The sequence below is a fragment of the Podarcis liolepis genome, assembly GCF_965112155.1.
Source record: "Podarcis liolepis genome assembly, chromosome: 6".
Taxonomy (NCBI): Eukaryota; Metazoa; Chordata; class Lepidosauria; order Squamata; family Lacertidae; genus Podarcis; species Podarcis liolepis.
Window position 1 is genome coordinate 9,259,227 of NC_139559.1, and position 144,179 is coordinate 9,403,405.

Below are 144,179 nucleotides of genomic sequence, written 5' to 3' on the forward strand. Positions count from 1 at the left end.
CCTTACCACTATGGGGAACAATTGGCCCTACTGATGTTCCTGGAGTCCCAGCCCCATGGACAAGGTATGGGACATAGGAGCCAACTCCTAGGGGCCAATGGGGCTTCATCCCCTCCATAAAATATTTGAAGGGGTCCCCACCCCAAAGTTGATGGGCATTGCCATTCAAATGGTGTGCATGCACCGCATCATGTGATCAATTATGTAGGACGGGTCTTAGCTGTCCCCCCCATATTGTATTCCAGTTGGCACCCCTGGTATGGTATGATGGGAGCTATAGTGCAACAACATCTGGAGGGCCAAAGGTTCCTCACCTCTGGCTAATGTCCATTGACAGAATTTCACTATATGAATGGTCTAATCCAGAGCAGGGCAGCTTGCAGCCTCCACATTTTGCTCCATAACTTTCTTATGTTGTTGGGCTCCAGGTCCCATCAGCCCCAGCCAGCATGGTGAAGGTGAGGGATTATGGGACTTGTAGTCTACAAAAACTGGAAGGCCACAGATGCCTCCCACCTTGCCTGACCTCCGGTAACCTCCTTGATTTATGGCTTTCTCCCTCCCTCCATGTGTCTATTTAGTTCAATTTCTTTAATGTCTCTCCTAAAGGCACAAGGCAAGGTACCAAAACTTTAAAAAGAAAACAACAATAATAATAATTTTAAAATGTTCATGCACTGTGCAAATGGAAGAAGAGCCACAAGACAAATATCTAATTGGTACAATAAAAAAGGAAGGCTACCAAAAGGCACCGTTGATTCCATGGCATGCCATGGGCAGAACCCTGAGTGCATGGAAAGGCATTCCTCACTGTGAGTCTATTAAGCCCTTCAGCTTTTGCCATTGACTCTCAGCTGGGTGTGGATTGTGTTTGGAGCGTCACACAGAGATATGCAGAGACCTGCTCCTCTTAGGTATATAACATTGTGCTTGACTCATCTCTGAGTCAAGCTATCCAGCCTCCTGAGATGCTGGTGTCAGCACTGGATTGTTAGGCAGACAAAGTTGATCCAGACTTGTCTCACTGCAGAATCAAGGCCAGGTGTTGCCAGGGAGCTCTGGATGGATAGATGGAGATGCAAAGCCTGGACCACGCAATCACAAATATTGTTGTTGTTTAGTCGATGAGTCGTGTCCAACTCTTTGTGACCCCATGGACCAGAGCACGCCAGGCACTCCTGTCTTCCACTGCCTCCCGCAGTTTGGTCAAACTCATGCTGGTAGCCTTGAGAACACAGTCCAACCATCTCTTCCTCTGTCGTCCCCTTCTCCTTGTGCCCTCCATCTTTCCCAACATCAGGGTCTTTTCCAGGGAGTCTTCTCTTCTCATGAGGTGGTCAAAGTACTGGAGCCTCAGCTTCAGGATCTGGCCTTCCAGTGAGTACTTGGGGCTGATTTCCTTAAGAATGGAGAGGTTTGATCTTCTTGCAGTCCATGGGACTCTCAAGAGTCTCCTCCAGCACCATAATTCAAAAGCATCCATTCTTCGGCGATCAGCCTTCTTTATGGTCCAGCTCTCACTTCCATACATCACTACTGGGAAAACCATAGCTTTAACTATACGGACCTTTGTTGGCAAGGTGATGTCTCTGCTTTTTAAGATGCAGTCTAGCTTTATCATCACTTTTCTCCCAAGAAGCAGGCGTCTTTTAATTTTGTGACTGCTGTCACCATCAGCAGTGATCATGGAGCCCAAGAAAGTAAAATCTCTCACTGCCTCCATTTCTTCCCCTTCTATTTGCCAGGAGATGATGGGCCCAGTGGCCATGATCTTCGTTTTTTTGATGTTGAGCTTCAGACCATATTTTGCACTCTCCTCTTTCACCCTCATTAAAGGGTTCTTTAATTCCTCCTCACTTTCTGCCATCAAGGTTGTGTCATCTGCATATCTGAGGTTGTTGATATTTCTTCCAGCAATCTTAATTCCGGCTTGGGATTCATCCAGCCCAGCCTTTCGCATGATGAAGTAAGCAGCAATTCACTTGGCAATAGGGTAGCAGCTGCAATGCCAGTGTTGTTGGGCAGGGCAGGTCATTCTCATTGCCTTCTCCTCTTTGGTGCCTCAATGCAAGCAGCAGGTGACCTTTTTCTCTTCCTTCTATTTATTTTTATCGGGATATTGGGATGGTAGACAAGCCTACCTGTTATGTACTGAGTTGAATAGGATCCAACCTGCAGCAGTCTGATTGGTCCTAGAACAATAGGATCCAAAAGGCAGCAGTCTGATTGGTCCTAGAACAATAGGATCCAAAAGGCAGCAGTCTGATTGGTCCTAGAACAATAGGATCCAAAAGGCAGCAGTCTGATTGGTCCTAGAACAATAGGATCCAAAAGGCAGCAGTCTGATTGGTCCTAGAACAATAGGATTCAGAATGCAGCAGTCTGATTGGTCCTAGAACAATGCAGCAGTATGATTGGTTGGCAGGAACCACCCAATCATTCTCCAGATAGAAGTGAATCCACAACCTGATTGGCTTGCAGTAGAAATCCGGAATTAGCCAATCATGTGCAGCCCATTGTGTAAATAATGTATATAAAGCAGATACTTTGAGGGGACTTTCATTCATTCCTCCTCACCACTATGAGCTGAATAAAGAGCATGAAATCACTTTGCAACTCTGAGTATATTTCACTACCATTACCAGAAGGGGACAGTGACAATGGTAGCGCCCCTCCAATGAGCAGCCACTGTTACAGTTTCCCACAATGCCCTGCAGCATTGCGCCAGGGGATTGTGGGCAATTCAAACAGCAGTTACCCAGCACTCATTGGAAGAGTCGCAGAAAAGCGAGGCCAGTGCAGTCGTGTCGGCTGCTGTGGGATAATGGTCACTGGCCAAGGATACCACCTGCCAACACTGCGCTTGTCTGTACTGGATGAGTACAGCTGGGGTGGAGGAGACCCCTAAGCACACACACAAAACACACACACACTAAGTACAACTCACAAACTAGTTTAGCAGCCAATCACTCTGCACAGGGAACTCTGAAAATTGTAGCTATGTCACCGAACAACTCTCAGCATCCTTCACAAACTACAGCTCCCAGAATTCTTTGGGGAAAGAATCCATGGATGTTTAAAGTAGTATCATAGTGCTTTAAATGTATGGTACAAATGCATAGCCTCCAATATTTCTTCGATGAAAATAGGGATATCCTATTCCATCATCCAGGGATGTAGGTGGTGCTGTGGGTTAAACCACAGAGCCTAGGATTTCCTAATCAGAAGGTCGGCGGTTCGAATCCCTGCAATGGGGTGAGCTCCCGTGGCTCGGTCCCTGCTCCTGCCAACCTAGCAGTTCGAAAGCATGTCAAAGTGCAAGTAGATAAATAGGTACCGCTCCGGCAGGAAGGTAAACGGCGTTTCCGTGCTCTGCTCTGGTTCGCCAGAAGCGGCTTAGTCATGCTGGCCACATGTCTCAGAAGCTGTACGCCGCTCCCTCAGCCAATAAAGTGAGATGAGTGCTGCAACCCCAGAGTCAGCCACGACTGGACCTAATGATCGGCGGTCCCTTTACCTTTACCTATTCCACCAGCAGCAGCAGCAGCAGCATCAGCATTTTATTATTTATACTCCACACATCTTACTGTGTTGCCCCAGTCACTCTGGATGGCTTCCAACATATATGTAAACATAATAAAACTTTAAGCATTAAAAAACCTCCCTATCCAGGGCTGCCTTCAGATGTCTTCTAAAAGTTGTACTCCTTGGCCCGGGGGCAGGGGTCCCTCATAACTCCACATCCTCCAACATTTCACCAGTGAAAACAGGAAAAGTGGGATATTCCAGGATCAAATCAGAAACTGGGACGACTTCTGAAAATCCAGGACTGCCCATCGAAAATAGGGGCACTTGAAGGGTCTGCAAATGAGGTCAGAAAGGGGATGGACCCACTTAGTTGCACATAATGCTGAGATCCAGCCCCTAACAGATTAATATGGTGGTCAATGGGGGGTGGAGGCCTTGCCCACCTTGCTTTATATCATCCTTTAACCCTTATAGCAAGTGGTGAAGAATTTGCTATTCCCTGAACCCACACCTCAGTCCACAAGCAGGATTGACCGTTGTGTATCCTTCCGATCTTTTACCATTCCCCGTTCAAATTTACAAACTAAACGAACATTTTAAAGAAGAGAAAGATTGGGAACGGTTCCTCTCCCCAACCCCCCGCCGCCCCCTGTTTTCAATTACATCAGCTATCTCATGCTCATTAGGAAGACAGTCCCATATTCATTAAGCGCATAAACTAACTTTCCAGCAAGAAGGGGGATTGGGTGAAGAGGGTTAATGATTTAATTTTCTTCATTTCAGAGAATTACATCTCTTGTCCTGGGGCAATATGCCTGTAAATGCAGACAAAGTGCCATTTCAGACTCCATTTGCAGTGCTAATTTGGCAGAAGCGCGAGGGCGTCTGGGTAAAATGTGGTAGGCCTCTCGGCGCCACCATTTTGTTCGAAAGTTTTCTGCTTCTCCCCACAAACTTTGTACCTTGTTCATGTCACATGACAGAACACTCTTTGTGCTCCGCAGAAACACTAGGTGGCTATTGTTTTTTTATTATTATTATTATTATTATTATTATTATTATTATTATTATTATTATTATTATTATTTTGTTTGTTTGTTTGTTTATACACCTCCCATCTGACTGGGTTTCCCCAGTCACCCTGGGTGGCTCCCAACAGAATTAATGATGGTGATGATGATGATGCGATAAAACATCAGACATTAAATATTTCCTAAACAGGGCTGCCTTCAGATATCTTCAAAAAGTAAGATAGTTGTTTATTTCCTTGACATCGGATGGGAGGGCGTTCCACAGGTGGGCACCACTACCAACAACAACAACAACAATTTATTATTTATACCCCGCCCATCTGGCTGGGGAAACCCAGCCACTCTGGGCGGCTCCCAACAAAATATTAAAATACAGTAATCCAGCAAACATTAAAAGCTTCCCTAAACAGGGATGCCTTCAGATGTCTTCTAAAAGTCTGGTAGTTGTTCTTCTCTTTGACATTTATGGGAGGGCGGGTGTCACTACCAAGAAGGCCCTCTGTCTGGTTCCCTGTAACTTGGCCCTTGACACTGGACCTCAGTGTCTGGGCAGAATGATGGGGGTGGAGACGCTCCTTCAGGTATACTGGACCGAGGCCGTTTAGGTCTTTAAAGGTCAGCACCAACACTTTGAATTGTGCTCAGAAACGTACTGGGAACCAATGTAGGTCTTTCAAGGCCCACTGCTTCAGTTTAAACACTCGTCATACCCTCCAAGTGTCCCTGTTTTCCAGAATTGCAAAAGCCATCCCAGCTTCTGATTTGATCTTGCCATGTCCCTAGGCCTATTTCCCCTGCCAGCCCTGCCAGCACCGAGCTCAGGGAGGAGGATGAGCTGGCGTTTGTCCGGACGATGGCAACAGCGTCTGCAAGAGAGCGTCCTGTTGCCTCTCCATGGCCATCACAACCAGGTTCCTCCATTCTGGCAGCTTGTAGTGGCTGCTGGAGAGCAAGCAAGGAGGAGGAGGAGGAGAGCTTGCCCCCATTTACTCAGGGGTTACGTTGTGAGGCCCCATGCACACCAGTGAAATCACATACTTTTGAAACACAATTGGAAAAGCCTACAAACGCCCCACCCCGCCCACTTTCTGTGCTGTTCTTGTGACATTTGCAGTCACTTCCAGGTTCGCCACAATTCACGTGTGCACAGTTGCGCACAAATTGAACGTGTGTTGTTAATGGAGAAATCTGAGGGCTTTCTTGGACAAAAAACAAGGACACCAGCCAGGAATATCAGAGCAAAACAGCAGCCACTAGGCTTGGTCTTTATTGAACACTGTCGCAACAGGACTCCCACCTTCCACAAGGTGAAACAAGATGGAAGGCCCGTACAAAAGAGAATCCAAACTTTTATTAGCTGCTAATGCCCATGTTAGGTAAAGGTAAAGGGACCCCTGACCATTAGGTCCAGTCGTGACCGACTCTGGGGTTGCAGCGCTCATCTCGCTTTATTGGCCGAGGGAGCCGGAGTACAGCTTCCAGGTCATGTGGCCAGCATGACCTGCTGGTTCTGGCAAACCAGAGCAGCACATGGAAACGCCGTTTACCTTCCCACCAGAGCGGTACCTATTTATCTACTTGCACTTTGACGTGCTTTGAACTGCTAGGTTGGCAGGAGCAGGAACCGAGCAATTGGAGCTCACCCCATCACGGGTATTCGAACCGCCGACCTTCTAATCTGCAAGTCCTGGGCTCCATGGTTTAACCCACAGCACCACCTGCATCCCAATCCCCATGTTACACCCCCCCCCCAAATTACATCACTAATACATCATGGTTACATCATGAAAGGGGAGGTCTGGTGGCAGTAATCTGAGCATCCTGGACCCTGCCCCATGCCTCTCCTTGCCCTCCACCGAACACCCATCAAGTGTAACAAAAGAGATATTTACATTTCCCTGTTTCCCAGCCAAGTTAATCACACCCTTTTGTCTTCATCTGGGTTTGTTATTTCTGGAATGGCTACCTGTCTGGCACTCAGGTGTCAGGATGCCAGGGATTATCACTCAGGCAGAGGGGCTGCTGAGTAGCTGAGCTCACATGTCTATATAAATTTCTGAAGTTTTCCTAGTGAGCCAGTACATAGATACATTTATCAGTGAATTGTTATATTTGGTATTGTGCAGCAGAGGCCCTTTGAATAGATAGGAAGGAACTGTGATGAAGTGTTTTGTGGGGACAAATCACAAAAGTCACAAAAGCGATTGTGCTGATTTTGGTATTGTGCTGCATGTGCATGATATCTGCTGGAGGGGCAACCCCTCCCCCCAACCTTTATATAAATTCCTGCAACAGTGTAAATAGGGGGACCAAAGAGAAGACTCCCTGGAAAAGACCCTGATGTTGGCAAAGATGGAGGGCACTAGGAGAAGGGGACGACAGAGGACGAAATGGTTGGACAGTGTTCTCGGAGCTACCAGCATGAGTTTGACCAAACTGCGGGAGGCAGTGGAAGACAGGAGTGCCTGGCGCGCTCTGGTCCATGGGGTCACAAAGAGTCGGACACGACTAAATGACTAAACAACAACAAAAATGGGGGGAGGGATTCTTATACTAAAATAATAGAAAAATGAGAACTGCAATGAACCAAGTATGGGCAATGAGTCCGACAAATCATCACCTGAAATGGTACCCAGAATTGAACTACATCCCTCCTAGAGACCAAAGTGAGGAAAGACCATTCAATCTGGAGAGCTGGTTTTTGCAGCAATTAAGTTGCCATACTACAGGTAGCAGTTGGGCCAGAACACTTGCCCTTCTATGTGCAATTACTATAATTAATGTGCATTTTTTAAAAAACCAGTTACCCTTTCCTTTTTCCATTTCTCTCTTCTAATTGAGTTCTCTTCTTTAAAAAAAAAAAGGTTTAGGCGTAGTTGGGGGGAAATATTGATGACAGGCCTTAGCACTAGCAAAGATGTTGCCTTCTTATTAAATTGCTAATAACATTTCAAGTGCTTGTTTCTTCACTTTTCATCATTGTAGAGAAGAAGGAATAGAGCAGCGCAGTGGGCCAAAGTGATATTTGAGTGCTGATCTCTCTCTCTCTCTTAATTGCATGTTTTTTTCTACTTCCATTTATTTTTGTAATCCCAAAGCTTGATTCTGACCACACAGAACAACTTCAAAGGGCAATCTTTTAAAGATAGATGCTGCTAGGAAATAGATTTGGGGAAAGGGAAGCTTTTTATTATTATTATTTGATACATTTGAGTCATTTATACTAAAGTCATGAGCTTTTAATGAAAACTGATGTGTAGTTGCCAAAAAATGGGTGGGCAGGGTAGTGTCTTCCTCGCCCATGCAGGCTGTTGTCTTCCCTCATTTTCCCCCCTCTTCAAGCTGACTCACACTTTATCCCTTGAAAATATAGTTGAAATCCCACCCTTTGAATTAGAGATAGATGATCTATCATCTACATGCCTCATTACTCTCAGACCTGTGAATGTTTTCATACAGCAAGACTGGGAAAGCACTTTGAGCCTGAGGGCCACATTTGATTCTGGACAAGCTCCTGAAGTCCACATGCCAATATTGGGCGGGGCCTAAGGAAAAAGTGGGTGGAGCAAAAAAATACATTTACTTTTGTGCAGTAGGCTCATTTCTACACAAGCTCGCACAAACCTCTCTAACCCCTATCCTGGCAAGCAAGAGTTGAAGCAGGCATCCCCAAACTTGGCCCTCCAGATATTTTGGGACTACAACTCCCATCATCCCTAGCTAACAGGACCAGTGGTCAGGGATGATGGGAATTGTAGTCCCAAAAAACATCTGGAGGGCTGAGTTTGGGGATGCCTGAGTTGAAGGACACATTCAAGGAGGGAGTGCAACAAGGCTGGGAGGCAATGTGGCTGGGTGTGTTGTGGTCTGGGAAGAGTCCTGATGACCAGATAGATAGACCTGCGGGGACACATTTGCGTCTCGGGCAAGAGATTCCCTGTCATAAAGACTGCCACTGCACACAGAAAAGGTGATATCAAAAAATATTTTATATATCTATATCTATAAATGAATACATCAAACCCTAAAAACCCAACATTGTCTGATTCACTCCAAACTGGTGCCAAAGGTAAGGCGATCCTTCGATGTCACAAAGGCCTGAAGAGGGATGGTCCTGGGATGGTTTGGAGCAGTGGAGGACCAGGAAAAGGCATGAACCCAAGTAACCCATAGCCTTCCCAACTAATAATAATAATAATAATAATAATAATAATAATAATAATACCTTTATTGTCAATGTACAACCTGTGTACAATGAAATTAACCGTGCCTCCCTCCCTGCCCCCAAACACTCAGTCTCAATGCACTCTGTGTGCTTGTCGTACAACACACCAACCCTGAAAGTCAATTGCGCTATATTATTTTCTGTTCAGCAGCCTAACAGCCCACGGATAGAAACTGTTTCTTAGCCTGTTGGTACAACTGATTATACTTCTATATCTCCTGCCCGAAGGTAGAAGATTAAAGAGGTGGTGGGCGGGGTGTGAATCGTTCCTGAAAATTTCTCGCTCTCCTAAGGCAACAATCCCTTGCGATGTCATCTAGCGAGCTCAGGGGACAGCCCATGATATCATGTGCTGTGTTCACCACCCTCTGTAAAGACTTTCTGTCCGTGGCTGTCAAGCCAACATACCACACTCTGTTACAATATGAGAGGACACTTTCTTCTACCGGAGAAGGAGGTCATCAATTGTTGTTTAACATAGTTCTTTTGCAAAAACCTGAGGAAATGGAGTTTCTGTTGGGCCTTCCTAACCACCTGAGTTATTTTTCGTTCTATAAGATGCACTTTTTGTGGGATGTAAACACAGGAGCAGTCAATGACAACATTCCTAGAGTGTACATGTTAGAACATGGGGAGGGATGTATGTCCAGCAAGCAGGTAAACTTCCTGGGGACGGACTTCCTCCGCATGTGACCAGAGGTGGGTGTGGCCTCACCTGTGCAGGTAATGACAAAAGCACAGGGCAGGCAGCCATCTCTCTCTCTCTGCCATTTTCCTTCGATGAAGAAACATCTATGGATGCCCTCTTGGCTCTCAGCCAAGAGAGGAGATAAGGACTATCTTGCTACAAGATAGATTCTAAGTGTATGTAGCCTTTTTTAAGCTGTCTGCCTTCTGGGATCATATTATGAACAGAACGTGAGTAAACTCTTTTATACTTTTATAAAGACTGTGTCGTGTCTTGTATTTTAAGAGGGAACAAAAGGGGGAATTACCAGAGTAATTATTATAGAGGTTCTAGCGAACCTGTGCACACGTTACCGTTGCGAACTTACCATTGCAAAAAGGGGAATGTTTATAAACTCTGCTGATATTTTGGGAACTTGTTAGCACAAGTTGGATAAGGATATAATTAGTCAATATATCCTCTCCTGCACCCCAGAACATTCCCACACTTTTCCCCTCCTAAAAAGTAAGGGAAAATGTGTGTGCGTCTTATGGAGTGAATGCAGGCTGCGCGGCTAAGCCAGAACAGGGAGAGGGAGCACTGTGCAGCACTCCGTCTCGCTGTTCTAGCTTCGGGATTAGCGGCGCAAAGCCTCCGCAGGGCAGTGGGGTGCCTTCATCCTGCTGCCCTGCGGAGGCTTCGTGGGCTGTCCCAGAAGCCTCCACAGGGCACGGGGATGAAGGCTTCCCGTGCCCTGCGGAGACTTCGTGCAAAGCTAGACCAGCTATCCCAGCGGCTATCCCAGAAGCCAGAACAGCAAGAGGCTATCCCAGAAGCCAGATCCCTCTTGCTGTTCTGGCTTCTGGGATTCAGAATTTTCTCCCCTTGTTTCCTCCCCCCCCAAACTAGGTGCGTCCTGTCGTCTGTTGCGTCCGATAGAGCAAAAAAATACAGTATATTGTTTTTTTCCAAGTGAGGTCTTCACTAAGATAAACTCCCAGGAATTTGAAGGAAGAGACTCTGAGCATGCCACCATACAGTGGTGCCCCACAAGTCGAATGCCTCGCAAGACGGAAAACTCGCTAGACGAAAGAGTTTTCCGTTTTGGAGGTGCTTCGCAAAACGAATCTCCTACAGGCTTGCTTCGCAAGACGAAAATGTCTTGCGAGTTCCTGCGGGGGTTTTTTCCTCCCCCCCCCTTTTCTAAGCCGCTAAGCCGCTTATCAGCTGATCCGATAAGCCGATAAGCCGCTAAAAGCCGCTAAAAGCCGCTAAAAGCCGCTAAAAGCGCTAATAGCGCTAATCCGCTAATCCGTCAATGGGCTTGCTTCGCAAGACGAAAAAACCGCTAGACGAAGAGAATCACAGAACGGATTCTTTTCGTCTTGTGAGGCACCACTGTACCTGGTAGCTGGAAGTGCAGCTCAGTTGCACTTCTTTCCCACCAATTGAAATATATATATATATTCAATGAAAGCTGCTCACCCCTCTCACCCTGGTATCAAGAGCCTAGCAAGGTATCAAAAGCCTAGAAGAGCCCCATTGGACTCCCTCCAACCTCCAGCCAAATCAAGTTACTGCAAACATTTTTCTAAATTTCACCGTGACTCTGTTGCTATCTATTTCTAACTCCTGCTACATGCCAACTGTTTGATACTGTCAAATATTGACTGCTCCATGTCAGATCCTGTCTGTTGCTGCATGCCAGCTGTCAGAGGCTATCAAATTGCAACTGCTACTTGTCAGATGCTGTCAAAAACTGATGGCGACTGCAGGTCTGCTGTCAAATATTATCAAATGATGACTGCCACGTGTCAGATCAAATGCAGGTACAGGATGCCCAGTGTTCTCCAAAGCTTCTGAGAATATCTGCATGCCCAGAGAATTTTCAGAAAACGTTCACCATCAAAATTCTCAGTGAAGTTGAGATGTTCTTTGGCCCCTGTTCTTCCTTTGACTCTCCTCGCATCTCAGCGCTGACTGCGCCTGTGTTTTCTCTCAACCTGCTTATTTGGACTTCCTATAAAGTACTGACCTCTGCTTGTCTCCTTGGCCATAAATCTGGCTACTCCCTTGACAAAATAAAAAAAATCCTTCCAGTAGCACCTTAAGAGACCAACTAAGTTTGTTATTGGTATGAGCTTTTGTGTGCATGCACACTGTGTATCTGAAGAAGTGTGCATGCACACAAAAGCTCATACCAATGACAAACTTAGTTGGTCTCTAAGGTGCTACTGGAAGGATTTTTTTTTATTTTTTTTTGACTATGGCAGACCAACACGCCTACCTACCTATTTCTACTCCCTTGACAGTATGTCTACACTTTCTCTGTATCTCCGGGACCCCAAACAGTGCGATTTCATAGTATAGGTTTGGACCACACTCAGTCCTAGGGGCCGAATGCTGCCCTACAGCCCTTGGGATTCTCAGTAGGCCACACCTACTCCTTCAGGCACACCCCTCACTGGTCCTACCCTGTACCATGGGGTCCCCCAAGCTGATGTCTATGGGGAACATGGGGCCTGCAAAAGTCTTCACTTGAGGCCCCAGGCAGAGCCCCCAGATCCCTACCCTTCTTTCTTTCTTAAAAAGAAGTCTCTAGCCCAGTGTTTCCCAACCTTTTTTGGGCAAAGGCACACTTGTTTCATGAAAAAAATCTCGAGGCACACCACCATTACAGCCCCGTGACGTCAGCGCGCAGCGTCACGCCGGGAGGGACATGAATTGCTAGATAATTACATAATCACCTCCTTGAGGGCTGGCTCATCTTCTCCGAAGGCAGAACCCCATTAATTAACAGCACAGACTCACACCATAGCCAAGACGAGGGGGGAAAACCTCAGTCATGCACAGTCATGCACATGTGGGGGCTAAATGAGGACGAAGACCGGGCAGAGAGCAGGGTTCAAATCACCCCACCTGGCCAGGACAATCCCTGGGTGCTCCCTTGGGCCACTCGCCTGACCCACCTCGCAGGGCTGTTGTTGCGAGGATAACACGGGGAGAACCACGCGCGCCCCCGGGAGCTCCTTGGAGGAGAAAGCGGGCGATGAATGCAATGCACGAAATATATGAGAGGCGACCAGGTTTTGCAGGTGAGGGGCCCCCGCCAGCCTCCGCTTCCAACACCCGGCGCAACGACGCCGAACTTTCCCCCCGGGCTCGGCTCGGGGAGCAGCGCTGCTCCCCCCCCGGCTCCCCTTCGCCCTCCCGGCTCTCTCTGCCGCCCACTGGGGACCCCCCTCACCTGCCAAGTCCGGAGCGCCGGTGGAAGTTGCATGCATGCATGCAGGGCGCCGCGTTGCCATTGCATTGCACTGCACTCCATGCAACGCCTGCACGCATGCATTGCCTTGCACGCCCGCCAAGGGGTCTCCCCGCGGTCCGATGCGTCCCCTCCGGCGCGGGTGCAGCATTGCAAAAATAACCCCCCCCCCCGACGCAGCCCTACCTGGGGGGCAGCCTCCGCCGCTCCGCCTCCGCGGGGATCCCCGGGCTCCATCCTGCCGCCCGATCTCCGCGGGGGCGCAGGGAGGCTGCGCGGGGTCTGCGCGGAAGAGCCCCTGCCCGCCCGGCCACTGCCGCTGCGCTCATTCCATGGCCGGGAGAAGAGCGTTTCAAACAAAACGCCCGGCCCGCCAGGCCACGCTGGGAAACGTAGTTTGTGCACCCCGCGCGGGCGCGGAGCCCAAGGGCGAGGGGACTACGGATCCCGGAAGCCCCCACGCCGGGGACGGAGGGGGAGAGGCCGGGTGCAGGGATGGAGGGACGGGTGGGCGAGCGAGTGAGTGAGTGGCAGCCGCCAAGCCTTGGCCGAGAGCCAGGAAGGGCCTCCCCGGGGGAGGAGGGAGGCGCAGAGCGGGAGGGAGGGAGGGAGGGAACCCCAGGGGTCATCTAGTGACGGCGCCCCAATCGAAAATTTGACTTTTTTTAAAAAAAAAATCTTTTGAATTTTTTAATTTTTCCCGCGGCACACCAGGCAACATCTCGCGGCACACTAGTGTGCCGCGGAACAGTGGTTGGGAAACACTGCTCTAGCCCTCCTACAAAGAAAGTTATGAAGCAAAATGTGCAGGCAAACTTCTAAGCGAATTCTGCAAAACGAGCTAATAAGTCAGAGCTATGATTGATAAGCGAGTTGTTTGGACACCAGGCAATGGGACTCTCTGGAGTTCTAAAGGGCTTATGTTTTCCTTTCCCCTTTTGTGTGCTTCTCCTGCTTTTGTCTTAGTTTCCAGTAGTCCTTGGAATTGCCATAGTTTGCCCTTCCACGTTTCCTAGCACCCTATGCATCTTTCCTATGGTGGGTTTCTCTGACAGCAGATACCTCCCAGAAGTTATTTTCTGCAAACACTACTACACAGCAAGTATGGGTGGATTTCATAATACACGTAAATACAAAATGTGAATACATAGCAAAGAGGCTTAGGCATGCCTTCTGCTGTCCTAGAGAAGTAGAGGCACTCATTAGGAATTTATTGTATACTTTGTACAATGGTATACATGTCTCATTAGAAGTCACTGTCTTAGTGTTTAATCGGGTCCTCCCTTAAAGAGGGCATGTGTTGTGGTGAGACCTGGAAACCTAACCCTGTGTTGTGGGTGGGTACGTTTGGATAGCCACAACACACTATTGGTAGGTCCCTTGATGCAGGGTTCAATCAGGCCAATGGGATGCAGGCTAAACAGATCAAGGGACCTGTATATACCTATGCACATGACCCAGAGCTTCCTCTTTCAGTGCGTGCATCGGAACACCCACCCACCTCTCCCTATATTTAGGGCTTGTGCGCTTGACCTTGCTATGCCGTCATGTGTCATCTGTCATTGGGACAGAGGCATGGCAGGAATTTTCCCCACTTGGCTGATTGGCTGGTGCCATTTGGGTTTCGCCTGCTGCGTAGCAAATTGTCACAACTCGTAAGGTTGTGGATAGGCTCAGGTGATAGGGATGGGAGAGCGGTCTCGCCATCCCTATGTGAAGGGTATTCCGTTAAAGGAATCCAGGGACTTGATGGTTTGGTCAACCCCTGTGAGGGGGTTGGGCCCATGCCTGAGTCCAGGGGGGCATTTGGGTGGTGGAGATAGCCTATTCCTGGCTCTCCGCTTATCCAGGTGCTCACGCTAGGCTGACCTATGCTGGTGCCCTGGGTCAGCGCTACCTGCAATGGTGCAGGGAACTAGTCAAACCAGAGCCTATGAAACCATTCACTTGCTGTAGTCAATAAAGTTGTGGCCTAAGTTCTGCCAAAAACCAAACCAAAATTTGAGTCAAGTGTGTCTGAATTTATTTAAGGCGGAGGTTTAAAGGTCTAAACATGCAAATGGGGAAAGATGGGTACACAATCAAAGAACTGTAGAGTTGGAAAGGTTTCCAAGGGTGATTTAGTCAAACCCTCTGCAATGCAGGAATTACAGCTAAAGAGTTCGTGACAGATGGCAATCCAATCTCTGTTTTGAAACCTCCAATGAAGGAGAGTCAACCACTGTCAGATGGTGGTGTGGTTGCTCGAGAGCAAACAGGCAAGACTCCGACCTGTCTTTTCCAGGCTTTATTCTTAGTGCAAAACTATTTACAGTGAAGAGTGTCGCAAGTTCATGTCTGGCTCAGTCACTAGCGGAATCTGGGAGTGGTTGGTCCTTGTACCTGCCCCAGCATAACAGTCGCTTGACCCCCAACCTTCTCCTCCCCTCCCTGCACAGAAACCTACTGCACAGAGTGGTCGCTGGCAAAGGGGTACTTCCCTCCTCTCCAGCTTGCTCAGGGTCGGTGTTGAGGCTCTCCCTAGCATCCCCTGGTCCCACCACCTCCTCCCCACTGGAGGTGGGGCTTTCTTTCTCACCAGAGGAGGAACTGCTTTGCAAGACTTTTGGAGGTTCCCTATAACACAACTGCCCTTCCACCTCTCACGTCTGAGCTGATGGCAGTTCCCTGACAACCACCTTCTGAAATAATCTGTTCCACTGTAGTATTTGGTTTGAGTGGGGAGGAGCAGAAGAGAAAAATGTGCTTTTCTGGCAACTGGCCTAAAATCAAAACATGGAAAGAAGTCCCAAGAAAGGATACAAAAACTTTTGGAATATGCAGAAATGGCAAAACTTACCGGAAGAATAAGAAATCAAGATAACGAACTTTTTATAAAGGAGTGGAAATGGTTTATTGAATATTTGCAGGTAAATGGTAAACAGATAAGAACATTGGCAGGATTACTGTAATAACCTGCAGTTTTATAAGAGTAGATATTTAAAGTAGATAAATAAATGAGTAAATTAACTGAATTTGGATATGCAGAAGATGTCAAAAATAAATTTAAGGAACCACAGAAAGAGGGGGAACGAAGCCAAGTTTTGACTTGTTAAAATGACTGCAAAATTAATGAAATGTATAAACCTGAAAAGCATAAATAAAATTATTAGAAAGCAAAACCAACAAATCTCTAGCCACACCCCCTTTTCTGATGGGCTGGCAATCATACCTTGACTGTATGTATGTATAATTTCCCCTGAAATATATAAACCCTCCCCAACATACACACACAGTTCGATACATGCTTATTAGCTGGGAGTTCATTTTGCTGAATTCAAAGTTGTTTACTGATCGCATAGGGTTGCACTGTTCACATTATACTTAATAGAGAAACTGCCCCCCCAAAAAACAATTAATGCCAGAAATCTCATGCATTTCATAGAACTGTACAGTTGGAAAGGACCACAAGGGTCATCTAGTCCAACCCCCTGCAATGCAGGAATATTTCACCCAATGTGGGGCTCGAGCCCGCAAACCTGAGATGAAGAAGTCTCATGCTCTACCGACTGAGCTATCCCAGCTGCATTGGAAGGGGTGCAACCGATTCTGAACCAATTCCCACTCTTCTTTCTTACCCAGGAAACCTGACCTGAATACACAGCCTTGTGAGACACAACCTGCCTTTGAATGACGAAGGGCTTGATGCGGCAAGATGCAGAGACCTCGAGTCGCAGCGGAGGGTATTCCATGCTTCCCAGAAGCCCTTCAGCTCCTCGCAGGATAGGGCCCTTGAACTTCCCATGTGCTAAATTGGCTGGTGAGTGCCCTAGCAATTAAAATGTCATTGCTCACCCATTATGTGTAAAGACCCCCTTTGCTCACAAGAATTTCTTCAGAGAGGCACAAAGGACTGTTCTCCTGTGTATCCCCCCCCCCACGCTTTCTTTTATTTAGTGCCAGGGAGGGGGGGTTGAGGGACTGTGGTTCTTTTTATTGTCCTTCATTAACACTTTCCAATTTGGGAGGGGAAGAGGGATGGGGATTATAACTGTTTCAACGCATGACATCATAATAAGTTCCTGTCCCAGGAAACAAAAGTCTCTGGGAGACAGCTACGAGACAAGTCCTATTTATGATGTCACCGAGAAGACAGTAGTGGAAATAAAGAATGGGAGGAGGAGGACTGGAGGGGGGGGTAAGAATAAACATCTGTATATTGAGGATAACAATAACATTTGTTCCATCTTTTGTATTTCTCAGAGTCCCACCAAATTGTGTGCCTCGCATGAGAGAGAAAAACAGATTTTGTGTGTGTGCAGGTGTAATAACAGTAAAAGTAAAGTTTAGGGTTCCTTCTTAAAGTTAGCTTCTGTTATGCTGCATGTGTAAGGAAGGGAGAGAGAAATGCAGGTATTTTAGGTGTCTGTTGAAGCCACTCCTATATGAAGCACATTTGTACTAAACATATTTATTTAAATAATTTTGATTCCAATCTTTGGCCAAAGAAGGCTCCCAATGCAGCTTAAGGAACAGTTGGGGGGTTTTTTTATATAAAAAAAGAGAGAGTTCTAGCTCATAGGTTTGCAATCTAAAAATACACAACATGAAAGGAAAATGGATTGGGAGGGAGGAGGAAATAAGCAAGCACAGTTCTTGGTTACATGTTCTGCTAATGTCCAGCCAGGGTAGAAAAGTTCAAGGAGAGGAGGCACCAGAAGTTGCCGATGTTTCAATTCTGTATTAAAGAAAGTTTTGCCAGTGAAAGTATGAATAATATTCCCATGGCCCTGGATGATGCTTCATTTCCAAAGGTGTCAGTTCTTATGCTTCCAGTCGCTTCAAACTGTGCAATATTTAATATCTGCGACAGCGGCCAGCAGGGCAGAGCAGGGGTGTGTGCTGACCTGGCTTCTCAACTTGGGCGCCGCTGCTGGTAACAGAGAGGGGGTGGGGTGAGGCACTGAGGAGGCTGGCGCAGTGCAGACATGGTGGCAGGAGCATTGGATTGGTCCAAAGGATCTTCAGAGGGAGGTTGGTAACCCTGTACCACCCCTGCAACATTAGCTACAACCCAAAGAGTCCAAAGTGGCTGCTCTGACAAATATCAGGGTTTTGTGAGCATTTGGGATTTAAACTTAGTGCCTCGTCAAATGAAATGTGCATGCACACATACACACAGTGCCGGATTTATGTACAGTGGACGCTCGGGTTGTGAACGTGATCCGTGCGGGAGGCACGTTCGCAACCCGCAGTGTTTGCAACCTGCAGCACCACATCTGTGCGCACGCAGGTTGTGATTTGGTGCTTCTGCGCATATGCGAGCACCGAAACCCGGAAGTAACCCGTTCCGGTACTTCCGGGTTTGGCGCAGTGCGCAACCCGAAAATGCACAACCTGAAGCGTCTGTAACCTGAGGTATGACTGTATAAGCTAAACAAGCTATAGCTTAGGGCCCCTGTGAAAAAAACTGGATGTACATTTCCAAAATAAAAAACCAAAAACAAATGCTGTAAAGAAAGCCTATATAAAGCAACAGTGTTTTGTGTTGTGTAGGCTCCTATGACGTAAGTAATGGGTCCCGCCTGCTAAGCTGCTCCTTAAGATATCCCTGGTTTGCTCATTTCTATATATAGGGTGCCTACATTCTGCATGGACCAGTTGCATGGCAAACATGTGCAAATGGCTTTAGATACCCATTAGGTCCATAAATTACCATATAGCATATATTCAGCAGAAAAAAACAGTAACAAGGATAGCTGGACATATAAAGGGCCCCATTACCTTCAGTAGCTTAGGGCCTCATCAAACCTAAATCCAGCCTTGCATACACCCTCCCCAACCCCCCCCCCAACCCTTAACTGTTTTTGAACCACACACCCCTGAGTTTGTGGATCCATAGTTGAAACTGCTAACATATTGTGCCAGATGGTGCTTATCTAACAAGCATAGCTTTGCTGGGCGGTAGCACTGATCAACAATCTGCCTTGCTAAGGTAGAGTTCTGAGGGTTTTCTTTCCCTCTGAACTTATCAAGGGCAAATGACTGGGCAATTGCTCTGAGCTACTCCGGGGCTATGGATCTTATATGCATCCGTGCAACAGTCTGAAGAGACCGGGAGCTATTTCAATTTCAGATCATTCCGCAGCTGCGAAGTATAATCGCAGGGATAATAAACTCGAAGCTGTGCCATCCATTAGAAAAGAAGATCAGAGGCTGCTGACGCCTCTCTGCTTTGCCTTCTGTTCCAGGCATTAGGCAGCAGCTGAAAACGTTCAGACGCGCTCCGTGAAGGCACCTTAGATTGTGCTGCAACAGCACATGTGGAGCTGTAGAATAGCCAGCTTATACAACCAGCGGGGGCAAGGGATAAAACTCCCCTGCCCAGGATTTTACCATTTCACACGGCATGTGGAACATAGGAAGCTTGCATTATACTTATGTCAGACAACTGGTCTATCTAGCTGAATATTGCCTGCACTGACTGGCAGAAGCTCTCTGGGGTTTCAGGCAGAAAATCTTTGCCAGCTTTAGCTGGAGATACAAGGGACATGCAAAGGAGATGCTCTGTCACCAAGTTGTTGTTGTTGTTGTTGTTGTTTAGTCGTTTAGTTGTGTCCGACTCTTCGTGACCCCATGGACCAGAGTACGCCAGGCACTTCTGTCTTCCACTGCCTCCCGCAATTTGGTCAAACTCATGCTGGTAGCTTCGAGAACACTGTCCAACCATCTCATCCTCTGTCGTCCCCTTCTCCTTGTGCCCTCAATCTTTCCCAACACCAGGGTCTTTTCCAGGGAGTCTTCTCTTCTCATGAGGTTGCCAAAGTATTGGAGCCTCAGCTTCAGGATCTGTCCTTCCAGTGAGCACTCAGGGCTGATTTCCTTAAGAATGGATAGGTTTGATCTTCTTGCAGTCCGTGGGACTCTCAAGAGTCTCCTCCAGCACCATAATTCAAAAGCATCAGTTCTTCGGCGATCAGCTTTCTTTATGGTCCAGCTTTCACTTCCATACATCAATACTGAAACACCAAGCTATAGCCCTACAAATATCTCAAATTATCAGAGTGCTGCACAGTAATATGTACACAATAATGATTTGGGAGGGGGACACCCCCTAAACCTTAGAAATTAATAAATGGTAGGATTTTGATGATTTGGGATGTAAAGGGAAAATACCAGCTGCAGAGTAATTCCTGGGCTAGGCTATGGAAAACAACCTGAGACAAGCTAGGGCCATTAAGAAACAATGCAGGGCCATTGAGAGCAATGCAGGAAAACTGCCCTTCTCTCTGCCCTGTGGTGTGAACAGAGATTGAGGATTTGGAAGCTTGCCAGAGTAACTGGGTGACAGGAAAAGACAGTCTTGGTTGCTGGGAAGAAGGAGGGAAGAATGATGGGGATCCATCTTGGGCAGGTTGGCTGCAAGTGGGCTGCAGAAATGCCTTGGACTCCATGTTGTGGGGTACAAGGCCCTCTTGAAAGATCTTCCCATTCTGTAAGATTTGGACTTCCTCCATGCAGGCTGAAGATATAAATAGGTGATTAAACCATATTTCTTAAAGCTATGACATTCTCCGCTGTGCCAAAGGACCATGGACCCTGGGTGAGTGCCTGGAACCCCAGTTTTGCATCTGAAAACGTTGGATAACTGTATAACTACAGTGGAAATAGTGAACTTCAGCAATAAATAAAAGCAAAGTTTTATTGGGTTTTATTGTTTCTGCTTCATTCTAACCAACGGCATTGTAATTCTAGCTTTGATATAATTTCATCCTTTTGTTCTAACACAAGTTAGAATGCTATGATTGAATCGACCAAATGGTGTTATCTTATTGGATGTTTACTCATAAGTAACCCCACCGAGTTCAAAGACACTTGCCCCCTAAGGCTACAGTCTTATACAGTGGAACCTCGGTTGTCGAACGTAATCCATTCCAGAAGACCGTTTGACTTCCGAAATATTCGACAACCGAGGCACAATTGCCAGTCGGCAAAATCCATTGGAAAAACGGAGAAACGCGCCTCAGAAGCCGTTCAATTTCTGAGGCATGTTCGAAAATGGAAGCATTCAATTCCAGGTTGTCAGCATTTGGGTTCTGAATTGTTCGGTTTCTGAAAGTGTTTGACAACAGGTTCCACTGTACACCCTTTCCTATGGGAGTAAGTCCCACTGAAGTCCTTGGGACTTACTCCTGAGTAGACATCCCTAGGATGACACTGTAAATGTTGACACAATAGTTTGAAAAGCTAACGGAGAGTCAATGGTAATCTCTAAACAGGACAATTTGCACATAGATCTCTCATGTCCAGCATTAAAACATTAGAACAGCATTAAAAAGCATGTTACTAAATTAATGAAAGAGTGTCCTGTTAGACAACATAGGGTAAAATAACCTAAAGATATTGCTTCCAAACTAGGGATGGCAGAAAAATTGGATCCAGTTCGCATTTAAAAGCAAACCTACCTAATGCAAGCCTTTCTACAAGAATTTTGGAACCTATACACAGCCGACTCGCAAAATTCACACTTTTCATAATTTTTGCAGTGTGATTCTCCATCCATGTGTCCAAAAATGCATTCTCAAGGATACATTTGTGCATAGAAATGTATATATTAGTGAAAAATAGCGCACAGAGATGCATTATACAAGGGGAAATTGCTTTGCGAAAGTGTGAACTGAATAAAAATGTCTGTATTAGGAGAAAATTTCACTCGAATGCTTTTGAATTTTCGTGAGAAAAATAGATTCACAAACTAATGTGGACAACTGAACTTAAGACTAGAGAAATGAGAAGGTGAAAGGAACCAAAACTGACCGACTCACCCATCCCTACTCAGAAAAGCCATGTGTGGTTTAGCTGGTTTGCTCAAATTATATAGAACATGAAGTTTGTGATTTTAAAAATTAAACAGTTTTTTTATTTTTTTATTTTTTTTTTAGGAACAAAGCATACACATGCCAGAAACAAGCAACCAAAAAATATTGCCTTTTTAAAGCCTCCACAAAGGGAGAGGCCCTGAAGGTTTATGTGCCTCTGAAGGTTCCGTTTTCTGAGGTAAAACTGCGAGGAACTTTTTCTGAAGCAAGCTATTAATGGACAAAAGATTTCTGAGGTACTTTGGCAGGCCCTGAACAATTTGATACAGGTCACCAGGAAGTAAAAGAAAGGTTATTAGAGTTTTATTTTATGTCTCTCTCTCTCTGCGTTATTGTATTCTGCCCCGGGTTTTATGATTCTGTGACAGGGTTTGCTCGCTGGCATTCAAAGCAAAGAAAGAGAAATGATTCCCGTACTTTGACTTTTCCTCGCTGCTAACAGTAGTTTACATAACCAAGATATGATTTCCATGGATGATCAAACACAGTGGTGCCTCGCAAGTCGAAAAGAATCCGTTCTGTGATTCTCTTCGTCTAGCGGTTTTTTCGTCTTGCGAAGCAAGCCCATTGACGGATTAGCGGATTAGCGCTATTAGCGGCTTTTAGCGGCTTTTAGGGCTTATCTGCTGATCGGATCAGCTGATAAGCGGCTTAGCGGCTTAGAAAAAGGGGGGAAGTGGAAAAAAACCAGCAGGAACTCGCAAGACATTGTCGTCTTGCGAAGCAAGCCCATAGGAAATTCGTTTTGGGAGTCTAGCGAGTTTTCCGTCTTGCGAGGCATTCGTCTTGCGGGGCACCACTGTAAGCCCTTATTCCCCCTATTACAATGTAGAGACACACTTTAATGCTGTTTTGCTTCTGTTTCTTTTACAGTCATACCTCGGTTTACAGACGCTTCAGGTTGCGTTGTTTCGGGTTACGGACTCGCCGCAACCTGGAAGTACCGGAACGGGATATTTCTGGGTTTCGGCGGCCGCGCATGCGCAGGAGTGCTAAATCATGTTTTGCGCGTGTGCAGAAGCGCTGGATTGCAACCCGCGCATGCATAGACACGCTGCTGCGGGTTGCGGACGCTGTGGGTTGCGAATGTGCATCCTGCATGGATTGCACTTTGCGCATGCGCAGAAGCACCGAATCGCAACCCGCGCGTGCTCAGGCATCTCACAGCATCAACCAGACTTTGGTTAGGGAATATCTCATATATATCAGGGAAGGGGTACAAAGGGGTTCTGTCTCCACTGTCAGGGCCAGTATGTTCTGAATACCAGTTGCTGGAAGCTGCAGAAGGGGAGCGTGCCACTGCAGCCACTGCGTGCCACATAAGCATCCAGTTGACCACTGGGAGAATGGTCAAATTATTGAGAGAATGCCAAATTATCACAATGCTGGCAACGTTGATTTCTTTCCCTTTTTTTGCAACTTCTCAATGGACGTGGAGGCTTGACTCTAGCCAGGCTTAACTTTTTCTAACAGGGAGGGGGCCTAACACTGGTAAATATGTTGTTACTGATTTAAAAATCTATTTGTTCAGTAATTTCGGCTGGAGCCGTCATTATCTTGCCAAGGCAGCTGTTGGAATATTAACTAGGCACAGCAGTAACAAGTGGAATATAATTAGCCCTCCTTGTTCCAGTGAATTTTTCAGTTATAACTGGGAACAATTTGCAATGAATCTCCACACGGTTGTAATTAACTTAACGAATGTGCCACGCATACCGTACGGCGCTGCCAAGTGCCACAGGAAATCACAAAGGTTTTCTGTTGATGGGGCAAAGCTATTTCTTAATTTTGACCTGATATCACACACCAGGGATATGATATCTTCCCCTTGTTTTAGCAAAGGCCAGTCCCCGTTAGAGATTTTATAGGTAGCACTTAGGAAATGATGACAGCCAGAACTGTAAAGGTGTTCCTATTATTGTATACCGACACACAGACAACATCTTTCTGGAATAAGTGGGAATGCTCTTGTTCTCTTACAATTAGAGATCTTTCTCTCGTTCTTTTTCTTCATTGATTCCCACCCTCCCAGCCTGCAGCACAAAGACCATGAAAGACATGTGCCTTCCAGGCAAGTTTTAAAAGATTGCTTCTGAGCACTGTGCTACAATTTGCAAAAGCAAACAATGAGGGTTAGGCCTGGGGTTGCCAACTGACCAGAAATAAGTCCGCAGAGCCTGCTCTTGTGCCTTGCATATCAAATTGATATACAGTGGTACCTTAGTTCTCAAACGCCTTGGTACTCAAACAACTTGGAACCCAAACACTGCAAACCCACAAGTAAGTGTTCCAGGTTGCGAACTTTTATTGGTAGCTGAACGTGCTCAGTTTTGAGTGTTACGCTTCCATTTTGAGTGCCACACTTCCATTTTGAGTGTTATGCTGGGGTCTGTCTGTTTTTGTGTTTCTGTGGCTCTTTTTTTGTTTTGTTTTTGTGACTGTGTGGAACCCAGTTCAGCTACTGATTGATTGATTGATTGTGCAACGACAGTACATTGTTTATTGCTTTCATTGTATGGATCAATGGTCTCATTAGATAGTAAAATTCATGTTAAATTGCTGTTTTAGGGGATGTTTTTAAAAGTCTAGAACAGATTAATCCATTTTGCATTACTTTCTATGGGAAAGCACGCCTTGGTTTTGGAACGCTTTGGTTTTGGAATGGACCTCCGGAACAGACTAAGCTTGAGAACCAAGGTACCACTGTATAGGCATTGGCAAATGGCATTATCACCTGCAAAATGTAAAAAAAAAACCCCAACAAAACATTACAGCTGCTCGAGCTGCGGTTAAAGGCAGTGATACAGGGGTCGTTTGAAAAGCTGGCAGCCACAACCCAGCTAAAAATAGAGATCTCTGTGTGTGAAGGGAGGAATTGTGTCATCAGAAGCATGACTGCTGTCAAGTCTAAAAGAGGACAGAAATGCAATACCCCTCACTATAGTGGGGAAGAATGGTTGATGGGAAACTTTAAGGCCCTTATTCTCCCTTCAACTGGACAGCCCTTCAAAAGCCAACACCTCTAGGAGAATGAAATAATGGAATACGCAGAACTTGATAAACTAACAGGAAGGATCCGGAACCAGCGAGACCAAAAATTCACTGAAGACTGGGTTAAATTTACAGACTATATGAAAAGTATATGTGGATGATCAGACGACGTTTGTAAGTTTTCAGGAAGTTCTGTGAAAATTAATAGTAGAAATATTGTATAAAAATAAGGTAAAGGAAGATTTTATTATAGTACAATATCAAATTAGGGAATGTGAAAGAAGTGATTAAGACGGAGAATTATCAGACGAGTTGATAGAAGTCCAAAAAGATGACGTTTGTGATAAATTGGATGTTTTGCTTTGTATAATTTTATATTGGAAAATTAATAAAAATATATTTTTTTTAAAAAAAGCCAACACCTCTAAACAGAGGACTGTCCTCTGTATAGTAGGACACCTGGCCACCCTAGAGCTCAAACATCCTCCCCCCCCCCAAAGGTCTCTCTTAATTCAGTCCCTCGGTCATGTGCAAGCTTTGCACGCCAACGAGATCAAAAGGAAAGAAGAAGAAGAAATCAATTGGGCCTGCCTCGTCCTGGAGGCAGAGATAAAATGATGTCAACCAAAAGTGTCATCGAAGCGTAAGATGCCGTCCTGGGGGAGGAGCAGGGAAATTTATGAAGCCGTGCTCTCGAAAGCCCCCGTGCTTGACATGTAATCCCTTGAACGTGAGCGGGAGAGGAGGCAGCGGGGTGGGATGCCTGCTTCCTTTCCTATTACTTCACGTTCTATCATCTTTTCCCATTAAGAAACAGCACACATGGCCATTCATCCCCCTCAGCACGCTACAGCCAGACTGTTTGCTGCAGTGATAGATGAAAAATTCATTTCGTTTCCCCCCACCCACCGCCCTCCTTCAGAGGACGCTTAAACATTCAAAGCAGGCCTGTGGCTGACTGCCGTGTAACCGGGTTAATAGTCTCGCTCTGGATTGCACGTCTCGGGCCGCAGATTTATTCATTTGTTTATACATATTTATTTCATTTTAATTTTCGAGCCGGTGTCTGTTAAAGAAAATTCTGGGTTGAGAGACTACTCAACAGCCCAGCTTTCCAGGGTCCAAGTCCCCCGCAGGTCCATGCGGTCAGTAAAAGAAGGAAATTCCAGCCAAGCAATTTGGAGCAAAACTGCGGTCAGTAGGCTTATTTTATTGTTGCACAACAGGTTCCAACAGCAGCGAGTGAACCCAGAACATGGGGCGACATTGACTTTTAAAACTTCCCACCATATCCCAGAATACACTTCGTCCAGCATCATTGATACATCATCGCTACATCACTGACATGTCACAAAAGGGGAGGGGTAGACAGGGGTTTACACTAGTTCAACCTTGGCAAACATGTCCAGTCAAGTCTTTGGTACCAGATTAAAGGTAAAGGTAAAGGTACCCCTGCCCGAACGGGCCAGTCTTGACAGACTCTGGGGTTTGTGCGCCCATCTCACATCTATAGGCCGGGGGCCAGCGCTGTCCGGAGACACTTCCGGGTCACGTGGCCAGCGTGACAAAGCTGCATCTGGCGAGCCAGCACAGCACACAGAACGCCGTTTACCTTCCCGCTGGTAAGCGGTACCTATTTATCTACTTGCACCCGGGGGTGCTTTCGAACTGCTAGGTTGGCAGGCGCTGGGACCGAGCAGCGGGAGCGCACCCCGCCGCGGGGATTCGAACCGCCGACCTTTCGATCGGCAAGCCCTAGGCGCTGAGGCTTTTACCCACAGCGCCACCCGCGTCCCTTGGTACCAGATTAGCATAGTCAAAACATGTCAGGGCAAGACCCAGATATAAGATTAGCATAGGCAAAAACCTCTGAAGTCTAACCACCCAAAGTACAATAGAATTTCCTTTGCGTGTCTGGACCCCTAGGCAAGTCTGGTGATGGGATTAGGCCAGGGGTCAGCAAATTTTTTCAGCAGGGGGCCGGTCTACTGTCCCTCAGACCTTGTGGGGGGCCAGACTATATTTTGAAGGGAAAAAAATATGAACGAATTCCTATGCCCCACAAATAACCCAGAGATGCATTTTAAATAAAAGGGCACATTCTACTCATGTAAAAACATGCTGATTCCTGGACCATCCGCGGGCCCGATTTAGAAGGCAATTGGGCTGGATCCGGCCCCCCGGCCTTAGTTTCCCTACCCATGGATTAGGCTTTCCTTGGTCAACAATCAGCTCAGCAATTGTCACCTCTGGGCACTTCCTGGAGTCCCTTTTTCAAGAGCAAAATAGCGCTGGAATGTAGGAAACTGGCAAAGGAGTTGATTTTAACGTTTTATTAAAGGGATTATATGCTGCTTGGTGTGACGCCGTGTAGGGGCTGTAGCAGGTCCCAAGCTCATCGTTTCGCCCGTGGGTGTGGGTCAGGTGGGAGGGTGGAATGGAAACAGGCTTCTCCTTATGCACCCCCCCCTTTCTGTAACAGCAGCAAAGACAGGATACATGTGGCTATGTAAAAACGTTTTAAAAAATAAGAAGAAGGGCTGTGCTGGACCAGTCCAAAGGCCCATCTATTTTCTTCTGCGATATCTTGGTGAAGAGCAGTGTATAAATTTAATTAATAATATTTAATAATAATAATAGTCCAGCTTCTCACGGGGGTGTGTGAGAAACCCGCAAGCAGGGCAAAAGCATAAAAACACTCCACCTTTTTTTATTCCTCTCCCCTCTTTCTTTTTTCTTTTTCCTTTCTCCTCCCGTGATGAGGCTGCATTTTAATATTTTAATGGTTCAATATTTTAATTTTGTATTTTAATCTTGTTTTTAAGTTGTATTCATTCAGCTTGTTTTTATTATTGCTTGTTAGCCGCCCTGAGCCCAGCCTTGGCCGGGGAGGGCGGGAAATAAATAAAATATTATTATTATTATTATTATTATTATTATTATTATTATTATTCCCAGAAGCTGTTATTCTAAGGCAAAAGGCCTCCAACCGTGGAGGCGCAGAGCACAAACATCATGTATTGCAGATATTAACATGGCGCAGTTTGAAGTGACTGGATGTATAAAAACTGACTCCTTCTGGAAATACGACATTGTCAAGCCCCACAAGTAATAATAATAATATTATAATAATTTATTATTTATTATTTATACCCCGCCCATTTGGCTGGGTTTCCCCAGCCACTCTGGGCAGCTTCCAACAGAATATTAAAATACAGTAGTCTATTAAACATTAAAAGCTTCCCTAAACAGGGCTGCCTTCAGATGTCTTCTAAAAGTCTGGTAGTTGTTGTTCTCTTTGACATTTGGTGGGAGGGCATTCCACAGGACGGGTGCCACTACCGAGAAGGCCCTCTGCCTGGTTCCCTGTAACTTGGCTTCTCACAGCGAGGGAACTGCCAGAATGCCCTCAGTGCTGGACCTCAGTGTCCAGGCAGAATGATGGGGGTGGAGATGCTCCTTCAGCTATACTGGACCGAGGCTGTTTAGGGCTTTAAAGGTCAGCACCAACACTTTGAATTGTGCTCGGAAATGTACTGGGAGCCAATTTAGATCTTTCAAGACCGGTGTTATGTGGTCTCAGCGGCCGCTCCCAGTCACCAGTCTAGCTGCCGCATTCTGCCGCATTCTGGATTAGTTGTAGTTTCTGGGTCACCTTCAAAGGTAGCCGCACATAGAGTGCATTGCAGTAGTCCAAGCGGGAGATAACCAGAGCATGCACCACTCTGGCGAGACAGTCCGCGGGCAGATAGGGTCTCAGCCTGCGTACCAGATGGAGCTGGTAAACAGCTGCCCTGGACACAGAATTTACCTGCACCTCCATGGACAGCTGTGAGATCAAAATGACTCCCAGGTTGCACACCTGGTCCTTCAGGGGCACAGTTACCCCATTCAGGACCAGGGAGTCCTCCACACCCACCCACCTCCTGTCCCCCACAAACAGTATTTCTGTCTTGTCAGGATTCAACTTCAATCTGTTAGTCGCCATCCATCCTCCAGCCGTCTCCAGACACTCACACAGGACCTCCACCGCCTTCACTGGTTCTGATTTGAAAGAGAGGTAGAGCTGGGTATCATCCTCATTGATTTAAAGCTTTACTTGCAGAACGTTCTTCAAAAAACAGAAGAAAAGCCGTCAAATATACATCCAATGGTTCCATACAGTATCTTCAGCATGGGCTTCACATCAGGATAGAGGAGAAATTTTACTCCTGTGGTGTTAAGAGTGGTGGACTCGTAATCTGGTGAACCGGGTTCGATTCCCCGCTCCTCCACATGCAGCTGCTGGGTGACCTTGGGCTAGTCACACTTCCCTGAAGTCTCTCAGCCCCACTCACCTCACAAAGTGGTTGTTACGGGGGAGGAAGGACCCCTACTCCTCTCACAAAGCTAGAATTCTCAGATTGGTTTAACAACCAATCCCTCTCCGCAGGGAGCTCTGAACTGTAGTCCTTTGAGGGGAATGAGGGGGTCTTCTCTTAGCCCCCTTACCAAATTATGCTCCCCATGATTCTTTGGAGGGAGCCCTGACTGTTTAAAGTGGTATGATATCATTTCAATATGATATTATTTGATATTAATTCAAATGCATAATGCAGATGTGGTCTTTGAATTCTTTCAGACGCTAGGTTAAAAACCCACCTTTTCAGTATTTTTTTTTAGCAGCTAATTGGTTAAATGAATTCTCTTAAAGTAAATTAAAATTATTATACATTGTTTATCTGCTGATTTTTTTGTTTGCTTCCATTTAAAATCTCCCAAAGCCATTTAACAATAATAACAGCAATGCAAACAATTATAACCATTTCCAATATAAAAACAATTTCACATCCAACACAGATATAGGCTGAGTTAAAGACCTTTGCTTAAGAGGCTCTTTGGAAAAGGAAGGTGTTCAACAGGTGGCAGAAATACAGCAGAGATGCCACCTGTCTGATATAAAATGGGAGGGAGTCACAAAGCGGGGCTGCTCCCACACAAAATGCCCCATCCTGTGTTGTATAGAATGGACCTGCTAATAAGGCATTTGTGGGAGGTCTTCTCCTGCGAAGAGCAGTGATCAGTTAGGTACATGAGAGGTGAGACGATAACAAATGTATACCAAATAGCAAAAATAATAATAATAATAATAATAATAATAATAATAATAATAATTTATTTATACCCGCCCTCTGCAGTCGGAGCTGGGCTCAGGGCGGCTAACACCAGTAAAATTACAATAAAAACATAATGGAGGGCGGGAAAACCAGTTTAAAATGCAGGCAAAAAATACAATTTAAAATGCAGCCTCATTTTAATAGTAGCCCATAGATCAAAATCATAAGGGGAGGGAAACATAAGGGTCAGACTGAATCCACACCAAAGGCCAGGCAGAACAGCTCTGTCTTGCAGGCCCTGCAGAAAGATGTCAAGTCCTGCAGGGCCCTGGTCCCTTGTGACAGAGCGTTCCACCAAATCGGGGCCAGTACTGAAAAGGCCCTGGCCCTAGTTGAGACCAATCTAACCACCTTGCGACTTGGGACCTCCAAAGTGTTGCTATTTGTGGAACCTAAGGAGAGGCGGTCCCGTAGGTACATGGGTCCTAGGCCACATAGGGCTTTAAAGGTCAAAACCTGCACCTTAAACCTGACCCTTAAAGGTCAAAACCAGCATTTAAAACCTGCATGAGCCACATACTTACGACAGCCTCTTTCCCAGCCTCTGATCCTGAGATATTGTTGGAAGTCCTAAAATTGGTTCCTGGAAGTGTTTCTGGGATGGATGAGGGTAAATTAACTCAAGTTACATCTCAACAAGGCAGAGGTTCTGCAGGCTGGGAAATCCCAAGTCCAAAGGGAAGTTTGCAGCTGGTTCTGAAAGGGTTGACACTCCCCCTGAAATGCAAAGTGTGCAATTTAGGAATGTTCCCAGATATGGTACTGACAGGGTAAACCCGGGTGTTGTTTGTAGCCAGGGATGCATTTTGTCAACTTCAGCTGGTGCACCAACTGTGGCCCTATCTAGATTGATCCAACATACAACCTCAGTGATCCATGCCCTGGAAATGTCCAGACTTGGCAACTTAGTGCAATATGTGTGGGTTGGGCTGCCTTTAAAGACAGTATGGTGGCCAGAGGCCCAGAGGAAATGTGTTGAAGTTACAATATGTCACAGACTGGCTGGTTGCAGAGAAGTGATGGGAGGCACCAGCTAGGGAACCCCCAAGAGAAAGAAGGCTCAGAGCCAGGGGAGTGGTGGTGGGAGGATGACGAGTGGTCAGAGGGAGAAGAGGGAGCTGACTGGGAAGAGGTCTTGGAAGCTGAAGAGGTAACAGGGCTTAGTGAGCAGGAAGAGGCTGTGACAGAGAGCAGTCCAAAAGCAGAGGCAGAAGCAGAGGCTGGAGAGGAGGAGGGCCAAGAGGGCAGAGTGGAGGCAGGTATTGGCAAAGCCTATTTGGTGTTTCGCAACCTGACTAGTTGCAGGACCTTAGCCAGGCCTAGCAGAGTACAATGCAGAATCCACGGAAGCAATTGGCAACTTGGCTGCAGACACGATAGATGAAGCAGGAACCAGGAACTTGTAGTTAGGTGTTTATTATTTACAGGAACAGAACTCAGATCTTTTGCTAGCTCTCTCTGACACAACTCACAACTCCTACACTGACACACAGAACTCTGCACCTCTGAACTCTGAACTAACACATTCCAGTTAGTAGGCCATTAATTATCACTCCCTTGAGAGAACTTGACCAATCAGGGAGCTGTCTCCATGCCTCTGTTATCACCAGGCAGACTTACTCCTTCAGATTGCCTTCTGGCTGTTTGCCAAACCTTAATTGACTCTGTGTGAGTAGCTGCACGTACACAGTTTCCCAACAGCAGGGTGCTCCTTTGTGGCATTTGTGGGAATGTTAAGGATAGTGGGAAAGGATATATTTAATAAATATTATCCTTCACTCATGCTAGTAAGTGATGTAGCAGAGCAGATTCCCCTCAATATAGCTGGAAGCTAGTTTGCAGATTCGTTTGAATCTCTTAGTTAAGATCATTTCCTGGTTTCCCCTTTTGTCCCTCCTAAAAGAATAAAGACACAAGATACACCTGTGTATCTGAAGAAGTGTGCATGCACACGAAAGCTCATACCAAGAACTAACTTAGTTGGTCTTTAAGGTGCTACTGGAAGGAATTTTTTTATTTTGACTATGGCAGACCAACACGGCTACCTATCTGTAAAAAGACACAAGAGTCTTTCTGAGTAAAGTAACAAAAAGTTTACTCACATTTCAGTTTATGATATGATCCCCGAAAGGCAGGCTTTTCTTAGTCATTACACAAACAAAGTGTGAGTTAATCCCATATGAAGGCTGAACTTATGTGCTGCTGGCTGAGAGCCAGCAGACAGCAAAATTACATTGAGACAACAAAATGGCTGCAGGAGAGCAGCATGGCAGCAAAAGATAGAACAATACAACACAATAGAAAGATACAACTAGACGACCGAGAAACTGACCAAATGGCTGTTTGGCTCGGCTCTTTTATGGAGTCAGCCAGGGTCATGCTCATTTTCCAGGTCACATGCGGGGAGGGGGGGGGGGAATGCTCCAGACCAGTGGAACAGGAAGTTACACTGACACTGACTGGATGTCCTCCTGTTTGTGCCCACTCTAGGGAAATAAGGAATGTTGCATTTGACTATACCAATGGATTACATCCCACAGCATTGTGCATTTGAAATATACTCAGAGTCGAGAGTGGATTTCATGCTCTTTATTCAGCTCATAGTGGTGAGGAGGAATGAAAGTTCCCCCAAAATATCTGCTTTATATACATTATTTACACCATGGGCTGCACGTGATTGGCTAATTCCGGGATTCTCCTGTAGGCCAATCAGGTTGTGGATTCACTTCCACCTGAAGCTGGATTGGGTGGCTCCTGCGGACCAATCATACTGCTGCATTGTTCTAGGACCAATCAGACTGCTGCATTCTGAGTCCTATTGTCCTAGGACTGGCAGCGACTCAACCAGGGTTTTTAGGAAGGGGCTGTTCCCTTGAGATGTCAGGGACTGATCCTAGAACTTTCTGCATGCCTGGCAAATGCTCTGCCACTGCACCACAGCCATTCTGCTTTTTAATGACACATTTGCATTTTAATGGCAACTTCGTTAGTACAGCATCTGAGAAGGCGCAGGTTTCATAACTGGGCTGTACCACATAGTGGGTTCCCCCCCCCCCACCTAGGAAATGACATATGAAACGTGTGTGTATTGCTTCTCTTTCTTGATCTTTGTAATGATGCACCATGGACTTGTTTTTATTCCTTAAAAGGCATCACACTCCACACAGAATGCTCCCCGGGTATGCTTTTTTGCATCAAAGGCAACAAGGGAGATTTCATGTATAAAAACATCTCTCCTGCTCAGACCCATATCTAATAGGGAGGAAAGGTCAGTAACAGAAAGATTCCGCCCCGGTATGGCAGAGGATTCAGAAACTGCCATTAATCACAGGCAGCAGAACAAAGCCTCGCGTCTTCTTAAGCTTGTAAAATTTCAATATGTAATAAAGCTATGATTTTAGCTCGTAAACTCTCAATACGCAATAAATACAAGTAACACCAGCATTTCATTTGCACCGAGTCTTTATTGCCCACCAGATATCCAGCACATTTTTACAAGGGTATTCTAGTAATAGAATTTAGCAAATTTAGAGAAAGCGCTGACCTTAGCCACCTGCCTTTGAACATCTACTAAAATGATGCCTTTTTCAGAGACGCTGCTGATCTTTCATAGTAGGAGCTTTAACTCTGTATTTTTGTTAGGGTTGCCATATTTTGAAGAGCAAAAAAGAGGACATGTTTGCCGACTTCTGCTTCTAGCTATGGATCACTAAGATGACTCTACCCATGAAAAAGAGGACCTGTCCTGGAAAAAGAGGGCATATGGCAACCCCAGTTGTCCCAAAACACTGCATGCTGACTTGGTATCACCTTTGGGGAACCGGACCTCCAACCCCATGCCAACACATTGCAATCAACCATGGCAACTTAGTTAAACTACCATGTGCAGCTACAGAGGCAACCCACCTCTGAATACAGTGGTACCTAGGGTTACAGACGCTTCAGGTTACAGACGCTTCAGGTTACAGACTCCATTAACCCAGAAATAGTACCTCGGGTTAAGAACTTTGCTCCAGGATGAGAACAGAAATCGTGCTCCGGTGGTGTGACTGCAGCGGGAGGCCCCATTAGCTAAAGTGGTGCTTCAGGTTAAGAACAGTTTCAGGTTAAGAACGGACCTCTGGTACGAATTAAGTTATTAATCCGAGGTACCACTGTACTAGACGCAAGGAGAAGGGCCAGGGGAGGCCATCGTTTTTATTCCCTGATTGTGAGCTCCCAGAAGCATCAGGCTAGCTATTGGTGAAGCAGAATGCTGAGCTAAATACTTCTTTGAGCTCTTGCATACATATTGTTTTGTTAGACTGCATGCATCTTGCTCCCACTTGCAAAGAGATGAACATATGAAGAGACAGGTGGATGTGGCCAACGACCCATCGAGTCCATCATCCTGTTCTGACAGTGACCAATCAAAGATGCCTGTAGGAAACCCGCAAGCAGGATTCCACCACAAGAGCCCTCTCTCCTCCTGGGTTTCCAACAACTGGTATTCAGAAGCATTAGTGCCTCTGAACTTGGATGGCAGAGCACAACCATCGTGGCTAGTGGCCATTGATAGCATTATCCTCCATCAGTTTGCCTAATCCTCTTTTGGACCAAACCTTTGGTTTGGACTCAGTCTGACCCTTATGTTTCCCTCCCCTTATGCCAGTGTGGTGTAGTGATTAAGAGCAGTAGTCTCGTAATCTGGTGAACCGGGTTCGCGTCTCCGCTCCTCCACCTGCAGCTGCTGGGTGACCTTGGGCTAGTCACACTTCTTTGAAGTCTCTCAGCCCCACTCACCTCACAGAGTGTTTGTTGTGGGGGGAGGAAGGGAAAGGAGAATGTTAGCCGCTTTGAGACTCCTTAGGGTAGTGATAAAGCGGGATATCAAATCCAAACTCCTCTTCTTCTTCTTCTTCTTCTTCTTCTTCTTCTTCTTCTTCTTCTTCTTCTTCATTTATTGGCTGCTTTAAATGAGGCTGCGTTTTAAATTGCATTTTAACTTGTATTTTAAATTGTTGATTTCCCCCCCTCTCTTTTCCCCCTGTTATGTTTTTACTGTGATTTTATTGATGTTAGCCGCCCTGAGCCCCGCTTTGGCTGGGGAGGGCAGGATATAAATAAAATTTATTATTATTATTATTATTATTATTATTATTATTATTATTATTTTAAAGTGCTCTATGTGGGGCTACCTTTGAAGGTGACCCGGAAACTACAACTAATCCAGAATGTAGCAGCTAGACTGGTGACTGGGAGCAGCCGCCGAGACCATATAACACCGATCTTGAAAGACCTACACTGGCTCCCAGTACGTTTCCGAGCACAATTCAAAGTGTTGGTGCTGACCTTTAAAGCCTTAAACAGCCTCGGTCCAGTATACCTGAAGGAGCATCTCCACCTCCATCGTTCTACCCGGACACTGAGGTCCAGCGCTGAGGGCCTTCTGGCAGTTCCCTCACTGCGAGAAGCCAAGTTACAGGGAGCCAAGCAGAGGGCCTTCTCGGTAGTGGCACCCACCCTGTGGAACGCCCTCCCACCACATGTCAAAGAGAAAAATAATTACCAAACTTTTAGAAGACATCTAAAGGCAGCCTTGTTTAGGGAAGCTTTTAATGTTTAATGGGTTATTGAATTTTAGTGTTTTGTTGGAAGCCGCCCAGAGTGGCTGGGGAAACCCAGCCAGATGAGCGGGGTATAAATAATAAATTATTATTATTATTATTATTATTATTATTATTATTATTATTATGCCATCCAAGTTGATAGTCATCACTGCCTCCTGGGGAAGTGAATTCCACAACTGTACTTCACACTGTGTGAAGAAGTATTTTTCTTTTATCTGTCCTGAATCTTCATTGGATTTCCGCAAGTGTACACACACACTCTCACACGCACACCCCAAATTCACAGCACAATTCATTTGGGTAAATATTGGAAATTTACAAGACCACTTTACAATGAGAGCGGCAGCATGACTCTTTCCTTTATGTGAAAGGTTGACCTAACACAGCTGTCCGAGTCTGATCTTCCTTTATTTTTAAAGTAGAAAAGTGTGTTTGTGTGTATTTTGTGTGTGTCAGATAATGGCTGGAGGGGAAGAAGGTGCTTGGCAAAATCTAACAATATTGCTCATCACAGAAGCAAGCAATATGCAAAAACATCTGGATAGAGGTTCTGTGGTTTCCTGGTCACGTATGTCAGCACATTCTCCTTTTTCAGCCTTCAAACATTAAACACCTGGACAGCTGTAGCACTGTATAAAGCTTCTATTAGGTGAGCACCTATACTGCAAGACTTAACTAAAGCCCAGCCCATGGACCTCTGAGTTACTGGGTAGAAATTCATTTAGTGAGAAAACGCCAGCTAAGATTTAAAATCTCAAAATATGCAGCAACGTAAAGCGAGGAAATAAAGTATGTTAGAACTTTAAAATATCCCCTTCTAAGTTGCTTCCAATGTTCCCCACTTCTCTTAGTGTAGAAAAAGACCATATGCTTGATAAGTTAGAAATAGTATACTTACAAACTCTTCAAAGGTCAGGTTCATGTGTTTTTTCAAACAGCAGCAAGAAAAGACAGGCAGTATAACTTAGGTTCCAAAATGGTAAGTGTTTCTAACTTATTTGTATAGAAACACAAAGTTGGGTTGCTTAAGTCACATGGTCTAAGCTTGGAGCATCCATCTTAGACCTGCTTAGTAGCAGGGTTCACGTGGTGGAAGGGGGGCAGTGGGAGAACAAAGAGCTTGATAACCCTTCTTCCCAGGCCTTTGTTTAATTACTCTATGGCCTTTTAAACTGTGTGTGTGTGTGTGTGTTTATTTGTTGCTATGCTATGTATTTTTGTGTTTTTATATTGTAAACTACCCTGTGATCCTTGGATGAAGGGTGGTATAGAAATAATAATAATAATAATAATAATAATAATAATAATAATAATAATAATAATAATAATTGCTTAGGCAATCCTATCCAGCCACATAGGTATTGGTGTGCCTCATTCTCTTTCACTGTTAATTTTAATTCTTCACAATTGTCTTTAACTGCTTTTATTGATTATTTTAGTATTTGCTATGAGCTTCTTAGAGCTTTTATTGTGATCAAGCAGTATATACATCTTGTCCGATAAGTACAGTCATACCTTGGGTTACAGACGCTTCATGTTGCGTTTTTTCGGGTTACGGACCGCTGAAACCCGGAAGTACCGGAATGGGTTACTTCCAGGTTTAGGCGGTCGCACATGCGCAGAAGCACTAAAATCACGCTTTGCGCATGCACAGAAATGCCGAATCGCAACCCGCGCGTGCACAGGCACGCCGCTGTGGGTTGTGAACACTGTGGGTTGCGGATGTGCATCCCGCATGGATCACGTTCACAACCCGAGCGTCCACTGTAAATAAAATGCAAAGCCTTTGCTATACTACTGAGCTATGGCCCTTTAACCACAAAGACAACCACAGTACTCTGGACTGATCTACTGTTTCTTTGTTGAGCTGTACTCAGCAGCAAATAGAATCCATAAACAGCTGGATTCTGGAAATAAAGGACTGGGTTTGTGGTTTGTCACTGTGGGGGTGTTTCACAGTGATCTCCAGCCCATCCTGGCTCTTTGATGTCGCTAGTCTAACCATTAGATTACAGCAAGATAATCCATGCTAAGTGCTGTGATCGTTCAAAGGTGCTATATAAAGGAATGCCAAGTAATATGACTGTGAACAAATAATCAATGTGCCATAACGGTAGCCATGCAATTTATGCGCTGATTGGATGGGGGGGGATGGTGGAAAGAGTCTAAGGTTCAAATAAAAGCACACTTAATAATAAACATCTTTCCTCCTCCTCTTCCTTTATTGCTTCCCTTCCTTCCCTTCCCTTTCCTTGTTTTCTTTTTTGCAAAGTTTCTGCCTTTTGGCTGTTGTTGCATTACATCCTGAGCGCAGTGCAGAGGACAAGAACATTACATGGCTTTTCCTGTCTTTGAAAGCAGAGTGCATGTCTCAGAGTAATTACTCTGTAATTACCAGCTGATCTGCAGGCACAAACAGAGCAGAAGTGGCAAGGCTTTGCGATGTGGCACCATTAGCGCCCTATTAGAACTGCACGGCATCATTAACACTTAGTGCTTTCCCAGCTTCCGTTGTCTTGGGCGTCTGTTGCTCCCTCTCTTTCCAGAAAGCTGTGCCCACCAGAAATCCTACAAAGTAAGCCTCTGGTGCTTGGCATTGCCCACCTACCTGCAAACCTACCTAACAACCCTAAGATAGGGAGGTTATCACCTTGGGACTCCTTTGGGGCTATGTGAAGGGATAACGGAATCTAATGAAATAATATTGACCTCTGATCATGAGGGCTAGAAACCTGGCTTTAAAAGCAATAAGCACTGAAGGTCATAGAATCACAGAACTGTAAAGTTGGAAGTTACCTCCAGGGTTATCCAACCCCTTGCAATGCAGGAATCTCAACTGAAAGATTCTTGACAGATATGGTCATCCAACCTCTGCTTAAAAACCTCGAAGGAAGAGGAGTCCAAAAGTTTCTGAGGGAGTCTTTTCCACTGTTGAACAGCTCTTACTGTCACAAAGTTCTTCCTAATGTTTAGTTGGAATTACTTTTCTTCTAACTTAATCCCTTCTCTGTACATGTTCCATTTTATAAATATCCTTCTCAAACTGGTTACAGGTAGGTAGCCGTCTTGGTCTGCCGTAGTTGAATCAAAATTTAAAAAATTCCTTCCGGTTGCACCTTAGGGACCAACTAAGTTTGTTATTGGCATGAGCTTTCATGTGCCTGCACGATGTATCTGAAGAAGTGTGCAAGCACACGAAAGCTTATACCAATAACAAACATAGTTGGTCTCTTAGGACTTTTTTTATTTAGTTTCTTCTCAAACTGGTGTGCCCAGAATTGGATACAGTAATCTAAGTGGGGTTTCACCAAGGCAGAATAAAGGTAAAGGTAAAGGTACCCCTGACCGTTAGGTCCAGTCGCGGATGACTCTGGGGTTGCGGCGCTCATCTCGCTTTACTGGCCGAGGGAGCCGATGTTTGTCCGCAGACAGTTTTTCCATGTCATGTGGCCAGCATGACTAAGCCGCTTCTGGCGAAACCAGAGCAGTGCACAGAAATGCCTTTTACCTTCCCGCCAGAGATGTACCTATTTATCTACTTGCACTTTGTGGCGTGCTTTCGAACTGATAGGTTGGCAGGAGCTGGGACCGAACAACAGGAGCTCACCCCATTGTGGGGATTCGAACCACCAACCAGTTGCCCTGTCAGGGCCTGGCTGAACACCAGGAATGGTTGGAGCCTAAAACTCTTAGGTAAGCTTTCAGTCTGAGCTGCAACAGCTCCAAGCGTCTCAACCCCAGACGGGGATTTGAGCCACCAACCTTCCGATCGGCAAGCCCTAGGCTCTGTGGTTTAGAAGAGTGGTACTATTACTTACATTTTTCTGTACTTCGTTTTTTTGCTTTTGCTTTTAATTAGTTTTTATTAAAGATTTTACTGTGTTACAAATCAACCAAACAAGGGGAAGTACATATAGCGTCTCCACTTTTGATTCAGAGTCTGTTGCAGCCTGCTCCCTTGTATTGTTGACCCATGTTAATCTTAGGCATAGCATTCAGGGTGTGACTGGTCCTTGTGGATCAGGACAGGAAAATAGCATGGAGGAGGGACTCTAATCCTTTGTTCCCAACATGGTCCTTATCCTGATCTACACACACATGTACAGCTGCTGTTTGCCCTGGGAGAAAAGCTCCCATTGGTTTTGATGGAGACGTTCTTCCTGATGTAAATAGCAGTTGTATTTCTGTGAGCGTCCAGATCAAGGCTGAAGAAGGAAGAAACAGTTACAAAAACCCCTGCCCCCACACTATGGTCCCGATCCAGGACAGGATTCCCTTGGTTGCTGTTTAGTAAAAGAGCTTGTGTCCTAAAGGAAATATCAAATCCGACACCTGTTTCACCTCTGCAGTGTTAGAATAGAGACTGCGCATTACCCAACCAAGCCTTCACCACAGGGAAGTAAAACTAGATTTATAATAGGTCAGATTTCATCAGAATAATTTATCCAGCAAGACTTCCAAGCCCTCTCTCTTTTTTTTTTTACACAAACTCCCGCTGCTTGCTTCACAGTTACGATCAGAGCACTTAATCAATCATCCTCCGAGGACTGATATAAGTAACCCCAATTAGAATAAACTGGGGCGCATTTTCCATGGGAACAGCCCAGTTTTGAAAAGAAAAGGCTTTGACGGGGAAATTGTATGAGGCAAAACCTGCCTTATTCTAAAAAAATCTCAGACAATCAAGTGACCTTGGACTAAAACAGAACACATTCTGGTCTCGGATATTGCAGCCCTCTGGCATTCATTTATGTCAGCACTAGTAGCTGTTAGGGCTCCGCAATAGATTCAGTTGAGGCCTGAGCCAAATCTGACAAATTCAGAGAAACTCAGACATTGGATGACTCAGGTGCAGAAAGCCATGGATCATTGCAGGTCATGTTGGGTGGCCCAGAGCCATCTGTGGCTCTCAGGGGTGAGGCATCAGGCCGGAAGGAGAGGCAGGCATTGGGCAGAAAATCCTACAAAAAGGCCCAAAGCTTTGCCAAGAGAATCTTCTGCTGCCTGACTCTCCTTGCTGAGAGAATAATAATAATAATAATAATTTTTTATTTATACCGCGCCCTTCCTGGTTCAGAAAACCGGGCTCAGGGCGGCTAACAACAAATTTAAAACACTTAATTGATGCAACAAAAAACAGCATAAAATACAGTATAAAACATGAATAACAATAAATTTAGAATTCAAAAATAAATTTAGGGGGAGGGAAAATCCATCCAATAAACATTAGATGATCACCAGGGCTAGCTGGCAAAGTTAGTCCTATTTGGGCCAGCAAGGAGACCAGGGGAGAATTAGCTGTGGGATCCCAGAGTGGGTAATCTTCGTAAAAAGGGGAGGGGGAGGGAAGGAAGGGGAATAAAAGATCAGGCTAAGTTCAAATAGAAAGCCAGGCAGAATAGCTCTGTCTTACAGGCCCTGCGGAAGGAAGTTAAATCCTGCAGGGCCCTGGTCTCATGGGGCAGAGTATTCCACCAGGTCAGAGCCATCACTGAGAAGGCCCCGGCCCTGGTAGAGGATAATCTGACTTCCTTAGGGAAGCAGCTTGCAAGAAGCAAGATCAATGCCTCTGTAGAGGCGCCAATCCTGCCAGATACAGAGCACTCCCTTTCAAGCAGCTTCCCATTTGCAATGAAGGAGGATGAACTTCTTTGCTGTTCAATGGAAACACCACTCTTGCATGGTTCAGGACACCCCTTAGCAATTGGCTTCCCTGCAGAGAATCATCACACCGGCATTAGTGAGCTGTTTCTGAGTGTTGCGGACATTTTAAGCTGTGTTGCATATTTAAAATCCACAAGTTGTATGGGGCATTTTATCTTAGAAGGGAAAGGGAAAGGAAAGCATTTAAAAATGAAATTAAAATGCACATGGACAAATAAATTCAAGCAGAGTAGTCTTTGCGCCTTAGACATGATACAAAGCATTCATGTGGAGCGGGCAAGCTGTGGCCCACTGTATGTTGCTAGACTACAATTTCCACAATCCCCAACTATTTGCTAAGTTGGCTGGGGCTGATGGGACTTGGAGGCCAATATCACCTGGAGGGCTGCATTTAATGTCTTGGTTTTGAGCACATTGTGCTTTGTCCATGATATATCCAGCATAGTTAAAGGTAAAGGGACCCCTGACCATTAGGTCCAGTCATGGATGACTCTGGGGTTGTGCGCTCATCTCGCTTTATTGGCCGAGGGAGCCGGCGTACAGCTTCTGGGTCATGTGGCCAGCATGGCGAACCAGAGCAGTGCACAGAAACGCCATTTACCTTCCCACTGGAGCGGTACCTATTTATCTACTTGCACTTTGACGTGCTTTTGAACTGCTAGGTGGGCAGGAGCAGGGACTGAACAACAGGAGCTCAGCCCGTCGCGGGGATTCGAACCACCGACCTTCTGATCGGCAAGTCCTAGGCTCTGTGGTTTAGACCTATATCCAGCATACATCAAGAGGAACCCCCCCCCCCCGAAGCAAATATTCTTCGCCTTTTCTCTGTCCACCTTGCATCATTCTCCAACACTGCTGGTGTCAAAACAGTTAATTTGCACATCCTATCCCACCTCTCACCCCAGCAGTGGCCAATTTTTGTTTTCTGTCTCACGCAATGTCCATCTTTGAAAAAGTGCTACCCAATATCAAGCCCGACACCTTCATCCTGGCCAGACAGTTTAATCATCCAAATGCTCCAGAGGTGCATTGTTTTCAGACTCACTGTCTTTGCTGTTCCCCAGTGGTACGGCAAGTGAGTCGCTTGCAGTGTTGGAAGAAAACGGACTAATTGAACTGGTGTGAGGTGGCTTCCATCCCAGCAGCCCATGGTCCTCTGCAAGAGGAAGCCTGTGGCTGAATGGTGCTTTTGGTTTCTTAGTCACACTGTGTGCTGCTCCTCACACATTTTACCCTGTTCTTCTAAATTACAAATGAAATGACCACTTCCTTGGGGAGCTCATTGTCAGAGCAAGCGAGCGGATGCGTCGGCAGGTGATGTTCACAGTGACTCAGCATAAGAAACCAAGCCAGACTCAGCAGATGGGATCTGATTGGCTCCTCAGGTCACCTGATCCCACTGGGCTATAAAAACTGCAGTACCCTCTCCAGCCATCTGCATGATGGCGCTGTAGTGAAACTGACATCCCAGTGCAAGATGACTTATAGTGCCGTAAAGAGTACGATTCTTTTTAAAAAAATATTTCTATTTATTAAATTTGTATACTGCCCTATACCCGCAGGTCTCTACATCCTGTTAACAAGAGTCCCAGGATTTGAACCCTGGGCCGCTGGTGAGCCCTTGCCCATAGAGAGGCAGCATACAGCTCTTTCAGATGAGGATAGCTCTAGAAAAAGTCATAAGACTTGCAAATGTGAAGCCTGGCCGGATTAATTTTATTCAGCACCTCCTCTTCCCGTTAAATCTCCCCTCTCCCTCCCTCCCTCCTTCCTTCTATTCCTCCTTTCCCATCTCTCCGCTCTGCTCCTCAGGAGCTGTCGGCCATAGTGTTCCAGTTCAGGGACTCTTGCAACAGAAAAGATCAGCTGTTGGAGAAACGCAAGAAAGGCCTTTGGGGAGTGCCGTGGCCGCAAGGTAATCAGCAGGCGAAGTTATTATCATTATGCTGCTAATTAATTCCCAGCTCATTACATTTCCTGTGGCTAATTTGTACTCGCCACTGATTTGATTAAACTCATCTCTATGCTAATAAATGTGTTTTTTCCATTTGTTTCAGCGACTGTAGGAAGGAGAGCTCTGTATTTACATACTTTGACGTTTATCAAATAAAACACAGGGTCTGAATAAATCCTTCTCTGATTTACAATTCTGGTTAATCAACAACCAAAAGAGAGCAAAGAGGGGGGCGACCCAAGAAGTTAAGGGCACTTCTTTATTCAAAGCAAGCATGCCTATGTGTGTGTGTGTGTGTGTTGCATGCACAACCGTGTATTGACACACACACATTAAAAAAACCACAATACTTCGCCCTGGAATTGACCCAGCACAGCTTCCGCAAACCAAAATAACTTTTCTAAGAAATGTCCATGTTGGGAGCCCACCTTATAATCGAGTTCTTTGCCAGATCATGTACTGCTTACCTAGGGGCCATTGCATATTAAATAGCCACTGCAAGGGGACTAATTTAAATTACTTCTCCACAGCAGCTTTTTCCACACAGCCAGTCATTCATTCTCTGCGGCTTGCCATTCACCCATCATGACACATGGCTTTATTACTTTACGTTCCACTCAGTTGTGAATGGACGCCAGTAATAGTATTTCGGGTGATGTGACATTTCTGTCCAAGTTGAATTTATTTCATACTCCCTTTTTTAAATGCATACTTTACCCAGTGCTGGATTTACACACCAGCAAAGTAAGCTACATGTCAGTGCCTGAAATTAAGAGAGGGCCTCTTAGTACAGAGGGTGGGGTTCAACTAAATCGTCCCATCAGTGCAAGGAACCAGGCAGAGGGCCTTCTCAGTAGTGGTGCCCACCCTGTGGAACGCCCTCCTGTCAGATGTCAAGGAAATAAACAACTATCTGACTTTTAGAAGACATCTGAAGGCAGCCCTGTTTAGGGAAGTTTTTAATGTTTGAAGTTTTATTCTGTTTTTAATGTTCTGTTGAAAGCCTCCCAGAGTGACTGGGGAAACCCAGCCAGATGGGTGGAGTACAAATAAATAAATAATAAATTATTATTATTATTATTATTATTATTATTATTATTATTATTACACTTGAACAAGGAAAGTTTTGCCTATTGTCCTCTCCCTGAGCACATCGATGCCCTTCCCAAATCTGCTTCTGCTCCAGTGGGTTGGAGGAAAACCCAGAACAGATTTAGTGGAATGCAGGAGGGAGGCAGAAATTTCATTGTGAAAGCCAATGTCCATGCATAGACATAATGAATTTGTTAGCTACCATCCCACTCACCCCCCAAAATTCCTAAATCTCAAGTTTTACATTATTACCTTTTGCTTAGATTGTTAGTTTGCAGTTTGCTGGATTGCAAGTGTGAAAGTTCATTATTTCTATTTTCATTGTTCGTTCTGTCAGAATGACATGGGCTTTTCTAAATATAATGCTATGGGGGCATCTTAAATTAGGCATTGTTTAGAGCCTCGACTTGCCTTAATCTGGCCCTGACTGTGTCTTATGACATATGACAAGTTCTAAAGGCAGTTTAGGAGGATTAAAAAAAGAACAGTGCAAGTAGCATCAGCCTGGATGTTCCTTAGAAGAGGGTTGTTCATTTGCTGAAGGTACTCCCCTCATACTTGGGGCAGCAGAATGCAAGCACAGGGGGATCTTGTGCAATGCAATGAACAGAAGATTCAAGATGCAATGTGAGGTCATTCAACAATGCATGTACATCAGAAGGTTTTATGAGATTACCGGATTATCAGAAGACTGCAAAAACCCAGTCTTCTTGATAAGGGATGACTCCAGCATTCCATGTACCTCAACAGCGCTAGATGTGGATACAAGCTGCGTGAACTAAAGAAAAATTTCTGGGAAGCATCTAGCAATGGAGGAATTTGGGCCACGACACATCTGAATGCACACCCACTTCATTTGCACTTCTCAAAACAACACCAGGACCAAAATGCCGCTGTCCTTTCAATTTTGCATTTCTCCAACTTTTGTGATGTGCTTCTTCAACCCAAAAAGATACTAAAAATGTGTACGTTAAAATGTAATAATAATAATAATAATAATAATAATAATAATAATAATAATTTATTGTTTATACTCCGCCCATCTGGCTGGGTTTTCCCAGCCACTCTGGGTGGCTTCCAGCAAATTATAAAAAATAATAAAATTTCAGATATTAAAAACTTCCCAAAACAGGGCTGTCTTCAGATGTTTTCTAAAAGTTGTGTAATTCTTTATCTCCCTGACATCTGATGGCAGGGCGTTCCACAGGGAGGGCGCCCTCTGTCTGGTTCCCTGTAACTTTACTTCTCACATTGAGGGAATCGCCAGAAGACCCTCGGAAGTGGACCTCAGTATCCGGTCTGAATGATTATATTGGAGAAAGTTGCATTATAAGTATGCAATAATGCTGATAAGGACTGTGTTACCCCACAAGAAGAAGAAGCACACAATACTGTCAAACAGTTTCCAAGCTTGAAAAAATGTGTATAATGCTTAGTAAAATTGTACGGAAAAATGTTTATCATATCATAGGAGAAGTGCATACTCAAATGTAAAAGCATTTTTGTGTGGACTTCTTTTTTAAAAAAAAAAATGCAGACTGTTGCAGAAATGCGGATGCAGAAAACTGAATTTAAGCTTGGATAAGTAAGAAACTGAGAGGAACTAAAATGCACACATTCACCTATCTCTATTTACATCTGAACTGTGTCAGAGAAGGTAGACAGATACCCTTCCTCCTCCTTTCATAGCACTAGGTGGTAGTCAACTAAGTTTTACTCAGGTCCATTAGTTTCAGTGGACCTACTCTGAGTAAAGCTTAGTTGACTATCACTTGCCAAACTCAGGGTTATTCTACAAGTTACTGGTTCTGTTCTACAAAAGCTCAAGGTTCACAGAGGGAGGCCAGCAGTGTCCCATCAAGAGGTCACTGAAATCCTCTTCAGGACCTTGGAGAGCTCCAGGCGTCTGCTGAAATATCTATGCAATCTGTTGTCTTGGCAAGGACCCTAGCTCCAACTAAAGCCTTATATAGACATGGTCTGAACTATAATGCTTAAGTCCTCCCTCCCCAGAGGAGCTGGCTAGCTGTTAAAGGGCCCTCACCTGATTCAGCCTTTGGGTTATGTGGGGCAAGGGAGAGCAGGGTAGCGTGGGAGATTCTTCCTCTGAGTCTGAGGAGAGCAGCAAGGCTGTGACCTCTGGTTAAGAAAGTCCTAGAGATGGTTGTGGCCGTTCCTTCCCCGGAGAAAGCGCTAGAGTCTCATGCTCTTCTGACTCTGTCACACAATGCAGGGTCTCTGGGTTATGACATTAATTTGCAGCCCATCCAGGATAGTTAAAAGAAACTACTTTTTCACACAACCTATAATTAGCTGGTGGAATTTACTGCCACACAATGTGGCGACAGCCATCCGACCCAGGAATGAAATAAAGTTACTTTTTAATTTACTAACACTAGTGAAAATATTAATAGCGAAGAAATGAACTCTGAAGAATTGCCTCCAGTGCATCAATGGATTAATAAATCTTTGGCAATAATTGGTCTTTTAAAATTAAGCATAAATTTAACTTTAGAAAGCAAAGAGCTCTCGCTCTACAGGTATATTCACGTTACTTAGAAAGTTGTAGACCATTGTGAGCTGTGGTACATCAGGGAAGAACTGATTATGGGTACAATCCTATACCCACTTACCTGGGAGTAAGTCCCACTGGATTCAACTGGGCTTGCTTAAGAGCCAGTGTGGTGTAGTGGTGCAGAGCAGTAGACTCGTAATCTGGTGAACCGGGTTCGCTTCCCCACTCCTCCACATGCAGCTGCTGGGTGACCTTGGGCTGGTCACACTTCTCTGAAGTCTCTCAGCCCCACTCACCTCACAGAGTGTTTGTGGTGGGGGAGGAAGGGAAAGGAGAATGTTAGCCGCTTTGAGATGCCTGAGGGTAGTGAGAAAGCAGGATATCAAATCTAAACCCTTCTTCTTCTTCTTCTTCTTCTTCTTCTTCTTCTTCTTCTTCTTCTTCTTCTTCCTTATTAGTAGACATGCATAGAATTGCACTCAAGCATATTCAAGAATTTGTGATTGAGGACAGCCTTCAGATTCTAAATGCCATTGCATGTCTGCTATAAAATTCTGTCAAATACTGGCTATAGTAATATGACATCCATCGAAAGCTATGAGATATTTAAGGTTGTGGATCTGCCAACTATGAAACACTGTCAAATGTCAGTTGTCAGCTATCAGGTATTGATACCTAATATTATATTATATCAAGCTCAGAAATCAAATAGGTCATGCATTTTGAGACTTGTCTGAAGAATATTTAGCACCTTATTTTGCCAAGGAGAAATTTGAAGTGAATTTTCAGGGAGAAAATCATTTCGGCTACAATCATTTCGGCAACCATTTTTCTTTCCTTTCTTTTTCTTTTAATGCCACGTCTCGTAATCTTACATTTGTGTTTAAGGCAAACTTACAATTCACTCCCTTTATTGCTCTGGAATTTTATACATGAACAAGGAAGCGAAATTACCATTAATGCTATTCCCTCAGTATAGATGCTCTTTGATTATGTAGTTGGGTCCAGGGAGAGGAGGATAACAATAGCTCATTGCACCAAAACATAGGAATTAACATCAAAGCAATGCAAAGCAAATGACATTACGGCATGCATATTAATAAGGAAGCAGCTAAGCAAAGATCATGGGCAAAGCAGCCGTACAACAGAGAAAGTGAAATCATGCTAACAAGATATCTTCTGAAGTCATTGCAAAGATGTGTTCTGAAGTCATTAGACCTGAGCTTGATTATGCCTCAGTTATATCTTCATTTCAATAGTTCATATTCTGTCTTTATTTCCTTGGAAACACATGGCGCTTTTGCTAGGCATCCTTGAAAGCCACCAGTAGAGAACTGTTTCGTGCTATGTTCTGCAATCTCTGAGCAAGAGCCCAATCCATCCGTAGAGTCATATTTCCACCATCTCAATTTGCGGATTTGCTTTGAGCTTGCCACTGCCTTAGTTCACTGACAGCTCTGGGGTGTTTTCATGCCTGGATGTTTAACTCACAGTCTCATTGCATCATGGGTTTTGCAGTTGGGAAGAAGAGTAAAGCTGTGTGCATTTTTCTCACAGGGCAAAAGTAAAATAAGAATAAAGATGGCTTGGCATATGAGTGTTAAAAGAACACAAGAATACAGATGGAGGAAGGGGTTAGTTATGGTCAGGGTTCAGCCCTGACCAGACTTGGAACCTCAGAGGAGGAGCAGGCTCAAAAGGACCTTCAGTAGATCTCTGCACTAACAGTGCAGAGGAGGTTCAGATCCAGAACATCATCTCAGGACCAGAGGTCTCAGCACCACCTGCTGAGGAGCTGTGTTGTCTACTTGGCATGCCCAGGGCCACACAAGCAAAGGAGATGACAAGCAAGGCAAAAGCATCAGGGCCTTGTTAACTACGTGTGAGACTTCTTAGGAGGAAAGATAAAGGTAAAGGACCCCGGGAGAATGACTCTGGGGTTGCGGCACTCATCTCGCTTTACTGGCCAAGGGAGCCAACGTTTGTCAGCAGACAGTTTTTCCGGGTCATGTGGCCACCATGACAAAACCGCTTCTGGCGAAACCAGAGCAGCGCATGGAAACGCCATTTACCTTCCCGCCGGAGTGGTACCTATTTATCTACTTGCACTTTGACGTGCTTTCGAACCGCTAGGTTGGCAGGAGCTGGGACCGAGCAACGGGAGCTCACCCCGTCACGGGGATTCAAACAGCCCACCACTTGCCCTGTCAGGGCCTGGCTGAACACCAGGAATGGTTGGAGCCTATAACTCTTATGTAAGCTTTCAGTCTGAGTTGCAACAGCTCCAAGCATCTCAACCCCAAGCCTTCCTGAAAAAGGAAAAGGACAAATGTTATCATAGAATCATAGAATCATAGAGTTGGAAGAGACCACAAGGGCCATCGAGTCCAACCCCCTGCCAAGCAGGAAACACCATCAGAGCACTCCTGACATATGGTTGTCAAGCCTCTGCTTAAAGACCTCCAAAGGGAAGGAGTAAGAGGAACTGGGAAGGAGTAAGAGGAACTGGACACAAACTCACTGTTCCCAGTAGCAAGCACATGATGAGAGTCACATGTAGTTTAGGCATGAGGGGGAAATTCAGTTTGGTTCACATTTAAATGCAACCCTACTTCATTCTCAGATCTTGAAACTATATGGAAACTGAAACACAGCTAGTTTGTGCTTTCCTGAATTTTGCAACGCAACGCTCCAGCAAAGTAATGCATACAAAGATGTGAACATTAGGGAAATGTGTGTATTAAAATGCATATATTGGTGAAAGTAACATACAAAAGCACAGGGAGAATTGCTTGCAAAATGTGCCTATAAGGAAAAATGGTATTTAAAAAACATTGAACACAATTTACATACCACTTGATTGTTTAAAAATAAGCAAACCACTAAGCAGTTTAAAGGGTTTTTTTATTAGTATAATAGGAGGCATGAAAACTAAAAGGTGGGCAAATATTCATAATGACTTTTTTTAAAAAAGGAAAACAGAAATGTAGCAAAATTAAGGTTGGAAAACTGAGAAAGCAAAACGGACAGATGTGCTCATTCCTGTTGTAGTGCCATCCACAGCTGAGCACTGAAATGAGCTGACAGAATGGTCACTTGGACCCAGTGCCAGATTTACGTATAAGCTAAACAAGCTATAGCTTAGGGCCCCACTCTCTTGGGGCCCTCCAAAAAAAATTTAAAGGGAAAAAAACACCTGGATGTACATTTCCAAAATATAAGATAAAAAAAAAAATAAAACCTACATACAGCAACAGTGTTTTGTGTTGTGTAGGCTTCTGTGATATAAGTAATGGGCCCTGCCTGCTAGCCTGCTCCCTCAAATATCACTGGTTTGCTCTTTTCTATATATAGGTTGCCTACGTTCTGCATGGACTGGTTGCACGGCAACATGTGCAAATGGCTTTAGATACCTATTAGGGCCATAAATTACCATATAGCATATATTCAACACAAAAAACAGCGGCAATTTGTTGTTGACAAAGGACAGCTGAACATATAAAGCAGGCAAAGGCAGACTCGGCCCTCCAAATGTTTTGGGACTACAACTCCCATCATCCCTAGCTAACAGGACCAGTGGTCCGGGATGATGGGAATTGTAGTCACAAAACATCTGGAGGGCCAAGTTTGCCTATGCCTATGCCTGATACAAAGGGCCCCATTACCTTCAGTAGCTTAGGGCCTCATCAAACCTCATGCTTGGACCCCTGAAGTGTGACATTACCATTTTGGACTCTTGAGCCTTCTCAAATGTATGCCTGCATATCCACCTCATACTGTACTTGGGATGGATATCAGACCTCTGGGACTGATATCAGGCCTCCGGGACCATATAACACTGGCCTTAAAGGATCTACATTGACTCCCAGTACATTTTCCAGCACAAGTGTTGGTGCTGACCTTTAAAGCCCTAAACGGCCTCTGCTCTGTATACCTGAAGTGAAGGAGCATCTCTACCCCCATCATTCAGCCCGAACACTGAGGTCCCGCACCGAGGGCCTTCTGGCGGTTCCCTCACTGCAAGAAGCAAAGTTACAGGGAACCAAGCAGAGGGCCTTTTCGGTAGTGGCGCCCTCCCTACGGAATGCCCTCCCACCAGATTTCAGGAGATTAAGAACTACACAACTTTTAGAAGACATCTGAAGACAGTCCTGAATCAGGAAGTTTTTAATGTTTCACATTTTGTTATATTTTTATAAGTGTTGGAAACTGCTCAGAGTCGTTGGGGCAACCCAGTCAGACGGGTAGGGGAAAAAATAATAACATTGTTATTATCATTGTCATTGTCATTAGCAGTTATGCTACTGTGCCTCTCCTGCCCAGTTTGAGGAGACTTGCACAAGAGAAAAGCACCACCCCCACCAAAGGATCTTCCTCCCTAAGTAACTACAGTGGTACCTCTCGTTAAGAACTTAATTCGTTCCGAAGGTCTGTTCTTAACCTGAAACTGTTCTTAGCCTGAGGTACCACTTTAGCCAATGGGGCCTCCCACTGCTGCCTCGCTGCCACCACGCAATTTCTGTTCTCATCCTGAAGCAAAGTTCTTAACCCGAGGTACTAATTCTGGATTAGCGGAGTCTGTAACCTGAACTGTCTGTAACCTGAAGCGTCTGTAACCCGAGGTACCACTGTATTCAAAGGAGGGAGGGACGTCAACCTATATCCAAAAGGCTGCTGGAGGAGTGGCAATTTCTAGCAGAGCAAAAGACCACATCTCTCAGTGCAGCAGCAAACAGCAGCTGTGTTATATGTTCCGACTATTTTCCCCAGACGCCGGCGGACTTCATGGACTCTTCTGCCTCCTTCTGAATTAACTCGTGTTACTGTGTATACAGGGTGGAATCAAACAGTGCGACACAGTAAACCCCAAGGACTCTTTCCCTTCCCTTCATACCGACCTCATCTGTGACTGATTCAGTAAACAGACCTATCACACAAAGTAATGACTGAGACGTAGGTGTGTGAGAGAGGGAGGTAGGTGGGGGGGGGAGGAGAGAGAGGGAGTTCCAAAAGAGAGCCACAGGGACTTCATTTTCACTCTCCTGCAATTTCACAAAACACATAAATAAATGGTGTAAGGCTACAGCGGCGCTGGCAACTCTTTGTAGGCATGCAGAGTGGTGAATTTAGCTCACTGCTGTGTGGCCCATTGGCAATGATAGCCGGCAACATTGCATCTGCCCAGAATATAATGGAATGAAGAGGAGGATATTGAGAGATGAGATTAATCCCTTTCCTCAGACTCTAGGGACTATGTGCCCGCCTTCAAGCACTAGGCTCCAGAAACTAAATGATGATTTTCTTGCAAAACCAGGCATGCGCAAGCACACACACATACATTTTCATTGGGGTTGTGCACTGAAAATTGGTAAAAATACATGGGAGTGTCACGATGATATGGAGAGGATCTCAGAGTTGGACTGGGGGAACTCAGTTACAAATCCCACCTAAGCTACAAAGTAAATGGGTGGTTTTGAATCTCTTTACTGCTTCTGAACTTCACAAGGGTGCTACGAAGCTTGATTGAGATAAACCTAGTGACTGCTAGTCGGTTGATTATTTAATTTAATGCCACTTAATATATTAAAAAATATCTCCAAGCGATGTACAGAAAACTGAAGCAGCAACAGACAACATGAACAAAAATATTACAAAAATACAGTGATACCTTGGTTCTCAAACACCTTGGCCAAAACCAGGAAGTAAGTGTTCAGGTTTTTGAACGTTTTTTGGACGTCCGATGCGGCTGTCGGCTATTGTTTCCGGGGCGCCTGCACCAATCAGAATCTGCACCTTAGTTTTTTAACATTTTGGAAGTCAAACAGACTTCTGGAACGGATTTATTTTGGTGCTTTTGTTTTTGCTATTTATTTTGCGTTTTTGTTTTTGAGGCTTTTGGGGTTAATTTGTTTTTGTGACTGAGTGGAACCCAGTTCAGCTACTGATTGATTGATCATGTGATTGTGGAAATGGATAAAAGCCCCTCACCCAAACAATGATTATAATCAGTGCAGGTAAGAAAAAATAATAATTTAATTTTTTATCACCTACAGTACTGTCTTATTTATTTTATAGTACAGTACATTGATTATTGCTTTCATTTTATTGATCAATGGTCTTGTAAAATTCATGTTAAATAGTTGTTTTAGAGGTTGTTTTTAAAAGTCTGGAACGGATTGATCCGTTTTGCATTACTTTCTATGGGAAAGCGCGCCTTGGTTTTGGAACGGACTTCCGGAATGGATTAAGTTTGGGAACCAAGGTACCACTGTACACAGTTACGTACGTATGAAAATATTACATAGATACAAAGTTTATATATCAGTCGATATCAAGTCACTTTCCTTCTGACACAACCTCCCTCACGGCCACTGGGTTCTCACACAGGGTCCAAACAAACTCTTGGCTGACCCACAAAAGTCTCGCAGTGAGAGGTGTTCCTGAAAACAGTGGACATCACTCTAGTCTTTCACTTGGGACTTGATTTTGATGGGCAGGCCCAAGGTAAATGTTTCTTCCTCAGGCTGCCTACAGCTGTGCTCCATTCAGGTACACTTTCCACATCCAATTCCAGGTACAGCACGTTTGTTGAGTTCCCCAGGGGATCCAGAGGACTGAGAAAAGGGCCTCTCTCTATTCATAGGTCTTTCTTCACCCTTTGCCCTCTCCGCCTCCTCCAGCTGATGGTTCTCAGTGATGAGATGCCCAGACTGGGACTAGTTCAGCTGACCTTGAAGCTTTATAGCAAGACACTGACATGGAACTGGCTCTCCGGAATCGCTTGGTGGACCACCTTGGACCAGAGGGGGTCAGGTATTTGGAGTTACCATATCTCAGCTGGACAGCGCTGCCCTAATCCACTAACAGATGGTGAGGGTCACATGGGCAGCCAATGCAGTGCCCTCTAGGTGTGATTTGGCCCCAGCTGGCATGGCCAATGGTCATGGATGAAGGGAGCTGGAATTTGACAGCTTCCAGAGGGCACCATGTTGGGTAACTCCCAAGAAGGGAATCAGTTCTCCTGACTTGCAGTGCACTTGGTTTGAGCTCTGAGTTGTCTGCCAGAAAGAAAGAAAGAAAGAAAGAAAGAAAGAAAGAAAGAAAGAAAGAGAGAGAGAGAGAGAGAGAGAGAGAGAGAAATTGGGTATATGTTTGATATAATAGACCATTTTTGCTCCTTCTGTTTCCTCTGCAAGAATTCCCTACTAGCAAGTAGGGGTTTTTTTGTTTTGTTTTTTACACCATAGGTTTCTGTATGAATATAAAAGCAGAACGAAATTCTGCCTGCAAGACTCCTTGTTTTTAGTATTATTGTTTCTGAAACCAAAAACATTTCTCCCCACTGGCTAAATGATGTCCTGGCGTATTTGACAACATACGTCAAGCATTCTCTGTTGCCCTGAGCCCTCCCATCTCCATCTGTAGAGTGAATGTTAACAGGAGGAGGTTGCTATGATTATTCTAATTTCTTTGGCATCCAAAAGAATTACATTTTTTCGACTCACAACCACAGTGTGTTTGTTTGTTTGTTTGTTTGTTTGTTTGTTGTTTGTAAACCTTGTGACTAGGTGAGATATCCATCCCACATTTGTTCCAGTTAAGCAATGGAATTCATGGAGAGTCCGTATGGTATAGTGGTTTGAGTATTGGCCTAAGACTTTTGAGACCCGGGTTCAAATCCCCACTCGACCATGAAGCTCAATGGGTGACCTTGGACCAATCCCTGTCTCTCAACCTAAGCTACCTCAAAGGGTTGTTGTGGGAATTACATGAAGCAGCGGAGAACTGTGGAGCTCCATGGAGGAAAAAGTGGGATATAAATGCAATTAATAAATAAAATAAAATAAATAAATAAAGATGGATTCTCCTTCAAACACTCATCTGGTCTCCAACAAACTTGATTTGTGTGTCAGGTGATGCGCACACATGCACACACACACACAATCCCATCTAGATGGATACCATGTCTACTTGTGAGTCCTACTGAGCTCAGTGGGACCTTGGTCCCTGGTACAGTAAGTGTTTAGGGGTTTGCAGCCCTAAATGAAAGACCTTTTAGCCAACATGATAGACCAGGGGTAGGCAAACTAAGGCCCGGGGGCCGAATGCGGCCCAATTGCCTTCTCAATCCAGCCCGCGGATGGTCAGGGAATCAGCGTGTTTTTACATGAGTAGAATGTGTCCTTTTATTTAAAATGCATCTCTTGTTATTTGTGGGGCATAGGAATTCATTCATATATATTTTTCAAAATATAGTCTGGCCTCCCACATGGTCTGAGGGACGGTGGACTGGCCCACGGCTGAAAAGGTTGCTGACCCCAATAGACTGTTACAAATGGGTGAATCTGTCTATTCCAATCCAGGTCAATTTTGCAGGTTTTATCCATAATTCACTTTCATTTCCACATTAACCTGCATACACACACACACACACACACACACACACACACACACACACACACTAGTTTCAAACTAGCAGTCTTCCACTACATCTGCATATTGTAGTTGTTGCCTTCTACTGCAACTGCTAAAACTACATGTTTTAATGCCTATTTCAGTGTGCATGTTCTCTCCCAATAACAATTCAGATGTGCATTTTCTGTCAAAATATGTGTCAGTCTGAGAGCTACGAATGACATCCTTTCTTATAGGGACCTGCGAGGCTGAATTTCTCAACCATCGCTAAGTAGTGTGGTGTGGAGAATGAGTACAGGATTCAAATGCTGGAGTCCCTACATTTAATTTCCAGTATCTCCAGATAAAAGATGTGTGGTAGTGAGATAGGAGAGACCTTTGACAAGAGTTTCTAGAGAGATTTCCTGCCATTCTCAGTTAACAATATGCAGTTTAGTGTACCATTAATCTGACAGTCCAAGGAAGCTTCTTGCAAACAAGTGTGTTATTCAAATATGGTGTTTTTTCTCTCCACACAGTCTAAAGCATCTATATTGGAGCAGTGGATTACAGTACACAGCTGGAGCAGAGCGTACTGGATCTCACCATGGCTTCATCAGACAAATTGGTCCAAATTCCTATGTATGTGTTCATGTGTGTGCAACTGAACACTATCCCCATTTCAGATTTTGCAGAACACAGCCGTTGTTTATTTTAAAGGTGGAAACCGGTGCTTTGAAAGCAGGAAGCTTTGCTCATCCCCAGCATAAAAGGATGGAGATGGAAGATTACAACAGCACCGAGATGAGCTTCTGGCTCCCAGCCTTTTCTTCAGAATCAGCCTTCTCCTTGCCTTGGGCTTTTGGTCTAGCGGTAGCTAATGCGAGATGACAGGTTGGGCTCCCTTAGGGGCTAACGTGGGCAATTTCAATCCTGGCATTTCAATTTATCTTTAACCAGCAGTTTTCAAAAGGGTAGAGCTAAAAAAGAACTTGGCTTAGTCTCTCTCTCTCTCTCTCTCTCTCTCTCTCTCTCTCTCTCTCTCTCTCACACACACACACACACACACAAAATCAGGGATGCAAAATGTATTAAAAAGGATTAACTCCTTAAGAATGAGTTTTACACAAAATGGATTGTGTTCTCTCTATGCCAGGTCTTCCTTTTGCTCCTTCCATTTTGCCCCTCTCTCTTTTTAACATGTTTTCCTTCTCTTGGTGAACAACGTCCCCCTGAATTTGATGGCCTCCAGCTTTATGGCTGATAACAACTGCTATGCTGAATATATGACCAAGAAAATAAAAGGCTCCATCCTCTAAGCAGGGTTCCAAAGAACTATTTAGGGCATACCCAAGCCTCAACATTCCTAGTGGGATTTTTGACCTCTTCCCCCTTTGATATGCAGATGCTCACAACCTATCACAAACTGCTTTTAAATGCCCCATAGAGATTCAAAAGAGGTTCACTATTCAGCATGGCAGTTGCCATTTGCAAAAAACAACCCCTCTCAAAAAAAGAAAGGAAAAAAGAAAGGAAAACAACCCCCAAACTGCCTTTTGGTGTTCTTTGGATCCTAGCCTTATCATATCCTGATTCCCATCCTTACCCTCTTCTGCTTTCAGCCATATGCAGGGAATTCCAGAGCTAAAGACAAGGTAAAGGTAAAGGGGCCCCTGACCATTAGGTCCAGCCGTGGCCGACTCTGGGGTTGTGGCTCTCATCTCGCTTTACTGGCCGAGGAAGCCGGCGTACAGCTTCCAGGTCATGTGGCCAGCATGACTAAGCCGCTTCTGGCGAACCAGAGCAGCGCACGGAAACGCCGTTTATTTGGCTATTAAATCCTGCCGCCCAGTCAGCGCTCCCCTGCGTAGCTCTGCTGGGACTGACCTGGGCAAGAAAAGAGAGTCGCAGTGGTCCTGCCGTCTGTGTGAGATAGAGGGATAAATCAGTCCAGAGACAGTTCATTGCTATCTCTAAAAACGTTTATTTACAAGCCATAAATCAGTCTCATCCCATCGGAGCTTTCCGCATCTCTCCGGTGCTTAGAGCACACGCAGCTTCTTTGCAGCGTCTCTCAGTCTAAAGTGAAACCAACTCTCACAGACAAAGCCGGACAAAGCCTGTGACGTACGGCCCTGCGTCAGGCCCCTCCCAGATACAGGACACCAAGGAGTTTTAACCCTGTAAACTCCAAACTCCACAGTTTACCTTCCCGCAGGAGTGGTACCTATTTATCTACTTGCACTTTGATGTGCTTTCGAACTGCTAGGTTGGCAGGAGCAGGGACCGAGCAACAGGAGTTGGCAAGTCCTAGGCTCTGTGGTTTAACCCACAGCGCCACCCGCATCCCATAAGGGCTCCTCTTTTAACCATTAATAACTCTTAGGTTCTGGCATAGGACCATTTGGGCTGTACAGGAGAACATGGATTAAGTCTGCATGAGAACCTTTGGACTGAAAGTACAGGATGGAGATGGAGGCATTATATAAAATGGCCTTATTTTGATAAAGTTTCTGAAATATCTCGTTTCCCATCACCCATCCCCTAGGACAGGATTGGGGAACCTGTGGCTCTCCAGATGTTGTTGGATTCCAGCTGCCACCAGCCCAAGACATCATGGCAAATGGACAGGGGTGGGTGGGAGTTGTGGTCCATCAAAATATGGAAGACCACAAGTTCCCCACACCACTATTCTAGAAAAAGACTACTTTGCAAAATTGCATCCAAATATACTCCACTGTGTGTGTGTGTGTGTGTGTGTGTGTGTGTGTGTGTGTCGAACTGCAATTCATCCCACACTCATATGTATACCACAATGTTCTGGAATGATGCTTGGTGAAAGGAGAATTCAAAATGGATGCCAGGCTGCCCAGCAAGGGTGGGTCTATTATTAAACAAATGTAACCTCAGAGCCCCTAATCCCAGAGGGCCCCAGAAGTGACTTTAGTCCATATCGCTTCAAAAAAAAATGGGTCTAGTAGACACAATCTGAGTCACATTGATTTGGGCTGCATCAATAGGAGTATAGCATCTAGATCAAGGGAAGTAATAGTGCCACTGTATTCTGCTCTGGTCAGACCTCACCTGGAGTACTGTGTCCAGTTCTGGGCACCACAATTCAAGAAGGACACTGACAAACTGGAACGTGTCCAGAGGAGGGCAACCAAAATGGTCAAAGGCCTGGAAACGATGCCTTATGAGGAACGGCTAAGGGAGCTGGGCATGTTTAGCCTGGAGAAGAGGAGGTTAAGGGGTGATATGATAGCCATGTTCAAATATATAAAAGGATGCCACATAGAGGAGGGAGAAAGGTTGTTTTTTGCTGCTCCAGAGAAGCGTACACGGAGCAATGGATCCAAACTACAAGAAAGAAGATTCCACCTAAACATTAGGAAGAACTTCCTGACAGTAAGAGCTGTTCGACAGTGGAATTTGCTGCCAAGGAGTGTGGTGGAGTCTCCTTCTTTGGAGGTCTTTAAGCAGAGGCTTGACAATCATATGACAGGAGTGCTCTGATGGTGTTTCCTGCTTGGCAGGGGGTTGGACTCAATGGCCCTTGTGGTCTCTTTCAACTCTATGATTCTATGATTCTATGATTCTATGATTCTATGATTCTATGATTCTATGATTCTATGATTCTATGATTCTATGATTCTATGATTTGAGGCAAATTGATATCTATCTATATCATCTATCTATATCTATCTATCTATCTATCTATCTATCTATCTATCATCTATCATCTATCATCTATCATCTATCTATCTATCTATCTATCTATCTATCTATCTATCTATCTATCATCTATCATCTATCAATCATCTATCATCTATCATCTATCATCTATCATCTATCATCTATCATCTATCATCTATCATCTATCATCTATCTATCTATCTATCTATCTATCTATCTATCATCTATCTATATTTCAAGCTTCAGGACCTCCCAAAATGTAGGTCCTCCACTGGATGCAAGGCTCCAGTGTCCCTGCAAGGTTGATGGCTGTCCTGCCCCACCCCATCCTCCTCTCTCTCCCACGCACACTTTATTTTGGCAACTCAACACTATTAAGCAGCGCCAGGGACCAAGGTCTACCCATCACTTTACTTGACTGTGATGTCCCAAAGTGACGCTACATTAGCGGCATTAGAAAGGTTGAATACAACACCCACTGCTTTTCAAAGTTCTGCTGCTGCCCACAGATGACAAGTAAGCCTGCCAAGAAGATTGCCCCGGGCCCCTCGAGCCTGGAGCCAGCCCAGCAACGAGCAGGATCCCCCTTCAAGATACTGCACAGACAAGTTGAACCCCTAAGTAAATTTTGCTCACTATCCCAGTGTGTGACTGTTGAGCATTTGCTCTGCAGATGTGCAAACAGCGACACAGAAACAAAGAAGATGTCATGGATCAAGGAAGGGGAAATGAAAGTATAGTCCCAGAGTATTAAGTGAAGATACATGAGGCCGACACATTGCTGAACCTTGGTAAGTCTGAGTCTGATCAGTGCTTAGCTGGGAGAATGACTGGGAACCACAAGTTGTTGTTGATTAGTCGTTTAGTTGTGTCCGACTCTTCGTGACCCCATGGACCAGAGCACGCCAGGCACTCCTGTCTTCTACTGCCTCCCGCAGTTTGGTCAAACTCATGCTGGTAGCTTTGAGATCACTGTCCAACCATCTCACCCTCTGTCTTCCCCTTCTCCTTGTGCCCTCCATCTTTCCCAGCATCAGGGTCTTTTCCTGGGAGTCTACTCTTCTCATGAGGTAGCCAAAGTATTGGAGCCTCAGCTTCAGGATCTGTCCTTCCAGTGAGCACTCAGGGCTGATTTCCTTCAGATTGAATAGGTTTGATCTTCTTGCAGTCCATGGGACTCTCAAGAGTCTCCTTCAGCACCATAATTCAAAAGTATCAATTCTTTGGTGATCAGCCTTCTTTATGGTCCAGCTCTCACTTCCATACATCACTACTGGTAAAACCATAGCTTTAACTATACGGGCCTTTGTTGGCAAGGTGATGTCTCTGCTTTTTAAGATGCTGTCTAGGTTTGTCATTGCTTTTCTCCCAAGAAGCAGGTGTCTTTTGATTTCATGACTGCTGTCACCATCTGCAGTGATCATGGTGCCCAAGAAAGTAAAATTTCTCACTGCCTCCATTTCTTTCCCCTTTCATTTGCCAGGAGGTGATGGGACCAGTGGCCATGATTTTCGGGTTTTTTTTATGTTTGAGCTTCAGACCATATTTTGCTCTCCCCTCTTTCACCCTCATTAAAAAGTTCTTTAATTCCTCCTCACTTTCTGCCATCAAGGTTGTGTCATCTGCATATCTGAGGTTGTTGATATTTCTTCCGGCAATCTTTATTCTGGCTTGGGATTCTTCCAGCCCAGCCTTTCGCATGATGAATTCTGCATATAAGTTAAATAAGCAGGGAGACAATATGCAGCCTTGTCGTACTCCTTTCCTAAAGGGAACCACGAGTAAGCTTCCATAAGTTCTGTAATGGAAGAATGGTGAGACCTAACCTAAATGATCCCACAACTGCCATAGATGGTTTTGTGAAACTCCAGGAAGAAATACAGTAATGAATATTGTTAGCATTTTTACAGCTCTGCCATTGTAGATGGCACCATACAGGCCACCATAAGCAACAACTGTTGGAAGTATGACAGCAAAGATCATCAAATTAGTAGCCAACGGGTTAATTCTGATTACAGTTCACCTGTCAACCAAGAAGAGCAGGTGGAGATGTTGCTTAGCAACCAGTCGGAATAGTATGATCCTTGCTGATGTAACATGCTCTGATTGGCTGTGTAGTTCATGTAGGCATCCCCCCCCCCCCTGGTAAATGTTGCTGAATATCTTCCTGGTATGGACTAGGCCTGAATTACTAAGAAAGACTAAACCCCTGTGTTTATTTCTTCTCAAGTTGTACACTGTTCTTGTTGAGTTTACCCAATGAAGTATTAACAGTTTCTTTTCTCTCTGGACTCTGTATGTGTTATTCAAGTGACTCATCTAGCAATGTCAAAAGAAATGGGCTTTTTTTAACTGTGATGGCCCCCAAGGAGTTTACAATCTAAATATCAAGTGAGCTGGAGTGACAAATAGAAGGGAGAGATCGGAGAGGAAAGACTAACAAACAAGAGAGAAGAAGGAAAGCCAAGATAACAAGGGACCAACGCTAACAAATATGCACAAGATGTGGGGCAAAAATGTTTCCCATTTAGAGTTCCAAAGAGATCCAAAAGCATTTCTCACTCAAGTACTAACTCCTTTGCTTTCCACACCTAGGAATGGATATATCTGTCAATTTCAGTTTCTGATTTTCCCCAATCTTGATTTTGGTTTGCCACATTCCCCATCAGCTCACCCCAAATAATGTCCATCACTTTGCTGCACAATTCTACCATAAATATAACACCGGTCTTGAAAGACCTACATTGGCTCCCAGTACGTTTCTGAGCACAACTCAAAGTGTTGGTGCTGACCTTTAAATCCTTAAACGGCCTCGGCCCAGTATATCTGAAGGAGTGTCTCCACCCCCATTGTTCTACCCGGACACTGAGGTCCACCGCCGAAGGGCTTCTGGCGGTTCCCTCACTGTGAGAAGCCAAGTTACAGGGAACCTGGCAGAGGGCCTTCTCGGTAGTGGCACCCACCCTGTGGAACACCCTCCCACTAGATGTCAAAGAGAAGAACAACTACCAGACTTTTAGAAGACCTCTGAAGGCAGCCCTGTTTAGGGAAGCTTTTAAAGTTTGATGCATTACTGTATTTTAATATTTTGTTGGAAACCCCCCAGAGTGGCTGGGGAGACCCGGCCAGATGGGTGGGGTATAAATAATAAATTATTATTATTGTTGTTGTTGTTGTTGTTGTTGTTGTTGTTGTTGTTGTTGTTATTATTATTATTATTATTATTATTATTATTATTATTAGCATCCTAATAGACACTTTTTGCAAGCAATTTCCCCTGATATGCTGGATTTTGTATGTTATTTCCACTAATATATGCATGTTTGTGCACAATTCTTACCAATATGTGCAATTTTTACACATTTCAACGGTTGGCGAATTACATTGCAAAATGAAAAGAAGTGTGAATTCAGAGGGACAGCTGTGCTTCAGTTTGCCCGTTGGTTTGAGAAGCACCAACAAGAAATTTTTCATTAAAATGCAAATCAAACTGAATTTCTCCTCCAACTATACACATGTTAACATTGTTCCATCCACTGCTTTCCTCCCCCCTTGGGGGGGGGGTACTCAAAGGTCCACAGTACAGGCACTTCTTCTTTTTTGTTATTAAAATGTGTGGCACTCACTGTAACAAATTCATGATGAGTACCGGCACGTATTTTTCTAGAGAGAGAAGAAAGCACTGGCTCCATCCCTCTCATGAACTGTTGTTGTACAAATGCAAAAGGTTGGCCACATGCACTTTTAACAAAAAATACTGAGGTCCCTTCTGCATTATGCATTTAAAGCAGTATCATACCACTTTAAAAAGTAATGGCTTCCCCCCTGCAAAATAAAATAAAATAATAATAATCTGGAAGCTATGAATTATTAGGAGACTGCTATTCCCTTCCCAATGCTATGATTCCCAGTGGAGTACAGGGTCAGGTTTAAGGTGCTGGTTTTGACCTTTAAAGCCCTATGCGGCCTAGGACCCTCGTACCTACGGGACCGCCTTTCCTGGTATGCCCCGCGGAGGACCTTAAGGTCCACAAATGACAACACTTCAGAGGTCCCAAGCTGCAAGGTGGTTAGATTGGTCTCAACTAGGGCCAGGGCCTTTTCAGTACTGGCCCCGACTTGGTGGAACGCTCTATCACAAGAGATTAGGGCCCTGCGGGACTTGACATCTTTCCGCAGGGCCTGCAAGACAAAGCTATTCCGCCTGGCCTTTGGATTGGACTCAGTCTGACCCTTATGTTTCCCTCCCTTTATGGTTTTGATTTATTGGCTACCATTGAAATGAGGCTGCATTTTAAATTGTATTTTAACCCGTATTTTAATAAACTGGTTTTGTTTGTTTGTTCCCCCCCCCCATTATGTTTTATTGTAATTTTATTGGTGTTAGCCACCATGAGCCTGGCTTTGGCCAGGGAGGGCGGGGTATAAATAAAAAAATATTATTTATGATTATTATTAATTCCCTGGGAAGATTGTTAAACCTCTGTGGAAACTGTAGCTCTTTAAGGAGAATAGGGACCTCTTAGCAACTCTCAGCATGCTTAACAAACTACAGCTCCCAGGAGTCTTTGGGGGAAGCCATGACTGTTGGAACTGAGGTGATGCTTCTTTAAATGTAGAATGCTGATGGGCCCTGAGCTACGTGGGCAAAAGTGTTGTGTGCAGCCCCCACATCCTCCTGCAAAACAACCACAAGTGACTTAAGCCCAAAAGTGGGGTGGTTAGAAGGAAGAGAAACATAGCCTCAAAGAGAGGTTGTTGTTGTTGTTGTTGTTGTTTAGTCATTTAGTCGTGTCCGACTCTTCGTGACCCCCTGGACCAGAGCACGCCAGGCACTCTTGTCTTCCACTGCCTCCCGCAGTTTGGTCAAACTCATGCTGGTAGCTTCGAGAACACTGTCCAACCACCTCGTCCTCCTTCATCCACTTCTCCTTCTGCCCTCCATCTTTCCCAACATCAGGTTCTTTTCCAGGGAGGCTTCTCTTCTCATGCGGTGGCCAAAGTACTGGAGCCTCAGCTTCAGGATCTGTCCTTCCAGTGAGCACTCAGGGCTGATTTCCTTCAGAATGGAGAGGTTTTGATCTTCTTGCAGTCCATGGGACTCTCAAGAGTCTCCTCCAGCACCATAATTCAAAAGCATCAATTCTTCGGGGATCAGGCTTCTTTATGGTCCAGCTCTCACTTCCATACTTCACTATCAAAGAGAGGTACCCTGCCCATAATCAAAGGGAAATTATTCCAGGTCTGAATGGGTTAAAATCCTCTTTCCTCCCCCTTCAGTTTCCACAAAAGAGTGTGTCTTTGCCTCTCACCCCACCCTCCTCTGCCCTCCCTCCCTCCTTCCAACTGCAGCCCCCAGAGATGCAGGCGATTTCAAGCAGAATCCTAGCAGATGGTTTTGGTGATGTGATGCACAAGAGGGTCGCTCCCAGGAGCTGGTGAGTCAGTTAAGTTAAAAATGAAGTGACGAGTGCACAAATGTTGCCTCCTTTCCGCTGGCCTATTTTGGAGGCTGCCATGTATATACATTTACCGTCAGCCAAAGGACTGTTGTGTAAGCAGAAAACCTGAGAAGCGTCCTCAACCCATGTATCTGCTCCATTTGAAGCCAGAAAATTTGTTCATTCTCTCTTTCTCTCCTTCCTTCCTTCCTTCCTTCCTTCCTTCCTTCCTTCCTTCCTTCCTTCCTTCCTTTCTTCCTGCAAAACAAGTTCAGTTATTTCAGTAGAACCCCATGATCAAATACCAAGTCATTCTCTCTCTCATTCATATATTTATATGTATATATTTATGTCAGAAAGAAAGCACAGAAAACGTCCCAGACGTCCTTTTCTTTTTGCCTGATTCGATGTAAGCTGTCTCTACATCCACATTGTGTGCTTATTTTTGTATTGATTATTTCAGTCAGTTTATTATGTGGTCCAAAGGTTTCAGGCAGTGGAGCTGGTGAAACCTCTTGCTTGCTTGCTGTGAGCTTCTATAAAATATAATTTACAGAGGGGCTGTTGAAAGGGGGGAGGACACTGAAAAATATTGGGCCCCTTAAAGGTTAACAAATTTATCGTGGCTTAGACTTTCACGGAATACAATCCTGTTCATCAGATCCATGAAATGTTATCCTAAGTTACAGGTATGCAAAATTAGATCCCCTCAAATCATTTTTATCAAGCATGTGTTTCCTTATTGGAATGTCCCCCTTAACCTTTTCCACCAAGGTAATATCTTGCGAGCTGCTTGACCTCATCTGGCAAACACAGACCTATCCCCAGTGCTAGCCAGTGCTAGCTAAAGAGAAGGGGAGGTGGGAAGAACTAAATGTATATTTTCCACATAGCCAAGAACCATAAAATAAGGGAAATAAGAATACACACACACACAAACTCCTTGTTTCTGTTGCTCCAACCTTCCGTTAATAATTCTTGCAAATGTACAGCAAGGGATTGTGATTCGACAGCACGTTCCAAAAGAGGTTTCTGTGCCGCGTTATAAATAGATGCTCCTTCAGTGCACCACATATATACCCTAAGTTGCTCATACACAATAGAGGCACGTTTTACTCACGGATGAAACAATTCGCCGAAAGAAACAGAGAAGAGCCCATAAATTGCAATTGGCTGCAGGTTCAAAAATCACATGGTACGACCCGCTGACCTTCCATTCGGGAGGGAGGCTGTTATGTGTTTCTCGCCATGGTCCACCCACCGTTGGAGGGTGAAAAGGTTAGTCTCTGTTTCAAATGGCACAGCAGACATTTGACTATATTCTGTCATTAAGTGCAATATAGCACCATGGGAATGAAAAATACAACTAGCCGACATGGATTAAAATACAGATCTAAAAACTCAGGTCCCTGTTCTGGCCTGTGAATGAATCTTTCTCTGCAATTCACTCTTGGGTTTTCTTTTCTTTTAATCTCTAGGACATGGGTAGGCAAACTAAGGCCAAGGGGCCGGATCCGGCCCAATCGCCTTCTAAATCCGGCCCGTGGACCGTCTGGGAATCAGCGTGTTTTTACATGAGTAGAATGTGTCCTTTTATTTAAAATGCATCTCTGGGTTATTTGTGGGGCATAGGAATTCGTTCATTTATTTATTTTTCAAAATATAATCCGGCCCCCTACAAGGTCTGAGAGACAGTGGACCGGCCCCCTGCTGAAAAAGTTTGCTGATGCCTGCCTAGGACCTGGAATCTACATGGCATTCAACCCAAATTGAATAACAGTGCAGTTCTTTATTTGTTTACGCAGAGGTAGGTCCCACTAAACTCAATGGGAACTTACTCCCAAGTAGACAGCAGTGGGGGAGACTTTCCATTCAGTTAGGATTTTAATGTGAACATAACCTGCAGGTTCTTAGACAATATATGAGCTGAAGCATAGCTGTCCTTCAAATTCACACTTCTCCAAGTGTTGTCCAGCCAGCAATGTACAAAAATGTGTGGTGTTAGGGGATAGTGTGGATAAAACGTTACATTAAAAACATTACAAAAATACATTCGGGAAATGCAGTATATATTTAATGAATTATATCAGGAGAAATGCTTGCATAAGTGTGTATATCAGGCAAAACTGCATAGAGAATGTGCATGTTGTGATAAATCTGCACTAAATGCTCCTAAAATTTCATGGCAACCTTTTTTTAGACCCAAAATGTGAACTGATGCTGAAATGTTCAAAGCTGAAATTAAGACTTCAGGAAAATGAGAAACCGAGAGAAACCAAAATTGGCAACTATGTCCATCCCAAAACCTAAGGAGGTACGTATAAGATTGCAGCCTTATAAAGACAAATCGATACATCTTTTTCCCACACCTGACTTTCAGGAGTTTATTCCACGACAGCTAACATTTTGCTAAATAGGTAAGAATACAAAATTGTTCCCTTTTCCCCCTGATATTTTTTTCTTTTCCATTTCTGGTGCTTTATTCGCTAATAATAATGGTAACAATTTTCACATACTTCCATAGTCAAGCCTTTATTATCTAAAAGATCAAATTTCAATTTATTTATTTTTCAAAAAAAATGAAATGGAAAATAAATATAGATGCTACAGTAAAATGGGGAATGATTGATATACGAATTCTCGGCTAGGGTGAGACATCACAAAAAGACACCCAAAATGTGCAGTGACAACTCTGCGTCCCATTAAGTTTTTATTGACAAATGTCAGAAGCAGGAGGTGGCTATTCTGTGAACAATCCCTGTCCAGGAAATATTAAGACTGCTTTTAAATATGCACGGATCTCAACTAGCATAATAAATGGTGACATTTTAATGTCCACCAGACCAGGAAGATAGCCGATATAATTTCTTTTCTTTTTCTTTTTCATAATAAAAAAAGATGACAACAACAGTATCTCAACCACTCCAACAAAAGACACTGATCTCAAATGCTGGGCCCGAATCAGTCCTGGGTGAAACTCAAGTAAGAGATATAGAACTTAAGCTGAGAATTGCACCAAAGCAGAATTGGGCTCTCTTCACCCTTTAGCCAGCAACTGGCTGTGATTCCCAGGCAAGCCCTTTGACCTCCCGACCTTGTAGTCAACTGTGAAAATGGCTCCCATCTAACAAAGCCTTTTCCCCAACAAAGGTGGGGTCTCCATTTCCCTCCCCTCCCTCTTTTTCTGCACGAATTCAATGACTCATCCCAGAGACCAGCTTCTGTAGGCGGTAGATCTAATAGTCTAATCCACAAATCAAAGTACTTGAATCTAAAGCAATCTAATCTGGCTAACCTCTGTGGGATTAAGCCTGCCATCCTGTACCCATTTACCTGGGAGCAAGTCCCAATGAACTGAATTGGACTTCTGAGTCGATATATACAGGGTTTTGCAAAGCCCAGCGCGTTGTCTGAACTGAGATTTCACAAAGGGTTGCTTAATAATGTGCATTAGGCCACCCTAGAGCAAGGTCGGGTGGGGAACAGAGACCTGAAACCTCCCCCAGGTCATACCATTCTCTGACTTTGCACTGTGCACTCTCAGAGTGCTTTTGCCTGGGTGAAATATTTTACTGAACTGTGGCTATGCCCCTTGCATTGAACTGTGTGTGTATATGGAACCTTTGCATAGCTGGACTGCAGCCTACTTATACAAAGGGACACGAGTGGCACTGTGGTCTAAAGCACTGAACCTCTTGCTGATCGGAAGGTCGGCAGTTTGAATCCCCACGACAGAGTGAGCTCCCGTTGCTCCATCCCAGCTCCTGCCAACCTAGCAGTTCGAAAGCATACCAGTGCAAGTAGATAAATAGGTACCACTGTCACGGGAAGGTAAACGGCATTTCTGTGCACTCTGGTTTCCATCACGGCGTTCCATTGCACCAGAAGCAGTTTAGTCATGCTGGCCACATGACTCGGAAATCTTTCTGTGGACAAACGCCAACTCCCTCAGCCTGAAAGCAAGATGAGCACCGCAACCCCATAGTCGCCTTTGACTGGACTTAACCGTCCAGGGGTCCTTTACCTTTTACCTTTACCTACTTATAAGGTAAGAATCACATTCATTGCTCCACCTACTTTTGCTTCTGCCCCCCCCACTGGCATGCAGCCCCCTGAAGAACTGCCCATTAGGGCATGCAGCCCTTGGACTGATAGAGGCTTCCTGTCCCTAGCACATTTTGTTGTTGTTGTTGGCATCTGTTGTGAGAGACAACAGAGTGCACCTCCAGTGATGGTGCCAAATTGCTGTGTTAGCAACACCAAAATGACACACACACCCCGGGGCACAAGCCTGGGCAGAGTGTCTGGAGACCCGCCTCTCCGCCTCACTGATGTGGTCCAAAGGAAAGCAGAGCAAAACGTTTGGCACCAGCTTAGCTGCAGGACTTGCCGGAAGGAGGCGTACAAGGTGCCATCCAGCTATTTTAGTGTCCGGCGTGGAGAGTCCTCCCCTCCCTTCAGTGACTTCACAGATAAGAATTAATGAGCGGCTGATAGATTTATAGTCCTTTTATTACAGCATCATGTTGCGAGCACAAATACACAGCTCTCCACAAGGAGGGCAGTTGGCTAGTCTAATCCGACTTCCGCAGCATTTTGGGTGCCAAAGGGAAGTTCCTCACTGCCTCTGACTCCTTTGCTCTCTGATACGTTCGGACATCCAAGTCCATGATGAGGGGGGGTCCCCCATGCTCTCAAGTGACGTCTCAACTCGCTGCCCCCTCTCTTCTGGTTCTGATGTTGTTATCTCGTAACTGGGTAACTCCCCGCTAAGCTGTTCAGCTCCTGTCTCTCTCTCTCTCTGCTTCTGAACACACTGTGGGCAAGGGGGGGGGGGCGCGACTCTTCCCCCTCCAGCTCTCCATCGAAGAAAAGCTGGTCTGCCATAGAATGCATCCCCCAGTCCATTCTTCAGACCATTCCCTGACACTTAGGGACTCCGCTCTGGATTGGTACAGGCTTTGGTCCTTAGCTTCTCCCGAAGATATTTCGCAAGGCAGAGGAGGTTTAGGAGCAGAGCTTTCCTTCTCCAAGGTGGGCTACCTTCCCAGGTTGATGATCCTCACCTGCTCCTCCCTTTCCTGTACAGCACGCTCAGAAACCGCCTTCTTGACCACTAGAACCACTATTGGTCTTGTCTGCTCAGGAACACTGGGGATCATCTAGTCCAACCCCTCGCAACGCAGGAATATGCCGCTGTCTCATACGGGGATCAAACCTGCAGTCTTGGCGTTATCAGCACTACGCTCTAACCAACTGAGCTATCCAGGCAGGTTGGAAAACTTCACTGCAAAATTCAGAGAAGTGTGAATTTCAAAGGATGGGCGTGTTTCAATTTGTGGATTTTTCCAGAAACTGCAGATCCAATAAGTTCATCTTTAAAAACAAACTGAATTTCATTTCTTTCCATCCCTAAACATAGAGTTATAGCAAGAAAAAAAAGTACACGAGTTAAGGCTGTAGTCTGCCCATTCCTGCTCTAAAATACCTTATTATTTGCTCTATAAGACTCACTTTTCCCCTCCTAAAAAGTAAGGGGAAATGTGTGTGCGTCTTATGGAGTGAATGCAGGCTGCGCAGCTATCCCAGAAGCCAGAACAGCTAGAGGGATTGCTGCTTTCACTGCGCAGCGATCCCTCTTGCTGTTCTGGCTTCTGAGATTCAGAATATTTCTTTTCTTGTTTTCCTCCTCCAAAAACTAGGTGCGTCTTGTGGTCTGGTGCGTCTTATATATTTATTTATTTTTATAAATATTTTATTCAGTTTTCAGATACAAAGATTATAAACATAGACTGAAACAAGAAATAAAGAAACAAGAAAAAGAAGAAAGAAATAAAAAAGAAAAACCAACATTTCAACACATTTTTTGAATAACTAACTGGACTTCCTCACATCTCCCTTACCCTGCATTCTTTATAATAAAGTTATCAGCAAATTATTACCTTGTTTCGTACCTTATTTTGTACTTTTCAAATACTATACCTCAAATTTTTCATACTTTCCATCAATTACTTATATCCTAAATTAAACATAGTATTACCTTAAAATTTAACCTTTTCTTACTTAAAATATAATTTCCTAATTCACAACTTTAGTTGCTGAAGCTATAGTTTCCGAATCGTGAAAATTTTTAACATTCATATAACTTATATTGTTTTTGTAAATAGTCCTTAAATTTTTTCCAGTCCTCTTCCACTGTTTCTTCTCCCATATCTCGGATTCTGCCAGTCATTTCAGCCAGTTCCATGTAGTCCATCAATTGCGTCTGCCATTCTTCCAGTGTGGGCAAATCTTGTGTCTTCCAATATTTTGCGATGAGTATTCTTGCTGCTGTGGTCGCGTACATAAAAAAGGTTCTGTCCTTCTTTAACACTCTCTGGCCGACAATGCCCAAGAGGAAGGCCTCCGGTTTCTTGGTAAAGGTATACTTAAATACCTTTTTTAACTCATTATAGATCATTTCCCAGAAGGCCTTCACTTTAGGACAAGTCCACCAGAGGTGAAAGAATGTCCCTTCAGCCTCCTTACATTTCCAACATTTATTATCAGACAGGTGATATATTTTTGCAAGCTTGACTGGGGTCATGTACCACCTATATATCATTTTCATATTTTCCTTCAAGGCATTACATGCCGTGAATTTCATTCTGGTGGTCCATAACCTTTCCCAGTCCTCAGACATGATGTTATACCCAATATCCTGAGCCCATTTTATCATGGCTGATTTGACTGTCTCATCCTGCGTGTTCCATTTAAGCAGCAAGTTATACATTCTCGAAAGAACCTTAGTCTTTGGTTCAAGCAGTTCTGTCTCTAATTTCGATTTTTCCACCTGGAATCCTATTTTTTTATCCAACTTAAAAACCTCTTGGATTTGAGCATAGTGTAACCAATCTCGCACCTTGTTTTTTAATTTTTCTAAACTCTGCAGCCTCCAATTGTCTCCAGTTTTTTCTATTATTTCCCAATATTTCGGCCAGCCGGCCTCCATATTGGGGGGTTTTCGGGCCTTGGCCTCCATTGGTGATAACCATCTTGGGGTCTTATTCTCTAGTAAGTCTTTGTATTTTGTCCAGACAATAAATATTGCTTTTCTGACAATATGGTTTTTAAACATTTTGTGAACCTTTGCCTTGTCATACCACAAATATGCATGCCGGTCTGGTGCGTCTTATAGAGCAAAAAATACAGTAACTTGCATGAGGCAAGGAACCAAAATGAGGCTTTTGTTTCCTGAAGGAATTTAAGACAGTGATGCTTGTTTCTCAGAAAGATACGACCTGGCTGGGAGAGTTTGATGTTAAAGCAGAGGTCTGAGTATTGGTCACATTACAAATTAAACATAACTTTCCCCCTCTGGCTTGTAGATAGATATTGTTTCACCAGACTGTGACACCGAGGCAGTAAGTGTGTATTTAGTTATGGGTCAAAGGTTTAAAATTAAATCAAATAGAGAAATTGAGTCTTGACAGAAGCAAACGGGATAATGTCTTGACTTCCCCAATAATGCAGTTCCACATTTGGATAAATCATTCCAAAGTAAGCATTTAGCCTCTTTTCCCCCGCAATCACTATTACTAAGAACAAAATGGGAGCTGAGGACAGAGGGAAAGAGTTTTGACAAGATAAATAGCATATGGGTGCTGTTGTCAGCCGCAGACATATCTGACTGCTTGTTCAAATCTCTGAGCAGCAGCAGAGGGCTGGGAGGGGAACAGAGCGAGGAAAACAGGAACTGGGAACATGTCCTTATTAATGATATATGTGGGGAAACGCATCTCAGTGTCGGCTGACATCGCTGATGCATCAGCATAAAATTAGGTGTGAGCAAGAGTGTCACGTGGTTAAACAACTCAGATCGCAGCTTCCATGTATACTGGTGACCTCAAATAGCAAAGAGCACACAGCAATGTGTGTTGAATTCTGTAGTTCTGTGGATTTGCTTTCCTTTGATCCATAACTAATACTTGGTTGGTTGGTTGGTTGGTTGGTTGGTTGGTTGGTTGGTTGGCAGGCATCCATCTGTCTCCAGATACAATGGAGGATTGCCTTTTTAGGGATGAAGCCCAGCAGTTGGAAGATTACAGAGCCTGCTGCGACTGAAGTGACCGATTCCTGCATTGCAGAGGGTTGGACCAGATGACCCTAAAGGTCTCTTCCAGCTCTACCATTCTATGATTCCTTGATCTCAGGAGACAGCGATGATACAGGAGAGACATGTTTCGTTGCAGCTGGAGCAGATGAAGACATCCAGTTGTGCTGCTTCAGGTGCACCATGGCTGTTGTTCTCTTTGCTCTCCTCCCTGTGGTCGTTTCTCCTCTGGTCACTGCTGTAGATGCATGACCTATCTGTCTGTCTCTAGGCAGGGATTTGATGTTGCCAGCTTCCATGTCATATTTGCAGAAAGATGATGATGATGATAGAGCCCTCCTGGATCAGGCCAAAGGTCCATCTAGTCTCACATCGAGCAACCATCGGGAAACCCACAAGCAGGACCCGTGCCAGAATGTTCTCCCCACTGGACTTTCTTCATGAGAAACACCCCATAGTCAATTAGATGTTGACTAGATGACAGCTAGATGTTGTTAGATGTTGACTATGTGACAATATTACAATGCCAGTTTGTGGCCTGCAACCTGGACTCCCAAACAATTTTAGAAGAGGACATTTCAGGCATCAAGGCCCTTGATAATGTGAAAGATCCTCTTCTTGGAACATCTTAGGAAGCATCTACAAAGGCTTGCAGAAATCTTCTTGGACGGAGAGGCGGATGAACCCAATAGACCATGCTTTCTTTAGCCCCTGCTTTTGAGAAAGTCCCCTTCCAACATCCTCAGATTCCACTGGTGGCTTCTCAGATATCCCCCCAGAGCTGGATGCTCTTCATTTGCTGCATGCCAGTGTCAGAGACAACAAGCGGCAAGGGAGGATTCTTGAAGTGTACACCCCTGGAGCAGAGCACAGACCACATATCTCTTTCAGGCTTGTGGTACCTACACACTGCATGCATATTTCAACCCTCAGTAGGCTTCAAACTAGTTCTGGAACAAGACTTGATTGGATTATTCCATGATGATCTTCAATACTGTTTGCCTGCCAAGATCTCCAATCTATCCATGGCCAATACTGCAAGAACTCCATAAGCTGCCCTAAAGCCACCGGGCAGAGGCTCCTGTGTATGCATTAGTTAAAAAGACCAAGACCAAGGCTGACATCAATGCATCATCCGCTCCTGCTCATTCCCACCCCTGATCTGCAGCCTGCCTGCCTTCCCATGCCTGCAGCACTAGCGAATGCAACAAAATCGAAAATATTTGCAAATGGACAACCATTGCAAATTTGGCATGCAATTTCTAAAGGCATGCGTTTTCAAGGCAGCACCTCCATGTGGATCTTTGCAGAATGACTGATAAGTGAGTAATGAAGTTACTGTGCGATTAACATGGTGAAGAGGATCTCATGCTTTTGCCCAGATGTAGAACCGTGGAAAATGAACAGCCTTGATTGTTCCATGAAATGGAACAGCTCAATAATCTTTGACTAGGTGATAGTTTTCATCCACAGCGTTGAAGACAGTACGATAGAGGCACTGATACTGCACTTTCATCTTCCATAAGCAAGCTTCCCAGGGTTTTGCAGTACATTAAAAAAAAAAAAGACGCTAACCTACAAAACCAGTTTGATCAGAGATAACAGTGGAACCAAAACAGTTAATGGCTTCTTTTGTCTAGAGATGCAGCTCTGTTGTCCGAATGATACCAGATTATAACAGCAAAATCCTCTTGTCCATCAAACATCGTGCCACAAAAAGAATTGTTAGCTTTTACGGTGCAACAGAGTCCTTTATGTTGTTTATGGAAAACAGTGGGTGTCCTGTGGATATACATGTATCACCGTGTTCTGTTTGGATAAAGAATGTTATATAATCTACACATCAAGCAAGCAACCTAGCAAGCAGCGGAGGAAGAGGCTATTTTGATGTCTCATGCAACATTAACAGATTAAGCACTGCGGCGGGGGGCAGGGGGGAATTGATGAATCACTGGAAAAGAGGGCATCAAATGAAACAGCTGGCTGCTTTCACCCCACCCCAAGTAAGAGTGTTCTTATTGTGGCAAACTTCAAAGCGAGTGGGTGACTTGTGATGGGTTGGGTGCTCTGTACCTGCTGAGTTATGAATACGCAGGGCATTGTGGAAGCTACATACACAGAAGAGGAAGGGAAAATATTCCAAGGAAATCAGAGAAGCAACCCCAAACTGCCCCAGAACATATGGAGGAACTCGGAAGAGCATCCCCTGTGGGTTTTAGTTGTGCAAGTAAATATTAATCTGGGGACAAAGGGGTGCAACGGGTGTAGATCAAAAGAATGATTCTCGTTCCTGTAGAGAGAAGGAGGTGCTTTGATGTCCCAAATTCCTGCCTTCAGAGACTAATGAAGTGAAATTGTGACATGATGACACCTCAGAAGGTTTGAAAGCCTTTAACACAACGGCATATTTTTAGGTTTACCTTTTCTTAAGTGATACATCATACTTCATTCCCATTGATTAGGTTCTGAGTGTATAAAAATATTTTTCCTATGCAGTTAAAATGTTGATGAAGCGAAATAAGGGTGTAGAACATGAGCACAGTTGTGCATCTTATTCTGGATTCTAGGAAGGGTTTTAGGACCATGGCTGCATGAAAAGACAACAAATCGTATTCAAGGGGAATAGTGCAGGAAATGTGCCACTCTCCTCTCCTCTTTCACTTACTATCATCCATTTCCCTGGTGCTTATCTTCAAGGCATTTACCAGTATAGTACGTTTGCTTACTCGTCCCCTAATTGCAGATTTCATTGGTAGCAGGTAAAAAGAGATGGCTGTGATTTTCTGTTGTCTATGCTCTGGTAACCTCTAAGTTAGATTGCGGTGATGTGTTATATGTAGGACTGCTTCTGAAGATGGTTCAGAAACTTCTTCTGGTACAAAATTTGGCAGCCAGATTGCTCACCGGGCAAGGATTGGGCTTGAGCAATTGACGCTGATCCTGGCCTGACTGCACTGACAGCCAATTCAAAGTGCTGGTTTAAAACTATAAAGTCCTAAACAACAATAAATCAAGGATCATTCCTCCCAATCTGAACCTGAACCTACCCATAGCTTGCGATCACCACCAGAGGCCCTTATTTGTGTGCCTCCTCCCAGAGAAGTCTGGAGGGTGGCAACATGAGAACAGGGCCTTTTCAGCAGTGGTTCCCCGTTTGTGGAATGCTCTCCCCAGGAAGGCTTATCTAGCTCCTTCATTACACACCTTTGGGTGCCAGGCAAACACATTCCTCTTCAACCAGGCCTTTTAAATGTATGGCGGGGTATTGAATTGTTTTTGTTCTTACGTATTTTGTTTATTTATCTTGTATTTGTACAAGTTCTCCACATTTCTGCATCAGTTTGTTGTTATTATTTATTGAAGTCCTCGTGTAAGTTCATCAGCACTTTAGTGCAAATTTCTCCCTATATACACATTCATTTGCAATTTTTCCCTGCTGTGCACATTTTTGTGGTGCAGTTTCCCTTATATAACACATTTTTGTATGCTGATTTCACTTATATATGGATTTTTAGGCACAATTCAGAACAAACATTATTTGGCTGGAAACTGCATTTGTAAAAGTTCAAATGTTGAATGATGGCTGTGTTTTGTTTCCTGATTTGTTTCAGAAAGTGTGAATTCTGTACGTTTGCCTTTAAGCATGAACTGAATCCATTTTCTCCTCCATCCCTATGAGATGGCCATGTGTACTCTTGTGGAAGAGCATTCCCAGCCTCTGGGACTGCAGCTGAAGAGGGCCTCCTACCATGGCCTCACTGATAGTCCTTACATGCTGAGCCCAGCTCAATGGAAGAGAATGGAAGCAGCCTCAAGTTCAGCTGAGGACTAAAGTAGCTAGAGCAGGCATTCCCAAACTCAGCCCTCCAGATGTTTGGGGACTACAATTCCCATCATCCCTGACCACTGGTCCTGTTAGCTAGGGATGATGGGAGCTGTAGTCCCAAAACATCTGGAGGGCCAAGTTTGGGGATGCCTGAGCTAGAGTAACTTCAGCTTTCCTTGGGAACTCTCCAAGGTCCTGCAGAGCCATCCTCTGCCTGGCTCCCTGCCTGGAAGCTACTTTTGTGATGCTGAATTTAACCTACTCCTTGTTTCATGTGCTACCTTCCTTCACTCTGTCTCCTTCAAAACTTGCCACACATCTATGGGCTCCTAGCCTGACTAGAACAGGACACAAAAGGCTGCTGTTTGAGCAGGTACATATAGGAAACTCCTTCATACTGAGTCGAACCTATTGATCCATCTAGTTCCGTATTGTTCACCCTGGTTGGCAGTGTCTCTCCAGGTGTTCAGTTCTCCCAGCCCTACCTAGAGATGCTGGAGATTGAACCTGAGACCTGAGGCATGCAAGGCAGATGCTCTACCATTGAGCTATAGCCCTTCTCCAATAAACATAAGAAGCTGCCTTATACTGAATCAGACCATTGGTCCATGTAGCTTAGTACTGTCCACAATGACTGACAGTGGCTCACGATGATTTCAGGCAGGGGACATTCTCAGCCCTACCTGAAGATGATTAGGAGTGAACCAGGGACGTTCTGCAAGCAGATCACTGAGCTTCAACTCTTCCATGAGCATGAGAAACGCAGGTGTTGCCATCTATGAGCTCCTGATCTTACCTGCCACTCATCTCTTCCCTGTGAGAGAATAGATGGTGCCATGCTGTGACTAATCTTTGAAGAGTCAGCACAAAGAAAAACATTTCCCATTCTTCCTATCACCTCTCTTCCTTGCTCATTTAGCCCAGATCTAACCTGAATAGACTTAGTAGGCATAGCGTGAGATCCAGCGGGAGAGAGCTACGAGCGCAGCCAAGCTTTTCCCTATCATTGGCAATGGAATTGGCTGGAACGCTTAGTTCTTTGCCTGTTACAGGCAAGCAACACAAGACCTGGCTGCACATGCAGTTCTTTGGATTGAAGCCATGGGGCACCATCGCCAGAGAAGGCATTGCATACATATGCAGCACACATTGAAACAAAGGTCTAGTAGCCATTGATAGCCTGGTCCTCCTCTAATCCTCTTTTAAAGCCACCGAATTTGCAAGTTCAGCATGCATTGTCCATCTCCTCCTCTCCCTTTAAGCAAGCACAATTTGGACAAAGAGGAGCCTTGGTAACCTGAATTAGTTTCAAAAGGGAAATGCTAGGCACATTCACCCCTTGGAACATGAATCAGGTCCTGCAAGAACTGTTCCCTGCTCTTTTTACCTGGGAAGGTGGGGCCCCAAGTGATTTCAGCATCAAAAGCTGCCGATGTTGTAAGCCACCTTAAAAAGGTAAAGGTAAAGGACCCCTGACAGTTAAGTCCAGTCACAGACAACTCTGGGTTGCGGTGCTCATCTCGCTTTACAGGCCGAGGGAGCCAGCGTTTGTCCACAGACAGTTTTTCCAGGTCATGTGGCCAGCATGACTAAGCCATTTATGGCGAAACCAGAGCAGTGCACGGAAACGTCATTTACCTTTCCGCCGGGGTGGTACCTATTTATCTACTTGCACTGGCATACTTTCGAACTGCTAGGTTGGCAGGACCTGGGAAAGAGCAACAGGAGCTCACCCTGTCGCAGGGATTCAAACCGCTGACCTTCCGATCGGCAAGCCCAAGAGGCTCAGTGGTTTAAACCACGTCCCTCTTGCCGCCTTAAGTGTAGTTTACTATGGAAAGGCAGCCTATTACATTATTATGGAATGGAATTTTTTAAACAGGACAGGAAAATTGGTTTCCAGGTGGAAAAATCAAAATTAGAAACTGAACTGTTAGAACCCAATACTAAGATTTTATCTAGAATGTATAACTTGCTGTTGAAATGGAACACACAGGATGAAACAGTAAAATCTGCTATGATTAAGTGGGCTCAGGATGTTGGACATAACATCATGTCAGCTGACTGGGAATGGTTATGGAACACCGGTATTAAATTTACGGCATGTAATGCCTTAAAGGAAAACATTATGAAAATGGTATACAGGTGGTACATGACCCCAGTCAAGCTGGCAAAAATCTATCATTTGCCTGATAATAAATGTTGGAAGTGTAAAGAGACTGAAGGTACCTTTTATCACCTTTGGTGGACTTGCCCGAAGATTAAGGCCTTCTGGGAAATGATCTATAATGAAATGAAAAAGGTACTTAAATGTACCTTTCCCAAAAAGCCAGAGGCCTTTCTTCTGGGCATTGTCGGCCAATTGGTGACAAAGAAGGATAGAACTTTTTTTATGTATGCTACAACAGCGGCAAGAATACTCATCGCAAAGTATTGGAAGACACAAGATCTACCCACTCTGGAAGAATGGCAGATGAAAGTGATGGACTATATGACATTGGCCGAGATGACAGGCAGAATCCGTGACCAACGAAAAGAGACGGTGGAAGAAGACTGGAGAAAATTTAAAAGTTATCTGAAGGACTATTATAAACTTAATGAATGTTAAAAATGTCGTGGTTTTCAGAAACAAGGGGGTACAGGGATATATGGTTAGAAGATAGAAAAGAACTAAGTTGACAGAGACTTGAAAGCAATAATTGGGAGTTGCTAGTTGAAGTATGGACATTGGGATGCAGAGAGGGGGGGTATGGGGAAGTCCAAGAAAAGAGGTTTATAAGAAAATATGTACGAAACTATGCGTGTTTGTTTGTCATTTTCATTGTTTGTTTGTCTTTTTAAAACGTTGTAAAACCAATAAAAATTTTATAAAAAAAAAAAATGGAAAGGCAGCCTAAGGAACGATGCTGAAATCCCACCTCACCCATACTCTTGTGCCTTGGAAGCTGGAGTTTTGCTCACAGGTAAAGAACTTTCAGCAGGGCTCTGGGAGTGAAACCCTTCCACATGGCGCTACCAAGCTGAGGCCACAAACTGTTTTAGTGGGTGCAGGAGGCAGCCTTTATTAAGAAGGGCATGATACGCCTGCTTTCAAGCACTCTTCATCAGGGGAACATTTATCCCACAAGCCTCCTTCCGTGCTCTCCAAGAGGAGCTGCCTAAGGAATGGAGCCTGGCAAGAGTCGTCTTCCTGGCAATAATAATCTGCAAATTTGGGACCTCAAGATCTGAAAATGCGCTCCACGCATTGAAGAGAAAATGGATGTTTTGATTGAAGTTAATACTGAAAAATACGCTCGCATTTAACACCGGCAGACATCTGAAGAAGCGGCTTGCTTGTTTACATTGAGCTCACTCACATGATATGAAGTGATCATGCTGTTGCTTTCCATCATGTGATGCAGGTTATGAATGCCTGGATGCCTGGAAACTTTTCCACCTTGCAGCAAGGAGCAGAGTTGCTGGGTGGAAAGGAGGACAGAGCCCTTGCATTTTCTTCTCTCTTTTTTCGGTTCAGCACTTCAGCATCCTGTTGTCCCAATGGTCAACCAGCTGCCTATGGGAAACCTACAAACAGGATCCAAGCACAGTCTCACTCTCCCGATTTGTGATTGTCAGCTACGGGTATTCAAAGGCTCACTGCTTCCAACCGTAAGTAGGGGGAGTACATGATGTCGAAGGGATTGTGTAATGTGTATGGGTTGCTCATGCGTAAGTTGCCGCCTCTCCAGGCTTTGTTGCCTTGCTAAACCTTTCAGTCTGGGCAGCCCTTCACTTCGTGGCTGCCTTAGTCGCTAGCAGAATCCGTCAGTGGGAGTTTCTTAAATCTTTTCCAACATAAAAGTTGTTTGACACCCAGTCTCCTCCTACTCTCTCTGCGCGGAAGTCTTCTGCACAGGGTGGGCGTGGGTAGCGGAGGACCCATGCTCTCCCCGCTGGTGTCTGGTGAAGAGTCCTGGAGCCCTCTCGCCGATTCCCCCATCAGCCCCTCTATATCCCTGGTGTTGCGCTGATTTGCTTGCCCATCTGCAGAGCTGCCTCTCTCCCTGCTGGGCCCTTCTCCAGCATCATTTGAGAGCCTTCCCTCCGCCTCTAGCTCCGATGTCAGTTCCCTGACAGATTGTTCTCTGGTGAGCCTCCAACAAGCCATAGCTCCTACTGCAGGAGTGGCTGACATGTTGCCTCCAGATGTTGTTGGACTACAACTCCCATCATCCCTGACTATTGGCTATACTGATTGGGGCTTCTGGGAGGGGTAGTCCAACAACAGCAAGCCTTTGCTGAAGAATGATCCTGGCCTGGCCACTGTTTTGGTTCTGGAACTGTTATTTTAATATTTTTAAATTGAGTTTTAATATAAATCGTATCGTTTTCTGTATTTGCACGTTTGTATGTTCTTTTGAATGTTAAGCACTTAAGAGGTTTTCAGAATAAATAAACCTTTGGGGCAGGATTTGCCTAAAAAGCCACATGAGTTCTCCCCCCCACACACACCCGCCTGAATTTGGCTTAAGGGCATTGTGTGAACCCCCAGAAGAGCATGAAATGGGACACGAAGGGAGTTCATTCTGTCGGGCAAGCTGATATGCTTGTACAGCCAGAATGTTTGTAACAGCATGTAATTCCGCCCATTGAGTGTACCCCCCTTGACTGCTCCTGTCCTTTAGAATCCAGCTACCAAGTTAGGCAGCCCATAGATCAAATTTCCCCAACTCAGTACCCTCCAGTGACTCGTAGGATGGATCCAAATTGTTGTGCTAGCTTCCTGGCAGGTGGGGTGCTGTTGCTTAGTGGAAGGGACAATGTGGCGAACACTCACAGGCACACCAGATTGGTTCCACCAGTGCATTTGCACTGCACTGACCTCCCTACTGTTCTCATATGCCTTTAAGGCAGCTGCTGCTGCTGCTGCTGCTGCTTCTTCTTCTTCTTCTTCTTCTTCTTCTTCTTCTTCTTCTTCTTCTTCTTCTTCTTCTTCTCAAACAGCATAAAAATGTTTTTAAACCAAGAAATAAAAATAGAGACAGAGCAACTTGCTGACCATGCTGCTATTGCATCTGAGCAGTTCAAGCTAAGACTGTTCGCGCAACAACTTTGCCCAAACAGGTATCACCATCTTTATTCCTTGAGAAACTACGGGTTGTTGTATTAGCAATTGTTGTGGTCAGCTCTCACATTTCTCTCTGCTAACATTCATCTGGGAAAAGTCTGGGACTCAGAACCTTGATGCCCGAGGTGGAAAACCCACTTAATCTCCACTGCCCAAATTAGTTGCTGTTGTTGCTGTTCAACAATTTGACATTTTTTGTCCATGAATGGAGACCCAAACCAGCTATTTGCTTCTTTAGCCTTCCTCTGCCCAAATGGTAGGGACGATTCCTTCCAGACCGCACAGAGAAATGAATAATGTCCACAGTGTTTCAGAAATAGAGTCAAGTTCCATCAAAAATATGTGCTGCGCAGTTTTGATGGCAAGATTTATATAGTTCGCAGGAGACAATTTGTGGTTTTATTGTAGTCAATATTTTTCCATCTTCAGCCCATCAAGAGCTCCTCAACAGTGCAATGCGAAGGGAATCACACTGGGGGAAGTCTAAGAACAATTTGAGGGCATAGGGATAGCCTGCAATTATTCCTCGTTCCTTATTTAAAGAAGGACCTCCATATAACCCACATGTCTGCTTCTTGTTGATCACATTTTAAAGAAATAAAGATGCAAGGGGAAGGGAATTCCTACAGCAAATGTCAAATCATTAGAAATTACAGCACTGTTTAAGGGAAACATCAGGAAAGATCTTTTCTCGCATTACCTAGATTCAAACCTAACCCAAACCTATAATGCTCCAAATGTCAATTCAAAACCCAGATATTTTATTTTCAAGGAGGTTTTTTAAAAAAATCCCAACTAAGCCAAACTTGACCAATACCACCCCCCAAAAAAGAAACAGGAAATTCTGCCACTTTCTGGAACTGGATGATGGAAGAAAACATCATCAGATGATCAAAGCCTCATCATTAATCCAACACACACACAAACACACATTTTTCCTTTACTGCTAAACAGTTAACATGGATGAAGTTGGCCGCAGCTGGGTTTCAGTGCATTATCTGCAGATCACAATCCTGTAGCAAGAATCGTCTGTTACCGGGGCTGCCTTGTCAGCAAGTTGACAAGAGCTCATTGCATTGACAAATGGACTTAGGAGCGATGGTTTGTTGGGTAGGTGGGTGGGGTTTTTTTAAATAAAAATAGAGAGGGGAGGAGGAGGTGTGGGTCATCCAGTCTAAGTGGCAGAAGAGGTAAGAAATGGGGTGACCACATCAGCAACAAACCCACAGAAGAGCAGGTGAGATAGCCCTTTTGTTGTCCACCGACCAGGTCTCTCTCCTCCTCCTCCTCCTGCGTGGTGTCCCTGCACACAGAAGGCACGCGTAAAAATCCATGTCAGTCCACTAATAGTTCAGACCTTTCCATTTGGAGGCAACTGTTTCTAATTTGGGTGATTCTGCTCGGGCCTCTCTCCCAGCAGCCCTGAGGCAGAGCTGCCCTCTTCTGTCCTTGTGGGGGCTCTGCAGGCACGATCCGGGAGAGCTGCGGGGGGGAAGGAGGGAGGGAGGGAGGTGGGGAGGCGTTGCCGAGAGGGCGGGTTAAATTGGGACAGTGTCAGCTCCAGTGAGCATCACCATTCCTGTTGCCATGGAAACGGGAAGGGGGGCGGCGGCGGCTGCCACAGAGGCTTGTGGGAAGGGATGTGACTGCAGAGGTGCAGCTGAACGCCTCATTGCCTTGCAGGGAAGATGGGAAGGGCTCTGGGATGTGGGGGGTGGGGGGGGTGGAGAGAGTGAGGAGGGCTTGCAAATTCCCTTCTTGCAGATCCTACCAAATATCACCTAAGAGGAGCTCCCAAGGAATTCGGAGAATTTAGATGTAGAGAGGGGGCGAACCTCTCTCTCTTCCCCCGCCTTTGCTCCTTAATTGCCAATATTTTGTGCATTCTGCTACATGTGAGATTAAACAAGAGAATGAGTGCCCAAGGGACCTTCGAGTAGCCTCCCACCCCCATTCTATTGCAGGGGGCTAGGAAAAGCCTGGGTGTTGAAAGCGTTGTTTATATTGCTACAACCTCAGCTTACCAGGGATGGTAATTAGCCAGCCCATTAAATCCACCTAGGCTCAGGACTCCCTAATTAGCTCATTTCAGATTCTTTTCAAGTCATATTTCTCCTATTAAGCATCTGCAGTGGCGCAAAGCCATGTGCTTCTTGGTAACTGGATGGCTTGGAAGAGTCATTAAGCCCTCTCTTTGAAGATGACTCGGACAATAATAACGATGAAGTGGGATAAACAAAAGGGGAGCAGAAACAAAATAAAAATAAAAATTGCTGGTGTTCCTGCAGCAAAGCTAGCCCGTCGTGGGCTTGTTGAGCTTGCTCGGTGTTGTCTTTTTGCAGATGCAACCACAGGAGAACCCGACCACATGTGGATCGCGGAAGAATGAGGTGTGTCCACACAGGATAGTTGTTATGTACTGAGTTGAATAGGATCCAAAATGCAGCAGTCTGATTGGTCCTAGAACAATAGGATTCAGAATGCAGCAGTCTGATTGGTCCTAGAACAATAGGATTCAGAATGCAGCAGTCTGATTGGTCCACAGGAGCCACCCAATCCAGCTCCAGGTGGAAGTGAATCCGCAACCTGATTGGCCTACAGGAGAATCCCGGAATTAGCCAGTCACGTGGGGCCCATTGTGTAAATAATGTATATAAAGCAGACATTCTGGGGGAACTTCCATTCCTCCTCACCACTATGAGCTGAATAAAGAGCATGAAATCCACTCTCGACTCCGAGTATATTTCAATAGTAAAAGTGCCTGTGATCAGGAGTGGCTTGCTTGGTGGAAAAGAGTCACAGCTACAGTCTCCTGAGAGCAATGTATACTGCTGGTTACCAGCAGGGGTTGAAGGGGGCAGCAAGGGTGGGGTTGCATGGGTGCACCAGCAGAGCAGTCCAGTGCTCCTGCCCCACACGGGCAGCAGTGGCCTGGCTGTCACCTCACCCTTTCTGGTATGTGACAGTGAAGCTACAGCCCAGAAGCTATGGCCTGCTGCAAAAGTCACATCTGCCTTGGAGCCTGCCTCATGCTCAGAGGTGACGCGCCTCCTTTGTATGCAGAGAACATCCCAGATTCAGTCTGCAACATCTCCAGGTTGGACTGAGAGAGATTCCCTGCCTGAAATCCTGGAGAGCTGCTGCCAATCAGTGTAGACCAGCGGTTCTCAACCTGTGGGTCCCCAGATGTTGTTGGACTACAACTCCCATCACTCCTGCTGGCTAGGAATGATGGGAGTTGTAGTCCAGCAACATCTGGGGACCCACAGGTTGAGAAAGACTGGTGTAGACCATGGGTAGGCAAACTAAGGCCTGGGGGCCAGATCCGGCCCAATCGCCTTCTAAATCCAACCTGCGGACAGTCTAGGAATCAGCGTGTTTTTACATGACTAGAATGTGTCCTTTTATTTAAAATGCATCTCTGGGTTATTTGTGGGGCCTGCCTGGTGTTTTTACAGGAGTAGAATGTGTGCTTTTATTTAAAATGCATCTCTGAGTTATTTGTGGGGCATAGGAATTCGTTCATTTATTTATTTTTTTCAAAATATAGTCCGGCCCCCCACAAGGTCTGAGGGACAGTGGACCGGCCCCCTGCTGAAAAGGTTTGCTGACCCCTGGTGTAGACAATATTGAGCAAGTGTCAGACTCGGCATTGTCTTGTGTTCCAATGTGTGAATGCTACTAGTCCGTGTTTAGAGTTACGTGGAAGGTGAAAATTGGGGGAAATAGGGAAATGCTATATACACATTTAGGGACATGGGTGGAACTGTGTGCTAAACCACAGAGCCTAGGGCTTGCCGATCAGAAGGTTGGCGGTTCGAATCCCCGCGACGGGGTGAGCTCCCATTGCTCAGTCCCACCTCCTGCCAACCTAGCAGTTCGAAAGCACATCAAGGTGCAAGTAGATAAATAGGTACCGCTCCAGCGGTAAGGTAAACGGAGTTTCCGTGCGCTGCTCTGGTTCACCAGAAGCGGCTTAGTCCTGCTGGCCACATGGCCAGCTCCCCCGGCCAATAAAGCGAGATGAGTGCTGCAACCCCAGAGTCGGCCACACCTGGACCTAATGATCAGGGGTCCCTTTACCTTTATATACACATGTGACACACTTTTTAATGCAAAAAATATTAAGCGATGTGGACTAAAGTCTCTTCTGCAGCCCTTCCAAGGTTAGGGGCCCTGGATTTTAAGCTTCATTAGTTTCATAGTAGACCTCCCCCATGACCCTCAGGGTCCCCCCCCCCAACTCTACAATAATATGATTCTAGCCAATCTATGCCTGAAACATAATCTGCAAAAATAAAGAAATACCCAATAAAAATGATGCATTGCTTAGCCCAATTGCCTAATGTTGTCTAAGGGTCAATTTCTGAGTTGTTGTCTGAAACGAGGCATTCAGTGTGGAACAATCTGGGGGGGGGAGCTATTAAGCCCACAATACACGAGAACACGCGCCTTAAAATATAACAGCATCTCTTAACCCTGATTATTCAGGTGGAGAGTGGTTAAGTATGGTTGCCATGGAAACAAATTTTGCTGATCTGGAAATATTAATTTCTATTTTCGGTAACTCTTTGATCTTTGTCCCAGTCCTCCAGCTGGTTTAGCTAAAGTACTTGGGTTCTAAATGGGCTGTGCTTGGGGCTTTTTTTGACTTAGGTGGGGGGAAGACGAGTAAGGGTGGGGACGCACGATGGAGGTTTATAACATTATGTACAGTGTGGAGAATGCGAATAGAGAGAGATTTTTCTCCCTGGCTCTTTCACAATACTAGAACTAGGGGTCATTGGTGGAATTCATTGCTGGTAAATTCAGGGCAATCAAAGGGAAATATCAAAAAATGCACTGTATTTATGGACTTCATTCCTACTGTTCTAAGGCTTTGGTGGCCGCATAGTTAGACTGCTTTAAAGGGGGATTAGGTAAATTGATGAAGGATGAATCGTCTCACAGCAGATGGTTTGAAATATACTCGGAGTTGAGTGTGGATTTCATGCTCTTTATTCAGCTCAGAATAGTGAGGAATGGAAGTTCCCCCGAAATGTCTGCTTTATATACATTATTTACACAATGGGCCCCATGTGATTGGCTAATTCTGGGATTCTCCTGTAGGCCAATCAGGTTGCGGATTCACTTCCACCCGGAGTTGGATTGGGTGGCTCCTGCAGACCAATCAGACTGCTCCATTCTGAATCCTATTGTTCTAGGACCAATCAGACTGCTGCATTTTGGATCCTATTCAACTCAGTACATAACACGGTTAATTTATGGAACACACACCAGTGTGAGGGGTTGTGGTGGCTAAGGCAATGAAAGGTAAGTCTATTCACAGTGGTGTGCAGTGAAATTTTGCACAGGGGAATAGTTAGCGCCAGAGACACCAACTTGCAAGGGCAATTGGCAGGGGGCATGTTGCATGCGTGAGCATCGCTCCTCCCTCCCCAAGCTGGGCAAGAGCTTCCTGGGCTTTGGGAAGAAGGCATCAGGGGAACATTTAAGAGACTAGCCTCGTCCCAGCGGTGGAGCTAGCCACTCGGGTGCCTGGAGTGGCGCATGCAGCCTGCAGCTGGAGGAGGAGCGAGCTGCCCACGGGGGAAGCGAGCCAACCATGGCGGACATTTGGCGCACTGTCTGCGATTCCCAAGCCTCTCCCGAGCTGTCAAAATGAAGGGGAAGGGGGAGTGCTGCCAGCAAAGCGGCGCAGCTCACCCCCTTCCCTCAACAGCTGGGGGCAGGCTTGGGAGTCGCAGGTGGGCGGCGTCCCGAATGTCACCCCCCCATAATGACACCCAGGGCGGACCGCCCCCACCACCTCCCCTTCCTACACCCTTGCCTAGTCCCCCTAGTTTACTAACCAGACACCCCTGTCTATCCACAGCTAGGCGTCATGATGACTCTATGCAACCTGCAAGTTTCTTGAGGCAGCATGTCTCTGAAGGCCAGTTGCTGGAGAGCAATGGCAGGAAAGAACTACAGTCGTACCTCAAAAGGTACGTACCATTCGACTTCCGGAATGTACAGCTTCCAAACTGCGGCTGCTGATTAGCTGTAGGAAGCTCCTGCAGCCAATCGGAAGCCCCGTCGGATGTTCAGCTTCCAAAAGAACGTTAAAAAACCAGAACAGTCGCTTCCGTTTTTCGATCGTGCGGGAACTGGAATGTTCGACTCCCAAGGCATTCGGGAGCCAAGGTACGACTGTACTGCCTTTGTGCCCTGCTAATGCGTTTCTCAGGAGCACCTATTCAGCCACTGGGAGGAGGGGAGGAGAAGGAAGAAAAGTTTGCAGTCTTTTTCCTACAGATGAATAAAAAAAAAGTTTTCTTTCAAGGAGGTGGAAAAGGAGAAGCTCCTAAATAGCCATGTTTTTGCAAAACAATTTTCCCTGGTGCAAGGCATTTATAAATGTTATTCTTCAATATGTTATTTATAAATGTTATTCTGCTCTGGTCAGACCTCACCTGGAGTACTGTGTCCAGTTCTGGGCACCACAGTTCAAGAAGGACACAGACAAACTGGAACGTGTCCAGAGGAGGGCAACCAAAATGGTCAAAGGCCTGGAAACGATGCCTTATGAGGAACGGCTAAGGGAGCTGGGCATGTTTAGCCTGGAGAAGAGGAGGTTAAGGGGTGATATGATAGCCATGTTCAAATATATAAAAGGATGTCATATACAGGAGGGAGAAAGGTTGTTTTCTGCTGCTCTAGAGAAGCGGACACGGAGCAATGGATCCAAACTACAAGAAAGAAGATTCCACCTAAACATTAGGAAGAACTTCCTGACAGTAAGAGCTGTTGGACAGTGGAATTTGCTGCCAAGGAGTGTGGTGGAGTCTCCTACTTTGGAGGTCTTTAAGCAGAGGCTTGACAACCATATGTCAGGAGTGCTCTGATGGTGTTTCCTGCTTGGCAGGGGGTTGGACTCGATGGCCCTTGTGGTCTCTTCCAACTCTATGATTCTATGATTCTATGATTCTTCACTGATCAATGAATTTTAAGCACACTTTGCACAAAGGCAGATGTGAGGGACCTTTATACAGGGCCGTCTTTACCCAGGGGTGCAAGGGGCGCGGGGCACCTGGGCACTGAATTCTGGGGGTGCCAGATGCCCGCTGCTGAAGCCGCCTAAGCTCTTAACTATCTACCTGTTATCAAATAATAAATAATTTTGATCAAGCTAGAAAAACAAAATACATATATACCTAGGTATTACTGAAATGTTTCACTAAAGGACTTTCGACTTTGTGCGCTCATTTACCAAAGAGGCGCTGTGCTAGCGGCAGCGCTTGTCAGACTCAACGGTGGTGCTTGTCATTCGCAACGGCGCCATGGACACGAAATTAACTCTTACATCAAAATATTATGTTACGTATTGTATTGAGCTGCTATGTGGCAGTGGGGTCAGTGGTACCTTTGACACGACTGGTGTTGCTCCTAAGTAGGTGCCTAAACAATACTTATAAGTTTAAGTGTGGTGGTGTTGTATACTTAAGTATAAGTGTACTTTAAATAAAGGAGCAAATAAAAAAGTTTGTTCCTTTAAATAAAGGAGCAAATAAAAAAGTTTGTTCCTTTTTCCACCCGTCTTTCGTGAACAAGACATAAGGCAAAATAAAAAAATTCCTTCCAGTAGCACCTTAAAGAACAACTAAGTTAGTTCTTGGTATGAGCTTTCGTGTGCATGCACACTTCTTCAGATACACTGAAACAGAAGTTGCCAGACCCTTCTATATAGTGAGAAGGTGGGGAGGGGTAATACTCAGAAGGGTGGTGGGAATGGGAGATTGGCAGATAGCTGAGATGAGCCTGTTGACGACTCTTAACGACTGTAATAGGTCTTACAGGAAGAGGCAAGGGGTGAGAAGGTGAGAAATGGCTTAGTCATGTATAATGAGATAAGAATCCAATGTCTCTGTTCAGACCAGGTCTCTCCATGGCTTTAAGTTTGGTAATGAGTTGCAATTCAGCAGCTTCTCTTTCCAGTCTATTTCTGAAATTCCTTTGTAGTAAAACAGCTACTTTGAGATCTTGTATAGAATGTCCTGGGAGATTGAAGTGTTCTCCTACTGGTTTCTCTGTTTTGTGATTCTTGATGTCAGATTTATGTCCGTTTATTCTTTGGCGTAAGGTTTGGCCTGTTTGTCCAATATAGAGAGCTGAAGGACACTGTTGGCATTTGATGGCATACATAATGTTAGACGATGAGCAATTAAATAGTCCCGAGATGGTATGTGTGATGTTGTTGGGGCCAGTAATGGTGTTGTCCGGGTGTATGTGGCAGCAAAGTTGGCATCTGGGTTTATTGCAGGCTCTGGTGCCAGTGTCTGTGTTAAGTCTGGTTGTAGTATTATTGTGGGTTAGGAGTTGTTTAAGATTGGGTGGCTGTCTGTAGGCAATGAAAGGTCTTCCTCCCAGAGCTTGAGAAAGAGAACTGTCATTGTCCAGGAGAGGTTGTAGATCTCTGATGATGCGTTGTACTGTTTTAAGACATAAGGCGTAAGCGTGGTGTCTGACATAAGCATAATAAAAGTTAATTTGGGGGCTAAACTAAATTTGGGGGCGCTGGGTGGATCTTTGCACCCCGGCGGCGCATATGCTAAAGACAGCGCTGCCTTTAGCACTACTGATATTGCTGAACTACAACTCCCATCAGCCTCAGCAAGTATGACCAATGACCAGAGATGACGGGACTTGTAATTCAACAACATCTGGAAGGCAACGGGTCAGAGAGAGAGGGGGAGGGAGGGAGAGAGCCGAGACCTGTCCTAGTACAGTGGTACCTTGGGTTACATACGCTTCAGGTTACAGACTCCGCTAACCCAGAAATAGTACCTCGGGTTAAGAACTTTGCTTCAGGATGAGAACAGAAATTGCGCGGTGGCAGCAGAGGGAGGCCCCATTAGCTAAAGTGGTACCATAGGCGCCGACTCCATGGGGCCTGAGGGGGCCCGAGCCCCCTCAAAAATTCGTTTGGGGGGGCTCTGCCCCCCCAATAATCTCGGGCGCCCCTCCAGCAGAGCGCCGCCGCCGCCCCTCCCCCAGCCCAAAATGCACAGGGTCAGGCTGCATGCCTCCTGCCCTCCCTCCCGAGCAAAAGCTCCACCCAATTTCCTTCGGAGCTGATTAATAGGCGCAGCACACTCTCCCCTATTCGCTCACGAGGAGGCGACGCCACTTTATCTGCATATTCATGAGCTTATTTATTATTCATGAGCTTTCGCGGGCTCCCCCAATATTTTTTATAAGTCGGCGCCCCTGAGTGGTACCTCAGGTTAAGAACAGTTTCAGGTTAAGAACGGACCTCCAGAACGAATTAAGTTCTTAACCCGAGGTACCACTGTATGTGAATTTTTGTACACATTGCTTGCTTGGAGAACTGCACTGCAAAAGTCCAGATAGACGTGCAAATTTCAAAGGGTGGCTGGATTTCAGTTTGTGCACGTTTTCACAAAGTGTGAATGAGCCAAGTTTGCCTTTAAATGTGAAATGAAAGGGATTTCTCCCCCACCCCTCGTTCGGCGGAGGTGGCCAGGTGAAAAACAAGCCAGGGCTCCTGTGCAGGAGAGAGAATCTGAGCAGGTGCAGCGTGCCATAGAAGTTGCAGCTAGTGTTATCGCCTCTTCTCCGCAACTGTCAATGATGTAGGCGCCTCCCCCGTCCTCCTTTTGTTTAACCGGCCACTCTTATCTACAGAGCTGACCGTTCAAGCCGGTGTGCTGCTTCTTGCAGCTGCAGCCTGGAAATTTGGGTTGCTGCGACGAGGCCATCCGTCCTGCGGCCTCTCCAATTAGTATGCATGCTGCGTCCAGATGGAGGAGGGACATACAAATCCCAGCATGCAACTGGACCGAAATTGCAGCCTTGCGCTCGGTGCAACAGCACAGCAGCCATCTGCCACGGAAAACAACCAGCCAAGCAGTTTAAAGGCAAAGCATCGCGTTATGAACTGTGGAAGGGGGGGGGGGAGGAGAGGATAGGGGGAGGTAAAAATGTAGGGGTGCGGGGAAACGGGGAGGGTAAGATATATGTTCCTGCTGTACAGGTTTTAAAAGATTTCTCCCCGTGTTAAATGAGGATGTGTACAAAAGCATCTTTAACCCACTGTCTGCTCCTACAGCCTATGGAATATTGAGCAGTGGAAGATCTAGCACTTTTGTGTCATTGTAAAGAATTATACCACGGTTAAATTTTGTACTGGAGAGAGAGAGGGAAGCAGAGCTCTCCCCTCTAGCTGTTTAATTTGGTTACACATGAACACGCATGCAAGCACACACACACACACACAAACACAGTCATCTTCCGCTTGTTGCTTTCTATAAACAAGCATGACAGCTCCTCCCACCCCAAATAAAGTTATTTGCCTCTGCAAATTAATATCTCATGCCCGCTGCTGAAGTATCAAGAGTTATTTGTCTCTGGAGAAATCATGTTGAAGACTGACGTGGTGGAAACCACCAGCAGCCCCCGTTCATTTGCATATGCAGATCTGCCTAATTATTCAGCTTGCAATTAAAAGGCTTGCATGTCAGCAAATGAGACTAATTAGATGCATTTATCTATGATAATCAGCTTTATTACAAACAACATAGATTCCCCTTGACTTCACAAGGAAGAGGGCGCCCGTTGGCAGGGGTGAGCTGGTCAGGGGTGGCTTCCCGGGCGAGGGAGGGAAGCCGCAAATTGACAATCAGAGCTTCCTGACTCATCCAAAGAGGCTGGAGGTAACGAGGAAGCAGCAGCTCTTTTACGGGTTGGAATCGGAGAAAGAGTCAGGGTGCTGATCTCCTGGCCTGCTTAATTTGTTGCTGAGTGGCCAACTACGGGGCAACTTAATTGGATGCTGGTTGCTGTAAATAAAGACATCGCCTTCAGCTATGAGGCTGCTGTCTCTTAGGCCTCCTCCTCCTCCACAGGATTCCTCCTCAGCTTTCCTTGGAATCGTATGCCGAGAACATAAGGCGCTGCCTGCTGGATGAGGCCAATGACCCATACCCTGAAGGACCAGGTGTGCAGCCTAGGAGTCATTTTGGACTCTCAGCTGTTCATGGAGGCGCAGGTTAATTCTGTGTCCAGGGCGGCTGTCTACCAGCTCCATCTGGTATGCAGGCTGAGACCCTACCTGCCCGCAGTCTGTCTCGCCAGAGTGGTGCATGCTCTAGTTATCTCCCGCTTGGACTACTGCAATGCGCTCTACGTGGGGCTACCTTTGAAGGTGACCCAGAAACTGCAATTAATCCAGAATGCGGCAACTAGACTGGTGACTGGGAGTGGCCGCCAAGGCCACATAACATCGGTCCTGAGAGATCTGCATTGGCTCCCTGTACGTTTCCAAGCACAATTCAAAGTGTTGGTGCTCGGTCCTGTATACCTGAAGGATCATCTCCACCCCCATCGTTCTGCCCAGATGCTGAGATCCAGCGCCAAGGGGCTTCTGGCGGCTCCCTCATTGCATCTTCTAAAAGTCAGATAGTTGTTTATTTCCTTGACATCTGATGGGAGGGCATTCCACAGGGTGGGTGCCACCACCGAGAAGGCCCTATGCCTGGTTCCCTGTAACCTTGCAGTGAGGTAAGCACCAGAAGACCCTCAGAGAAGGACCTCAGTGTCCAGGCTGATTGATGGGGGTGGAGACGCTCCTTCAGGTATAGGATGTCCCTGTTTTCATTGGAGAAATGTTGAGGGATATGGAGTTATTCGACCCCCGAGCCATCTGAAGCCAGCCCTGAAGGAAGGTTCCCTACACTGGAGTAACAGATAAGGCCCTTGGGCTTTCATAAGTCCTGGCTGGCAGCAGCTCTGCAGAGTCTCAGGAAGAAAAGACTTCCTTCCACCGGCTAGCCCAGGGCAGTCCAACCTTTCAGACCAAATGGGCCGCAAGAGTCCTTAGAGACAGAACCCAGCAGGAGATGCAAAAGGATGGAGTCTTCCCATAAAAAGCAACTACCATGGTGCTATGGTTCCACCTAGCTATTGGGTGGCATAACAGATTTCCGAAAGATCGCCTAGCATAATTCTGCTTGCTGTTTTTCATTTTTGAGGAAAGCATTCCGCAGCATAGAGGCGTTATCCGTGTCCCATCATGTAAATAGCGCCGTGATTTTTCATTAAATAAAGCATGAAGCGCTTTTCCAGTCTCCTGCTGCCGTGTGAGAAATGGCTTGCTAAACCCCACTCGCTCTGTTTCAATGAAGCTAATTTCAAAGCAATTAGCACTAAACTGTGGTGTCTGCTAACGAGGGACGTGACAGTTCCCTAATTCAGAATAGATCTGTACACAGAGCTGCACCAATTTTGAATATCTGGAGTCGCTGATTACACTAATGTTAAGCCAAAGCGGCAACACACACATACACAAATATGAGGGGAGATGGGGGGGGGAGAGAACGTCGGTATCAGATAACAAGCTACCAATTGGTAGCATCAAGCAACATTACCAGAGACAGAGACACCTAGATCCATTACGTTCAGTGAGGTTGATTTCCAGTACTGAATGAGTGTGCATACATGCGCACATTAGGATTGCACACCAAATTTTCACTGGGTGCATTTTTTCACAGCAAAAGGCGCCATTTTGGATGGCTGGTGGGGAGGAGTGAAGTTTCATTCAAAGCAACAGCACTCCCCTAAAAAGAGAAATACCACCTTTCTCTAAGTGATCTGCACCCACCTCCCTGGAAAAGCATTGTGGGAATGTTCAGGGTGGCAGGAGAGGATATATTGTTTATTAATAACCTTCCTAACTTGCGCTAGCAAGTTCCTTTGTGTAGCAGAGTTACAGTCCTCCTTTTTAAGTGCACAGCAGATAGCTGGTTGCAGGCTCGTGTGAGCCTCTCACTATTAGACAATTCAGTCTGTCTCAGATTGAATTGTATGTTCCTGGTAAGTTCCTTTGAATCCCCCTTAAAAGAATAAAGACACGGCAATCTTATTTAAAGCCAATAAAAGAAGTTTACTCACATCAGTTCACAGCTGGATTCCTGAAGGAAGACTTAGTTACAAATATGTACATGTGGATCTACCCCATATGGGGGAATAAGCCCAGTGCTTCTGCTAGCTAAGAGTTAGCAGAGCAGTACTGGCTAAAAGCTGGTCAAATGAAGAAGGAAGTCAAAAAAGAGAGAGGTTGCTGCGTGACTCGTCCTTTTGTTACCTGGACAGGTTAGGTCACGCCCACCTCCTATCATGTGCAAAAGGAAGGATGCTCTAGCCAGGAGGAACAGGAAGTTTTTGACTGGCTGGACCAAACAAATTTGCACTTCTGAAAATTTTAGCCTGCAGTTGTTCAGCCAAGAAACGTGTACAAAAATGTATACCGTACAGTAAAATGCATGAGGTATCGGGAAACTGCTTTGTAAAAAAAAGTCTAATTTAGGAGAAATTTGAACTATAATACTGGTTAATTTTCATGAGTTCTTTTTTTTTTTAATTGCACATTGATGTGGATGTAGAGAACCAAATTAGAAAAAATGCGAAGCTGAGAGAAATCAAAACGGACAGATTTGCCCATCTCTACTCTGAGGTGCCTTTAGACCTTCAAGACAACTATAATCAACTGAAGAACTCTGTGTGTAAGTGAGCTGTTGCAAATTAACCACCACAGCTCAAGCACAGTGCACATCAGTGGGAACAGCTCACACATTGTGACTTAGAGTCAAGCAGGGTTGCCAGCAATCAGGGTGTGAAATGGCTTGCTATTGTGCCTTTATATATATATATATATATATATATATATATATATATATATATATATTTGCTTTCGTAGATTTTCACGGGTACAGGAATGCAGGTTTTGGTGTCTTCGGGTGTCTTCCCGTGTAAGAGTTGGGGTGTCTAGGCGACGTTTCGACGAGGTCTCACTCGTCATCTTCAGGCTGGTGCTTTCGGCTTCTTGTTACTGGAACAGAGCTCTGTTCCAGTAACAAGAAGCCGAAAGCACCAGCCTGAAGATGACGAGTGAGACCTCGTCGAAACGTCGCCTAGACACCCCAACTCTTACACGGGAAGACACCCGAAGACACCAAAACCTGCATATATATATATATATATATATATATATATATATATATATATGACTGTGTGTGCAGCTTAGGAGCTGCAGCCTGGCTGCAGCTGGCTACAAATTATTGCACAGGATCTTTGGAAGGTCTGCCCTCCTCAGCTTCCTCTTCCCTTCTCCCAATTAACCTCCATCTCCAGGGCTCAGCGGTGGGAGAGAGCCTATTGGATGAATCACCAGGGACCGCCCCATGACATCACCAAGAGGTTACTTTAGGTCTCAGGTTTGGGCTCTGAAATCTCAGGGTCTGAGATGCTCCTGATGTGGCTCATTCAATAGTCAATGGTGTCTAAATCTCCCTGTAAACCAGTCAGGATGATGACCCAATAAGCATGTCACCCAGAAGTCCCCTTTGCTTAATAGCCATGGGAAGACAACGCCCTCGCAAACAACAGACGAGATAGGAAGACCATATCGGAGTGCTACAACTTCAGACTGTGGGGGGTGGGCTCGCATGACTGCCTCTTCCTCGATTTAAAAATTAAAAAAATTAAAATCTGCACATAGAATTAAAAAAAAAAAACCTTTCCCTGGCGCACCAGTTTTCTGTGTGTGGAGAGGTGTATTTATAATTTTGGTACAGCCAATCGTATGTGGCCCCAAACCTGCCTGCAAAATGAAGTGGTACGGTTCAGAAAAAGCCCCCCCCCCCATTCATTTGCTGTTTGGGATAACTAGGCCTCAGGCTAAGCATGTCTCAGAATCACATAGGGTACAGGTATAAATATTTCCAGGACCCCGCCCCATAAAAGAGAGATAAAGAATTTCCATAAGGAAACACATACATAATATATGTTATGTATATTTATATATATATATATATATATATATATATATATATATATATATATGCAGGTTTTGGTGTCTTCGGGTGTCTTCCCGTGTAAGAGTTGGGGTGTCTAGGCGACGTTTCGACGAGGTCTCACTCGTCATCTTCAGGCTGGTGCTTTCGGCTTCTTGTTACTGGAACAGAGCAGGATCTCAGTGTTTGAGTTCCTATAAATACTGTTGAGGGGGTGTGGTGTATAGCCTCCGACGTTCTGGGAGAGAGGAAGTTCCCAGGTTAGTGTGACTTTTCTTCTTTTGTTCCTTAATTACTTGAGGGATATCTTGAGTGATTTCTTGAGTGATATTCTGAGTACCACTTAGGAGGGTCATTAAGTGTGGATTAGTTGCTAAAGCTTTCGTGTCTTGACCTCTTGAGCTTGTGAAGAGTTTTTCTGAGAAGATGGCTGTACTGCACTTAGTTGTGCTCTGGCTTGGCTTCGTGTATAGGGGCGAGCTGTGGTTTTGTGCCCTGTGCCAGCCAGATCTGTGTAGGGATTGCAGGGGGGTGCAGCATCCGGAGGTGCCACTATGGTTTGGCTACTGGATGGTGTCTGTAATTTATCTGTGGAGAGGGTCTGGGTTTGGGTCTGGTGTGGTTGATTGGTGATGGCGTTCTGTGTGCCTCTGGTTCTGGTGTCGGTTTTTGTGGGGAGGGCTAATTTCCAGATGTCTGGCAGGCGGGACGTGTCGTCACGCTTGTTCATGTTGTGAGGGTGTTTCTCTATCTCGATGGCTTCCATGATTATTCTCTTGTGGTGATGTTCCATGTTAAAGAGCAATTTGGAATCTGCAAAATTAATTTCGTGTCCTGTTTCTTTCATGTGTTGGAAAAGAGAGGAAGTTTTTTCTTCTTTTTTGACGGCATTCTTGTGTTCTGCGATACGTGCATTTATTCGTCTGTTTGTTTGTCCAATGTACGTGGCTGGGCAGACTTTGCAGGACACTTTACAGGAAACTAAGTGCAGTACAGCCATCTTCTCAGAAAAACTCTTCACAAGCTCAAGAGGTCAAGACACGAAAGCTTTAGCAACTAATCCACACTTAATGACCCTCCTAAGTGGTACTCAGAATATCACTCAAGAAATCACTCAAGATATCCCTCAAGTAATTAAGGAACAAAAGAAGAAAAGTCACACTAACCTGGGAACTTCCTCTCTCCCAGAACGTCGGAGGCTATACACCACACCCCCTCAACAGTATTTATAGGAACTCAAACACTGAGATCCTGCTCTGTTCCAGTAACAAGAAGCCGAAAGCACCAGCCTGAAGATGACGAGTGAGACCTCGTCGAAACGTCGCCTAGACACCCCAACTCTTACACGGGAAGACACCCGAAGACACCAAAACCTGCATTCCTGTACCCGTGAAAATCTACGAAAGCATATATATATATATATATATGACAACAACATAAGGAGAAAAGAAAGAGCAGCTACTCCTTTAAATTATAATGTTGTACCAGGCTGTCCACCGGGAGTTGATGGATATCTAATTATTCAGGCAATCTGGCATCAAATGTCCTCATTTCCCAAATCCATGTGGGAATGAAGAATTCACTTATTCAGCCCAAACTCTGGTAGCGTCTTCCGCATTGTTCTTTTGTTCGTCTCTGCAGACTCGCAACAAGAGAGAAAACCGCTTTTGCCAGAAACCGTTCTCTCTCCCCTCTCCCCTCTCACCTCGCTTTCCTGCTCCACCAACCTTTAATTAATTAGTTCAAGGCTCCAAAGGGAGTTGGGTCAGTTTAGCTCAGAAGTGTCCGCACCCAATTTGTGGCTCACCAGGGTTTGGGGCGGGAGTTTTCCCCAGCCCTTCCTGGAGATGGCTGGGATTCAATTTGGGACCACCTCTACCACAGATCTAATCCCCCACCCTCCAACATTCTGTTTAGGAAACAAACACTCAAAGGATTTCAAGGGAAACTAAGAAAACCTCGCTAAAACCAGAGACATTCCTGAGGGCAGTTCAACACTTCACGCATCAGTGTTATGCATACAGCTTACAGGAAAATAAGGGCAATTGCTTTTCTCCCTCCCGCACTCCAGCACTCCATCGTCACACTCAGAAAGGCTACACCTGTTTAATGTCTGCCTGCCATGCACTCATCCAAGGGGCAAGAGCCCCACCCAAACAAAAGGGTGACGAGTCCCATTCAAATCTCACATTCCCCTTCAAAGCCCCTAACACTCAAAGCAACTAACCCGGTAAAAATCTGCTGAGGCAAAATTTGAGAATTTAAATTTATCTCCCCGGCATCACCGCCTCTGATTTGTTTGATTTTTGGCACGTATCCTTTTTTTCAATTTTTTTTAATTGGTTTTCCAAATTTAAAACAAACATATTGTCAGCGCTGCCACAGGTCCCAGCTCACAGAGGACCAACGCCAGTTGCTCTTTATAAACAAAAGTCTTTATTGTGGTTCATTGTTGGTTTGACATCCGTGGCGCTCAGCGCTATGTCTGAGTCCTTAGACCGGCGAAGCTCCGTCTGACTCCTCCCCGCTCATACACCAGTTCAAGAGCCGAGCTTTGCTCCACCTATCCCTCTCCTCCTTTTGCTCTCTTCTCCTCCGGGTCCTCCTGCCCTCTGGGGTTACCTCCTTCCTACTCTCTTCAGAGGCGGATTCTTCTGACTCCGCCCCACCCTTCCGGCGGGCTTTAGGACCTGGCTCCCAATCCGGGTTTTCTGCTGGCCCGCGCGCCTCCACATTTGAACTTGGCGCACGCGCCCAGCCGCCTACTTTCCTCCTAACGGCTACACTGCTCCCACCACTGCTTTCTCCTTCAGGGAGGCTGGCCGGACCTGCTTTTCCCTCCGCCCCTCCACTCTCTGACGGAGGCGTGGTCAGTCCAGCCTCACTCTCTCCTTCTGCAGGAGGCTCTTGTTTTAACCCTTGGGATTCCTCCCCCCCCCGCTACGCTCCGGTGGGGAAGCTACCCCTGATTTCCAGCTGCCGCTTGGAGACTCCCCACTGGCCCCCCTTGCCCTGCCTTTGGGGGCCCCTTTCTGGGAATCCTCTGATTCGCTGGAGAGACTCATGGAATCTCTCTGATCACTGGCATACCCTCCTGAACTCCCCTCAGATTGTTCCCCTTCGCTCTCCATCTCCTCCTTCCCCTCTGGCTCAGTGCCTGAGCCCATGACACATATCAACAAACATAAAAAGAAAACATCAAAAAACAAGCAAACAAACAAACATATATCCTAACTGTAAGAAATCCACTTTTGTTTACCTTGTTAGGTGACTTCCTCAAATCCCCCTGGCTGAGTTTCCATATAAATCATTGTAGCAGTTTTCTAAAACTAGTTTCACATAAAATTCACTTAGTCCAATTAATATCTTTCTTTCTTATCATTTTAACTTTTATCCATAGTATTCTACAACATCATATGTTTAAATCCTAGGCCATTTTGGTACTCGCAAGTAATTCTATTTAAGTTATCTTAACATTTTTAACTAAATAATCTTTAAATTTCTTCCATTCCTCTTGATACTCCTCCTCCTTCTGGTCGCAGACTCTTCCGGTCACGTCAGCTAGCTCCGAAAAGTCCTTCATCTTCATCTGCCATTCCTCCACTGTTGGTAGTTCTTGCAGTTTCCAGTTTTTGGCTAACAAAATTCTTGCTGCAGTTGTGGCATACAAAAACAATCTAACATCTTTCTTGGGCAATTCCAAACCTATTATTCCAAGAAGAAAGGCCTCTGGTTTCTTAATAAATGTGTATTTCAACATTTTTTTCAGTTCATTATGAATCTTTTCCCAGAAGTCTTTCACCTTGGGACAAGTCCACCACATATGGTAAAATGTACCTTCTTTTTCTTGACATTTCCAACATTAATTACAACTCTTATGGTATATCTTTGCTAATTTTACAGGGATTAAGTACCATCTCTACATCATTTTCATAACATTTTCTTTTAACACTGTACATGCAGTGGGATTTTTGGCATGTATCCTAGTAAAGCCAATCACTGTTTGGACATTGCTTCCTTGATATCAGCTGCTGTTTCAGAGCAGGCTTCCCAGCAGATAATCATTTTAAACAGATCTTTTCCCTGATCTTCTCTCCAAAGCTCCTCCACACACTAGCCTGGATGCAGAAGAGTTCATGGGCCCTTTATAAATATTCAGTCCCTATCGAGGCAATGATCAAAAACATTTAAGCACAGCCTTCTGGCCTGGCATGCCAACAACTCACTGATTTTGCCTTTTTAGCTCCTTCAGAGTGCTGCTTTGACACAATAGCACATCTCCGATCTGGGAAGGGGCCTCGGAAGCTATTGTACCAACGCTTGTGTGATTAAGAGACCCAGTGATAAAACCTTGACATGGCAGGTCAAGGCAATCTCAGTGGAAGGGAGCAGGATTCTTTCAGCACTTCAAAAAGATGGATGTCAGTTCCTTTCTGGTGTCACTGGGAGTTCAAGGGTGCGGAACATTTCCTTGGAAAGGGATGTCAACAGACCAGGAAAAATAAACAGCATGTTCTGCTCTTCTGCAGTTTGTGCAGCAGAAATAAGGTGAGATGAAGTGAAGCTTTTCATGGCGTTGGAGACAAAGCATGCTTTCATCTCACATCTGCGCATCAAGGTGCTGCTAGTAGCTTCCTCTTCTTTCTTTGGCGATCACTCGTAGCTGAGTAAGATTGTCTTCCATCAACATGGTTTTAACAGTGAGTCCGTAAGTGACTGTGGAAGCCAATTCTGGATCCACACGTCCTTCCACAGTGGGGACACAGGTTTCCAGGCAGGAGTTGATCACGGTGAGGGTTTGCCAAGCGTGCCTTCCTCTTAGCACGTTTCTCCCTTTCGTCCTGAGTTCGAGTGTCTTCAAAGTCCATGACACCTTTAGTAAAGGCTGTTCTCCAATTGGAGCGCTCACAGGCCAGTGTTTCCCAATTGTTGGTGTTTATACTACATTTTTTAAGATTTGCCTTGAGAGAGTCTTTGAACCTCTTTTGTTGACCACCAGCATTACACTTCCCATTTTTAAATTTGGAATAGAGTAGTTGCTTTGGAAGACCATAATCAGGCATCCGAACAACATGACCAGTCCAATGAAGATGATATTGAAGAATCATTACTTCGACACCGGTGATCTTTGCTTCTTCCAGTACACTAGCATTAGTTTGCCATTAGACGATGCTGGATTTTGGCATCAATGTCAGCCCTTGTGGAAAAATAACTGCCCAGATAGGAAAAGTGATTGACACTTTCCAACATCACACCATTGAGCTGGATTTGTGGCGCTGCAGAGGGGTTGTTTTGTGCTTGTTGGTGCAGCACTTTGGGTTTTTTGGATGTTGAGGGATAGGCCAAGCTTTTCATAAGCTTCTGCGGAGATATTTAGGATGGTTTGGAGGTCATCCTCTGAGTGTGCACACACTTCGTTGTCATCAGCATACTGAAGCTCTATGATGGAAGTTACGGTAACCTCACTCTTTGCTTTCAGCCTACTTTTCAACCAGCATAGCTATCATGGCTGGTTGAAAAATTGCAACCCTGTCCTAGAAAGGCCATCTGCTCCAAAAAGGTTCTAAGTTGATTGGTGACGATGTCTGCTTGCACAAACTGCATGGCAATTCCTGGCCTCCATTCTTTCAATCTGCAGCTGAGGGAATTGCATAACTCAGGGGCAGCCAAGGAGTTCTTGGACTCCAAATCCCATCGGCCCCAGACAGCATGGCCAATGGTCAAGGATGATGGGAGTTGTGGTTCAAAAAGTCTGAGGGGCACCAGACTGGGGAATGTTGACCTAATGGATATTGAAAGCTCCAGCCCTGTTTCCATATCCCTAATGCAACTGAAAGGGCTGTTTTTGATGTTTGATGTTTTATTATGTTTTTATATGTGTTGGAAGCCACCCAGAGTGGCTGTAGCAACCTAGCCAGATGCTTGGGGTATAATAATAATAATAATAATAATAATAATAATAATAATAATAATGCATATCTATAAATGTATATCTCCAATCCACCTCATGGCCACAATCTGTGGATTGCCCGCCTGTCTCAGATCAAGTCCTGAATTAGTTCAGGGGTGGGGCTAATGTTTAATTAGGATTTTTATTTATTTATTCTTAAAGAAAATGAATTGTCATGAAGGGAGGAGGAGACATACATCTCCTTTCCACCCCCACCCCCACCCCAACTGACTGACAGCTAAGCGGGGAGGGCTCAGTTCTGCATAGTGCTCCTTCACAAGGAGATTCTCTGCTTGTGAAACAGCACCCCACAGGATTGATGCCTCCACTTTAGCAGCTTGCCTAAGGCCCCTTTGAGAGCTTTATGGCTGTGCAAGGGTTTGAACCTGCTTCTCCCAGATATCAAATCTGAGGTTAGATCTACACTATGCAGGCAGCAGGATGCGGTGTGGACTGCTGGTGTGGCAAAATGTACTACAGTGGTACCTCGGGTTAAATACTTAATTCGTTCCGGAGGTCCGTTCTTAACCTGAAACTGTTCTTAACCTGAAGCACCCCTTTAAGCTAATGGGGCCTCCCGCTGCCGCCGCGCCGCCGGAGCACGATTTCTGTTCTCATCCTGAAGCAAAGTTCTTAACCTGAGGTACTATTTCTGGGTTAGCGGAGTCTGTATCCTGAAGCGTATGTAACCTGAAGCAATGTAACCCGAGGTACCACTGTATAAGAAAGGCAAGTCAGATAACCCACTTTTTAATGTTGATCTTCATATATACCACTCTCTGCAGATAGAAAACTAACAAATCAAGGAAAAAAGCTGTTGTTCGGTCCATTGTCTGAGGGGCTAGTTATCCACTTGCACAGAGATTTTGACATAAGAAATCCCCATTTGCTGTCTAAAGAGGTACAGTCCACTCTATCACTGCCACCATATTCTGCTGCATATATAGATATTGCCTTAAATGATCAACTGTTAGATCCAACTTCCTAGGAGAGAGATGTTCACACAAGATGCATCTCTGATGGCTAATGCTGCAGATGCACACATATAAATGTGCTGAAGAAATATGTTCAGGTGGTTCCTGTTTTTCCTGCTTCTGGTGCCTCTAAAATCAATGGGCCGCACGCTTGTCAAATGAGACTCTTTGCATCCCTTCGCCCCTCCTCCCCTCAACAGGTTCAAATTAATAGAGACGTCTGAAGAAAACAGTGCATTTCCTTCCAGATATCTCCCCAAACATTGTTAGCATTTGCAATTGAAGGAGGCAGCTGTGTCAGGATGATGGCATTTGAGCTTGGCTTGGTTCCAAAGGCTGCGTTTCCCACAAGGGAGCTGGGACAGCGTTCTTCGAGTGTAAAATAGCTCTTCCTGGTTTCCATCATTCTAATGAACATGTCTGCAAAGATAGCTGAGTTTCTCTGCACAGCTGATGGCTTGGGTTTCTTGGCGCATGTGTCCACACATGGGGAGCATCACAGAGTGCAATCACACAGCTGCCAGCTGAATGGCAACCACTGTGAAATCTTCTGGTCTGATGGCTCAGACTGCCATTTTTAACCTCTGTGAGCTGAAATACCTCCCTATTTTCTATTAATTTTGAAAAGCAAATTATTAACTGGCTTTCCACACTTTTTTTTTTTTAACTGCTGCATAATACTTTCAAGTCAGTGAGTTTTAATAAGGTCAGATTTTATTTTTAAAAAATGTAGAAGGACAAGCCTGGCTGAAGAAGAACAAGCATGACCTCTGCAACAGAAAGCATTGCCTCGCTCATGTTTCAAATAAAAACAGTGTAAAATTAGAGCTAACACTGGTGAGGTGTGCCCCAATCTAAAAACAATGAATGACGAATCCTTGGTCAAACATGTGCGCTCTCTCTCTCTCTCTCTCTCTCACTGAAACACTGCAAATCTTTCCAAAGCAAATTACGGGATGGCATGGTCAAAAATCACTAGGGCATGAAGTGAAAGAATCAAGCAGCCAGTCCTTGTGAAGTCAATGTTTAGACAGTCAACGACCTCCCACTACTCTGCAATGGGAATTAGGACTGCCGTGCATAGGAGGGGTCTCATGTGCACCCCTTCTCATTTTCTGCCTCTCTCTTTTGCTTCTCTTTATCTATCTATCTATCATCTATCTATCTATCATCTATCTATCTATCTATCTATCTATCTGTCATCTATTTATCTACCATCTATCTATCTACTGTATTATTTGTTCAGATAGTACAGTGGTGCCTCGCAAGACGAAATTAATTCATTCCACGAGTTTTGTCGGCTTGCGATTTTTTTCGTCTTGCGAAGCACGGTGTCGGGAAAGTTTTGGAAAAGCTTCAAAAATCACCAAAGTCTTCAAAAACCTCAAAAAAGGCTACCACACCACGTTCTATGAGTTGCTCCTCGAAGTCAAGTCGCAACTGTATTAACGGTGTTAAGAAAAAGGAAACAAACTTGCAAGACATTTCCGTCTTGCGAAGCAAGCCCATAGGGAAAATCGTCTTGCAAAGCTGTTGGCTTTTTGCAGTATAGTAACGCTGCAGAGAGCTTGCTGGGGAGATCATGCATTAAAAAGAAAGGACTCAAAAATAACTTAAAGAAGGTTTTAATAAGAAAAACAAAAACTCCATTTACACTAAATACATCAACAAACCAGACCCAACCACCAACCCATCCCCCAGGGTAATGGGAGAGCTAGATGCTGCTCCTTATATACTCTACCCAAATGCTGACACACCTTAATCAAATACAACTCAGCAGCACCTGCTACGTTTCACAGCTGTAAAGCTGGGTCTCGTTAGTTTTGCTCTGGCCCTTGCTCCGGCCCCTTAAAGACATACACATGGAGTGGAACAATGATGAACCTTTACATTTAAAGAAACCATTCAAAAACAAAAAACCCTTTCGTCTAGCAAGTTTTTTGTCTTGCGAGGCATTCGTCTTGCGAGGTACCACTGTATAAATTATGCTTGATATTTAATGTTAACATTTAATAATAAGTAAAGGTAAAGGGACCCCTAACTGTTAGGTCCAGTTGCAGACGACTCTGGGGTTGCGGTGCTCATCTTGCTTCATTGGCCGAGGGAGCGGGTGTTTGTCCGCAGACAGTTTTTCCGGGTCATGTGGCCAGCATGACTAAGCTGCTTCTGGCAAACCAGAGCAGCGCACGGAAATGCCGTTTACCTTCCCGCTGGAGCGGTACCTATTTATCTATTTGCACTTTGACGTGCTTTCGAACTGCTAGGTGGGCAGGAGCTGGGACCAAACAACAGGAGCACACCCCGTTGTGGGGATTCAAACTGCTGACCTTCTGACTGGCAAGCCCTAGGCTCTGATGTTTAGACCACAGCGCAACCCGCATCCCTTTAATAATAAGAAGAACTAATAATTAATCCATCTATCTATCTATGAACTGTTATTTGTTCAGACAGATAGATAGATGTATTATTAATTATTAGTTGTTGTTGTTGTTATTAAATGTTAACATTAAATATTAAGCATAATTTATAACAGCTTACAATTACAGAATCACAGAAATAAGGTGGGTTCTAAAATACACACCTCAAGTGTCAGAAGCTAGGATAAAGAGGTTCATCTTCAGCATTTGCTGAAATCTGCGCCATGAAGGTGTCTGATGCACCTCTGTGGGGTGGGAGTTCCACAACTTAGGAGCTGCCACAAAGAAGGCCCTGTCCCAGGCCGCCACCCTGAGCCTCTGAAGCTGGAGGAACTACCAAGAGAAGAGCCTTCTGTTAATCTTAGCACCCAAAAGGTTTTGTGGGGAAGGAGGAGGTCATTCAGGTATTTGGGGGTCTCAGTCACTAAGGTCTTTAAACGCTAATGTGAGCACCTTGATTTGGGCCCATAAACAAACTGGCAACTAGTACAGCTGTTTTAAAACAATCAGGCTGCTGCAATTTGGACCAAACTGAAGTTTCTGAGTGGTCTTCTAGGGCAGCCCCAGGTAGAGTGCATTGCAGTAATCCATTCTAGATGTTGCCAGAGCATCCCTGCCTTGCTGGCAAACCAGATGGAGCTGAAAAGGCAACTGTTTATCGTAAATCACATCCCTCGGGGACCAGAGGTGTAATCCGCAGTCCTCTAGGGAGGTTTACTATCTAAAGGGACCTCAGAAAAGGAAATCCCTTGTAGCAATGCACAAAGAAGGTATCTGCCAAGGAGGGTGAGAACTTTACCTGGTTGTTTCCAAAGACTTGCTTTTAACACTTTAGTGTTATTAGCATCATATTTGCAGTAAAAATTTATCACACCTTTTGCTCACGCTCTGAAGCTATTTTTCTCAACTTTTCAGGGGTGGCGGGGTAGAAAACAATGCATATGGAAATGCCAGAATTGCCTCTTTCTCTTCCATGATGACTTCAGATGTATGGAAATTCAATAGGAATATGATATCATGTGAATTTGGGGTGCCTGGGAATCCTAGTTGCTTTTTCTTAAAGCTTGTACTTCTAGTATTTCTTTATCATTTAAGAATTTATTGGCTAAAATCTGCGTTGCCCCGGGCAGGGGGGGGGGGGGGAATCCAGAAAAAGTAAAAATACACCTGCAACTTTTACGTACATCTTTGTCCTTTCCCATCCTCTTTGGGGGTTTTCCTGGTGAAACCTAAGTAGACACCTTGAAAGCAGGAGATCTGTTGGAAGCTGAGCTGGAGGTGGGAAAGTCACAAGCAAGATGTATTTTGGGAAATAAGGTCAGAAGGCAGGACAGGACCAAAATGAATCACACAGAGAGCATTCAAAGTTTCAAGGTATAGTTAAGGGATTTGCTCTGGAAGGAGAAGGCAAGTTAAATTCAAAAGACTCACGTTTTTCTGCTATTAAGGCCAATGATTTACATAATAGATAGACCTTTTTATTATTATTTTCTTATAACTCTCTAGCCTAATGAGAGTATTAGGAAAAGGATGTTTCCAGTTAGAGTGGCCTGAATAACATCAAATTCTCCCCAATTCTTTCCAAATTTTGCAGGAAAAGGAAGATGCGCCCCTTCTAATCTTCTCTCGATTGGGAGTGAAATGGCTGTTTGCCAGCAACAAAAACACCATTGCCAAGAAGAGGCTGCATCCTAGTTAGAACGACCTTTCTCTCTCTCTCCCCACCCCCCTTCAATGGCCATTTTCCTGCAAGCGACCCAGATGCTCTGTGGCTCCATATCATCCGCTCACCTCGACAATCTGCCCGGGGCGTTTCTAGCCCATAATGTTATGCTGAGAAGTGGGATGGAAAGGCAAGGAGGCGACTGCAGCAAGGATGGCTTCCTGCATGCAAGCAAGCAAGCTCGCCTTGCCTCTCTCGTTTCACCACAAACAGGGAACGCCAAGCCATTTGCCTCCGCCTCTTCTGTGTCAGTAACACCATAATCTCTCCTGCTCTGCCTGGGCAACAAACAGCCCGGCTTTGCTTTCAGTGGGAAGAATGGATCTGAGGACTGCAATTATTCCAGCGGGCCGGGCTGGCGTCTCTCCTTGCATTGTTAAGGGATGAGGCTGTTCCATTGTGCAAAGAGAGAAAGGCATGCCCATCTCTCCTGGCTTCTGCATCTCCTGATAACTAAAGGTGGAATGATGATGGTGTGGATGGTCCATCTTGGTGTTCCAGAAGCCTGGAATGTGCAGGTCACGCTCCCTGGAGCACACTCATAACTGGAGCAAAAGCTGAATGACGCTGCTGGTTGGGTGGGTGGTCATGTGTCCTCCTTTACAGAAGAGAGTCCTCTGTTTGGAGGACCAGGTGTCAGGAACTGGCCAGATGAAGATTGGTGGGCGCTGTTTGCCCAAGAGTCTCCCAGGGAGGAAACAGAAGATGATGACTTAAATCCAGGATCCTGGTTGTGGAACACGGAGGAGCAGTCTGGGGAAGGGACAAACTGGGAGGTGCTAGAAGCAGGGGGTGGTGGTCAGGAGAAGGAGGGCCTTCCAGGACAGGGTTAGGGACTGTCAGGAGTCCTGGTTCCCAGCTTGATAACTCAGTAAGTGTAGGTACTGTATTTTTCGCCCTATAGGACGCACTGTCCCATAAGGCGCACCTAGTTTTTTGAAGGAAATAAGTTTTTTGAAGGAAATAAGCCTGAGCTTCCCCCGACCCCAGCCCCCATAACAGGCAACTCTCCGCAAGCCAGCGCCGGGCTCCCGCACCTTGCGAAGAGCTGCTAGGTTGGCAGGAGCAGGGGACGAGCAACGGGAGCTCACCCCGTCGTGGGGATTCGAACCGCCAACCTTCTGATCGGCAAGTCCTAGGCTCTGTGGTTTAACCCACAGCGCCACCCACGTCCCCCAATGGAAATAGGGATGTCCTAATCATTAATAATAGATATATTATTTATACCCCACCCATCTGTCTTCTAAAGGTTGTATAGTTACTTATCTCCTTGTCTCAAGGGGTCGCATACCCTCCAACATTTCTCTGATGAGAATAGGGACTTCCTAAGGAAAAGTGAGACATTCCGGGATCAAATCAGCAACCAAGACGGCTTTTGTAAACCTGGGACCGTCCCTGGAAAATGTGGGAATGTTCAGGGTGGCAGGAGAGGATATCTTGTTTATTGATAGCCTTCCTAACTAGTGCTAGCAAGTTACTCTACTTACCAGAGTTACATTCCCCTTTTTACATGCACAGCAGATAGCTGGTTGCAGGCTCGTGTGAGCCTCTCACTATTATACAATTTGGTCTGTCTTCAGATTGAATAGTACGTTCCTGGTAATTTCCCTTGAATCTCTCTTAAAAGAATAAAATGCCACAATCTTATTCAAAGTCAATAAAAGAAGTTTACTCACATCAGTTCACAGTTGGATTCCTGAAGGCAAACTTAGTTACAAATATGTTCATGTGGATAATCCCAGTGCTTCTGCTAGCTGAGAGCTAGCAGAGCAGTCCTAGCTAAAAAGCTGGTCAAACGATGAAGGAAGTCAAGAATGAGAGAGGTTGCTGTGTGACTCGTCCTTTTGTTACCTGGACAGGTTAGGTCATGCCCACTTTCTATCACATGCAAAAGGAAGGATGCTCCAGACAGGAGGAACAAGAAGTTTCAACTGGCTGGACCAAACATTCCCTCGCGTGTCTTCTCTAGCATTTCAAGGAATGTTGCACTTGACTGCCTCTCATGGATCACATCCCGCAGAAAATAGGGACTGTTACGGAAAAATCTAGGTGTGAGGCTGCTCAGTCACCCAGCTCGTCGGGCAGAGCCCGCGGGTCCCTGCGGGATAAAGGAAGGAGTCCAGCTACCAACCAAAGCAAATAGCTGTAGATCAGTTTATTGCGCAACAGGTTCAAAGAGGAATTTTGAACCCTGAGGATGGTGTGACAAAGACTTTTAAAACTTTCCCGCCATATCCCAGAATACAGTTCATACAGCATCATTGCTACATCATTGCTACATCACTGACATGTCACAAAAGGGGAGGGTTAGACAGGGGTTACACTAGTTTAACCTTGGCAAACATGTCCAGACAAGTCCTTGGTACAAGCAGTGGCGTAGCGTGGGGGGTGCAGGGGGGGCCGGCCGCACCGGGCGCAACATCTGGGGGTTAGGGTTAGGGGGCGCAAATCCACGGGTTAGGGGGCGCAAATTACTTGTCTTGCCCCGGGTGCTGACAACCCACGCTACGCCACTGGGTACAAGATTACCATACTCAGACATGGCAGGGCAAGACTCAGGTATAAGATTAGCATAGACAAATATGTCTTAAGTACCCACCACCCAAAAGTACAATAGAACTTCCTTTGCATGTCTGGAGCCTGAGGCAAGTCAGGTGATGAGATTTGGCTTCCCTTGGCTAACAATGAGCCCAGCAATTGTCACCTCTGGGAACTTCCTGGAGTCCTTTTTCAAGTGGAAAATAGCTTTGGAATGGAGGAAACTGGCAAAGGAGTTGATTTTATATTATTTTTAAAGTTAGGTAACTTCCCTGAGCTTACATTCAGGGAATACATTCAAGGATACATTCAGGCATAATATTTGTAACATTTAACTTTAAAGATGTGCCCCCCCCCCGTAATTTCCATAACAAGGACACTTGGAGGGTCTGGACTCAGGGGCCACTGCCTGCTACATTCATTCTGGGGTTTAGCACCCTCCATGCAGTTACACCAGGAGTTTACAGTTTTATTTGCACTGCCCGTTAAACCACCTGTTATCCTCAGTTCTTCTTCGTTCTTAAGCCAGAAAGATGCACAGGCATGCACAAAAGTACAGCGGGAGCCTGCAAAGAATGCTCGTTTCGTTTCATTTCCCTCCCTAGATGGGCATCTATCTGGGCTTTGAAAGTTTTTCCCTCTTGTGACCGCCTGCGGCAAATAAACAAAATTCCCAGGGAAGTGGCGGCGGCATACGGCACTCAAACAGCCCCCTGAATGTTATTGTTCTCAGAGTTGTAAGGCGTTGACTACAAACAACCTCTGAATGGCAAAGGGAGAGGGCTTGCTGAAGGCAAGGTGATATTCCCTCATTAAAATACAGTTGTAAGAAGTGTGTGTGTGTGTGTTCAAGAGGGTAGAAAGCTCTGCCTTAGCGCAGATCAGAAACCACTTGGAAGTCCTTGTTTGCAAAAGCAGGGGGAAAAGGGAAACATGTATTGTACTAGTGCACAGAGTAACCCCCTGAGAATCGTTAATGCTGCCGCGTGTTAAAAGGAAACTTTTGTTAACTAAGTATGGATCACAACAATTGCATTTTGGGAACATTGTTCGAAATGGGCCTCCTAGGTTGTGCTTGCTGAACACACAGCTGAAAGGAGGACGCGGAGTTTGTGCCTTGTCACATCTGGTGTTTCTGAAGTACTTTTAGAATTTCTGGTAGCTCACAATATGCTAGGCCGACTTATGCATCATGAAAACAAGGACACCGATTGGCACAATATTTACATATGCTAATATGGAGGAGCACAGAGTTAGAAATGATTGCTACAATTTAAATAGAAATATATCTCACTGTAGTTGGGAAGAAGTTGCATGAAGAGGGTCCCAGATTCAGTCCCCGACAGGTAGAGCTGGGAGAAACCCGTGTCTGAAACTCTGGAGAGCTGCTGCCAGTCAGTGCAGGCAGTCCTGAGCTACATGGACCAATGGTCTAATCTGGTATAAAGCAGCTTCCTATGTTATGCTGCTATGACCTAACCTGGTGCTGCTATGACCTATGCTGCTATGAACTAACCAGGTTATGACCTAACCTGGGGAGAAAACAGCAAAGGCCTGGTGAAGAGAGCACAGCAGAGGTTATATTTTCTGAGAATCCTCCGGAAAACCAATCTCTCAAAGGACCTGTTGATGGCATTTTACCATTGCACTGTGGAGAGCATATTAACTTATGGTCTGTGTGTGTGGTTTGGGAGCTGCACGGCCAGGGAAAAAACAATGCTGTCCAGGGTTGTAAAGACTGCGGAGAGAATAATTGGGTGCACTTTCCCCACCTTGGATCAAATCTACGATAGTGCGCACCCCGGAAATGATCTTTTAGCTTCTGCCTTCTGGAAGAAGGTATAGGGTTATAAAGGCCAGGACTAGCCGCCTGAGAAACAGTTTCTACGCAAATGCAATTCTGGTTCTAAACGCAACATAAGGGGTCTCTATGGTATAGCGTATTTTAAAATGGGGTTTCAGAGGTTTTAGGGGTTTTTGAATGTTTTATGTAGTTTTATGTAGTTTTTATGTAGCTTTATGTAGTTTTGTAGTAGTTTTATGTAGTTTTTATGCAGTTTTATGTAGTTTTTCAATTTCATTGTCCTGCATGGGACAATGACAATAAAGATATCGTATATCATATAACATATATCGTATGAAAGACCGACAGGTGAGCTGTGCACCTGCTCAGTCTTCTCTGTAGGTGCTAACTGTTGATAGGCCCCTGTTGCTCTCTCTCCTTAGGGTGCCTTATTGTTAAATTGGACTTAGACTGAACAACCCATTGGATAGAGAACACCTTCAAATGTCCTCTGTGAAGCAGAAGAAACAGACATCCTATTTACACCTGGTCAGGTAATTTGCCCATCTAGCCCAGTACTGCCAATTCTGGCTGACAGCAGCTTACCAGCATCACAGGGCCCAGCCCCGCCACCTATTTGACCTTATATCTTGAGGTTCCAGGAGCTGAAACTGGGGACTTCTATAATCTGTGATTCTCCAAGTTGGATCCCCAGCAGTTATTGGACTACAACTACCATCATCCATACCTAGCAAGACCAGTGGTCAGGGATGATGGGAACACTGTTCACAGGGGTGGGTTCCCCCAGTTGTTGTCGATGGACTCTAAGACCCTCAAGTCCCAGCCAGCATGGCCAAGAATCAGGGATGATGGGAGTTGTAGTTCACCGACATCTGGATGGCCACAGGTCACTTTCCCTTTGTCTAGCCTTGAACAGCCCTTTGCGTTGCTCAGCCAATCGGCATGTGGAAGACGTCCTGTAAGCTCTCACACAGGCGAGGCTCTTATTGAGAGCAACATGCATCAATATCTACAAAACATCCGATCATTCGTTCTTTTCTTCTGGTACTCCTCAGTAGTTGTTGTTTAGTCGTTTAGTCGTGTCTGACGCTTCGTGACCCCATGGACCGGAGCACGCCTGGCACTCCTGTCTTCCACTGCCTCCCGCAGTTTGGTCAAACTCATGCTGGTAGCTTTGGGAACACTGTCCAACCATCTCATCCTCTGTCGTCCCCTTCTCCTTGTGCCCTCCATCTTTCCCAACATCAGGGTCTTTTCCAGGGAGTCTTCTCTTCTCATGAGGTGGCCAAAGTATTGGAGCCTCAGCTTCAGGATCTGTCCTTCCAGGGAGCACTCGGGGCTGATTTCCTTCAGAATGGATAGGTTTGATCTTCTTGCAGTCCATGGGACTCTTGAGTCTCCTCAGTAGTTACGACTTAGTAACTCAGTAGTTACGACTTATTATCTCCTCAGTAGTTACAGCTTATTATCTCTTCTGCGGATTCGGGCTCGGCGCTCCTATTATGTGCTTCACTCTCACTCGGCCCACCTTCTTCTTTCTATCCCATTAGTTCTGCTCCCATGACATAAATGAAGGCCTTCTGTGCCTGAGCCTTGTTTTGCCGTCAAACGCACATCTGTCATGTTGCTGGGCAGTTCCTGGGTGCCTTGAACGAAGAGGCGCTTAGGGAATCTGCCACAGCATTGTTACACATAACTTTGCCCTTGTGCATGGATGGGTTTTTACAGTGCTTTCATAGAATCATAGAGGGTTGAGAGGGACCCCTAAGGGCCATCTAGCCCAGCCCCCAGCAATGCAGGAATCACAACTCAGGAATCCCTGACAGATGGCCATCCAACCTCTGCTTTAAAACCTCCAGCGAAGGAGAGCCCACCATCTTCCTTTGGAATGTGGGAATGTTCAGGGATGCAGGAGAGGATATATTGTTTGATTATAGCCTTTCGAACTTGTGTAAACAAGTTCACAATTTAGCAGAGTAACATTCCCCTTTTTTAAACTTGCAGCGGATGCATTTGCTCAGGCTCGCTAAAGCCTCTATAATAACTGTTCTGGTATTTCCCCCTTATTCCCTCATAAAAGATGAGACATGACACAGTCTTCTATAAAAGTATAAAAAGAGTTTACTCACATTCTGTTCACAATCGAACCCCAGAAGGCAGACTTAGCTTAGGAAAGTAACATAAACCTGGAAACTATCTCATAAGGAGACAGTCCCTTTGACAAAGAGAGCATCTTTGGCTAAGCAGATGTTGCTTCTTCGATGGATGCAGTCAAAAAGAGAGAGAGATGGCTGCCCTGCTCTGTGCTTTTGTCATTACCTGCACAGGTGAGGCCACGCCCACCTCTAGTCACATGCAGAGGAAGTCTGCCCCAGCCCAGAAGGAAACAGGAAGTTTACCAGCTGGCTGGACAAACATTCCTCCCCGTGTGTAAACATGTTCACTCTAGGAATGTTGTACTTGACTGCTCTTGTGTTTCACATCCCACATGGAAGTGGGCCTTGTCGCTTTACCAGCTTGATCCATGCCAATTCGCAGTCTTTAACCATGTCATGAAAAGCTTCCTTTGCTGATTTTGCTTGGGTCTAATTTGTGTTGAGGTGCCATACGACTGAATGGCAGAGGGGGAGCTTTTCACCTGCGGCTTTCAAATGGCTACACCCAGTCTAGGTCCATTCCCAAGTCCAGGGTCAAGATCCATTCGAAAGCAGCACATCGCGCCGCAACGAGAGTCAGCCCAAGCAAAGCCACGGCCTTCCAGTTGAGTTGCGCTTGGGTTTTCCTGGATGTTGTTAGAAATTGACAGCAGAGAGTGCAGACGCGTGTAACCCAAGTAGGCGGCTGAATCAGCAGAATGAGCCCTCATTGGTAAAGATTTATTATACGCTATCAGTAGCATCCACAATCTTTCTGTGATTAGAGCTCCATTGTGCGTAATTATCTCATAGGAATCTGGCTCTTTGATGTGTGTTTCATCCACCAGGCTGAAATACAGTTCAATTTGAGTGGCTTTTTCATGGTTGGGTGGAATTTACATTAATTCTTCTAGGCCTTCAGGGCTGGATTGGACTGTCACTAGTAAGATCATCATAAATATTCATATGTACAGCGTTCTTGTAATGCCGGCAAAGAGGCAATCAAGGAATCCCAATAATGACTAGCTCTGGCGCCATTGTGGAAACAGAAGCCTGTGTAGAACTGATGTAAAAAGGTAAAAAAAGTAAAGGAACCCTGGACGGTTAAGTCCAGTCAAAGGCGACTACGGGGTTGTGGTGCTCATCTTGCTTTCAGGCTGAGGGAGCCGGCATTTGTCTGCAGGCAGCTTTCCGGGTCATGTGGCCAGCAGGACTAAACCACTTCTGGTGCAATGGAACACAGTGACGGAAACCAGAGCACACAGAAATGCCGTTTACCTTCCTGCCACAGCGGTACCTATTTATCTACTTGCACTGGTGTGCTTTCGAACTGCTAGGTAGGCAGGAGCTGAGACAGAGCAATGGGAACTCACCCCGCCATGCGGATTTGAACCTCCGACCTTCTGATCAGCAAGCCCAAGAGGCTCCGTGGTTTAGACCACAGCGCCACCCGTGTCCCTTCTGTGTGGAACTGATGTGGAAGCCTATAGAAATTGTGCCTCCCCACATCCAAGAGCAACAACACCAACCACACCATGTGACTCCAAGGTAGTCCTATGGGTGATTCCAGTGCATGTAGGAGATTCCTAGCTCATTTCCTGGCATCTCCTGATAGGGCTGAGAGTGTTCCCAGTTAGAAACCCTGGAGAGCTCCTGCTACCAGTCAGTGTAGGCAGTGTAGGCAATGCTGGGCTGGAGAGACCAACTGTCTGACTCCCCTGTTTCAATGTGGCCTGTCCATTTTAAAGGAGAAGCGTCTTAACCCAGCTCCGAGTCAGAGCAGAACTGAAACAAGCTATGAGCACTATGCCTATTAGCTCTTCAGAGACAAATAATCTGCCATTGAGAGCTAACATGGGGGAGATCAGGCTGAGCGAGCGGAGATGAAGATCACTTTAATAGCTCTTCTCAAAGCAGCAGCGATCAGGCAGCAGCACAAGACAGAGGAGGAGGAGGAGGAGGCCTCTGTGTAGGTAAAAGCTTTGTTAAAGGGAGGCGAGGAAGAAGCTGAAACGCTGTTGTCAAGCAGTGCCGTGCTTTAATTTCATGCCACATTATGACAATTGGCTCTGCAAAGCACTCGATGCGTGCGGCGGCCGAGCTGCTCTATTACAACTCGTGCCACCATGGCCAATGGGCCTGCGAGACTCGCGATAAACCTGATTAAATAGCAATGGGGGGGGGAGTTTGATTAATTCAATCTAGCAACATCTAGATCCAGTCTATGGGGAGAGCTTCACCCCGCTGCTTCAGCCCTCTGATCCAACTTTGCGAGATGGAGGAATCCTACGCTACTCTGCTTTCACAAAACAAAACAAAAACAAGCATTTGTTTTGCTTTTATTTATTTAATTATTGCATTTATTTAATTATTGCCTTTTCCACAAAGGAGCTCCAGGTGGTGTACATAGTTGCCCCCCCCTTACTGAATTCCCATAATAATTCTGTGAGCTAGGTTGGGCTGAGCGGTCTAAGGTCACCCAGTGAGTGAGCTTCATGGCTGAGAAGGGATTCGAACCCTGGTGTCCCAGCTCCCAGTCCAACACTCCAACCCGTACGGATCTCACAGCATTTTAGACAGCCACAGGTTGAGAGACCTGTCCAGGCTTACTAAAGGACACAAACCACCACCAGTACTAAAGGCCGGTGTGAAGCTGCAGTTATAATAATAATAGTAATAGTAATAGTAATAATAATAATAATAATAATAATAATAATAATAATAATAATAATGTTCAAGCAGGAATACACACCACTCAGTCACCTCTTAATTATGTTAAGGGAAGAAGGAGACTTCTTCCCCCTTCCAACCGCCACTGAGGGATTATGGGAGAAAGTCAATCCCTCTTACTTCAGCCACATAAATCCCCTGTATCTATTTGTCTGCAATTTGGCAGGCTTAATCCACTCTGCACTTGTAAATTTCATCCACGTTTGCCAAAGGGAGGCAGCCATAGCTGTTTTTAGATTCCACATTATAGTGAACTAGCAGAAAGTACTAGGCATTGCTCGGTAATTCTGTTTAAAAAACAAAAAACCCTGAGATTTATAAATGGGTAATGCAAAGTTTCCTGCCAAATTTTGTCAACACCAGCACAGTTTTAAAAGATTCTGTCAGATTCAAAATGGCCTCTGATGTTATCCAAACAAAGACCAAAATCCTCTCCTTGATATCACAAACCATCATGTCAAATTGGGAGATAGAATGGTCAGAGGTGCTCTAATCAGCACAGTTTAAAATGGTTTAGTCTGCCATCTGGGTTCAAAATGGCATCCTCCTATGCCATTCAAACATAGACAAAGCCCTGCTCTATCTCAGGAACTAGCATGCCAAACTGAGTGATGATGTGTGTCAACGAATAAAGAACAGCTGACAGACAGACGAGCAGACAACTTTCCAAGGTTCTGTCTAGTTTGGATACCACTGGACGCCGTTTTGAATCAAGATGGTGGACTACATTGTTCCCAGCATGCATTTGGACACCTCTTCAGATATCATCGCCCAATTCTGCATGAAAGTTCCCTAGATCAAGGAGCAGGCTTTTTGTCTACGTTAGCTACCATGGGACACCATTTTGAATCAAGAGAGTCGATGGAATCTTTCTCAACTGCACCAATTCCTTGGTTTCTGAGTATTCCTGAGCAATGCTGAGTACAAGGCTGCTAGTCTCCCATTACGTGTAGTAAGGCCGTGAGCATTCAGGCCCTGAATTTCTCATGGAAGAGATGAAGAACTGTTTGGGTACACAGCTTGCAATTCAGCAAAGGTAAAAGCAGCCCGTGTAGGCTGGTGGCCTGCTAAGCACTTGACAGCTGCCCCTCTTCCAAGGCCCTATGCAGAAAAATCAGGAGGTTTACTTGGGATTCAAATACAGTGGTACCTCGCAAGACGAATGCCTCGGAAGACAAAAAACTCGCAAGACGAAAGAGTTTTTTGTTTTTTGAGTTGCTTCGCAAGACGAATTTCCCTATGGGCTTGCTTCGCAAGACGAAAACATCTTGCAAGTTTGTTTCCTTTTTCTTAAAACCGCTTGAAGAGGTGCAGTTGCGACTTGACCGTGCTTCGCAAGACGAAAAATTCGCAAGACGAAAAAACTCGCAGAACGAATTAATTTCGTCTTGCGAGGCACCACTGTACACTGTTTTGAATGCGTTATAAACATGCAACACCAGATGGCACCAGAGAGTAAAATAAAAAATTCTATGGGATTTTCTGTAGCATTTTTTCTTCTTTTGTTATAGCAATTTAATTTCTGATTTATATTGGGTTTTTCCTGGGTTTAGACTCACCCAAGAATAGCTGATGTTTCATTTAGCTTAATGTTGTTGTTTAGTCGTTTAGTCGTGTCTGACTCTTCATGACCATTTGTCATCTCGTCTGTCCTCCCAGTTGAACGACGTGGCCCAGGGAGAGAGGGGAAAATAGTGGAAGTGAACAGCTGGCTTCGCAAATGGTGTAAACAGGAACCGTTTGGATTCTTAGATCACGGACTGCAGTTTCTTGAAGATGGACTTCTGGCAAGTGATGGGCTGCACCTCACAATGGTTGGGAGAAATGTTTTTGCCAAAAATCTCAGAAACCTCATCAGGAGGGCTTTAAACTGACTAATGTGGGGGAGGGAGACAGTGCTCCTGAAGGTAGGAGTCTATCAATTGATGAAGATGATCATCCAAATGTCATAGACCAAATGGAGCAAACAGCACACGGACCTAGTGGTGGGAGGAAAAAATCCTTAAATAAGAGACACGGGGGAATGATTAATGGACTTCAATGTCTGTACACTAATGCGCAAAGCATTGGAAATAAACAAGATGAGCTTGAGCTCTTGGTACAGCAAACTAAATATGACATAATAGGCATCACTGAAACCTGGTGGGATAAGTCCCACGATTGGAATGTAATAATGGGGGGATACAATCTATTTCAGAGAAACAGACCAGACAAGAAAGGAGGAGGAGTGGCGTTATATGTCAGGGATGTGTATACCTGTGAAGAGATCCAAGATTTAGAACCTCAAAGCCAAAGTGAGAGCATTTGGGTCAAAATTAAGGGAGAGAAGAATAACAGAGACCTCATTGTGAGAGTTTACTATAGATCCCCAAGCCAAACGGAGGACATAGATGATGCCTTCCTGGAACAGATGGCCAAGCATGCAAAAGGAAGGGAGATAGTAGTAATGGGGGACTTCAATTACCCGGATATTTGTTGGACGTCAAACTCAACCAAGAGCATAAGGTAAAACAGATTCCTCACTGGCCTTGCAGACAACTTCATTGTCCAGAAAGTGGGAGAAGCAACAAGAGGAACAGCCGTTTTAGATCTGGTCCTAACCAATGTTGATGACTTGGTTAGTGGGGTAGATGTGGAAGGATCATTAGGCGCGAGTGATCATGCTCTTCTGAAGTTTACTATACAGCGGAAAGGAGCAGCCAAGCATACTAGGACTCAATTTCTTGACTTTAAGAAAGCCGACTTCATAAAACTTAGGGAAGTGCTGGGTGAGATCCCATGGACAGCAATACTAAAAGGAAAGGGAGTTCATGATGGCTGGGAGTTTGTTAAGAGGGAGATAGTAAAAGCACAACGTCAGGCAATACCATTGAGACGGAAACATGGAAGGTGCCTAAAGAAGCCAGGGTGGCTATCTAAAGAACTTTTAACTGAATTAAGATTAAAAAAGGATGTGTACAAAAAATGGGAAAGGGGGGAAACCACCAAAGAGGAATTCAAACAAATAGCCAGCACGTGTAGACACAAAGTCAGAAAAGCTAAAGCACAGAATGAACTCAGGCTTGCTAGAGAGGTTAAAAGCAACAAAAAAGGCTTTTATGGGTATGTTCGTAGCAAAAGGAAGAACAAAGAAACAGTGGGGTCACTCAGAGGAGATGGTGAAATGCAAACAGGGGACACAGAAAGGGCTGAACTCCTCAATGCCTTCTTTGCCTCAGTCTTCTCCGATAAAGAAAACAATGCCCGACCTGAAGAATTTGGAGCAAATGATTCAGCAAAGGAAACACAGCCCAGAATAACTAAGGAGATAGTACAAGAATATTTGGCTAGTTTAGATGTATTCAAGTCTCCAGGGCCAGATGAACTGCATCCAAGAGTATTAAAAGAACTGGCAGATGTGATCTCAGAACCACTGGCAGTCATCTTTGAGAATTCCTGGAGAACAGGCGAAGTCCCGGCAGACTGGAGGAGGGCAAATGTTGTCCCTATTTTCAAAAAGGGGAAAAGAGAGGACCCAAATAATTACCGCCCAGTCAGTCTGACATCAATAGCAGGGAAGATTCTGGAGCAGATCATTAAGCAAACAGTCTGTGAGCACCTAGAAAGGAATGCTGTGATCACCAATAGTCAGCATGGATTTCTGAAAAATAAGTCATGTCAGACTAACCTGATCTCGTTTTTTGACAGAATTACAAGCCTGGTAGATGAAGGGAACGCAGTGGATGTAGCCTACCTTGATTTCAGCAAGGCATTTGACAAGGTGCCCCATGATATTCTTGTAATGAAGCAGGTATAATGCGGTCTTGACTATGCTTCCACTCAGTGGATTTGTAACTGGCTGACTGACCGAACCCAAAGGGTGCTCATCAATGGTTCCTCTTCATCCTGGAGAAGAGTGACTAGTGGGGTGCCACAGGGTTCTGTCTTGGGCCCAGTCTTATTCAACATCTTTATCAACGACTTGGATGATGGACTCAAGGGCATCCTGATCAAATTTGCAGATGACACCAAACTGGGAGGGGTGGCTAACACCCCAGAGGACAGGATCACACTTCAAAACGACCTTGACAGATTAGAGAACTGGGCAAAAACAAACAAGATGAATTTTAACAGGGAGAAATGTAAAGTATTACACTTGGGCAAAAAAAATGAGAGGCACAAATACAAGATGGGTGACACCTGGCTTGAGAGCAGTACATGTGAAAAGGATCTAGGAGTCTTGGTTGACCACAAACTTGACATGAGCCAACAGTGTGACACGGCAGCTAAAAAAGCCAATGCAATTCTGGGCTGCATCAATAGGAGTATAGCATCTAGATCAAGGGAAGTAATAGTGCCACTGTATTCTGCTCTGGTCAGACCACACCTGGAGTACTGTATCCAGTTCTGGGCACCACAATTCAAGAAGGACACTGACAAACTGGAACGTGTCCAGAGGAGGGCAACCAAAATGGTCAAAGGCCTGGAAACGATGCCTTATGAGGAACGGCTAAGGGAGCTGGGCATGTTTAGCCTGGAGAAGAGGAGGTTAAGTGGTGATATGATAGCCATGTTCAAATATATAAAAGGATGTCGCATAGAGGAGGGAGAAAGGTTGTTTTCTGCTGCTCCAGAGAAGCGGACACGGAGCAATGGATCCAAACTACAAGAAAGAAGATTCCACCTAAACATTAGGAAGAACTTCCTGACAGTAAGAGCTGTTCGACAGTGGAATTTGCTGCCAAGGAGTGTGGTGGAGTCTCCTACTTTGGAGGTCTTTAAGCAGAGGCTTGACAACCATATGTCAGGAGTGCTCTGATGGTGTTTCCTGCTTGGCAGGGGGTTGGACTCGATGACCCTTGTGGTCTCTTCCAACTCTATGATTCTATGATTCTATGACCCCATGGACCAGAGCACGCCAGGCACTCCTGTCTTCCACTGCCTCCCGCAGTTTGGACAGACTCATGTTCGTAGCTTCGAGAACACTGTCCAACCATCTCGTCCTCTGTCGTCCCCTTCTCCTTGTGCCCTCAATCTTCCCAACATCAGGGTCTTTTCCAGGGAGTCTTCTCTTCTCATGAAGTGGCCAAAGTATTGGAGCCTCAGCTTCAGGATCTGTCCTCCCAGTGAGCACTCAGGGCTGATTTCCTTAAGAATGGAGAGGTTTGATCTTCTTGCAGTCCATGGAGTCGTCTTAATTGTAGATTTAATGTATATAACCCAAAGTCCAGTACTTTACTGGGGAAACCCAGCCAGATGGGTGGGGTATAAATAAATTATTATTGTTGTTGTTGTTATTGTTGTTGATGATGATATTATTATTTTCTGGTCATGTGTTGTTGTTTATTAATTTGTATTCCGCTCTTCATCCAAATATCACATGGCAGTTCACAACATAAATGGAGTATCTCTTTCTCCCTGAAGAGAGAGAAAAAAACAGTTTAGATTCAAAGCACTTTGAATCCTAACTGTTTCCTCTGCAGAGGAAACTGCTTCATATCCCCCCCCCTTGCTGAGGCTTCAAAGAGGCTACTGATCAGCAATTACAGCAAATCTTTTTTTATTGGTGCTGAAAGACTGAAAGGAGGTTTGCTGCAGCATCTGACTGGCACTTAGTCACCTCCTTTGACCTTTCACTGGTGTCAGTCACCTGGTTTCATTATGACATCAGATGACTGGCAGGTGGGTACTCCCATCTACCTGTCAAAGTTGGTCTATGGGGGGGTGGGGTTTAGGAACCCAGCCCATGGGCTGGACCCAGGTTGCTACCCCTCTTTTACAATGTTAAATGTTTAGTCCAGGCATAGGCAAACTCTGACCCTCCAGATGTTTGGGACCACAATTCCCATCATCCCTGACCACTGGTCCTGTTGAAGGAGGTGAGGACAGGTGACCCCACCTAGGCCCGAAGTCACACCCCCCAACCAGGCCTCAAAACTGTCCAAAATTCCTTTCTCTCTTCTAATAAATCCACAGCTAAAGTTTTCCTCTGTTTTCTCAAAAGATGCATAGGCAAAATGTTATTCGTTTATCAGTACGAGAAGGCTTCAAAAGCTAATGAATAGACTCTGTCAGAGCAAGCCAGAGAACTGACTCACTCTAGCTGCAACATCTTGAACACGCTGAACCCTCCTGGGAAGGGCGCCAAGAGAGTCTCAAGAGTCCCAAGACAGGAGCTTTCTGTTCATGCTCAGGAAACCCATCATGGGGCAGGACTCTTGAGGAGGAGGAGAAAGGGGAGGGAACTGGAAGGGGAATATATGCTCTGTGCAAATGGCTGTGAACTTGTGCTTGTTTTGTGAATCTATCACACTTGCTCCTTCTACCAGCCGGATGGTAGAATAAAGCTTTTTCTCTGAAACTATTCCTTGAGTGTCTGTTGACTCCCATTTCCCTCTCCCGGGCGCAAAGCTCTTCTCACCCGAGGCTAAAAAGGCTACACTGTTAGCTAGGGATGATGGGAATTGTAGTCACAAACATCTGGAGGGCCAGAATTTTCCTATGCCTGGTTTAGTCCATACCTAAGGATTCCCAATGCCTTGCTCAGCTGATACATGCACCTCGGAGCCCTATACAAGTTATCAGAGCTTCTAGGACACAGCAGTCACCAAGATTGGAATTCGCTTTCCTAGAAAGCTATAAATAATGGTAAATAGAAACTATTGCCGCTATCCTTCCCCCCCCCCCCCGCCTCTCTGTTTTAGTGCAATTCAGATCCTTCACTTTAAACCATGGCAAGGCAGATTTGCTTCAAATCAGTTTGTTTATGAAAGCAAGCTTTAAATAAATTGCTGGTAATGAAACAAAGAGGGGGAGGGGAGGAAACAGGGTGGCTTTTTTTCCCTCCTGCGCTTATGGAACGCTTGTTGCTAAGGGGGGGGGGGTTGTTTTGTTGTTGTTTTTTAGATCTTTCTTTGAAAGCTGTCATTCCTCCCGGTAAAAAAAGAAAACACATTTCCCTATCCATTTGTGCAAGCTGTAATTTCCTGCTGCTCTCGCTTCAAATGCATAATGGGAATTGCAAAGGGAGAAACCCATCTTGGAATTGCAAGAGAGAGAGAGAAGCTAAGCCCTTATTGTGCATTTGCCACCAGGGAAGCAGCGACGGGGAGAGCGGGGTGAGTGTGTGTGTGGAGCGACTTGGCTTCTGAAATACATACGAAGGCCTACCGCTGGTGCTACCGTGGTCAAATCAGTTTCAATTTAGGAGGGTCATACCATTATTCCCCCTCCCCAATCTTGCGCAGATAGGAGCTGGCGGGTAGCTGCAAAACTGTGGACAGCAGAAGCGGCCGAGTCTGCAGGAAGCCACTTTGCGTTTGGGTTTTGCCGGCTCTTGTCAAGCCACGGCAGTGATGAAAACCAGCAATAATTTAATATCACTCAACGCTCGGCTGTGTTAACAGTAATATTGCAAGTAATGCTATTAATATAACGATGCATTAGGAACCGCGTCGCTTTCAAATACGGTTGGCCTCGGAAAATTGGAAGCAAAAGGCCCAAAAGAACCTTTAACAACGAATTCTCGGCAGTTTGCAAAGCCGCAAAAAACAAGAATCATTGTTTGTGTGTGTGTCTTTGCAGGGAACAACGCCATGGCAGTTAAGCTGGTGTGAAACGGAGACAAGTTTGTAGTCTTTGGGCCTACTTCTACCACCTAAAAAAAAATCTACTATTCCCAGCTTTGTTCTTCAGCAGAGGTGGGGAAGCTCTGCACAAGCCCATCTGTTGGGTAGGATGAAGCACATGCTCAGGAGATGGAAGCATAAGAGGGAGTGCCCCGCCTACCCTACTCCTGTGGTGTAGTGGTTAAGAGCAGTGGACTCGTAATCTGGTGAACCGGGTTCGCTTCCCCGCTCCTCCACATGCAGCTGCTGGGTGACCTTGGACTAGTCACACTTCTCTGAAGTCTCTCAGCCCCACTCACCTCACAGAGTGTTTGTTGTGGGTGAGGAAGGGAATGGAGAATGTTAGCTGCTTTGAGACTCCTTAAGGGGAGTGAAAGGTGGGATATCAAGTCCAAACTCCTCCTCCTCCTCTTTTTCTTCTTCCACTCCCACCGGAACACACACACCCCTTCCAGCAAGAGGGAAGCTTTCCATTGTGTACCGTATCTTCACAATGTATCTACCGTACATTGTGTATCTTCACCACCTCTTGATATCGAGAATCCTTGATAACTTCAGCAGTGGGGTGTGGTAGTTCGAGCGTTGGACTTTGACCTGGGAGGCCAGGGTTCAAAACCCCACTCGGCCACAACGCTCAATGGGTGGCCTCGGCTGGGCAATGTCTCTGGGCCGAAACTTACCTCTCAGGATAGCTGCAAGGATAAAAATATGAAGAGCTGTGTGCGTGTCAAGCTTCAGGGAATCGGCTCCCCCCCCCCTTGTCGCCGCCCTCCGGTGGTAGTAGATAAGCAGAACAAAGGAAAAGGAGTCTTCTTACCAGTTAGGAACTTTAATAATCACAGCAAGAGAACAAAGAATCCATTTCCTAGAAATGGCGGTGCTCCCAATTAAGTTCGCTTCCCCCTCCGTACCCAGGGCCATCTTTACCCGGGGGTGCAAGGGGTGTGGGGCACCCAGGCGCCGAATTCGGGGGGGGGCACCGGGCACCCACTGCTAAAGCCACCTAAGCACATTGTATTGAACTGCTATGTGGCAGCAGGGTCAATAGCATCTTTGTGTTGTTTTTTTCAAAAGATATTTATTGAAGTTTTTAAAATATAACAATGAAAATGAAAAATAAAAAAATACAAAATACAACATAAAAACAGTTAAAAAACAAATAATTTTCCATAACATATCTTCCTTACGCTTATTTCCCCAGACCTCCTCATACCTCCCTTCTTTGTATTCCACTTCAATTTGTTAGTTCAGCAAATCCTTACCATTAAGCTTTTACCCATTTGTAAACCTTTTTTTTCGTATCTCCTAAAGCATTACAGCTGGAAACCCCTTAGTTTCTATCCAACATCCTTCTAACATTCATTAATTTTACAATATTTCTGTAAATAGTCTTTAAATTTCTTCCAGTCTTCTTTCACCAACTCTTCTCCCTGGTCTCGGATTCTGCCAGTCATTTCTGCCAATTCCATGTAGTCAATCACCTTCATCTGCCATTCTTCCAGACTGGGTAAATCTTGTGTCTTCCAGTACTTTGCAATGAGTATTCTTGCTGCTGTTGTAGGGTCAATAGCATCTTTGACACAACTGATCTCGCGCCGCCTGCCTGCTGGGAGGAGGGGGAGTGACAGGAAAGAGGGAGAGACAGACAGAAAGAGAATGCACCTATCTAGTGACGGGAGCACAAACAGGCTCCGGAAGAACTCCCAGCTCCTCTAGAAATAAGGTTGCTCCCACAATGAAAGGCTGCCCGATATGGCTCTCCCACGCATGCACACAATGCCCACCTGTCTCATCTTTCAGACACCTCCATAAGCACATGCGTGGAGTCTTTACACCAACTCCCAATGTGTTCTTTGTCTTCTTTAGAAAAGCTGGTTTTAAACAAACAAAACAACTCCTTTTGGAGCCACGCAGGCATGAGTGCTATTTGTTGTTGTTGTTTGGTCGTTTAGTTGTGTCCGACTCTTCGTGACCCTATGGACCAGAGCACGCCAGGCACTCCTGTCTTCCACTGCCTCACGCAGTTTGGTCAAACTCATGCTGGTAGATTCGAGAACACTGTCCAACCATCTCGTCCTCTGTCATCCCCTTCTCCTTGTGCCCTCCATCTTTCCCAACATCAGGGTCTTTTCCAGGGAGTCTTCTCTTCTCATGAGGTGGCCAAAGGGATAATAGTGACATAAGCATAATAAAACTAAATTTGGGCAGATCTTTGCACCCCGGCAGCTCATATGCTAAAGATGGCCCTATCCGTACCTATTAATCTACCTCACTCCTACATCTTCTAATCCGAGCTTGTAGCCTCTGTGTTTTCTGTTCTGCAACTTTCTGAGCTCTCCGGGACTTTGGGGAAGGGGGGTGGATGCTATCCAGAGACTGTGCATCTATTAAGTCTCTCTCTCTTCCAGTGTTTCTTCTCCTAGCTGTTCCCCATCCATCCAGTATTTCCCAGCTTCTGCCTTCTGAACTGTGCCCCTCTGCAAACCACTGTTCCAAATCTATACTGTCCTCCTGCTCCTGGGAAGATTCAGGATCAGGGGGAGGGGGTGGCTCCCACCATTCCTCCTCATTTCAGCCATCCTCAGCACAGTCCCTGACAGTATACCACCTTGAGGAGGAGGAGGAGTTTGGATTTCATATCCTGCTTTATCACTACCCGAAGGAGTCTCAAAGCGGCTAACATTCTCCTTTCCCTTCCTCCCCCACAACAAACACTCTGTGAGGTGAGTGGAGCTGAGAGACTTTAAGAAGTGTGACTGGCCCAAGGTCACCCAGCAGCTGCATGTGGAGGAGCGGGGACGTGAACCCGGTTCACCAGATTATGAGTCTACCACTCTTAACCACTACACCACACTGGCTCTCAAATCCCAGAGCTCCTTTGGAGGAAAGGTAGGGTGAAAACATTGAATAAATGAATGAATAAGAGTTGCAGCCACAGACCGCTAGAGGGCATCACATTACCAATTCACTGGATGCAGTGCGGCTTTGTTCAAAGTTAGCCTTTGCAGGGCCATGCTGCTTTCTGTTTGCAAGAACAGTAACCAGATTCTTGCTTTGCAATGACCACGTTCATCACTTATTGGCCTTTTAGCTAAGATCAAGTGTAGGACCACATTTATGTTTTGCAAGGGAAATCAGCGCTGGAAGAACAGCCGGTGTGTTTGTGCGTGTTTGTGTGTGAGTGCAAAGGACCATCGCTCCCACCTTGCTGTCAATAATCCACACCAGAACTACATAATCACGGAGTTTAATTAAACAACAGAGGGAAAAGGCCCATGTATTAATAATGCAGCCCAGCACTTCAGCATGTCAGGCTAAATACTATTTTCAAATTCGTAATGGAACACCTCAGCATTTGCAAGAAAACAAAATGTTATTAGGAGCTTAACAAAGTCCTTTCTTCGCTCAGAGTTCTTGCATCTCAGGAGCGAGAGGACGAAAGGGTATCTGCGGGTGAGGGCGGTGGAAAGGAAGGATGGATTTTCAACCCCCTTTTTCCTTAGCTGAACAACCAGGGAGGTAAAATGCCAGATTACCAAACAAGCAGAGTAAGCACCATCCTATGGGCCTCATGCCTTTTAGGGGGGGGGCCAAGGGGACACGGGTGGCACTGTGGTGTAAACCACAGAGCCTAGGGCTTGCCGATCAGAAGGTCGGTGGTTCAAATCCCCGTGACGGGGTGAGCTTCTGTTGTTCGGTCCCTGCTCCTGCCAACCTAGCAGTTCGAAAGAACGTCAAAGTGCAAGTAGATAAATAGGTACCGCTCCAGCGGGAAGGTAAACGGCGTTTCCGTGCGCTGCCCTGATTCACCAGAAGCGGATTAGTCATGCTGGCCACATGACCCGGAAGCTGTCTGCGGACAAACACCAGCTCCCTCGGCCTATAGAACGAGATGAGCACTCAACCCCAGAGTCGTCCGCGACTAGACCTAATGGTCAGGGATACCTTTACCTTTATGGGCCTCACACCTTTTAGGGGGGCCCCGTGACAAGGGATCAAAATAATATTGATTTCATCTTAAAAGAAAATTACAGTCAAGTATTGGGAGATGTTAGGTGTTGAGCGTTATTGTATATTCCTGTTATTGTCTCTTTCTGTTGTCTTTCTTTCTGTTATTGTCATCTTTCTGTCTCGAGAGACAACGCCTCCAGGGGTGAAGTCAACCCGAGTTGTTTTTGCTACGTTAGCAGCACCAAAGTGAACTCTTCAGGAAAATGCTATTCCTCTCACGGAGCTACGATTCCCAGGGTGCTTAATCAATCATTCCCTCTTCTGAGGGATCTCTGGGCAGTGGCGTAGCGTGGGGGGTGCAGGGGGGCCCGGCCGCACCAGGCGCAACATCTGGGGGTTAGGGTTAGGGGCGCAAATCCACGGGTTAGGGGGCGCAAATCCACGGGTTAGGGGGAGCAAATTACTTGCCTTGCCCCGGGTGCTGACAACCCGCGCTACGCCACTGTCTCTGGGAATGTCTTATAAGCTGCCGTAGGTGTTTGAGCTGGAAGACCGGATAAAAATAAAGGTATAAATAATGCCAAGGCAACCAGATTGATATAAGTGCTATTTAGTGCCAAGCTGCAGTTGACGCTAAATACACCGTTATTCGCTTATTTACTTAAATTATTTCTAACCTGCCCTTTATTGAAAAACGATCCCAGCATGAGGTACGATGAGAATCAAAACACAGAGCTTAAAACCCACAAATAACATTCCAGTCCCCGTAACTATAAGAAGGGATTAAAAATGCAGTAAATAACAGTGATCATCAAAAGTAAAGACCAGGTTCATCCTTCAAAATAAATTCACAACAACTAACATCCTATAAATGCCCGAGAAATTAGAAAAGGAGAGGGAGTGTCGGTGCCAAATGTACTTCGGAGAAGAGGGCTTTCGGTTCTGGTTGCCTTACTTCAAAAAGGATATTGTAGAATAGGAAAAGGGCAACCAAAGTGATCAAGAGAATGGAGGAAAGGGTGTGTCATAGACTCATAGAATTTGTAGAGTTGGAAGGGACCCCAAGGGTCATCTAGTCCAACCCCCTGCAATGCAGGAATATTTTGTCCAGCTTTGGACTCGAACCCGGTGTTATGTATTCAGTGGTCTGCGTTTGCCTGAGCTTGAGTCTGGACTAAGGATTCTGAGCTCCTGTGTTCTGATTCGATACATAATGTCCAATCACAGAGCATTTCTGGATTTGGGCCCCTGCCATTGGCCTTTGAACTCTGAATTGTGATTCGCAGCTTGGAAGCTTAGACAGCCATTCACATTGGGAGTGGGAGTGGCCCAGGCTTTCAGGAATGAAATATTTACCCCTGTTTTCCAGTTATGTAGTTCAATAAAGGTTCTTACTGTTATTGCTGTGTCTTGTCTCGTGGGAACCCACCTACACTTCACCCACAATCCTGAGATTAAGGGTCTCATGCTCCACCACCCGAGCTATCCCCTGTCATTTGAGACTTTTTAATTTAGAGCAGGCATTGCCAAACTTGGCCCTCCAGCTGTTTTGGGACTACAACTCCCATCATCCCTAGCTAACAGAACCAGTGGTCAGGGATGGTGGGAATTGTAGTCCCAAAACAGCTGGAGGGACACCACTGATTTAGAGGAAAGTTTGGCCACCAAGTTTGGCCACCACTGATTTAGAGGAAAGCCAAGTTAAAGGTGACAAGATAGAATCAGGGCCGTCTTAAGTATATCCAGCACTGTGGTGCAAAGCTCCCTCCGGAGCCTGCCCCCCCTCCGTTTCCCAGAGTTTTTTAGGGAGGATGGCGCTGCCGGCAGGGCTGAAGGAGGTAGTCAGCGGCTGGAAGACGGCTCCTCTGGCAGGCAAGAGGCGGAGGCTGGACGCGGCGCCTCCTGGCTCAGCTGGCCACTTCGTGCCGCAGTGGCCACGGCAGACGGAGGCTCCGGGCGTGGCGTGGCGTGGCGGAGGCGGGCAAGGGCAGCGAGCTGATGCCAGGAGGCGCCGCATCCAGCTTCCACCTCTTCCCTGTCGCCCTCCAGCACTTGGCGCCCTGGTGCCCCGCGCCTCTAGCCTCTATAGGTAAGACGCCCCTGGATAGAATTACACCTGGCATGGAGAAGTGGATCCAGAAAAGTTTTTCTCCCTCTCTCTTGAATTCATAAACGTCCAACGCAGCTGAATGTTGAAATATCCGGGACAGGCAAAAGAAATTGCTTCCTCCTGCAGCACATAGTTCAGCTAGGAGACTCACTTCCATAGGATGACCGCCAACCTAGATGGCTTTGAAAGAGGCTATGCTCTGACTCCATGTTCAGAGGCAGCCATGTTTCTAAGTACCAGCCGCTGGAAATGGGGGGGGGGGGAGAGAGAGAGACCTTGTGTGACTCCTCTGGTTCCGAGTCCAAGCCCGAGTCCCAGGCCATCACACCTGTGTTACAACCAGTCTAGAAGCATCTGAAAGGAGAATTAGCCAAGGTTTTAAAGGGAGGTCAACATGAATTCCTGAGAAAATAGAGAGAAGGCACAAGATGGGGTCAACAGCATTCTTTATAGCCTTGCTGGTTGGTCAGAGCCAGTGTGGTGTAGTGGTTAAGAGCGGTAGATTCGTAATCTGGTGAACCGGGTTCGCTTCCCCGCTCCTCCACATGCAGCTGCTGGGTGACCTTGGGCTAGTCACACTTCTTGAAGTCTCTCAGCCCCACTCACCTCACAGAGTGTTTGTTGTGGGGGAGGAAGGGAAAGGAGAATGTTAGCCGCTTTGAGACTCCTTAGGGTAGTGATAAAGCAGAATATCAAATCCAAACTCTTCTTCTTGTGAACTAATCCTGCTTGCGAGTTTCTCACAGTCTTCTGATTGGCCAGTGTAAGAACCAGAGGAGCCATTGGCCTGATCCAGCAGGTTCTTCTTTTGATCAATAACTGCAGAAAGTGTCTCACAACACTTGTGAGTTCCAAAGAGTAACAACAAGTAGAAGCTAGAGACTGCACACAGTCGCCGGTGGCATTATGTTGTTGTTGTCGTTTAGTCGTGTCCGACTCTTCTTTTATTTATTTATTATATTTATTAAAGGTTTAGACAATAAAACAAACTTCACATTCACAACCGAAAAAGAAAAACACCATCACAATCAGTCAAAGAAGCCAAAAAGGACGAAGAAAACATACAAATAACAAAAAAGCAGAAAAATGACATAAAAAATGATTCAATTTCTTAAATATTATTTCCATAACCCTCTTTCCTGACTCCCTCACATCTCCCTTTTCTGTGTTCCCATTTACAAAATCTTATTCAGCAATACTTCACCTTCTTTCAAATCTTATTTTATATTATACATTTCAGCTGTCCGACTCTTCGTGACCCCCTGGACCAGAGCATGCCAGGCACTCCTGTCTTCCACTGCCTCCCACAGTTTGGTCAGACTCATGTTCGTAGCTTCGAGAACACTGTCCAACCATCTTGTCCTCTGTCGTCCCCTTCTCCTTGTGCCTTCCATCTTTCCCAACATCAGGGTCTTTTCCAGGGAGACTTCTCTTCTCATGAGGTGGCCAAAGTATTGGAGCCTCAGCTTCAGGATCTCTCCTTCCAGTGAGTGGTGGCATTATAATGCAGTGCAAAAATGAACTTGCCAGGCTAAGAGACAGGGGCTAATGCTAGACAAGATATTTAACACGACCAACCAGCAAGGCTATAAAGAATGCTGTTGACCCCATCTTGTGACTTCTCTCTGTTTTCTCAGGAATTCAAGCTGACCTCCCTTTAAAACCTTGGCTAATTCTCCTTTCAGTTGCTTCCAGACTGGTTCTAACATAGGTGTGATGGCCTAGGACTCGGGCTTGGGCTCGGAACCAGAGGAGACTCAGTCTGCACCGAATCCTTTGCCTCTGGCATTATCTGAACCAAGTCTGGGGCCTGATCCTGAAGAGTCCCAGTCTGCACAGGTTCCCCTGAAACAAAAACCAGCTGGGCCGAGTCAGGGGCCTGAGCCTGCCCTAGCTCCAGATGCGGGGATTACCTCGTTGCCCTCAGCTGGGCCATCACTTACAGCTGCTCCACTACCAGTTTGGTCAGGGGAGGCTGAGGCGGCCTCTGGGTCTAGTAACCCACCGATGTCTCCCGAGCTGCAGAGACTAAGGTCTGAGAGAAGGAGAGACCTGAGTACTTGCAGGAGGAGTGCTCACCTTCGGGCGAAACAGGGAGGTGAGTCACTGGGGGATCAGGACCGGCTGTTACCCCGACAAAGATAAAAGGCTGTCGGACCCCGCCCCAGGTTGCAGGAGCAACATTGCTGTGTGCTAGATCCTGCCTGAGAACCTGTACCTGTCCTTGCCTGGTTTCCTGCCTTGGCCCTGTCAGACTGACTCCCAATAGAACCTTCAGATTCTAGTCCGGTCCTGGACTGTGTTTCACAGGTTACCCCCAGGCCCAGCACAACACTGGAGAACAAGGGACTGAGGTGGATACCCATTGCAGACCTTAAAGGCTGGTGCAGGGAGGGAGTGCACTTTAAGTACAGTCATACCTCCGCGAATGTCTGCCCCCTCAATCGTCCATTTCGGTGGACGTCCGCGGCAAACCCAGAAGTACCGGAACAAGTTACTTCCAGGTTTGGCACTTTGTGCGTGTGCAGAAGCTCTAAATTGTGTAGAAGTGCGTGCGCAGAAGTGCAAAACTGCTCCACGCACACGTGCCGAGCGACGCTCTTTCGTCACATCTCTTTCGTCAAGCGTCTGGGGCTCCGGAACGGATCCCAGACGCTCGGCGAGGTACCACTGTATCTAGTTCTCAAGTTGTATGGGTTTTAGAAGTAATTTCTCAGGGACACATCTAAATTATCCATCCATTACTTTCACTTACTTCATATGACTAATATTTCTAATCACATAGTCGTGTATCTTGCATCCTGTTTACATTAACAGTGTCTTTCTTGTGCCTAAAAATGTATATACATTAATTGCATCTTTTGCCTTATTATTACATTATATTATAAATAAACTCCATTGAGCAGCGAATTCATCAGCCGGTGGATTTTTGTGAGGACTTAAAGAAACAGTTGCAAACTGCTGCAGAAATAAGGTGAATTAAGCTTAACATTGGAGAAATGAGGAACTGATTCAGCCATCCCTAGAGGATAGATTTAATCTATGCATTCCAACTAAAATTGTGTCCCCCTCGCACATGTGCTTAGCGCCAGAAGCAACGCTTCCATTGACAATATAACAAACACTGACAATATTCCGTTGTTGTTTTTTATTATGACAATTGATTAAATTGTATTGGCTGCCTCTGAAATCAGTAGGGGTGCAGTGCCTCAGTTAACCAGCAGAGGGCTCAGCGACGTGTTTGGATCTTATCCTTTCTTTCCAATTAGAGGCACACTTCAAAATACGGGTTACAATGTTGCATTATGACTCCAAATGCATGTATTCAAAAAACAACAACAACCTGACTCTGCAATTCTCCTTTCCCCTCTCTGGGCAGGGGAACTAGTCCTGGCTGTTTTTGCACTTCCCTGGGTGCAAGAAAGAGGACAGGGCAATGGTTGCCCAAAATGCGCCGCTACAGCTCTTGCTTGAGCTGTGAAAAGAACAGCACAGCTAAGGATCATAGATGCTGTAATGCTACCACCTAGTGAAGGAAAAGGAAGTTGCCATAGGCTTCTGGCAAGTATATCCAGAAGAGAGAAAACTATGTGGTTTGTGCTTCAACTGCCACAAGTCGTGAGACAGTATGGTGTAGTGGTTAAAGGACTAGGACTGGGGTGGTGGTGGGAAGGTTCATATCCCTACACAGCCAGAAAGCTCTTGGGCCCCTGTTGCACTCTCTCTGCTTAATGCCTAACCTACTTCGCAGGGTTGTTGTGACAATAAAAATGGAGATGGGGGAGAAAATCATGGGTTTCGTCCACAGTGGTGCTGAGTAACATGTCCCATCAGCGCAGGAAATTGTCTTACGAGAAGCGGACACGGAGCAATGGATCCAAACTACAAGAAAGAAGATTCCACCTAAACATTAGGAAGAACTTCCTGACAGTAAGAGCTGTTCAACAGTGGAATTTGCTGCCAAGGAGTGTGGTGGAGTCTCCTACTTTGGAGATCTTTAAGCAGAGGCTTGACAACCATATGTCAGGAGTGCTCTGATGGTGTTTCCTGCTTGGCAGGGGGTTGGACTCGATGGCCCTTGTGGTCTCTTCCAACTCTATGATTCTATGATTCTATGATTCTATGATCTTCTGGAATTATAGATTTGGAAGGCAAACCAACGCTCATCTAGTCCAACCACCTGCAATGCTGGATATATACACATTACAATCCAAAATATCACTTTGTGGCCAATTTTCACTGGAGGGTTATTCCACAAAATCAGCTCCATGTGAGTCAAAGGGTCAAAGCATGCAATGCACCTAATGATCCCCAAGCATTTCTGGTTTATTATAAGTGAATGAGATATATATGGATATTATGGTAAGAGCCGGGTCATCCACTGGTCATCTGCACTAACAACCTTGTCAACAGGGATGGAGAACCTGTGTCCCTCCAGACTGGTTGCTGCACCACAACTCCCATCATCCCTGACCATTGGCTTTCCTAACTGGGGCTGATGGGAGTTGTGGTCCAACAATATTTGGAGGACCACAGACTCCTCATCCCTGAACTATAGGATTCCATCTGTCCACACCAGGTGAACAGAGTAATCCTCTAGCTGAGGTGTTCTGTTGGGAGAAACTAGCATGGGGAGGGAAAGAAGGAAACATTATTTTATATATCAAACGAGCCTTAAAAATCATCCTCATTGTGAGGGAAATCTGGGCGAAAATGCCAGTTTATGTTTACTGTACACGTGTATAAAAGAGTTTGTTGTTGTTGTTTAGTCGTTTAGTCGTGTCTGACTCTTCGTGACCCCATGGACCAGAGCACGCCAGGCAGTCCTGTCTTCCACTGCCTCCTGCAGTTTGGTCAAACTCATGCTGGTAGCTTCGAGAACACTGTCCAACCATCTCGTCCTCTGTCGTCCCCTTCTCCTTGTGCCCTCAATCTTTCCCAACATCAGGGTCTTTTCCAGGGAGTCTTCTCTTCTCATGACATGGCCAAAGTATTGGAGCCTCAGCTTCAGGATCTGTCCTTCCAGTGAGCACTCAGGGCTGATTTCCTTCAGAATGGATAGGTTTGATCTTCTTGGAGCCCATGGGACTCTCAAGAGTCTCCTCCAGCACCATAATTCAAAAGCAAAAAGCAAAAAGAGTTAAGACTCACAAAAGGCTGAATTCCTAGATAGAACACATCTGTGATGTCATTTCCTTTGAACTTCTGTGGTGGGAAACTCAGACAAAGGATTTTAATGCTTAGTATTTCCTCCTTGCCTCAGATTGTCCTCTTCTTCATCTGCCTGCTGATGAAGATGGCTGTGTCATTTGTTCTCTCCTGAGAGCAAACGTCATCTTAGGACATTTTACTATGCAGGAAGTAACTTAAAAGTATCACTGCCTGCCTCGTATTTTTCACCGTACGTTGCTGAATACTGGCAAGACTTAAATGTAAGTAAACCTATTTTCTTATGCTTCCTATAGTCTGTAGGAGGAAAAGAGGGTGAATCCAGACTGCTGGGGCAATCCGGATAAGCATATTTAAGGCTAAGCAGCCTAGTCTCAAGTTTCCGTTTTACTCTGCAAAGGGATGGTAATATTTTAACTCAGAAAAAAGATCTAAACCTCACTCGAGGGAGAGTGGGGAGATAAATTAGGTTTGATATATCCTCTCCTACTTCTCAAAATCCACCCAAAACTCATAGGCTCTTCAAACAGTGCTAGTTTAATAAGCTCTACCACTGGCTATAGGGACGCGGGTGGCGCTGTGGGTTAAACCACAGAGCCTAGGACTTGCCAATCAGAAGGTCGGCAGTTTGAATCCCTGCGACAGGATGAGCTCCCGTTGTTTGGTCCCTGCTCCTGCCAACCTAGCAGTTCAAAAGCACATCAAAGTGCAAGTAGATAAATAGGTACCATTCCGGCGGGAAGGTAAACGGTGGTTCCGTGCACTGCCCTGGTTTGCCAGAAGCGGCTTAGTCATGCTGGACACATGACCCGGAAGCTGTACACCGGCTCATTCGGCCAATAAAGCGAGAGGAGCGCCGCAACCCCAGAGTCGTCCGTGACTGGACCTAATGGTCAGGGGTCCCTTTGCCTTTATGTGCTAACAGGAATCTTGGAGTGGAATCTAAGGGTGGAATGTCAGCAGCAGGATGTCAGGGTGGAATGATGCAGCAGGATGTCAGATGCATCCTGTCATGTCTCCCACACCCCTTTGGTCTGAGATGCTCTGGCACTGCCCACGCTCCCTGTACCACCTTCCCACTTTAGCCAAGATACAGCTATGAGCTGGGGCTTTACTGGGTATTTCACAACTCCCGCCGCCACATTTATTCCTGCTGCCACCACAGATAACTCTCATCTGAACACTTCACTCCTAACGTAGCCAAGAAGGAGTGTAATGCAACTGATTTATTAAAACCAAACACAGGGTTCAGGAGAACTTTGTGTGGGTTTCAAATGTTTCTATACCTTCTTTGTTACTTCATTCCAACCGAAACGATGACTATTGTTCCTATGATGCTAATCTAACCAACCCAACTTCATATTCACCAACTGTCACGGCCATCCTGCACATCTTGGCACCTGCAATTCCACCCTCCGAAACACAATTCCAGCTCTTTCCACTAGTCACCAAAACTCAACCGGTGCATCACTCACTGTCAGGGCGCTTGTCAGCAGCTCCCGGCTGGTTGCCCAGGAAAGTATAAAGATAAGGAAAAGTTTCTTACCGTCCTTTTTTATTTCAATCTTTACAGAAAGAGGCTATAGAGGGCCAGGAACTTCGGTTATAATATACAATTTGATGATTGGGAAAAACTATGGAAAGAAAACTTAAAATTTACTGCATGCACAACGTTAAAGGAAAACGTGATGAAAATGTTTTATAGATGGTATATGTCACCAGTAAAATTGGCAAAAATGTTTAAGACGTGTAACAAGTGTTGGAAATGTAAAGAAAAAGAAGGAATGTTTTATCATATGTGGTGGGATTGCAAGAAAGTGAAAAGTTTCTGGGAGTTGATATATAATGAGCTGAAAAAGATGTTAAAATACACATTTGTAAAGAAACCAGAGGCTTTTCTTTTAGGGATTACAGGAAACGAGATAAGAAGAAAAGACTGTAAACTTTTCCAATATGCAGTTACAGCGGCAAGGATTTTACTGGCCCAAAAATGAAACAAGAGGAAATACCAACGATTGAAGATTGGAGATTGAAACTGACAGACTATGCAGAATTGGACAAGTTAACTGGGAAAATTAGATATATTAAGGACCAAAAGTTCATCGAAGACTGGGGAAAATTTGTAGAATATCTGAAAAATACATGTGATGTGCAAACAACGTTAGTGGGATTTCAAGAAGCACTGTGAAATTTGAGGTGTATTGTTAAAAAATAATAGAAGTGGGAAGTAAGACTAATGACAATACTAATGAGAGGGAATGCGTAATTAAGAGGCAAAGATGGATGATTGTCAGAGAAGCTGAAGGAAGTCCAAAAAGAAAGAATTTGTTTGTTAAAAAATGGATAAAATTGTATATTTGTGTTGTAAATCAATAAAAAATTATTTTTTAAAAAAAAGAAAAGAAAGAGGCTATAGAACCCAGCCTCTTGAAATAATGACGTTGTCCCGAGTGAATCTCCACCCCCGTCTCTCCCTCTCCCTCATTCGTCATTCCCATCATCTCCTCTATGGGTGCTGACAAGTGCCCTCTGTCTTTGAGCTCTTTGCTCTCCTACTTTCAAGGCTTGCCAGGTTCTGGGAGATGGAGGGTCTGGAATGCTGTCTAATGACAACCTGTCAGGTGGGTGTTGTTCTGGGTCTCCCATGATTTCCCAGCTTTCCCCCTCAGCTGCCTCTAAGCTGAGACCTTCCTCAAACACCTGTTGTAAATCTAAACTGTCTTCCTCTTCGTCAGGATGGGGAGGTGGTCTCCACCATTCCTCCTCTGCTCACTCCCTGACACTCACATTCAAACCTTCACTCACCAGCCATCAGTCCAGACTCACTCTCTTCCCCATCTCACATACCTTAATTTTGCTAGTCTAAATGTCATTATTATATTTTAACTGGAATACATTTTGATTTAATACATGTGTACGCGACTTTGTATTCAAGCTCTAGAACAGGGATCAGCAAACTTTTTCAGCAGGGGGCCAGTCCACTGTTCCTCAGACCTTGTGGGGGGCCAGACTATATTTTGGGGAACAACATGAACAAATTCCTATGCCCCACAAATAACCCAGAGATGCATTTTAAATAAAAGCACACATTCTACTCATGTAAAAACACAATGTTTCCTGTGGGCCGGATTTAGAAGGCAACTGGGCCAGATCCAGCTCCCGGGCCTTAGTTTGCCTACCCATGCACTGGAACAGCCTTTCTCAACCTGTGGGTCCCCAGATGTTGTTGAACTACAACTCCCATCAACCCTAGCTAGCAAGGACAGAGCTCAGGGATGATGGGAGTTGTAGTCCAACAACATCTGAGTAGTCCAACAACATCCCCGCCCTCCCCAGCCAAGACCGGGCTCAGGGCGGCTAACAACCAATAATAAAAACAAGTTGATTAAAATACAACTTAAAAAACAATATTAAAATATAACATTAAAACATTAAGATGCAGCCTTATAAAATAAGTAATAAATGTTGGAACTGTAAGGAAAAGGAAGTCACTTTTTATTATCTGAGGTGGGAATGTAAGAAAGTGAAAGGCTTCTGGGAAATGATTTATAATGAGATGAAAAATATGTTGAAATATACCTTTATAAAAAAAAGAACCAGAAGCATTTTTACTTGCTATTGTAGGCACTGACATTAAAAGACAGGATAAAAAACTGTTTTTATACGCAGCAACTGCAGCAAGAGTATTATTGGCACAGAAATGGAAGCAGGAAGAACTACCGACGAAAGAGGAATAGCAGGTGAAACTGATGGACTACGCAGAATTGGATAAAATGACAGGGAGAATTCGAAACCAGCGGGACCAGAAATTCTTGAAAGATTGGAGTAAATATACGAGACAATTGTAACCAACTGACTACGCTTGTAGGACTACAAGAAGTTTTGTAAGGAGAACTATAGGAAATATTGCAGAAGAGATTTATGTGAATGGATTTTAAGTTATGGATTATTAAAAGTAACAGTTAGGATAACAAATGTAAGATTAAGAGATGAGGTTTGAAAATCATTAGACGTGGTTGGTGGAAGTCTCAGGCTAAAATAGCCAAAATGTTGTATAAGATGAGATGAGGTGATATGTTCTGTTTGGAAAATATATGTAAAAATGAATAAAAAAATGTATATTTAATAAAAACTTTGACATAACTAGATTTTGTATAGCACATTGTCCAGAATGAAAGAGTGCCTGTCACCAACCAATCCTCCCCCTACCTTAAGATCTCTAATGGGAGGCCTTCACCCTCTGAAGCAAGATGACGGAGGGTCTACCAGAAGCAGGGCCTTCTCAGTGGTGGCATATTCTCCCAGAGTGTCTTTACTGCACTAGGCAAAGGCCGTTTGATTTTCTGAGCCTTTCAGATACAATTTTTACCTTGCTTAGTGTTTTATGCTGTTTTTGTGATTGTCACCCTAGATTTAATTTAAAATTATTTTATTGTTTCATGTGAACCACCCTAAGAATGTAATTGAAGGGTGCTTTGAAAGAAACTTCTAATAAGTAAATCATGCCCCCCCTCCCTTTAGCCCTCTTTTCAAAATGCATTTTCCTGCAATGCCAGTAGATGGCAGCATGTGACTGCAGATATAGGGAGAGAGCTCTAGGTAGAGAAACAGAACAGCATTGAAAGCTGGTTTTGCCCATCACTTTGTGAGTAGCCGATAAAGCGTTTGCTTAAGGCTGCATAGATTTGCAACAGCGACTTTATTGCTGGCTGCACCACTGAGCCCCAAAAAGGATGAATTTCACTTCTACACAGCTACCAAAAGTATGGGAGTGTTGCCTTCTTTTGCATCTGATCACTAAACAGACACAAAGACAGGGGGGGGGGTTGCATTGGCCTTACAGCTGTCAATATCTTAGGAACCTACAAACACAAAACCTTCTTTATATTGAATCAGACAAATGCTCTGTTTAGCAGAGTAGGGCTTACACTTTCTTTCCCAGCCCTGGGATAAAGGTAAAGGTAAAGGGACCCCTGACCATTAGGTCCAGTCGCGGACGACTCTGGGGTTGCAGCGCTCATTTCACTTTACTGGTCGAGGGAGCCGGCATTTGTCAGCAGACAGCTTCCGGGTCATGTGGCCAGCATGGCAAAGCCGCTTCTGGCGAACCAGAGCAGCGCACAGAAATGCTGTTTACCTTCCCACCGGAATGGTACCTATTTATCTATTTGCACTTTTATCTATTTGACTAAGCTATCCAGCCTCACTTTCCCTCCTAGACAGGGAGGTCCATGCATTGGTAACTTCAAGGTTGGATTACTGCAATTTGCCCTATGTGGAGCTGCCCTTGGGTCTGGTTCAGAAGCTCTAGCTGGTGCAGACTGTGGCGGCCAGACTGATGAAGGGGGTACCTGGCTGACAGCATGTGACATCATTGCTAAATCATCTGCCCTGGCTGCTCATCTACTGCCAAGCCAGGTTCAAGGTTCCTTGCGTTAATTGACCAAGCCATGAACAACTTAGCTCCAAGGAACCTCGGGAATCCGCTGAACCCTTAAATCTCAGCTCAGTCACTGAGATCATCTGCAGGAGTATCGCTGGCCATTCTGTTGATGGGGCTCGTCTGACAGCAACAAGAAACTGAGCTTTAAGAGCCATCAACCCAGTATTGTGGAATACTCTGCCAATAGAGGTTCAGCAGGTGTGTCAAGTTTCAAACATTTGTTCTATTCCTTCAGGCTTATGCAGGTGATTAAGAACACATCTTTCCATAATAGTTCACTGATTTCTGGTTTTAACATTTTAGTATGGGTTTTATTGCATGGTTTCATGTATAACTCTTGTAAACCACTCTGATTTATTTTTTTAATGAATAGTGGTCTATAAATAAAATAGAAAAATAATAATGTTCAGGTACATTCATCAGAGGAAGCTCCATCAATCTATTATTATTATTATTATTATTATTATTATTATTATTATTATTATTATTAAAATATACTTTTCAAATTTATACATTTCACTAATTTTATACATTTCACAATCATTTTGACATTTCAAAACTTGACTTCCTTCCCCCTCTTTGTGCAGTTCCTTAAATTTTTAATATCTTCTGCATATCCAAATTAGCGTAATTTGCTCATTTATTAATCTTCTTTTTTAAAAAAACAGCTTGCAGGTTATTACAATAATCCAGCCAATGTTTTTAATCTGTTTACAATTTATCTGTAAATATTCAATAAACCATTTCCATTTTTTTATTTAAAAAAGTTTGTTATTTTTTATTTCTTATTCTTTTGGCAAGTTTCGCCATTTCTGTATATTCCATAAGTTTCTGTATCCATTCTTCCTTTGCTGGGACTTCTGCTTCTTTCCTGCAATCTTGAAACTGGTTTTATAGCACTCAAGTGTTCAAAGGCAGTGGTGACCAGTGGGGTGGGAGGCAGGAAGCTCAGTGGTAGCTAAAATTGAAACCAATGATAGGCGGGTAGGACTAGATGACCCTCAGAGTCCCTTCCAACTCAACCATTTTATGATTCCACATCCATTTCTTTGTTTGGGGCCTGCTTCTTGGGAGAAAAGCAATGACAAACCTAGACAGCATCTTAAAAAGCAGAGACATCACCTTGCTGACAAAGGCCCATATAGTTAAAGCTATGGTTTTCCCAGTAGTGATGAATGGAAGTGAGAGCTGGACCATAAAGAAGGCTGATCGCCGAAGAATTGGTGCTTTTGAATTATAGTGCTGGAGGAGACTCTTGAGAGTCCCATGGACTGCAAGAAGATCAAACCTATCCATTCTGAAGGAAATCAGCCCTGAGTGCTCACTGGAAGGACAGATCCTGAAGCTGAGGCTCCAATACTTTGGCCACCTCACGGGAAGAGAAGACTCCCTGGAAAAGACCCTGATGTTGGGAAAGGTTGAGGGCACAAGGAGAAGGGGATGACAGAGGATGAGATGGCCGGACAGTGTTCTCAAAGCTACTAGCATGAGTTCAACCAAATTGCAGGAGGCAGGGGAAGACAGGAGTGCCTGGCGTGCTCTGGTCCATGGGGTTATGAAGAGTCGGACACGACTAAACAACAACAGCCTCCCTGCTGAGTTCTGCAAGGGGGAAAACTGAGCCTAAGGAGGAGGAAGCTGAGAGCCAGGGCCACCCCCTAGTCCACTACCCTGTAGTGTAGTTTGAATTTCCTGGCAAGCAAAGGATCTGCGAGTGGTTCACAATATAGTATGATGAAATACCACCACCCCAATTATTGGAAGCTTTAAACTTATCCCATAATTTGGGCATCCCAAACTCACTTATGCTGGGAAAACTTTTCTAAAATTCTTTAACTTCCCATAATTGATCTTCGGTCAATTGTGGTTAAAGGTAAAAGGTAAAGGTACCCCTGACCATTAGGTCCAGCCACAGACGACTCTGGGTTGTGTGCTCATCTCACTCTATAGGCCGAGGGAGCCAGCGTTTGTCCGCAGAGAGCTTCCGGATCATGTGGCCAGCATGACTAAGCCACTTCTGGCAAACCAGAGCAGTGCATGGAAATGCCGTTTACCTTCCCACCGGAGCAGTACCTATTTATCTGCTTACACTTGACGTGCTTTCAAACCGCTAGGTGGGCAGGAGCAGGGACCGAACAACGGGAGCTCACCCTGTTGCGGGGATTAAAACCGCCGACCTTCTGATCTGATCGGCAAGCCCTAGGCTCTGTGGTTCAGACCACAGCACCACCCGTGTCCCCTTCAATTGTGGTTACAATAGATTAAATACTATTGTTTGTGTGTGTGTGTGTGTGTGTGTGTGTGTGTGTGTGTGTGTGTGTGTTTTTGATGGTTGCTAGGAACTGCTGCTCTATGATGAGTGAACTACAGAGCCCAGAATTATCGAAGAGAAAGAAAACACTTGAAAGGTATAGTGTGTACACAGCCTTAGATAAGAAATGTTTTAATCCAAGTCTAGAGCAGAAAATAGCAGTTATATCACAAGGATAAAGGAGGATACATTTTTTCTATTTCCTAGCCTGGATTGGTGCCCATTGAAAAGCGAGTGGATTCCTGAGGATGCTCCTACCTTGAAGTCTTTTTTTATATATATATATAAATTTTTTATTGGTTTTTCAACATTTATATAAACACAAACAATGCACAATACAAACAAACAAACACATAAACACACAAGTATAATTTCAAATCTTTTTTTTCTTAAACCCTACTTCCCCGACTTCCCCGTACCTCCCCTTTCTGCATCCCTATTCCCAAATTTATTTCAGCAAATCCTCCCCCTTAAATTTATCTAATTTTCCCTTGTTCTTCTCTTTTACTTAATCTTTTACAGCTGTAATCCACTTTTTTCTATAACCTCAACATTTTAGCACTCATTAATTTTACAATATTTCTTAAGATAAATTTTAAATTTCTTCCAATCTTCTTCCGCCGTCTCTTTCCCTTGGTCTCGGATTCTGCCAGTCATTTCGGCCAGTCCCATATAGTCTATCACCTTCATCTGGACCTTGAAGTCTTAACGGGAAGCTCGATGGGGAAATGAAATCACCATCCCAAGTAATATTTGTCATTCCCTGCAGACAAGGCCAGGCCCTACAGAGCAAAGCGGTCATTTCAGACAACAGTTGCAGCAAAATGTCTTGGGTTAGCCCTGCCTGAGGAATGTGGCTTGGCTCACTTACTTGAGTCATGCGGAACAATTTGCTGCATGAGCATTGCAGTGCGACGTGCTTGCTCTCTGTATACACAGAAGTAAAGGAGGACACCACAAGCCATACAACCGAACCATGTTATATGGTGACCCAGTTTGCGTCTTGGTGGGCTTCTCAAAAGCTGCTGCATGGATGGTCTCGGAATTGTGCTAAATGTTTTCTCAGCCCCTTCTAAATCTGTGTTACCGTTGATTCTCTGTTACGGCCACAAATGTCACACTTTTCCAAAGAAGGTAAAACTGTCAAATTGCATTGAGGCAGCTAAGAACCGACTGACTTTGCAAAGGTCTGTTTCAATTTAGATCTCAGTGAAAGCCAGGAGTCAACAAAAAGGCATGAATTAAATGGGAGCAGACAAGGCCCCGCTTCAGAAGTTCCTCTCCAACAGCCAACCACCATCACTAAGCCTCTCCTAAATTGAGATGATCTTGCCAGCTCTCCAGCATTGCT

General features: G+C 45.2%; 2 long non-coding RNA genes across 2 annotated transcripts; both read left to right on the forward strand.

Annotated features, from left to right (window-relative positions):
• The first annotated feature begins 42,773 nt into the window (after positions 1–42,773).
• LOC310708934 lies at positions 42,774–107,906 on the forward strand. Its single transcript, XR_014527231.1, has 4 exons — positions 42,774–42,909; positions 55,489–55,591; positions 63,998–64,083; positions 106,902–107,906. It is a non-coding gene; the product is annotated as an uncharacterized lncRNA (long non-coding RNA).
• Positions 107,907–111,775: 3,869 nt separating this feature from the next.
• On the forward strand, positions 111,776–127,620 carry LOC310708972. The gene is made up of 3 exons (XR_014527274.1): positions 111,776–111,905; positions 114,043–114,240; positions 127,254–127,620. It is a non-coding gene; the product is annotated as an uncharacterized lncRNA (long non-coding RNA).
• Positions 127,621–144,179: the final 16,559 nt, after the last annotated feature.